General features: G+C 44.1%; 1 protein-coding gene across 4 annotated transcripts; it reads left to right on the top strand.

Annotated features, from left to right (window-relative positions):
* The first annotated feature begins 79,243 nt into the window (after positions 1-79,243).
* Positions 79,244-142,747, top strand: FAM107B (family with sequence similarity 107 member B). Of its 4 annotated transcripts, none has more exons than XM_076356661.1 (5): positions 79,244-79,371; positions 83,068-83,183; positions 132,830-133,013; positions 137,163-137,316; positions 139,540-142,747. In XM_076356661.1, exons 3-5 carry the CDS (start codon positions 132,886-132,888, stop codon positions 139,654-139,656), a joined length of 399 nt encoding a protein of 132 aa, XP_076212776.1. In that variant the 5' UTR covers positions 79,244-79,371; positions 83,068-83,183; positions 132,830-132,885; the 3' UTR covers positions 139,657-142,747. The 4 variants fall into 4 exon arrangements, with proteins under 4 accessions (XP_076212776.1, XP_076212850.1, XP_076212626.1 ...); XM_076356511.1 differs by lacking the exon at positions 83,068-83,183 and adding an exon at positions 81,354-81,473 and having other exon boundaries at positions 79,306-79,371; XM_076356735.1 differs by lacking the exon at positions 83,068-83,183.
* The last annotated feature ends 1,432 nt before the right edge of the window (positions 142,748-144,179 follow it).

Genomic DNA, 144,179 nt, shown 5'->3' with positions numbered 1-144,179 from the left:
AGAGCCCAAAACTTTCAGACAGGCACCCACAGTGCTTTGCAGAAGAGCAGGGCATCCAGGTGGGTGCAAAATGGATCCATCTGCAATGGATCCACTTCCAGAGGGATCCATGTCCACCCTGATTGATGCAAAGCAAGAGGGAAGTTGCTGCATATCAGCACAGCCAGTCTTTTGTCTCCTGGCACTTGCTGAAGGGGAATACTGAGATCGGTGCTGATGCTTTCACCTCACAAATGGAGCGAGATGGACCCCGAACCAAAATCATCCTCTTCCATGACTATAATACAGATAATACACTTCACTTAAAGAATTTCCATTTTTTTAGCACATTTCCCCCCTCTGAGTTTCCCCACTATCAGATCCTCTCCTAACATTTTTCAAGCTTTTTTTGGTCACCAGGTACACCTTTCTCACTCCATGAGCTGTATGGTCTTCAGCCCACCCTGGTAGTATTTACAAACCAGGGAGTGATACAGGACAGCAAGAGCCCCTGCAGCTCAAAACGCATTGCCACTCAAGCTGGAGGCCACTTTGGACCTTTCTAAAACCCAACACCAGCCATTGAGACAAGCTGATGTACAAGAGGTTGGTTAGAAAGGGGTACAAAGAGAACTGCAAGGTTAATGGGGGATGAGGGACCTGAGATTGTTTTGCTTCGGGCACTGACAATTGACACAATGGGAATTTAACCCTCAACATTCTGCACTTTGGTTCCTGGTGAGCTACTGGAAACATGAGTTTCTCAATGTATCACATTTTTGCTCATTGTCAAGCCTTACAGTAAGATAAAAGGCACAGTTACAGGGAGGGTATGGCAAGCATCTAGCAACAAACCAGGCTAGAAAAGTAAATGGAAGAGTATGGGTTTGTTGGGAAAGATTGAAACCCAAAATTTCTCTTTAGATGCTATTAGCAGGTAGATGCCACGTTTGTATTTGGAGATCCTTTGTACCAGTGGCTTAAAAGCAAATAAGAGCAAGCCCCGGCCCTCAAGATTTTATAACCTTTTATAAAGAGACAGGATATGTATAGTGGGTGGAAAAAAAGAAGTGATTACTCTCCTCCTGTTTACAGATGGAGACAGAGATCAAATAACACCTCCACTATCGCACGGAAAGCCTGTGGCAGCACAAAAAAGAAGGAACTGGGATTTTCTGGAGGCAGATGCTCTAACCACAAACTCTCCCTCTTTCCCTCACTTCCCACATATTTTTGTTTTAACAGCCAGCGTCGAGGCACTGCACACTGAAAAAGAAGATATCTCCCCTTATGCCTGCCTGATGGCAGATGAGTTTTAGTAGGATGCTTCCCTGGTTTTCCCCAGGGAGTGGAGGGTGCCAGGAGGAGTAGCGGGTGCCTTTGAGAGGAGCTGGGAGAGGCGATGTTGTGTGGTGGGGAGTGAGCTGCGCGGCTGGAGGAGGGGCTGCAGGGACGGATCCTGCCCATGCCGTAGGAGTGTGCGCTGGACGGGACATGGGGTGCCCACACAGCACCCCATCTTCTCCTCCTTGACCAAAGCAGGCACTCATTTTCCCTTCTTAATGATGAACAGCCCAGCCAGAGCTTGCAAGTACATTTTTGATCTTAAGTCAGTGATAGATGAACAGTTTGGGGTTTTACTGCTAATAAATATCTAAGCGGCATAACTGGAACCAGTTATACTATTGTTATGATGACACCAACGCACATGTTGATGCTGTAACGGCTGGAGAGCTCAGGCTACATTATCTTTTTGCCTCTTTCGCCAGGTAACTTGAGGCCGTGGCACTATTGATTGAGGACCGCCTGGTGCTGTAGCATCAGCTCCTGTAACCATAGCCCGCCGGGGTTATGGGGCTATTGTGAGGGCTTTGTTTAGCTGCTGACAGCTCCGAGGAAGAGCATGCAAGGGTTGCAAACGTTTTCATAGTGTTTGCACTTCTTTGGCTTGCAGACAATAGGAGTGGGCTGCCGCAAGGAAGTAATGGGCTGACTTTGGCAGAGGGAGGTGTAGTACCCCACTCCTGAATGCTCCTGACAGCAGAAAAGGGGGTGCTCTCTCTTGGGAAGGCTGGAATGACATTATGCCCAGGCTTTCATTTTGGGTGCTCTTCTGGATGTGAATGCAGCCGGTTGATTATGCAGATGTGGAAAGAGGCTAAGCGGATCCGATAACCTGTCATCCAAGATGCATCCTTTCCCTTGCTCAGCCCTGCTCGCCTGCTTTGGAAACGCACACGAAAACACTCCATTCGACCAGCCCAACACAAGCCCTCTAGCCATGGAGGAGGAGAAGACGGAGGGAACCTCAGCAGTGTGCCTGCAGCCATCTGCAACAGCAGCCAGCAGCATCAAGCACGGGGGAGAGAAGGACGGCAAGGAGATGTTCAAAGTCAGCAGATGCTCTGAAAGACACAGCCACGCAAGCAGCAATTCTAGCAATCATATTGCTGCTCAGTCAGTGTCTGCTACCACAGAGTCATCAGTGTTTGCTGCTAACGAGCTAAGCCATGATGTTATTGCACTCTGTACTCACATCCCCAGACCATCCATCATCCATGTGCCAAAGGTGAGTGCTCTAGAAGTCGCTACGCAACAAGGTAAGAGAATTGGCTCACTTAACAAAGTGCAAAAAGGGAGGAAAAAAATCCATAGGAGCATTTATCTTGTATTGATTGGCATGCAGTCAAGAAAGGACTAATGGCTATTCTTATGAAAATAATACAATATGACAGCTATTGCTTTCCTGCACTATTATCAGAAGCCTTAGGGGATGTTTGTAATAATACTGGGCACTTTTACAGTACATTTCATTCAGTCGTCTTCCTATCTTTTGGTGATCCTCACTTATTTTGGACCTGATCCAAAATCCCTTGAAATGAACAGGCATTTTTTTTTCCACTGACTTGAGTGAACACTGCTTTTTTGCCACCTCAGCCAGGTGCCTCGAGGCTGCGGCACCAGTGACTGCAGAATCCTTTTTCCATCTTATTTTTAGCTTGTGTGTGCTTGGAGGCAACAGTAAGGTTTTGAGTACAGTTTTGGCGAATTCAATTTGTTCTTGCCTGAATAAGAAGATCACAAAGTTGGGTATTTTGCCATTGGTACTACTAAAATAACGAATAGTAATGGGCAAATAGTGCTGTTGTAATTTTCTCTTGGTTAGGTAACTGGAGATCGCATGCTTTTTTTTTCCCCCGATAAACACAGGAATAGAAGCCACATGTGTGACTCAACTTTTTTATACCACAGCTTTTATCGTAATAGTTCATTCCTCTACCAATTTCCCTGCCAAATCACATATATTCAGAGTGCCTCTCCTTGCTTCCTGTCCTGGTTTGAGCCGGGATGGAGTTAATTTTCTTCCTAGTAGCTGGTATAGTGCTGTGTTTTGGATTACCTTCACAGTCAGGTGATATTGTGTTTGGCAAAGATTTCTGTCCTTGTAAAAGTGTTAGAAAAAGGTTTAATATGAGATATAGCTGCTGGAATTAAGAAAATTATCAGAATCAAGGTTTCCAGGTGGGCTATGCTGCTATTACCAGACCTGGGGACGCTGTAGACCACTGTTTCGGTCTTGTTGCCGTCAACCGCAGCCCCTGTGTAGAATATAAGGAACAACTGGAGCTGCCTGAGAGCAATAATTTGCTTTGGTGTAAAACGGAGGGGTGGCTATGGAGGTGCTGGGATCTCTCTTTCACGGAAGATTTTGAAGATGAGCTAGCTGACCATTATCTGGGGATGGAGTAAGTATATTTAGTCCAGCTGTCATTCAAGGAGCCAAACCAGATGCTATCAAGGTCTCCCTCACCAACACATTTCTGCCATTTCACTTGCGGGTTTTTTTTTTTTTGCTTGGGAGGTTCGTGTTGGATGTTAGGAAAGGCTTTCTCACCTGGAGGTTAGTGCAGCATGGGAAGAGGTCGCCCAGAAGTGACTGGGGTGCTGTGCTCGAAGGATTTCAAGACTCGGCTGGACAAAGCCATGGCTGACCTGATGTAGTGTTGGCAGCAGTCCTGCTTTGAGCAGAAGGTTGGACAGGAGACCTCAAGAGGCTCCTTCCAGTCAATGTTTCTGTGGTTGCATGACATATGGATTTTGATGCATGTATGCTGCTTATAAGCACGAGGAAATGGGATCAGACTGAGGCATCTCTTTGCTGTCACCGAGACAGCAATGCAGATGGTGGTAATTTTGGCTTTACAACACTTCTGTGACAATTTCTCCCCTCCTTCTGCTCCTACCTGCTCCCTTCCAACCACTTCACTCTGCCTTTGCTCAGATGCTGCTCTTCTCTCTGCTACCAAAGCCACTGCCAATACCTACCTCATCCCGCAAGTGTCCACTGTAGCGGAACAAGTTCCTTACGTTGGGCACAAACATCTCTAACCTCCACGGGTCAGTGGTGTTGGAGCAGGCAATGCTGAAGGGCTGACACCGTACTGATCCAAAGATGCGCCCATGCCTTTGCAGTGGTGGAGCAGGGATTCTGCTGACTGACCTGCGCCAGGGGTTTCTCTAGGAGTACACGTGGACAAATTTAGGAGTACAGATTTATAGCAATCTCTAATCAGAGGAGTAGTCAGGAATGGGCCCCACTCTGGACAATCTGGGTGATTCAAATTATTCAATCATCCAAGTCACCACATCAAATTGTCCATCACTGTTGTTTGGGTTTTTTTAAGAACAAGCTACAAAAACATCCATCAGGATGATGCATAGTCCCGCCCTGAAGTCCCTGCTGAACACCTTCTTCTATGTGCCCTGATGTTTTCCTGTCACTGGGGAGACCTGCATGGAAACTCCTTGTCACAGCTAGCAATCAGGCTTTCTGCTGCCCCTCAGCATTTGAGACCTTCCTGCCAAGGTCTATGAGGTCTTGTTGGTGATACTTGTGATGTCCCGCACAGATGAGGATCACTTCTCTCTCCATGACACACACAAGCCCAGATGTGGCATCTGATTAGTCCCAGGCTGTCAGGGCACTCTGCTACCAATGGGCTGAGCTGAGCCGATTTTGGTGGCATGTCGGAGAGAAACAAGAGACCCACAGAGGTCTCAGTGTCTGGGTATCCACATCCAGCTTTTCTATGAGGGTCTGCACATCGGGGACTCGCTTAGCGGCAGCTCTCAGTGTGTTACTGCGTAACAGTGTCCTCCCTCTCAGCTCTGCCCATCAGCACAACTGGTTAAAACCCTCAATGATTGCCTTCCCAGGCAAAAAGAAAATAAATAAGTGAAGCAAAATAAGAAGATGGGGGTATTCAGAAAAGCTCTGTGATGCACTGGTTGGAAGTAGAAGTGCAGTGGGTGGAAGAAGGCATGCAGAGTGTGTACCGACTCTGACGGGATGAGAATGAAAGCATGGCACATGGAGATACTGGGGGATTTGGGCTCTCTGCCACAGCAGGGGAAGAAACATGATAAATATGGAGAGGAAGAAGAGGGTCCCAGCAACGGGACTGCAGCAGAGAGTGGGGAAGAGCCCTGTAATGACGAGAGAGGGAGGTTATGGTCATGGCGTGTGATGGGCTGGGGACCACACACACAGCTCCTGGCGTGAGAGGGAGGAAGAAGATGGAGACAAAAGGTGGTAGGAGGCACACAGGACATCTGGTATACATAGAATCATAGAATCATGGAATCATTAAGGTTGGAAAAGACCTCTAAGATCATCGAGTCCAACCATCAACCCAACTCCACCATGCCCACTAAACCATGTCCCTAAGCGCCGCATCTACACGTCTTTTAAATACTTCCAGGGATGGGGACTCCGCCACTTCCCTGGGCAGCCTGTTCCAATGTTTCACCACTCTTCCAGTAAAGAAATTTTTCCTCACGTCCAATCTAAACCTCCCCTGGCACAACTTGAGGCCATTTCCTCTCGTCCTATCGCTTGTTACTTGGGAGAAGAGACCGACACCCACCTCGCTACAACCTCCTTTCAGGGAGTTGTAGAGAGCGATGAGGTCTCCCCTCAGCCTCCTTTTCTCCAGGCTAAACAACCCCAGTTCCCTCAGCCGCCCCTCATAAGACTTGTTCTCCAGACCCCTCACCAGCCTCTAAAGGAAAGGACTGGAATGCAGGGCTGAAGGAAAATATGGGCCACAAGGAGACAAAGAGGAGCACAGGGTCTCCGTGAGCAGAGCATGGGTGGCCTTGGTGGGAGGCTGGAGAGGAAAGGAGAGGAGAAAGCACAAGGCTGCCTGAGAACAGGGGCTGGAGGCATTTCAGTCCCTGAAGCAGAACTCACGCCTGTCCTAAAATAATATCCAGACATCGCTAAAGGAGCCAGTGAGGTCCAATGGAGAAGACACAAATTTCCATCCTCCTTGGCATAGCTGAACTTCTCTTTGCATCCCAGTTTCTCCAGCTATAAAACAGATCAAATTTGTCCTCTTTCCTATGCAATCATGCTGAAATCTATAAATTAAAATAACATATACCTGCTAAGTGGCAAAAGGCAAACTTGCTATGTCAACACAGGAATCTCACAGTCCTGTTCAGGAGACTTTTAATTCATGTTCTTGCATCAAATTCTTTAACAAAAGCTGAAGTAATGTCAGGAAAAATGCTCATATTCTTTCGTCTCTTTCATTTTCAAAATGACATCAGCAAGGGGCTAACAACAAATATGCTGAGAACTTCCAGCACCCAGAGACCTGCTGTCTACCTGTCAGCGTAATCCTTTTCAAGCAGAGGATCAGTCCATTTTCAACTAATAGCAGCATAAAATTCTAGTTTGAGCACATAATATACTAATTAACGAGATCTTCCAGCTGACCCTCCCCACAGGGACATGTAGTCACGCATTTTGGATTACAATGGAATTGCATGTATGTAACCAAATCCAGAATTTGATCAATTATTCCTTTTATGAGAAGACTGCATCTGCTCCAGATGGAGCCAACCTTGAATCTGATATAAACATGATCCCAACAAAAATTAGATTTGAATATAATTACCAAAGAGATTGAGTTAGACTCACTTGGTCACAAATTACTGTGGCAGCAATGTGCTTGTAAATAACTGACCGTCATTTTAATATTTAGAGATTGCCTCAGTAAGAAAGCATGATTAAATGTCAATGAAGTTCTTCACGTCCTTCATCTTTGTCCTGATTCTGACATGTAAAGAATTCATTCTTTTGTGTTTTGTATGCTGCCTGGAGGGTCTTTTTCAGACTTTACAAGGCCATAAATCAAAGCTGCCAGAACTACACACTGAAACTTGCTTGCTTAGTCTTTCAACCTGAGCTACATCAAAAATTTTCCCATCTTTTATTTCCAAGTCTGGTTTTAGCCACTGATAAACTCTGGGGTGGAAACTGAGGAGAAAGCCTTATTGTTCTGAACCAACAACTGTGCTATGACTCCAATAAATGTTTCACGTTGACAAAAGCATATTAGTGACCCTTTCTAACTAGCAATATCATTCACCTGACTTGAACTCTGCTAACCTTCAAGTTCAGCTTGGTTTTTTTTCCAAAACAAAAGAAACCCAGGCATCATCCAATGCATCATGGAATCATTTCTTCCCTTTCAAGCTGTTTGGGACACCAGAAACTCAGGAGCTGAGACCTTAAATGAGATCCTGGGAATGATATGTCTGATGAAGTAAGCTGTGCTTCCCATTGCACCTGGGGAGCCCCACTGAAATCCTATGATTTCCTATATAAAGCGCCAGTCATACCTTTAGGGTACGTAGACCTTTTTAGAGGACCTCATAGCTACTTTCAAACCTTGAATGCATAACTATGTCTCTTTCACCTGCACCTTTTTGATACCTAGGTTAGTTGTTTGGCTAGAGAAGCTAGAGAGTGGATTTGACCGAATTAAGCTCATTTTCAAGTCTCTGGATGTCAACAGACATTGGTTGGTACATACTGACTTGCAATGACTTTACCAGGCTTTGGACCAGCACTGATCTGAGTGGCAAGATAATGATGACAGACTCCCAAATTCAGTCCTCGGGAGGATTCCTGGCACTGCTCATGCTCTCCTGGGAAAACGGCCAAGAGTGGTTGTGTTCAACTCTCCCCGGGTGCTGGATGACCCCATGGGCCTGAGTGTCTGACTGCTGAAGGAAGCATTTGAAGTACACTTTGGGAGTTGCAAAGTATTTTGATGACTAGTTAGCAGCTAAAAATTAGCAGGAAATGAACAGCATTACTTGGTGAATGGCAGCTAGCTGATACTAAACTGTTTCCTTTGCTTACCTTTGCAAAGGTTTCCCTCCACCCCTCAGCAGAAGAGGATTGTGGTCATTTTACCAATTGCACAGGGATAGTCTTTCCTCCAGCACAACAAACAAAAGCTACCTTTATTTTCTCCAAATTTACTCTGCTGCAAATTTGCTTTAATTTAAGCAAATTAAATCCAGAGGGTAAACCCCATCTCTTCAAAGTACTCAAACTGGGCACTCAACTATGCACTGTTGTTGCCAGAGAAACATTAACACCCTTGTCTTCTCCAGCATTTACAGGAGCTTAGCACCTCAAAAAACCCCCGTTGTCATCTATTTAAATGACATTTACATTTTAACACTTTGTCAAATTCAACTGGGAGATTATGGCCTTGGTGACTTGGCCAGAGCCCTCCAAGAAGCTTGAGTCAGTCCTTGGACAGGATTCATATTTTTTAGACTCCACTTCCTTGTGCTTTACCACCAAAACCTCTGTTAGTAGCATACACTACTGTAATGTTTTCCCTTCATCTCTTCCTCTTAATCTTGACTCTCTAGCTGGCAGCTGTCTGGAGAGAGTGTGTGGGCCGGGAGTTCTTGACTCTCAATATAAACAGCACCTAAGTGAAACCAGACTTTCTCATTACATTTTTTCTTTGCTTTCCACTCCCACATAAACACAGAGGTAATGGCACTGCGCGGCATAGAGCCTTTCATCCTGGCCAACGCGCAACTAATTTCCTTCCGTGGCCTGCACATAGGCAAAATAAAATCCATCCTACTAGTAGAAGTAGCAAGCTCTGATCAAAGAGTTTGCCCCCTGTCCTGTCCTGGGCTGGTGCACAGCAGCGTTGCTAGCGCTAGGCTGGCACGTCTCTGCACAGACGGACGAGCACGACCACCCCTCTCCTGCCTGCGGGATTCCCCATCCAGCAACCTTCCCTTTCATCCTTCGATGGCATTGATTTACTTGATACATAACTACTCCAGATGTGACCCCAACCAAAATGGTGCAGTTTCCTCTATTTGACAAGAAGCTCTTCTTTTTTCTTTTTCTAAATCTAGCTCTTACCCCTTCACTTCTCAGCTTGCATCAGCTGGGATTTTTTTTTTTGCAGAGGGGTCATGCAGCTTTCCGCTGCTGTTCTGCAACAGCTCCTGCATAGCAGAGTGATGAGGGACAGCCTAAGAGCTTCCTTCATGCCCTCTCTCACCCCGAAACCTATTCCAGCAGCTCTTGGTAGTAATTAACCTCCTGTGTGCCAACAATAATAATAGAAACAGTAAGGCTTTCAGGGAGTTCTTGGAAGTCACGAGACGCTCATTTAAAGGGGATTAAGGAGGAGAATTTGTAAAGTTTCATGAAAGCTACTTCTGAAAACAAGATATTGTAACAAGAGCACTTTGAAACCTCCGCTAGGAAATTGGAGACCACATGAAACTTGACAGGTTTTGGGTTTCATTACCAACACAGAACAGCCCAGGGTCACTGAAGAGTTCATACCCCTTCTACTCTTAGGGTGAGCACAAGGGTCCTGAGATGTTGCTACGTAAGTAAACACTGGCATCCCATTAGCTTTCAGTTTTTTGCTTTTACTGAGTTTAGCACCTGCAGAATTGGTACTGTTCAGCCTTTGTAGGCTTTCATGCCCCATTTGCATGTTCTCCACAGCCTTACACTGACACACAGCGTGGATGTTATGTTAGCATTCTCCTTCCTTCTGCCTTTCAGTAAATTAAAGGGTGTTTGCGGCTCTTGGCGGGGAGATAAGATGCAGTTTGAATCAATGGAGTAATTACAGAAGAATATGATACTAATGGAGCTGATTTGAATGCGTATCTAAGGATGAATGCTATGGCTCCATGCCCAGGCGGTGCACACTTTCCGCATGATGAGTTATTTATGTCTTGACACATCGCGGCTCTGCTGTTTTGTGGCTCGGCAGCGTTCATGTCGTTGATAAAGCAAACTCTGTCAATATTGTGTGTTCTTACCAATCCAGGCGTGGCTGCCGAGCAGTCTTCCCATCTGATACAGCCATGGCCACCCCCTCCCCAGCAGCAAAAGCAGAAGAGAAAGGTTGATACGGCTTCACCAAGGGCAAATCGTGCCTGACTAAGTGGCCATAGAAGTGGCCTTCTATGATGGTGTGACTGCATCAGTGGACAAGGGAAGAACTACTGATGTCATCTACCTGGACTTCTGGAAGGCCTTTGATATGGTCCCCCACAATGTTCTTGCCTCTAAGTTGGAGAGATATGGATTTGATGGATGGACTATTAAATGGATAAGGAATTGCCTGCATGGCCACATCCAAAGAGTTACAGTCAATGGTTCAATGTCCAAGTGGAAACCAGTAATGAGTGGTGTCCCTCAAGGGTCTGTATTGGGACCAATACTATTTAATATCTTCAGTAATGACATAGACAGTGGGATCGAGTGCACCCTCAGCAAGTTTGCAGATGACACCAAGCTGAGTGGTGCAGCTGATTCGCTAGAGGGAAGGGATGCCATTCAGAGGGACCTTGACAGGCTTGAAGGGTAGGCCCACGTGAATCTCATGAGGTTCACAAGGCCAAGTGCAAGGTCCTTGCACCTGGGTCGGGGCAACCCCCAGTATCAATGCAGACTGGGGGATGAAGGGATTGAGAGCAGCCCTGCCGAGAAGGACTTGGGGGTACTGGGGGATGAAAAGCTGGACACGAGCCAGCAATGTGCGCTCGCAGCCCAGAAGGCCAATCGTATCCTGGGCTGCATCACAAGCAGCGTGGCCAGCAGGTCGAGGGAGGGGATTCTGCCCCTCTACTCTGCTCTGGTGAGACCCCACCTGGAGTACTGCGTCCAGCTCTGGAGCCCTCAGCATAAGAAAGACACGGACCTGTTGGTCCAGAGGAGGGCCACAAAAATGGTCAGGGGGATGGAACACGTCTCCTGTGAAGAAAGGCTGAGAGAGTTGGGGTTGTTCAGCCTGGAGAAGAGAAGGCTCTGGGGGAACCTTATTGCAGCCTATCAGTACTTAAAGGGAGCTTCTAAAAAAGATGGGGACAGACTTTTCTGTAGGCCTATAGTGACAGGACAAGGGGTAACGATTTTAAACTGAAAGAGGGTAGGTTTAGATTGGACATAGGGAAGAAATTCTTTATGGTGAGGGTGGTGAGACACTGGCATGGGTTGCCCAGAGAAGCTGTGGCTGCCCCATCCGTGGAAGTGTTCAAGGTCAGGCTGGACGGGGCTTTGAGCAACCTGATTTAGTTGAAGATGTCCCTGCCCATGGCAGGGGGGTTGGACTAGATGATCTTTAAAGGTCCCTTCCAACCCAAACCCGTCTGTGATTCTATGACACCTTTTCTTTTTGGTGCATCTCTCCTTAATAAAGAAGAAGGGCTGAGCTCAGGATACCTAAAAGGACACATGGCTTCCCAGGTACCATGCAAGAGCTTGGGACCATGCAAGTCTTGACTGCTGTCCCAACCAGAGAGCTCAGGTAGGATAAACCCAGCCAGAGAGACTAGTGACGTGCTCGGCTCGCACAGGAGCCTGGGGAATGTAGCTCCAACTACAAGGCTATTTTTCCCCTGTCAGCTGTGGCAGCCCCCTGCTCCAGGTTCTTACAGCAGCTGAGCATGAGAAGATTATCAAAATCCTGGCTCAGTTTTGGTTGCCTCTTGAGACCAATGTTTTCACTGAGGATCCTCTGCACTGTATTGCATTCGTTTTAGGAGCTGAAGAATAGTTCTGTACCCAAGGAGCTTGATCCAGCACTAAACTGCTCATCAGCCCCCCAGGAAGTCACTTTCCAGCCTGTAGGACCTTGGGGACTCTGCCTATGAATCAAGACCAAGCCTTACATGAACATGACTGCATATTGGCCCAGAGACATAGGGCTCCAGAAATCCAAAACTTTATAGATCATATATATATATACACACACACACAATGTATATCATTATATTCAGATAGAGTAGATTGTAATACAGCTATTTTGGGACCTTCAAAGTCCATTCCCTGTAGCATCACAGGCTTCTGGCATGACAGTGTTTATCTTTGCTTCTGCTTTTCTTATTTGTCCCATAGCCATAGGCTGAGGACTACTGTACCTAGAGATATTATAATACCTAATACACTGGGGCTAGGTGGTAGGACAAAATATATATCTGAAAGGCAATGGCTTGGCAGTAGTCCAGCTATACAATGATACGAGCATTCAGCCTCTCTCCAACTAACATGCCTAAATACTGACCTTTAGAAAAGTCACATCTAAACCATAAGAAGAAAGGTCTTATTTCTTGATTATTTTTAATGGAAGCATTTAGACCACAAATAACTGTGCCAACAGTGGCAAAAAACAAATCATCTGGGCCATTAGTTCCCCTAATGAAACAACTGGGCACAGCCAGACCCAAGTGTTTGATGTGGCAGGTCCGTCCCAAGAGAGATTGTCATTGATTTCAGTGCCTGAGCGTCAGATGCAAAATGCTGTTGTTTGAGCTTTGCAGGCTTCAGAACATGCACACGGGGCTTTATTTTGAGTAAGGACTCTACACAGAGACTAAAACCCCTGCAAGAATAATGACAAGTTCCTGTAATTTGGGGCCAGCTATACATTTTGAATGTAGCCCTATTCTGTCACCCTCTTTTCCATACACCAGTGGTCACGGCTCTCCAGCTGCTCTGTTTAAATTACTGCTTTTTTGTAACTCTTTAATTAAGCAAGAGAATGCCACAGCAGTAGCAGAAGGGACTCAGCTTTCCTGCCCTGACACAAAGCAGGCGTATGCCATGGCTAACAAGACGATGCCTTCTCTGGGGAGAGGATAGTCTTTTCACCTATACACATCCATAGCTGCCTCCAAGTCCTGCTGTTGTACTGGGTCCGAGAAGAGAAACTAAGCAAAGGTATATAACAGAGCCAACAAATAATTCAGTGGGTAAAAGTTGTTGAATAATATTTAGACCCACATGCCATAAAACGTGTTCCTTGCTCTGCAATTTCAGATTGTAATGGTGGGAATGGGCAAAAAGATCTAACTTATCTGTTTGGTAACAAATTGTGCATCTGTCTTTTGGCGTATTATGGAAAACAGTAGCTGGGTGCCAAAAGATTAAATTCATTTTTAGGTACCTAAAGTGAAACTTGGACAAATATTTCTTGCTGCCCAGGAACATGAGCCCTTCACTCAGCATCTGTAGGAACCAACCCCAGGTAGCCAAAATTTGGCATCAAAAGGTAGTAATAGTAGAGGACTTTGTTTCAGCTGTAGATCTAAATCTTGTTCCTGCACCACCTAATAAAAAATGAGAGTTTAGGTTTTATTTCTCCCTAAATCTTCCACAGCCCAGCTGCGTGATCTAGACCCTTCTGGGGAACAAAGAAAAAGTAATTAAATGCAGCATGACTCTGCTGCCCAGGTTTCAGCTCAATGAGCTTTCAAATGGCTGATACAATTTCTTGCTGTCTGATTGGTGTCTTCACTAGGAAGAGCGAGTGCTCGAGTGACCCAGATAAGCATCAATACCTGCACAGGATGAAGCCCATCTCCCACCAGAGTGGGGTATTTTTCAGGCTTAAATTTACTTGTGTGAGCAAAAATTTTCCCTCTTCCCCATGAGGACCACAGTAACGCGTGTTCAGCTTTTCTGGACGTCTCTGTGGGCAGGTCCTTTTCTAATATTAAGCCCAATTCTTCCTCTGCTTCCACAAACTTGTCCAAAAGCTCTTCTGTCTGCTGCCAGCTTCCTCTGCAGACCTGCCAGACCTCGACAGACCGCTCCTTTTATATGCCAAAACTTCTTGGTACTAGCTGTCTCCTTGCTGAGAAGATACGTGGCCTTATAGAGGTTAAAGGCAAATATAAGTCTTATACTGGAAAAAAGAGTTTCAGTTCTGGTTCTCTCTACTCAGCTTCAAAACCTGAGTGAACTTCGGTGCTTCATGTTGCATTTTTCTCCACTCTCTGGAGGACATACATAAGAACTTTTTTCCAATTTCTCTGCTATTATTCAACCAGAGATGATCCTTTGACAGAAGCATCTAATATTCATTATGCTGTTACTATACAATTCCCATTTTACACAACCTCCACCCTTTGCAGTTTTTCTTAATTGTGACATTTGCAAATGAGTAATTAAAAAAAACACAGAAGAGATTTTTCTTGTTTCAGCCAAATATAATCATGTAAATCATTTCAAATGTTGCAATCTCATAATTTCAAGACAAGTCTGTTTTCATTGCACAAGAATTCAGCAGTATATCATCTGGTGTAATAACTTTCTTTAACAGAAAAGTGTGTGAAATCAGGTCCCAGATCTTGAGATCCTCTGGTCTGAAATCATGCACAGCTTCTGAAAGGAAAAAGTGGCAGTCCCATCTCTCAGGAAGTTCAAACAATAAACTGAAGCAGTAAATGAAAATTATTTACACTGAGTCATCATCCATTGGCAGAAGAATCTCACTAGTAGGATGGGGTCTTTTCATGTGTAACTCAGAATAGTGAAAAAGTATTTAAGGTCCAAAAATGGCCATGATATGATACATAATGGTAGATGTATAGGCGAGGTAGAAGAGCAGGAGAAGAGAATTTCTGTGTCTACAAGATCCTCTCTGAAAGCCACAGTAACTGCCAGGATACCTCTTGACATGACTCCTGTTTGCTGGAGATGGGCATTTCCAGGCATCTTGCTCTAGCTTAGCAAAAGGGTACAAAACAAAGCAGTGTCACTTCGGAAGTCTTCTCCTTCCCTTGGTTCTCACCTTGACAAGGTTTAGCTGGCCCAAACTCAGCAGCTGAAGTCACCCACTGTCGTGACGTGTCGTGACATTTCTCAGACTCTTTTCATATGTAGAAGTCTCTCTCTATATTTCTAGTCTCCCCAGTCAAATGAAACACTTCCTGCTCAGAAGCCTATGGAGGCTCAAGCAATCACCTCGTGGATGCCACAGCCTTTCAGGTTCATCTTTCGTATCCTTTGGGTCTGTGCTCCTCCCGGCCCCGGACAGAGGCTGAGGTGGGCTGGGTCCCTCTTGCTGGTGGCTTCTTGGAGACCAACTGAGAGCAACTAGTTGCTCCCATAACCTCTTCTGCTCCTCATCTTTATGTTGGGATTGATTATTTCCTTATATGATTTTAGCATTTCTTGGCCCAGAGGGAATAATCATAGATGGAAATTACCAGGTTTCAGGGGTCCCTCTTCGGTTCCTGGCCATGACTTGCTCGTGCTTTTCTCCCGCCTGTCCTCAGCAGGCTGAAACCAGAGCTGCAACTGTGATGGGTAGGCACAGGAGAGGGCTTGTGCACCTCAGAGCTCGTCTGCTCTCCCCTCATGCACCGCAGCTCATTCAATAAAAGCTGTTACCTCTCAGTGCAAGACATGTCAGGCCCGCTCTGCCTTCCTTCACCCCCCATCTCTGCAGGGTTTTTTCTGGGCACATGCCCTGCCTTTTCCCTCCCCACCTCATCTGAGATGGTTTGCAGCTGGCGGTCATGCCTGACGTTCGCCCAATGTTATAGTGATGATACTCCCTGCTGTCTCTTAAAAACCAGACCCTGTTCCAAGTACTCATGGATGCTGAGAAAAGCAAGAACATCCCAGAGGTGCAGAAAGCAAATAAAATTAACAGTGCTTTAGTATCAAAGCAAATATCTTTATTCTGAGCATGCCTGGCTTTCGAGTTGAGCATCCCTGGAGTCACGCACACATGCACACACGCACGCACACAGAGCGGTGTTTAAAGGCTTCACAGGAAGGGAAGGAGGTTGTATTTTGCTATCCTGACCCCCCCAAGAGGGGGAGAGGGGAGCCCCCAAAGAGGGCTGTGAAAGCGCCTGCTGCTCCTGCCCCAGCACAGCTCCAGGGACAGCAGGGTCTGGACCCAGTTATCGGGGCTCTGGCTGAAGCTGGTGGCCTTGAGCAACTACCCACCCAGAGCTTGCTCTTACGGCTTTAATTTTAGTGAGGCTCTCCAGTTTTCGGAGGGATTTGTCTTTTCTGTAGAAGGATTTTCCCAGCAGGCTTTGCTTGTACATGAAGGGAAGAAGGCTGACACAAGCAGATTTTAATTAAGCCATTCTTTTAGCTCCCCAGGCTAGTGTAATTTAACTTCTTCTCAGAGATAATATTAACACTTACGTCATTTTTCATCATCATTAGTTTTGCTTGTAGAATTACATGGAAGAGAACCCCCCCTGGATGCAAATGCTCATTGACTCCTATTGTTTCAATTCCCTTCAGCCATCATTTCTCAGCCTAAGAACAAATGTTGCCAGCAACAGGAAGGAGCTTGATTTTTCAACAAAATCAGCAGAATTGCACATGCAGAGAACAGGCATAATATCTCACTAAGATCTGCCTGGTTAGAGGCATTATTTGTCAATAAGATTTAAAAAATAACAAAAAACAGGTACTGTCTGTAGGGGATTGAGATGGGAGACTCGGAAATCGGTGGCATCGCAGTGGCACAGATCTGGAGGAGGGGAGAGCAGGGGTGCGGGGAGGTGGGGGAAGCCCTCCTCTGCCCCCCCGTCAGCAGCTCTCCCTCTCTTCTCACCCACATGTCAGTTCCTCAGCAGCCCTGATTGCCATCTGAAGTAATAATATAAACATCGCCCCAAGTGGCATATCCTAGGATTAGCTGGTCAGGCCTGGCAGGGCATGAGCTCACATTTTGCTCAGCTCTGAAGAACAGGCAGATAAATAAGAAAGTATGGATCGAGTGTGTTGGTTATTATATTGCCCTCCAATGTGCAAATGCTGTGCTATTTCATTTCAGAGGTTCATCATTTGTTGCAAGGACAGCGAGAAGGGGTAGCTCTCGTGAAGCTGATTGCAAACCTTAGTTAGGTCCTCAACCCCAAGAGGGAGGAATGCATATATTCAGATATAAAGAAGCATCTGGAGCCCAGCTTGCTTTAACGCTGTTCCTCGGAGACTTACTTTGGGTGCTAGACAAAGCTATTTTAGTAGTTTACGCTGACATGCCGAGGTGGTGTCTCGCTCAGCCCATATGGACATGTAACCAGAGAAGATGTGCTGCCACTCCTCCGTTTTACAGGGGGAAATGCTGGGGGGCTCCTGCTGGGCTCCCCCATTGTGTCCCTGGCCTGGAGGTGGGCGCAGCAAGAGCGATCACCGGTTGTACCTGCCCTTGGTGCGGGCACAGCCACGCTCCAGCACAGGAGGGGGAATATTTGAACCCAGGCTGAGTTTTTGCATATCCTGGACACTCTCCCTAACCTGCAGGACCATGTAAATCATGTAAGATATTTAAAGACACCATGCTGCTCTCTGGGATGCGCCAAGGTGTTAGAGGAAAGAAGTCTATATAATCTAATACAATGGGTTTTTCACGATGGGTTTCTTTTCTAAAACAGTGTCACTGTGATTTTAACCTCTGCTCTGATAGCTGTCACAGTATGTGGGTCTGGCCCCTCGGTCCTTTCCCACAAGCCTTGCCTTCCTCTCCTCTGAGCCTGCCTTTCATCTTTTGTTTCTTAATGTTTCTCCCTTAAGTGCATTTGCTTCACAATAGTTGTAAATCCTAACCCGGCCTTCGAAATGCCGTAGCAAACCTGTGTAATATATAACAAGAAATGCTAGACATGGGATCTGGAGGGTGCTGCTCCCCCCCTTCCTGCTCCCTCCAAAACAAACCAAAAAATGTAGGCTTTTGGGCTGGTGAGCTCCATGAGCTGTTTTTGCTCACAGCTTTAGACCCAGTGTGGTTGGCTCAAGCTCAAGCGCAGGAGTGGTGGACTCTTGTAGGAGAGGAAGGGCTGAGAAGTAAATGCAGAGGGATGAGAGTCCCTAACCCAGCCTGTCACCCGAGAAATTGCAGCTGGAGAGCACGGCCAGCGGGAAGGCAGAGGTGGGAGGGAAACAGAAATGCCCTTAATGCTGAAAAACTGGAAGTGAGGCAAATTTTGGGAGATTACCGAAACCCATCCCGATCCTGCTTCCTCTCCTGTTGCTCCCAAAGGCAGTGTGGTTTGAACAGGAGCAGCATGGAGACCTGAATATGTATTTTGTAATTTCAGGTTTTATTCATTCCGCCAAAGCACAAGCATACATCATGCCTGAAATTATTTCTGTTTCTGCTAAAGAAATTGTTGTTGTTGTTGTTTGGCAAACAAAACAAAGCAAAAAGCCAAGATGGAAAACTTGGATCAGCTCTAATAAGTTTATTAATATTCATCACAGCTGTACGTCAGAAAACTCTATTTTCATAATACAGCTTCTTAAAGTATTGATGTTTGATACCGGTGTGGATATTTCAGCTCTGCTCTTACGTCTTTCCTGGTTGTATCATAAAATGCATCACAGCAGCGTGACGCCTGCTGTCCTTTAGAAATACCCAAATACAACAATGCTGTGATTTTCCGTAAATGATCGGTTCAAAGGCTTTTTGATGTATTTTGGACCTCAGTCATTATAGATTTGTGGTGATGGCAAAGGGTAATAAGTTAATTCATACATATTTTCCAACGCTGTGTTTCACTCATCCTGCCAGGCTGCTCTGTGCAGGTGGAGCTGAAGGGCAAGTACCCAAAACAGTTACATTGCACATCAGGTCTGTAAGTGGAATAATAAGGAGCAGCTTAGCAGAGTTACTGAACTGATACTGGAATTTGGCATCGCATTGGCTTTCTTCTTACCTAAGGGGAGTGTGGTGAACATGTGTGATTAATGTTCTGGGTCTTTCAGGGGACACGGGTAATCTAATATGGCAAGATACACTTTTTTTCAGGAATAAATTAGAGGTGAGCTACTCCACTTTAGTTTTTAACCTCTTTTTTATCCTTGTCCTTCAGCTGGCTTGAAAACAAGGGTGGGGATGTTTGAGAAGAAATCCCCTAGGTAACTGGAATGGAGGGATCTGATGCAGATCTTTCTTTACTGTGAATCATATCATATCATATCATATCAATTATTATCCAGAGACTTGTGCAGCTCTACAACCTGATACACTGCCAGGGTCGGATTAGGAGCTCTGGAAGTTTAGCTTTGATTTCAAAGGGAGATATTTAGCTAATAATCCTTGGCAGGTTTGCACAGGAATGTGGAGGGGAGGTGTCTCTGCGCTGAGGGACTGACAGATTTATTACCTTGCTATCTGCCATGCGCGTGGGCTGGGAAGGGGCAATGGTGGAAGGCTGTTTCCTTGCCTGCAGAAGGCATTAAGCCCTGCCTTGCTGAGGGAAGCAAATTGTGGCGGCTTCCCCCTCCCAGCAGCTCATTTCCCTTTCCCCTTCCCCTGGTTTGTCCCCCCTCCCACTATATCAAGGTGCTTTATATAGTGGCTCTGCTAGCTGCACCCCCAAATTGCTACAGCTCTGCTAGTGGTTTCTCTTTGGTTTCTTCTGCTCTCTAAGCAAAAAAAATGTAGTACAGAGCACTCTGGTATGTTTTCAACTTATTGACTACCTCCTAAGCAGACTCTCCTTCTTACTTCAGGGAGATTCTTGCAAACAAAATCTCCTGCCTGTATTTGCAAAAAAGTCTTCTACAGAGAAGACTCTGCAACTTCAGTACCCCAAGTTTGCCAGGTGCTGCCTAAGATGAGGGGGACTGTTCCTTCTGGGATATTTGATCTGGATTACATGTTTATTACAAGGAGATACTTTCTCCCAGTTTTGGACAGGCTCCTTTTTTAACCCAGATTTCGCAGAACAGCATATCACATCACTGTCAGCATATCAACATCACTAACAGCATATCGACATCACTAGGAAACTTCCTAGCCTGGTACGGCCCTCAGACTATCACCCATTACTGCTCTTCCATGTGGGTGGTGATGAAGCCGCAACGCATAGTCCAAGGGTGATCAAAAGAGACTTCAGGGTCTTGGGATGGTTGGTAAGGGAATCTGGAGCACAGGTTATTTTTTCCTCTCTCCTTCCAGTTGCTGGCAGTGACATTGGAAGAAACAGACGCACCCCGTCTGTCAATACATGGCTCCGTGGCTGGTGTCACTGCCACAGTTTTGGGTTTTTTGATAATAGGATGGCCTACATGGAACCAGGCTTGCTGGCGTCAGATGGGATTCACCTTTCTCAAAGGGGGAAGAGAGTCTTTGCTCACGAGCTAGTGGGGCTCATTGACAGAGCTTTAAACTAGACTTGAAGGGAGAGGGGGATAACATCAGGCTCGCCTGTGACAAGCCATGGGACAACACGCCAAGGCTAGAGGGACAGGGTGCTAGTGAGGGCCCTCAGCCTTTTGCTCTGAGATGTGCTGGCTACACTGGAGCACACCTGAAGTCTCACAGAGATGTGCCAGGGGCTCCTGAGGTAACAGGAGCCAACAGGGAAACACCAGTGAAATACATCAAAGGAATTAAGGGGTGATTCTCTAAGAAGGTGACATGGCTCTACACCAATGCATGCAGCATGGGCAACAAACAGGAGGAGTTGGAAGCCACCGTGCTGCTAGAAAGCTACAACCTAGTTACCGTTACTGAAACTTGGTGGAACAAATCCCATGACTGGAGTGCAGCTATCAGTGGCTACAAGCTGTTCAGAAGGGACAGGCAAGGAAGGAGGGGCGGAGGGGTTGCCCTCTACATCAAGAAATGGATAGAGTGTGAAGAGCTGTCTCTGAAGAATAGCCATGAGCTGGTTGAAAGCTTATGGGTAAGAATTAGAGACTGAGGCAACAAAGGGAACCTTGTGGTTGGTGTCTACTACAGGCTGCTCAATCAAGGGGATCCTATTGACGAAGCCTTCTTACTCCAGCTACAGTAAACATTGCACGTGCAGGCTCTCGTCCTGCTGGGGGACTTCAACCACCCTGACATCTGCTGGAAAAGTAGCATGGCGAGCTGTAGGCAATCCAGGAGACTCCTGGAATACATTGAGGATAACTTCTTAAGCCAAGTAATAGACAGCCCTACCGGAGGGGATGCGATACTGGACCTGATGGTCATCAATGCAAGTGAGCTTAATCAGTCATGTCAAGATTGGAGGCAGCCTGGGCTGCAGCAGTCACGCACTGGTGGAGTTCACAGTCCTGAGGGATATGGGTCAGGCAAAGAGTAAAGTCAGGACCCTGAATTTTAGGAAAGCAAACTTCCAGCTGTTGAAGGAGTTAGTCAATAGGAACCACTGGAAAACTGCCCTCAGGGACGAGGGAGCAGAACAGAGCTGGCAGATCTTTCAGGACACTTTCCATAGAGCACAAGAGCTCTCGATCCCCAGGTGTAAGAAATCAGGCAAGGAAGGCAAAAGACCAGCATGGCTTGAGTCGAGACCTGCTGGTCAAACTAAAGGACAAGAAGGAAATGCACAGGCAGTGGAAGCAGGGACAGGTATCCTGGGAAGAGTATAGGGACGCTGACCGGTTGTGTAGGTATGGGGTCAGGAAGGCCAAGGTGCGAATTGAGCTGAACTTGGCAAGGGATGCAAAGAATAATAATAAGGGCTTCTACAGGTATGTCAGCCAGAAAAGGAAGGCCAAAGAAACTGTACCCCCCTTGATGAGCAAGACTGGCAAACTGGTAACAACGGATGAGGAGAAAGCTGAGGTACTCAACAACTTTTTTGCCTCAGTCTTCACTGCAACCTCTCTTCCCACACCTCTTGAGTGGGATGGACTGCAAGGCAGGGACTGGGGGAGCAAAGTCCCTCCCACTGTAAGAGAAGATCAGGTTCATGACCACCTGAGGAACCTGAACATACATAAGTCTATGGGACCTGACGTGATACATCCCAGAGTCCTGAGGGAATTGGCTGATGTAGTTGCCAAGCCACTCTCCATATTTGAAAGGTCATGGCAGTTGGGTGAAGTCCCTGGTGACTGGAAAAGGGAAACATTGCACCCATTTTTTAAAAGGGTAGAAAGGAGGACCCTGGGAACTACTGACCTGTCAGCCTCACCCCTGTGTCTGGGAAGATCATGGAACAGATCCTCCTAGAAGCTATGCTAAGGCACATGAAGGACAGGGAGATAATTCGAGACAACCAGCATGGCTTCACCAAGGTCAAGTCCTGCCTGACCAACCTAATGGCCTTATGTGATGAAGTGACTACATCAGTGGACAAGGGAGGATGCCATCCAGAGGGACCTGGACAAGCTGGAGAAGTGGGCTCGTGTCAACCTCATGAGCATCAACAAGGCCAAGTGCAAGGTCCTGCACCTGGGTTGGGGCAATCCCCGGTATCATAGTATCATAGAATCACAGAATCATTGAGGTTGGAAAAGACCTCTAAGATCATCGAGTCCAACCGTCAACCCAACACCACCATGCCCACTAAACCATGTCCCTAAGTGCCTCATCTACTCGTCTTTTAAATACCTCCAGGGATGGGGACTCCACCACTTCCCTGGGCAGCCTGTTCCAATGTTTCACCACTCTTTCAGTAAAGAAATTTTTCCTCACATCCAATCTAAACCTCCCCTGGCGCAACTTGAGGCCATTTCCTCTTGTCTTATCGCTTGTTACTTGGGAGAAGAGACCAACACCCACCTCGCTACAACCTCCTTTCAGGTGGTTGTAGAGAGCGATGAGGTCTCCCCTCAGTCTCCTTTTCTGCAGGCTAAACAACCCCAGTTCCCTCAGCCGCTCCTCATAAGACTTGTTCTCCAGACCCTTCACCAGCCTCGTTGCCCTTCTCTGGACACACTCCAGCACCTCGATGTCCTTCTTGTAGTGAGGGGCCCAAAACTGAACACAGTATCGATACAGGCTGGGGGATGAAGGGATTGAGAGCAGCCCTGCCAAGAAGGACTTGGGGGTACTGGTGGATGAAAAGCTGGACATGAGCCAGCAATGTGCGCTCGCAGCCCAGAAGGCCAATCGTATCCTGGGCTGCATCACAAGCAGCGTGGCCAGCAGGTCGAGGGAGGGGATTCTGCCCCTCTACTCTGCTCTGCTGAGACCCCACCTGGAGCACTGCGTCCAGCTCTGGAGCCCTCAGCATAAGAAAGACACGGACCTGTTGGAGTGGGTCCAGAGGAGGGTCACGAAAATGGTCAGGGGGATGGAACACGTCTCCTGTGAAGAAAGGCTGAGAGAGTTGGGGTTGTTCAGCCTGGAGAAGAGAAGGCTCTGGGGGAACCTTATTGCAGCCTATCAGTACTTAAAGGGGGCTTATAAAAAAGATGGCGGCAAACTTTTTAGCAGGGCCTGTTGCGACAGGACAAGGGGGAATGGTTCTAAACTAAAAGAGGGTAGATTTAGACTAAGATATAAGGAAGACATTTTTTACACTGAGGGTGGTGAAACACTGGAAGAGGTTGCCCAGAGAGGTGGTGGCTGCCCCATCCCTGGAAACGTTCCAGGTCAGGTTGGACGGGGCTCTGAGCAACCTGATTGAGTTGAAGATGTCCCTGCCCACGGCAGGGGGGTTGGACTAGATGACCTTTAGAGGTCCCTTCCAACCCAAACTATTCTATGATTCTATGATATGCAACCAGCACATGCTTCAGATTTGTGTAGTGGCTCCTCACCTCCCCATCTGCCCAGCAGAGCCTTCCTCCCCTTCAGAGCCTTCTGCTGCTTTGGCCTGTAGGTTGACACATGGCTCAACTTTGCCCCTATCTGAACTTCTGCCCTCTCCATTTGTCCACTCTGCTCCCCATATCCCAGAATTCCTGGCACAGCATGGGACCAAGGAGGTTTGGAGCAGGTTTGGGTCAGGCAGGGAGCAATCTCACTGCAATAACCCCAACAGCCAGCGCTGGCATTGCAACAGGGCTCTGCTCCACCCTGTGCAAACACCGAGGTTCACCGTGGGCAGCAGTAGGTGACGAGATACAGGCTCCGTGCCCCACTCAGTCCCCTGCTGTCTAACCTTGTGTCTCCTAAGGGTATCCCCAGCATATCCTAAGGATAAGAAGGTGTCATAAAAGAGTCAGGGCAAATGACTTCCCTCCAGAGCGACATTGCATCTCTGGTGAGATACGGATGAATCCTACCCACGTGGGAGAACCGCTCCATCCTTTTATTTCCACTTTCCTGCCTTAATCCAGGATATGCCCCGGCAGGCGGTCTGCAGGCTTAGATGATCTGTTGGCCTCAATCCACTTCTCGCATAAATTCTGCAAGGAAGTCTGTCAATATTAAAGCACCCAGGAAATGAATTTGCAGCAAATCCCTTTGATCTCTCATGAGATATTTGAAATCAGATCGTAGCTGACTGTTAAACGTTTGCCCACTTCACGTTCCTGGGAAGGGAACTGCCTTCCTTTACATCTTGCACATTGGGAGCCTCTCATTTATGGCACTGCCGCATCCCTGCAGGATAAAGCTGCTCATTTCTGCTGGTATGGCTATGTAAAGAGAATTAGAAATCACTGCCTCTCTTCAGAATTTTGGTGTAATAAAAAGAAGGCACTCTGAAAGAAATCCATATGACAAAATGAATAGCCTGAAAGGACAGAAGGAATCTTTACGCACATCTAATCTAACCTCCCAAAGAGCATAGCCATTGACTATTATATAGTAATATCCCTACAAAGATCAACAAGAAAATTCAGCAGCATTTCAGCTTGTCTTTGAAAAAGATGTCCGTTTTACTCCATTGGTTTTGAAAGGGGCATTGCTTAGAGCTAAGAAGTGTGGGGTTTGATTCAGCTACTGCAAAAAAAGAAAAGGAGAGGCAGGCAGCCTTCTTCTCACTGCTGATGGCTGAATTTACTTTTCGCCATTCTCCAAATTCTGCTGGGTTTAGCCTCCTGTAGGAATTTTTGCTTGGTTAACTACTAGGAATTGTTCCTTGGTAACGAAGGATGCTTTGTTAGCAGCATCCTAACCACCACATTCCTGATGGGCCTTTGAACTCACGGGAAGGCAACACCTTCCTTTTCTGGAAAGCAATTCTCTTGAACAGCAAGGAGTTGAAGGCTATTTGTGCTTGGAAAGCAGAATACATTTGATTGATAGGAATGCAACTGCTTCTTCCCAGCCAAAAATCACACCTGTGAGCCTTTGATTCAGGGAATCTTATTGTGATGAAAAAGGCTTTCTAAAATAACAGTGTGGTCTCCCCCTGTGAAATAGAAGATTAAATCGTGATCACCCTGCTGTTGAATCAACTGTTAGCAGCTGAAATATTATTTGCTCAACACACTTAACTCGGTTATGATTTGCAAGAAAGATGCTGTGGTTAGAGTGCCTCCGAAACACAATGGAGCCTCACAACTTCCCCATTAAAAGAGAATTATTCATATTTACCAAAGGGAAAATTAAAAGCGGGTTCACACAAGAGTTCAAGCCAATCCAGCTCTGCCTGGCTGCCAAAAGGAGTAGTCCTGCTTCCCCATCCCCTCCCTCCCCACCCCACCCCATCCCCGGCCGTGCATTCCTGCCACCACCACTGTGCCAGGCTAGCAGTTGTGAAACCACATGGTGAGGCAGGTCAGCCTGTTAATATGGCTGAAAAATGTCCCATCAAACTGATCCAACTTGCTGGTAGCTGCACGACGAGTTGTGCTGACACAAGAGAGCAAGCAGGAACATGTGGCCAGGGCAGGGAGTAGGCAGGACCACACCTTTGGGTGACAACGTGGTCTTAGGTTGGCTTAAACTGATTGTGAACCATGGGTGTAGCTGAAGGGACATACCAGTGTTGGTCCTGGTCCAGGACAGTGAGGTCCCACTTCCCTCAGAGGGTTTTATAAGCAGAGACCAGAAAATCTCTTGACCTTGGTCAACAGAAAGGCTGGTGTTGACTGCAACCAGTGCATGGATGTGCTGATTTTGGCTGGGGTAGAGTTAGTAGCTAGTACGGGGCTATGTTTTGGATCTGTGCTGGAAACAGTGTTGATAACACAGGGATGTTTTCGTTATTGCTGAGCAGTGCTTACACACAGTCAAGGCCTCATCTGCTTCTCACCCCACCCCACCAGGAGCGGGCTGGGGGTGCACAAGGAGTTGGGAGGGGACACAGCCGGGACAGCTGACCCCAACTGACCAAAGGGATATCCCACACCATATGGCGTCATGCTCAGCATATAAAGCTGGGGGAAGAAGGAGGAAGGGGGGGGACATTTGGAGTGATGGCATTTGTCTTCCCAAGTCACCGTTACGCGTGATGGAGCCCTGCTTTCCTGGAGATGGCTGAACACCTGCCTGCCGATGGGAAGGAATGAATGAATTCCTTGTTTTGCTTTCCTTGTGTGTGCGGCTTTTGCTTTACCTATTAAACTGTCTTTATCTCAACCCATGAGTTTTCTCCCTTTTACCCTTCCGATTCTCTCCTCCATCCTGCTGCAGGGGGAGTGAGCGAGCGGCTCTGTGGTGCTTAGTTGCCGGCTGGGGTTAAACCAGGACAGTGGAGAACATGGGTTGAGTATGATGGGACCCAAACCCAGCAGCCCATCCAGCACCCAAGTGTGGGAGTGCATCACCTGCTCTACACTGCAAGGCTTGTCATGGTCAGGAGCTGGTTTATGAAATCCTAACCCTTTGCACTCGTGCTGCTATAAAGCTGTAAATGCACATGATAGCCCATGCGAGAGGTGGTGGTGGTGTCTCTCTCCCATGGACAGGTAGTGATATATTTGCAGGAAGGGACTCACGGAGTCCTCAAACCTTTTCTTCTCATGAACTCCCTGTATTCCTGCACATGGGTAGGAAAGATGGATTTCCTCGGGCAATAAAAGAGCGGGTAACCCTCTCCCCATTGCTACTACCCAGTCTAACGTGCATTTAATGAGTCATGCAATGTTACCAATTCTGTTCCCACTGCAGCTGTGTCCTCCCCCAACATGCACATTATATGGGCTGTTCCTGGCTCACAGGCTTTAATATAACCTTTAACAATGGGGATGTCTTTCTCCAGATATTGTTTCTGTGGTCTGCATTTTCGCATGCTTCATACTGTGATGCATGCTGTACTCAGCCTCCAGCTCTGCGGCTGACGTATAGCTCAGCCCTGCCACGTGCCACCTGCACAGAAGGGGGTTGAAGCAAAGTTGGGAATAAATTGCTGAGAAGGAACGTGCCCATAAAGGGGGGACGTGACAAACTCCTGCACTGAGACATCATAGGGCTGTGCATGTTGTTTGCATCTTGTGAAAGCAGAACATTTTTAGATCATATTCCTCCCAGCACCGCTGATGATTAAAGATGAAAGAGTTTTTCAAGGCTCTCTGCCTCATTTTCCTGTCTAATGCCAGCAGAGAAATGATCTGTGTGCTGCGTGTCCAGGGAGCCTAAGCCACCACTGCTGCAGTTGCCCATCCTCCTTGCACTGTACATGTGCCATCAAGTGGTTCCCAAACCATCACGGGGAGTGTTCCACTTGGCAAATCCCAGCTAGAAATATGAGAGCCCTAATCCTGGGCTGGCCAGAGCTCTAGGGACAGGGCTACAACAAGGCAAGGGAACAGGCAGAGTGGTTGAGGCCGAGAAACCATCCCTCAAGGCTCCCACAGCATGAATTCAAGATCAAATTTATTGTTACGGACCACCAAAAAGGGCAGTCCGTCCTCTCACCCTTCCTGCCCCCACATTGCCATGCTTGTGCCAGCATGAAGACTGGTGCATGTACCAGGGATGGGGAACCGTTAGAGGGTTGCAGTGCTGACACTCTGACCTCAGCAGAGAAAAGCTTCGCCCCAGCCTGGTTTGCTCCTCTTAAGTTCACCTTGTGGTTTTCAGTGCTGGTGCTGTTGTAGGGGGAAGGAACGCATCCATCCTGTGTTTAAGCCGTCCCTCTCTGGAGTTCTCCCTCCTCCCCAGATTGTGAGGATCGCTGTTTTGTGGATCACGAGACCACGCACGACCCAGATGTTGTCCTTGCCTCGTGCTGTGCCGCGTCACAGGCACTGGCATTGCCCTTGGCTGTCCGCAGGTCTCCTGCTGAGTGGCCTGACCACATTTACTATGCAGCTCTGGTTGCTCGTGGGGAGAGGATGAGCGATAGTCTAAACAGTAGGACACACCACAGCAGACGATTTCAATGCTTTTATGTTGAACACTGCTTAGAAGACTCCACTTTTTTGCAGTAAAATTATGGCAGTTCAAGTTCCTAGCGAGCGGGTTCAGGCCCCTTCCACACACTTTTTATAATTCTTCTGAATTATAAATCTCGTTCAGACTGGACTCCCCATTGTCTTTCCCCTACCCTGTTCAAAAGGCTCCACTGCACGCTTCCCATAGGATTTTTCTGCTAGACAACACATTTATTGTTAGAATTGTTAAAGCTACTTTGCTGACAAAGATCTCATCCCTCCTCCCCCCGACAGCGCTACCAAGCTCCAGCAGAAATAAAAGCGTAGAGACTGCTGCCGTTTGGCTGCTGGCTGGCCCATCCCTTCGTGTAGGGTTGCGGGGAGGGGGTTTGGGGGTGATGATGACTCAGGAGGGTCCTTCCAGCCTGACGTACCCACGTGCCACTGCCATGTGCAGGGACTTGGTCTGGCAGGTCTCTCTCCAGCCCACCTCTGACTATACAAGATCACCAGCCTGTTCCTTCCAACTTGTGGGAAATAATTGGGTTTTCTGCAGGGCTGACACCTCATTGCACTTTCCATGACCAAGGCTGAGCTGGGCTTTGTCAGGCTCTGCAGGCTTGGGTACTCATGGACCTCAGTGTATATCTTCTGCGCTTGGTCAGCAGCCAGAGCTCGCAGTGGGGAGTGCGCTCTGTAGGGAACGGGGGCACTTGCTAAAGTGGTTTCAGTTTGGTCAAACTTTCGCAACAAGAACAGAGCAGACTGGAGAAGTCTTTATCCATAAGATTATAACAGATTTAAAGCAAGTTGCTTTTGGGACAGGAGTACAATGACCCCTATCTGAGTGACTAATTAATAGCCAACAACCGCAGTTATTACACTAATTAATTTATTAATAACCAAGTACCAGTCATGAAAGATATTTGCCTTTCTGAGACTTTTATCTGAATGTTTTAACGTTGCATGACTAATGTGCACTTTTGAACAGACCAAGTTGTACATTAATCTGAGTCTAGTTTATAGCATGCCGCACTTTTTCCAAAGTGCAGTTCAGTTCCAGTTTTTCAGCACTAATAGACATTTATGCTTGCAGAAGTGAAGTTGAAAAATAAACCAGAGACTGCAGAACGCTCTTTATCCTGAAAGTTTGGTGACTCGTGGAGGCCAGACAGATTTATGTATTTCACCTTGTAGAGGTCACATATTTTTAACTCACAGATAGTTCTGTGAGATGCAGAAGAATCTGAATCACTGGACTCCGAGACAAAAGTAACTGGAGACTTTTTAAGGTTGATTCTGGTGGCTATGTCTCTTGCTCTGTTTTTTAAAAATTATTCTAAGAATAGAACATCACTGGATGCACAGGGCTGGGACAGATGGATGGCAGAGGCTCTCCGGGAGTCTGCCGTGGTGAAGGGGTACACTTGAAACTAGGGTATGGGGGTCGAGAAACCCATTGAGGAACATGTAAAAGAGACCCAGCATGTCCCCAGGGCCAAAGAGGAGGTGTCTGCTAGGGGACCCCAAGGGGAGAGGTTTGCGTTGGAGAGGAGGGAGATGGGGTGCTGTAAAGGTGTGAGGAGCAGGAGGCAAAGATGTTTTTGCTTTGAGTTTTACAGCCAAGACCCCAGATGCTAACACAGGAGGGGTGTTGTGTGACTGCCTGAGCGAAGCCGTTAGGAAACCTGGAAAAAGGGAATGGAGGCAACAGCCATGCGGGAGGCCAGTGGGCTTGTACACGTGGTACATTTGAATATCACATGGGAAATGCAAAGCAGGACCAGGAATTGTAACCCACGTGGCAGGGCTGGGCAGGGATGTCCACTCCCCACCTTCTGCTCCATCTGAGTTTACTTGGGGAAGCCCAGAAGTCACTGAAGGTGCTGGAGAAAGCATTTCTAAACAGGAAGATCTGCCTGGTGAACGCTAATGGTATCTACACACATGTAGTGCAAAGCAAGGAATCCCAAGAAGTTCACGTCCTGTGGCGCACTGTCCATAGAGGCCATTCTGCTGATATCGCTGCAATGCCGGTTGACCAGAGTGATGTCTGGATTGCTGTGTCACTTGAGGCCTCTAGGGTGCCACGTGTCTTGGTGAAAAGTCCAGAAAATAATGAAGATTCAGGCTGGAAGCATTCTCCAATGAAGGTGGCTGTGGCATCTACTTTTGCCCCTATGTTGCTCTGTAGTGCTCACATACTCACAGGACGGGCTTCTCCCTCTCTTCATAGCCTGCCAAGCAATGTGTACCCACACTCACATCCAAGTGTGTGGTTACGGTTGATTTGGACGAGCCTTTGGGCTGCTCTGATTTCCCCTGGGAGCTGCAGTGATACTTTGCAAGTCCCAGGCGATGCTGTCAGCATCCTTCCCACCCCACGGGACAGAGGGTAACAGGGCACGAGGGGACAGTGCACTCAGTGGGACGCTCATCCCACATCCCGGCTGGCCCATCCTGGCACGGAGGCTTCCCAGGCAAAGGGACATGCGAGGCTGGATGACGGCATGCGGGGATGCCGTCCCCAAAGGCACCGAGCCTCCTTGCCCCTTCGCGGCTCCGCTCACAGGACATGTGCACGTAGCATCCTCTGCCATCCCGGAGCGGCATTATTTCCTTCCACTGCTGTAGCCCGAGGGAGACCAGCTGAGAGTTACAAAGGGAAAAATGAGAAGAAAAAAATCTCTCAGCTGTTCCCCTGCTGCGCAGGAGCATGGGAACAGCTGTGAGTGGGTTTAGCTCCTACCTTCTGGAAGAGGACTTACTGGGAAATGATAAACATTCCCCAGCACTTTAAAAGCCATCATGAGGCAGTTAGGGGGAAGGACAGTGCTGCAGACTTCAAGCTTTGCTTTTAAAATCTGATTATCTGCAGGATTTCTCTAGCAAAGGCAAGACAAGCACGGTACTTGCCTGCCCTTGGCTGTGTCAGCCACCCCCACACACCCGGCCTTGGGATGGACACTTGTCTGTGGATGACCTGCAGGTCAGGAGGTCCTCTAAGATCTTAATTCCTGGCAGTGAGAAAACAACTGGTTTGACTTTTCTAACAAAAACCCACATTTTTTGAAACTGTTTCCCCCACACTCACCTGTAATTCTCTGAAGCCTCCGAGTTCTCCATCAAACTGAGAAGTGAAACATTGCCCTCCCCCTCCCCCCCCCTATTTTCTCCCTTTTAATAGCAGCATGAAGGCCTGGAATGAGAAAGGAAAATGTATGAGCAAATATTTGTTTGTTTTTAAAATAAACTCCAATTAAGAAACAAGAGAGAACTGCAGCATTGCCACCCCCCTTTCCCCTGTCCTTAGCAGCTCTGCTGGAAGGGATGCCTCTTACCCAAATACCCAAGCTCTGCTAATCCAGTAAATCTGCTTGCGCAACCGGGGTGAAGGCAGTTTGCTGTCCATTGCCGGTCAGTTAGTGGATCGTGGTGTTGTCCCTGCCTGGCAGCTGTGCTGCACATCCCCAGTGCTTCCCACATCAAGCACAGGAGCATCGTGGTGTTGACACAGCCTGTATCCCTCCGTTTCCGCATCTTTTTTGTTCCTTCATTTCTCCAGTGCGGTTAACGTGGTGGGATCTCTAGTTTGCAGCTGATACAGGGACTCTGACCCCTGCAAAAGCCCAGGGGCAGCAGCGTGGGCAAAGGGGGCTTTTAGAGAAGGGAGAGGAACCAGAGGCCTGGGTGGGTCTGGGGCTGTCCATGGGGGCACGGGGTAGCCCCAGAACCCAACCCGCTCCCAGAGAAGAGGGAGGCTCCCCAAAGGCTCCTTGCTGTAGGTCTCTCCTGCGAGTTTGGAGAATCACCTGCAATCTGTGCCGGGATGTCAGAGGCCTGAGATTAGGCAGGTACTGCCCTGATGTGGGACCTTTTCCAGTCCTGGGTGTTTGGCCGCTGGCTTTAACCACAGAAACTAGCAGCTTCTGCTTTCTCAATTTTTATTGCAAAGCCCTTTGCAGGATTGCACAACTTGGCCTCATGTCTCAGTCATCTGGCAGTATTGCTGCATGAAGTGCAATATATAAAAAGGGATTTGATGAGGGTTTCCTTTCCTTCCCTCTTCCTCTTCCCCCTTTGCTTTCAACTCTGTTGCTTGCTTTAGGTAAAATTGCTTGCCTGTCTTTGCTAGCTGTGGGACATAGTGGTGTCCTTTAACTGGACAGGAGGGAAGCCTGCATGACAGGTACGACAAACACCTGTCCTCCTTAGGCTAGCATGATCGTTTGCTGTGAGTAAGGCTGAATTTCATTTTATGTTCGTGCCCAGTTAAAGACTTTTTGTAAGCTGCTTCACCCCTGAAGTCTGTGAGCTCTCCCGACACGGTCAGCGTCCAAGTACATCCAGCAAATCCAGTTCCACAGGTGATATAAATCTTGGCACATGTGGGGTGCCAGCATGGGAGCAATTTCTTGTGCCTTGGCCCATCCAGTTGAGATTACCTCAGATGCAAATATATGAAGGATATAAATGTGGGGAGGCAGCGAAGGGTGGTCTCAGCTGGTGGGACAGCTGTGCTGAGCAGGGCTGGGTAGCAGCTTCCAGCAGCATCTTTCTTGAGCACCAAAGCTGAGGCCACTAACACGCAGCAAGGGTGAGGAGATGGGGGAATATATTTATTCAAGGAAATGATGTTCTAGGCTGTGCTCATTAAATATCCAGTCTCTCAAATATAGCCACGCACTGGTGGGATCACCAGAAGTGGTGTGGAATGCAATCAAGTTGAAGGAAACTGTTCCCAGAATCCAAACATCCCAAGGAGAAGACTTTGAGCAAATGTCAGTGAAAGTAAAGAAAAATGCAATGCAAATATTGCGTAAAAGAGACAGATATACTTAAATAATAAAAAAAAATAATATTTTAATTTTGCATTCTGAGAGTCAAAGAAGTGCTAGCAGGTAGCCAGCCCGTTAGTGATCAACCTTATCATTCTTCAGAGTCTAAAGATCTTCACACAGCTGTAGGTGGGAAGCTCAGCTTACGCAGTAGTTCAGCTTTAGAGAAACAGAGAGCACAACCTTCTCTAGTGGTCTCCTTCCTGGGGCAGAGCTCCACGAATACACACGTGGCAAGCAGCTGCGCCAGCTTTGCTACCTCATGGTCAAGCCGTGGTTAAACCAGATCAGGCTGTTATTGCTGAAAAGTTTATTGCTTCTAAAACGTCTTGATGAGGATCACTTCCCTTGGTCTGTGACACCTTTTCTACCCTAATTTGGGTGAGTGGCTGACATAGGCTGTGGAGCCTCACCAAGCCCAATAAAGGTCTATTCAGCAGAAGGACAAGAGTCGATCAACCCTGGGGTGCTCCTTTAGCACGGATGGGAAAAGATAAAGTGTTTGAATTGGCAATTTATGTTCAAACACTTCCCAATAACCCCCAGCGTGTTTCCTAAAAAGTTTAATTTATCTTCTCCCCAAGCTGAGAAGTGTAACCATTTGGGGATAGAAAACAAGTTTCTAAGAAGAAAAATCAACTTATAATGGCTATCACTAGGCTTATTTAATGTGAAGTGGGAATAAGTGCCTGGGGATGTGGAGGGAAGCCTGCATGACTTGTTCTTTGTGCAAATACTGTTATCGTGATAAACGCGATCTATTTTTGTGTCCTCTAGAAAAGTATACGCGTGTCTGCTATGCGCAGGTGGGGAGACCTAGCTCATGCCCCTGCCTGTGTCCAGCTCCCATCTTAAATTTCCCTTTCCCTCTGCCCAGAAACTCCAGTGTAACTGCTGCATTGACATTTTGCTGCCAGTTTTTGGATGGATCTCCTCTGCTCTGCCTCTGCCCCACTCCATTATGCAGAGATAGCTTTTACAAGGCTCCTCAGTGACAAATATCTGGCCCTATCGCACGGCCTCGTTTTGCTCGTGCTGTTTGCCACGTGTAGCACAGTGGGTTACAGTCTCCTCTTTGGCACTGGACTGACTCACTATTGATTTTTGTGAGCTTTATCCTCCCTTTCTGATTTGGGGAAAATTCATTACAGTGCTGTAAATGTCTGTCTTAGAAAAGGGATATAAAGAGATTTCTCTTTTGCACAAATATTAAGCAATACTTTCCATTGTAGCCTCCTGTCTCCTTCACTTCCCAATGTAATGACACATAGCTTTAATGTCTTCAACTCCTTCTACTCTCTTCATGGCTTTGCCCCACACCATCATTATTAAAAATGTGGCTATTCCAGGTGACTGTCAGTAAATTGGGTCTTTGGGGAGCGGGATCAGCCCGTGGCCAGGAGTTTGTGTGTACCTTTTTGCAGGCACAGAAGCAAATATTGCAGGAAAGGCAGAAACCAGGAGGGTAAAAAACATAGAAATCAACAAGTGGAGCCAGGGAATGCGCTGTGTTGTAGCAGTGAGCTGGTTGTAGATGAGCTGTCTGAAAATCACAGTCTTTCTGGCGGATATTTTTTCCTGGGAAATAAAAAGAAGCAAAATTTGATTTTGCCCCAAACTGGTCCAAAAGCAAGAGCTCTGAAAATTTTCCGTGAACATCCTGCATCCTGCAAGAAACCTATAAAATGCCAAGTCCCCAGAAGGTTTTGCGCTTTTTTTCTGTATTTATTATAAGACCAGACATCTTCCCTCCTCCCCTTTATTCAGTTTGTATCTGCAAACTCTTTCTCGGTTTAGAAACACACAAAAATTGCAGACCCAGCCAACTCTCAGGGCCACCTTTGAGACCTAGAGGGTGGAAGACCAGGAATGACTTTCTATTTTTGACAAAAAAGATGGAGACTGGAATATGATCCCAAGCTCAGACATTAGAGTTAAGCGTTTGAGAGGCCTCTTTTATCTTGAGGTGGAATTGAATTAAAATTTGTTGATGCATCCAGTGCATTTTAATACAATCAAGAGGCTTAGAGGCAGCCAAAGTGAGGCTTTTATTTCAACTGGAAAGTGGTTTCTGCCCAAAGAAATTGTGAGAAAATGTTTCTGTAAGGAGACAAAGAGGTTTTCTAGGCAGAAAGTACAAAAGCTGTTTATATGGGCTTCAGCATTTGATCACAAGGCCCAGGGCAAGGCTGGAGAGAGCTTGTGACAAAGCATTCTTGCCTGAGGAAAACCAGCAAGAGGGAGCGAACTACAGGAAGAGATCAGATGAGACCAGTTTGACCAGCTTTAAAGCCCCCTAAAATGCCTTCCCTCTTTGTAAAAAGCCTTTCTACTATAAAGATGACACTTTGCAATGCTGGCGTTGCTGCTAACCTCGTAACTCTACCAGCCAAAAAATAATGAGGTGAGGAGTGAATCCTCTCAAAAATCAAAAACCTTCTCCAAATTATATTTATTTATTTCTATACACATATTCGTATATTAAAAAAGGAGAGAGAAGCAAACAAGAGTCCAGGAAATTTCCCAGTGACTTGCTATTGATTTTATGCAGAAAGAGCTCAGGTCCCATAGCAATGGGCAACGTACATAGAACCCGTAACACATCTGGAAGCTTCTTCTAGAGCTGAAAACCCCAAGCCAAGAACAGCCTCTGGCTTCCACATGCTTTTGGGCTGTGTGACTTGCATTGTTTAAAGAAAAATGTGCCTGCCTTAGACCAGCACCCTAAATTAAAGACGAGGGAATCTCTGCTTCTCAAGGCCCTCGGACCTGGGTGAGGGATGGGTGGCTGTGTGGTCCAGTAGCTGTTTTCTGACCTTAAGGTGAGGTTGGAGCCTTTAGAGGGGACAACACATGGGAGTCAGCGCTGGTGGCAGACCACATACGTAGTGCCTTCAGAGCAATTTGTCCCACAGCAAGACTGCATGGTCGGCAGCGTACAAAGGCTGAATGTAAGGATCAAGATGGCCACACGGGTCCCAGATGATGGGACAAAGTGTCCCTTAAAAACAGAGGTGTAAGGAGGTGTTGCTGCTGGCACCAACTGCTTCTGCAGAAAAGGCAAGGTCAAGTGATACCGCAGGACTTCTGCTACTCCAAAACGGACTGGAGACCTCCGAGAGGAGGAGGTGGGTGAGTAGGTAGACCAGTGCTCATTCTTGCTTGAGGCAGCTGGAGGTATTGGTGGTCTCTGGTGGGTATCATGACAAGTCTGTGTGTAGTCCTTAAGCGTCTTGCAAAAGAAGGTAAGGAGCCAGCTGACATGCCTGGGAGACAAAGTCAATGGCTCAGCACTGCTAAAGCCAGGTTCATTTAGGAGCCTGCCTCTGCATTGTGAAGACCATCATTTTTTATTAGTCTTCAGCCTAGTTCTCAGTTACTATGAAGGGGCGCAAAATGTTGCAATGGTGGCTAATGTGTAAGTGTCCTGATGCTGTTAACTTCTTATAAGCTAATGAGCAAAGCAACAGTCATGGTGTCTCTTCTCTTCTTAACATATTCCCTCCCCCCCATTTCTGCATGTTTTAGGGTTTCATCAAACTCACTCGTCAAGGCTCATTAGTTTTCCTGATATGAGGTCAAAGTGGACAGTATTTCCTAAAAATTTTCAAGGCTTTTTTTGTTGAGGGAAAGAGATGAAAATTTTTTTAGTTTATATCAAGTTTTATATGCATAGAAATAAACTCAGTAAATCCAGCTGTATCGTTCACCATGTTGAAAACCGTGTGTTTGTTGTTCATTGATACCCATAACTTACAGCCAAAAAAGCTCTGCTATGAACTGGGCAGGAGGGGAGGTCATGTAGGTATGATGATGTGCAGAGTGCATGTGTTAATAACCCATCCGCAGCATGAAGTGAATGCCTGATCTAGGCATCCTCAAGCCTACAAAGGCCAATCTCTGGATAGCCAAATGCATACTTCTGATGGGCACAGCCTGGCCCTCCTGTGAGCTACAACACCAGCTCCGCTGTTCTCCATGTTCTGACACCTCTCACCTCTTCATCAGGCTGAAGGAAAGTTGTCTATGATGGATCAGGGAACTGACTGACAAACTATTATTAGGCCCTGACAGCAATTGCCTGGGGTCTTTTTCAGGGATCCCAATAAAGCCAGTTGTAATCCTGATCAAAAAAAGTTCTTACATATGAGTTTATCAAGGTAAGCCATACAAACAGTGCCAGTCTGGATGGATTAGAGATACTCAACTCTCCACCATTTTGAAGGTAGGAGATTACATCTGACACCCAGAATGAGACTGTTCCTACGACTTTTGTTAGTCTGTGGCACCCTGAGCAGCACATTCCCACAGGGCCTGAAGCTCAGCTACAGTGACACCAACTAGCACTGAACTCCAATGGGGCATCTGCATTTTGGTGATCCAGAGTTCCAGCAGTTCAGTTGGCTGTCATGAAACCCAGCTCCAGAGACACTACTGAGCACTTCGCTATAGATGTCCAGACTTTATCTGAGTGATGCAGAAAATCCAGAAAACAGACAGATATGGTTAGGTAGGTTTCCTACCCATCTCTTCATCCTTTCTCCCTTTCTTTGTGGAGAATTATTCAGATGGTGGGGAGCCAATGTAAATGGTTGGTGCTGTGCCTCACCTACTGGGTCCTGGATTAGAGAGACTGGTTTGGCTTTTGTCACCTGTCGTGTGGTCCTTGTGGGCAAATTCAAGTTTGCATGGACCATCACCACACTGAGCTCCAAATAATTTAGAATAGTCGTGATGGTCTGTGCTGTAAACATGGGATCCAACGGCACCTTCACAGTTGCACCTTCCTGCCACTCCAAGGAGAGTGTCTATGAAAGGGACACTCGGAGCTTGTGTCGGTGTCAGGCTTCAGGGTTTTGGCCAGGATGAGCCAGAAAGTCCCGTCACCTCAGGAGGAGTAATTCTGGCAGTTCTCAGAGGAGGATGTGGACATTTTGAGGGCAGCTGTTAATCTCCAGGCGTTTGTGTGAAAGGGCAGTGGGGTTCCTTGCTGGGATTTAGGAGAGCCTGGGAGCGGAAGCTGGGAAGTGTGGGTGGGTGTGATGTCCCACTGAAGAAAACCATCTGCCAGATCAAGTGCTCACTGCTGGCCTGGTGGGCAGTTAAAAGATACAGCAGACAGCACGTATGTAAACACCCATCCTCCAGCCTTCCTGTGCGTCCCATTATCAATGGCTTTTTCAGGATCCCACAGCTTTCTCCAAGCTTTACTTTTATCCCTGGGGATAAAACCCACCCAGGGTTTTGCTCTGTGTCAGGCACCAAAGAGACAGAGTCTGAGTTGGAGACACACGAAGGCAGATTTTCTGCCAAGGGTAAACTGCTGTGGCCTGTCTGCGCAGCGGTAGCACCTCAGAAAGAGGTGGTGATCAAAGCTGGAAGTCCAGCCAGAGCCATAGTCCCCATATCATGTCTGCTTCCCCTTGACCGGGTCTTGGAGAGGTGAATTAGGAAGGTTTAGCGATCCTTTGTTCAAGCTTAGGGGATGGTGACTCATCTACCACTTACCATATCCTTGGACTCCCTTTTCAACATGTGTGACCTAGGTGAGGTGTCCCTTCCAGAGTTGGACCACATCTCAGGAACCCACTGGACATGCATGTCCTGGCATACAAAATGTAGTCCTGTATCACAGGGAGATGTCCAGGGGCCACCAGGTTGGGATCATCTGCTTTGACCTCTAGGATAAGCCTAGGGCTTTTAAAAAAATACGTCTTATTGGGTCTGACAGGGACGGGTGAGTCCAGCACCTCTCCAATGAGCACTGCCAGGGCATGAGGTGTGACTGCAAGACTGAATTTATCCAGCCCCAGCTTCCAGCCTCTGAATCTTATCAGGTCTTTGTCCATGAGCCTGAAACACCCCCAAATCTGATCTGGGGAGAGGGACACAGTCTTCATCCCATGGGGGGAAGAGTTGATGCTGCTACCAGATACCACAGGGCCAAGGAGCAACCCCAATGGAGCAAGGGAATGACTCTGGGAAGAGAAATAAACCTCTCTAATGCTCCCCACACAGTAAACCGTGTGCAGGCCATATTTTTCACAGGCATTTGTCTCTCTGACCAGTCTCCTCTCCATCTTTTAATTGGGCTGAACTGAACAGTCTAAGTTTTATACCCCAAGTCTTGTTTCCAGAACACTTTTTTAACCCTCTTTTTCACATCTTTCTTGATGGGTAGGCACAGAAGGACCTATGACAGGACGACCCTAGGGGTCATCTTAGAAATATGGTGCACAGGGGCAGCATCACTTTCCTTTCTCTATTGCCCGGTCCTGTAAATCTACAGACCGCTGCACAGGGCATGCAGCTCTGACTGAGATGCCCTCAGAATTGCTTGGCTGAAGTCTTCATGGTGGGTTTTGCCTGTGCTGCTGAGCTGACCCCCAGCTGCTGTTTCAAAGGCTCCAGTCTTGCTAGGCAAGACTTTTTTTGCCAGGCTGCTTTTCCCAGAGATGCTAAGCCAAGATTTTGTTTTGCTTCTGAAAAAACAGGGCATGTTCATCTAAGTGTTTCACTGCATAGCCTTGCAGCTGTCCTGCTGTGTGCACAGGTACCATCGCATGGGCTCCAGAAGGTCTGAAGCAGGAAAGCTCAGGGAAGGATTGTTTACCCTATAGCCTCTTATAGCTCCGTGCTGCATACCAGTACAATACACTCATGCTAATGCACAGGGAAGGGATCATCTAGCTCATATCTCAGGCTGAAATAAACTGTCGATAGCCAAAGTGAAGGAAGCCCTCTGTCCAGGCGTTATCCTGGGTCTGTCACTAGAAGGTCCACCTTGACTGCAGGTTTGGATTTAACCCATGGTTATAAGAGGCAGCTGAAGATACTTCTTCCCCAAGCAGAGCACTTCTGTCTCCCTGTGGGGCCAGCTCCTGGAGGGCAGAGGGCTCTGCTCCCTGGGGCTCTCCCCTTGCGTCAAACCTCTGCCCAAATTCGCAATGAGTTGCAGCTGTGCTGCAGGAGAGGGATGGAGATGATGAGTGCCTGTTGGATAGATTCCCAAATAACTCTCATATGAGAAGGGTGCCACTGAATTTAGACCAGTCGTGGCAGTGGGAAACCAGAGGTGGCTTACTAGAGGAGGTGGGTCAGGAGAGGAGAGGGGAGAGCTAAACGGCCAAGTCCTGAGATGGGAGATGTGCACCTCACTGCCAGAACTGCGGTCCGCTCTCAACCATATGATGACTTCTCCGCAGGGTGGTACAGCTGCACGCTCTGCTGGGCTGAGGAGAAACACAGAAAGATCAGCTGTAATTATTACAGCCCAAATTACACAATGGAATAAGCTGATCACGTAGCTTGTCTCTATGTCATAGTTGGCATGTAAAGCAAATACACGCATTTCTAAAGATTATGGACCAGAAATGTAGCTATTATAAATCCTCTTATCTATCCCAGAAGGCCCGTAAGAAAACCTTTTCTTTTTATCTTGGAAGTGCTGAAATATGTATGAAATGTTACTTGCCCTGTACACCCATAAATATGGCTCTTGCCTATCACTGTGCTTTCATTCAAGACATTATTTCATCCCCTTGGCATGTCATTAACCACGCCGTCCCTTCCTTATCAGCCCACTTCTAACAGGGAGGAGCGCTCGTGTACTGCTTGTCCCCCTTTGTTTTCCAATCCATTTGGGTTGGGCGCGTGACCCCGGTTTTGGGTTGGACGCATGACCCTCTCTGGGAGGCGAGACACAGGGCTTAGTGCTTGCAGCCTCCCAAGTCTTTGCTCTACTGGAAAAGTTTATCTGGGACCCAAGCCAGGCTAAACTTTTACTCGGCATAAGCACCAGGGTCATGAGCATCGTCCTCTCTTTCCAAAGGGTCCTTGGACCAGACCCGTAGCTGGCATTGAGAAGATATTCACAGCACTTACTGGACAGGGAGTGTGTTACTCCATGTAGCTTCTCTCCTAGCTTCCCTTTGCTGCCTGAGGTGGCTGCTTTTCTGATAGATATAAAAATGCTTTTATGCTGCAAAAATCAGAAAAGTGACAGTCTCCCCTCACATCCACCCAGCAGCTCCTGACTAATAAGTCCTACATTGCTCTTAACTCCCACCAGCACCATGATCCCACTGACGGTGGAGGACAAATGACATGTGAAGCAGCCATACAAAATAAGGAGGGGAAAAGGTTTTCCCAGCTGAGCAGCACAGTGCATTGGGACTGGGTCACTCTGCCCTGTGATCCCAGGAGGTGCATGGAGAAAGTCATGCAAGACCGGGCTGCTGAGTCCTAAAAAGATTTCACAATAGCTTTTTGGTTTCAAATGCATAGATGCGCACTTGCACGTAAGCAGCTTTACCAGGAATGACTAATTCTTTTAGATGTTGTTAAAGCTGCACCTCCAACTGTCTTTTTATATATATAAATATATATATATGCACATATTTCTTGCAATTAGCTTCTTGCTGTGAGCTACCGTGATGGCAGGCTCTTAATGATCCTAGACACAACCTAGAGAGAGGATTTTCTTTCCCCGGGATGTCCTGGTGCAACCAGCTAGTGTATTTGCAGAGGCTTGTGTCTGGTGCAGCGTCAGTGTTAGTGCACAGCAGGTACAAAGTGCTAATTTTAAGGGATAAATAACAGGAATGGTAAATACTACTGGTTACTGCTCTGTTTTAAACACTTTGTTGCTGGACACTGCATATGGCTCTAAGGAGATATTATTTCTTTGGTGCAGTATAAGTTGAAATTTTTACTTACTCACAGTGAGAACAGGCAGGTGCAGATGATGCATCCCCACATGCTGCGGTCGGCTTGGGGACGGTCTGAGCTGGAGGCGGTTTCTGTATAGTCAGGAACCTCTGACTGGCTTCTCTCCTGTGTAGTTGTGTAGCTGTCCCGCATGAAGCCACCCACCCTTTGTATCCACCCTATTGCCCTTCTCTGAACCTTTTCTAATCCTGTTATAAGTATATAAAATGGAAATGTTCTTCAGTTCCTTCATAAAAAAGAAACACTCCATCAGTCTGAGATACTTAAGCCTGATTAAACTTTGCCGGGAGAAGGTGGTGGCCCTATTTAGTGGTAAGCGACATTTGTTTGGATGTCTTGATGTTACATCTACTTGCAACTTTGATGTTACATCTTGCAACTACAATAAATGCCTCCCTTACCAAAAATTTTGGTAAGCTGCAGTGAAGACCCATGGAATATGATTCCCTTATCTCAGATCCTCACTGCATCCTGATCTGTATCTTCCAGGATATCTGGCCTCTATCTCCCCGGGTGCTTCACTGCCTGAAATTTCCACTTCCTGAAAAAGGGAGATGGTTTTAGAGACAGAGCGTCACTTATGAGAACAGAGCACTTACAGCATAACCCCCTCATCTATTAGCTCAAACCCAAACTAAACACCCATGAGGCATCTTGGCAACATTTCCAGAGCCTCTGTCACCGCCTTCAATGTCTGATGAATACTGTTGTTTTTTTCATTTTCACCAAACACGAAGAATTTTCCATTGGGGATCTTTCTATGGGGAAGGATCAAATTGCAGCAAGTTAATGGTGTTGTCAACAAGGAGGCGAGGCAGCTATCAGGCAGCGGCTCAGGGGATGAAAGATGAGGGGGACTAAAACAGTGGGTGGCACACAAGACCTTCACCAGCAGATAGTGTGGCTCCCTGCCCGTCATTTGCCCTTGCGCTGGACACCATCAGCTTTTGCCTATTAAAGTCACTGTGGCCAAGAAATGGTAGAGCAGGTGAAATCCAGTGTGCTCCAGAGCAGATACCACAGTGGAAAGCCAGGGAGACAGCAGAAGCTGGTGGAGCCTTCACCCAGCGTCTCCCAGCAGCATCACCTGCTCTTCCTCCACATCGCTGCCGTTGCCATCTCCTCCCCTCCACCCCCATGACTCCCCACCTCAATTCTCTCCCCTCCCCGTTCTGCCTCACTAAACTGGTTTTCCTAAGCAAATGCAGGGCTTAATTCTCATTCATAGTCATATTTCCCCACTGCAAGATTATAAACAAACCTCCAAGCAGACGTGAATATTTGCTCCTTGCCCCCCCCACAGTTGCTTTGTGTAGTTTCTGTCAAAACAATGCTGAATAGTAGCAAACTATTCACCGACCTGTCACTTGAGAGGCTGTTGTTGTCAGCAGATTCTCCATAACCGCCTCATCCATCCTCCTGCTCCACATGGTGGCTTGGGTGTGTGACAGATTTGCAATCCACACTGCATTTTTAATAAGCCTGTCCTCCCTCTTTGGACGTCAAAGGCATCATTCTGAAAGTCAATCTCAGCCTATGACCTCTCTGAGCTTCCCTCTTATATTTAATCTGGAAATACTACTCTGAAAGACGAATATGATCTCCTGCCTGCTTTATGCACCGGCAGCTCCTCCCTCGCTTGCCAGCAGCTGGGTGGCATCTCGTCATCGCCAGCGCCGAGTCCTCTGGGCTGCATTGCTCACACTCCTGTCCATGGCCAGCTAACTGCTGAATATCCCGAATATGCACGGTGTAGAGCCTGCAGGAAGGCTGTTGGTTTTTTTGCTTGTGGGTGGAAAACTGAGGCATGGAGAGATGGAAGTGTGTGAGCAGGAGGAGGTGAAACCTGGTCTGCAGGCTGACCGCCGTGCCGTGCCGTGGTGAGCAAAACACGTTGACGTGACGTGTGATCCACACTGTATTCTTTTGCCGTTGCTGCTGAGAAAGCTCTGCTGACGGTTTTTTTGTCCATCTTGATAGGAAGGATGAAATCACACCTTTTTGTGTTTCTTGCTGAATATCTGCTTGGCTGTACTTGCTGCACGAGGTCAAGCTGTCTCTGCCATTGGCTGTAATGAGGCAAAATAAAGCAAAAAAGGCACTTGGTATTTTAAATACAAGAAAGTGATTTACACCAAGGAAGGGTTACGGTCTGTGTTGCCAAAGCTGCTCTGAGTTCCCCAGAACAATGTTCATCTTCCAGCCTGGCACCGTGAAACATGCTTCCATCACGCACTCAAACTTCTGCCCAGATCTCTCAAACTTGTCCCCTCTTTTCCCCTTTTAAACCACATGGACGCTTCTGACAGGGCATTACCCCAAGAGACTTGAAAGTGCTGAGAGAAAAATGTTGATTTCTGCTCATCTTCAATTACACTTCACTACGGTAATTGCAGACTAGTTTCCACTGTATCTGGCTGCAGTCTTGAAAAGTTGCAAAGCTCCATCCATGTAGCATCTGTACAGTGCTCAGCACTGATTTGTGTCACCATAGATGGCAGGGCCCATCTGATCTTGCTCAAGACATCTGAGAGCTGTGTGTCTGTCCCAGGATAGTCTCTGGTGTTCATCCTAAACTGTCTCCAGACTCACCTCGCCTACCTTAGGTGACTCTCTCAGATGGGACAGGTCACCAGCTGGAGGTGCCTGTCTCTAGAACCTACAGGGCAAACCTAGGGTAGAGTTGAGGCAGATAAAACTGAGGAGAAAGGAATCCCTCTTGGGCCAACTTGCCCAAAAATTGTAAGAAGGCTGATGTGAAGCCAGGGACTTGCATTGTCACCTCCACAGTCCTATGGTGATCCTCCATTCCCAGTCCCACCTTCCCCTCATTCTGTAAAATGCGATAACAAAGCTATTTCCACCCCGTCAAATGCAGCCGTATGTGTACTGCACAGACAGCATCAGAGGCCATCAGGTTACACCATTTCTTATATAAACCCACTTATGGAAAATACAGGACTGTTTCTTTTAAATAAACTTTGGGAGATGATGCATCAGAAGTTTAGCTGGGACCAGATTTTTCCTCTGAATGCTGAAGGCATTCACTTCCCAAGAGGCAAAGTCTCAGAAGAAAAAACAATTGTGCCTTTTGCTTTGTTCTGCATTTGGCATCAATGGGATTTTCAAATGAATGGAGTCAGTATTTTAATAAGGAAAAGTTGAATAAATCCAGTAAAATTTTATTTCACTTCTGAAATGGACAGAGAAGCTTAATGTCTCCAGCTGGAACATGAGACAAGCAACACTGGGTTTTAATGTCAAGATTAAATCTTGGATTTTCATATCCAGCCAGTTCTACCATTCAAATGCTGGGTGTGTTTTGTGAGGTTTCACACGATTTCTGAGCTTCACATTCTCCATCTGTATTAGTGGCATTATGGGGAAGTGATGTCCGACACAAGGCTGCCAAGAGGCTTGCTTCAATGCTAGGCATGAATTACAAGACTGTTTGATGAAAGATGTTTTTTGATGTAATTCATGTTTCTATTTGATATTAGTACCATTCAAAATTTTCTGCCTCTTTTTGGCAAACAGTTTAATGATTTGCATTTTCTTTGTTTTTTTTCTGCTTTCTCTTGGGAAATGCAATATAAAAGGAAGAAGATGAAGAAGAAGAGGAGGAGTCACAGAAGGAGCTGGATGTGCCAGTCTTGGAGAATGAGCCCTTACCAGGTATAAGTGACATGCGGAGCTTGCATCGTCTCTGTGGTGCAAATTAAAACCTGTCTTTTCTAAATTGGCCTGAGCTGGGATGATAATGTGATGATATTCAGATCATAGCAAATGAAAAAGAGAGGTATCTGTGATAACAGACCTGGGACGACTTGTATGTCTATTATATGTTGCCAAAGCTGCTCTGAGTTCCCCAGAACAATGTTCATCTTCCAGCCTGGCACCGTGAAACATGCTTCCATCACGCACTCAAACTTCTGTCCAGATCTCTCAAACTTGTCCCCTCTTTTCCCCTTTTAAATCACATGGACGCTTCTGACAGGGCATTACCCCAAGAGACTTGAAAGTCTATTGTCTTGGGATTTTATTTATCATAGAATCATAGAATCATAGAATCATTAAGGTTGGAAGAGACTTCTAAGATCATCGAGTCCAACTGTCAACCCAACACCACCATGTCCACTAAACCATGTCCCTAAGTGCCTCATCTACACGTCTTTTAAATACCTCCAGGGATGGGGACTCCACCACTTCCCTGGGCAGCCTGTTCCAATGTTTAACCATTTTTCCTCCTTTCCAATCTAAACCTCCCGTGGTGCAACTTGAGGCCATTTCCTCTCATCCTATCGCTTGTTACTTGGGAGAAGAGACCGACACCCACCTCGCTACAACCTCCTTTCAGGGAGTTGTAGAGAGCGATGAGGTCTCCCCTCAGCCTCCTTTTCTCCAGGCTAAACAGTCCCAGTTCCCTCAGCCGCCCCTCATAAGACTTGTTCTCCAGACCCCTCACCAGCCTCGTTGCCCTTCTCTGGACACGCTCCAGCACCTCAATGTCCTTCTTGTAGTGAAGGGCCCAAAACTGAACACAGTATTCGAGGTGTGGCCTCACCAGTGCCGAGTACAGGGGCACGATCACTTCCCTGCTCCTGCTGGCCACACTGTTTCTGATTTTTCAGTTTGTTAACACCGTGGTTCTGTGCCTGTATAACAACAGGACAGGCACTTGCAGCTAATGCAATTAAAAACATCTTTGACTTCATCCCTTGCAAAAGACAGTGACTAAGGGTACATGCAGTATTTGTTCTCTCCTGCAACCCATACACCGCAGAGACATGTCCTTGCAGTGGGAATGAAGAGGAATTTAGAAACAGAATCACAAAATGGTTTGTGTTGGAAGGGACTTTAAAGGTCATCTAGTTCCAACCCCCCTGCCATGGGCAGGGACATCTTGCACTAGATCAGGTTGCTCAGAGCCCCGTCCAGCCTGGCCTTGAACACTCCCACAGAGGGGGCATCCGCAACTTCTCTGTACAACCTGTTCCAGTGTCTCACCACCCTCACAGTAAAGAATTTCCTAATATCTAATCTAAATCTATCCTCTTTCAGTTTAAATCCATTAACCCTTGTCCTACCACTACATGCCCTGATAAAGGGTCTGTCCCCATCTTTCCTGTAGGCCCCCTTTAAGTACTGGAAGGCTGCTATAAGGTTTCCCCGGAGCTTTCTCTTCTCTAGGCTAAACAACCCCAACTCTCTCAGCCTGTTCTCAAAGGGGAGGTACTCCAGCTCCTGATCATCTTCATGGCCCTCCTCTGGACCCACTCCAACAGGTCCGTGTCTTTCTTTCTTGTGCTGAGGACCCCAGAGCTGGACGCAGTACTCCAGGTGGGGTCTCACCAGAGCAGAGTAGAGGGGCAGAATCCCCTCCCTCGACCTGCTGGCCACGCTGCTTGTGATGCAGCCCAGGATACGATTGGCCTTCTGGGCTGCAAGCGCACATTGCTGGATTATGTCCAATTATTCATCCATCAGTACCCCCAAGTCCTTCTCCGCAGGGCTGCTTGCAATCCACTCATTGCCCAGCCTGCATGTGTGTTTGGGATTGCCCCGACCCTGGTGCAGGACCTTGCACTTAGCCTTGTTGAACTTCATGAGTTCATGAATTTGTCTATCTCCTCCTTTAAAGAACTCCATTCTCTTTTGCTAACAAGAAATGATGGGCCATGAAATGTCTCTATAAAGGTTTGGATATGAATCACAGCCAGGCTGAAGGTTGTTCACTCTGGTTTGGTAGAGCTGGCTGTTAAAATCATTGGCAGTTCCCAAAATGTCTGTTAAAAAGGTATCCAGCAGTGTCTGTTCCCTGCCACTCCGAGCCTGTTTTGGTGGGAATCTCCTCCTTCTCCTACCCTTGCCTGCCCAGACTTGTTTTTGGGAGTCTCATGCACCTCCTGCTCCCAGACACGCATTGGGGGGAGTGGACAACAAGTATTCCCTAAAAAGAGAAGACTTCAGGCCTGCTAAGAGAGCATCCATCATCAATATTACTGTCATTAGTAAGGTCTGGCTGCTGCATCTGCTTTGTAGACTAAAAACGCAGAGGGATGGTTAATCTGGTCCTGTGACCAGACTGTGTTTAATTTTGGGGTGATTTTGTAAAACTGTATGAATTCTGTTAGTCACACTTGATGTAGCAGCTGGCTGGGTGGAATGAGGTCTCAATGAAACGCCCTCATCCTCTGAGATATGGACTCCACCTGCCAGCAGCGAGAGGGATAAGATCCTAGATAAGTGTGATCCCAGATGGGTACAGCTCTGAACATCCATATTTCTTGTACGGACACTTATTATCACGGACTCCCTTAATCTTTACAAGTGCTGAGCACACATCAATGCCACGGGAGCTCTGTGTGTAAGGTTGGACCTGGAGGTATTATATCTTACCCTTGTGGCTTTCTAGATAAGGGAAAGCAAACAAGAGGTCAGCACACATTTCAGCTGTGCAGGGTCTCCTCCTCCTTTCCTTCCCTGTCTGGTTTGCTATGAGCAGAGCAATAAAATAAAACGTTCTCAGCAAATCTGTGGTTACAGATTGAAGTGGGGCTGGCATTTACCATGGGCCCACCCAGACGGCAAGTGAGAGATCAGAGCTGGAAAAGGACCCTGGAAAAAGCTGCCTGGGCATCTATTTAGAGTGTTTAAAATTTTCTGGGCGAGTGAATTAATTGCTCGGTAATATCCAGTGCTGGAACATATGTAAGCTCTAACCTGAAGCCCAGTTTATGATAACAGAAGACCTTGCATAAATGGTTGTTACCAGCCGCAGATGTTGAGATTTAGGATGCTGGGACTAGAGAGGGGAAAACATCGCAGCATCAACGGAGCTGCTGCTGCAGCGGGGCTGCCCGTGCTGATTGGGGGAATGCAGCAGGGCAAAGCTGCTGAGGGATGGCATTTGAACTGATGAGGCTGTGGAAAAAGTGTAGGGGAAAAAAAAAACATAAGAAAAAGCTCTCCCGTCTTCCCTACTCATGTCAGCGCTGAATCTGCCTGGCCTCGACACCTGTGTAAAGTCTGTGCCATGTCCCAGAGGCAGTGTTGTAAGGAAGCAGCAATGAAATGAAACATTTTTACCGATGCAGCTTTTACCCTTCATCAGTTAGAATCAATCACAAGGTTGCTTTTATTTTTTGTGGCAGAGAAATGAAAGCGAACCTCCCAACTCTTGCATTTGCGATCCAATAGACAAATTAGTGAGCAGAGATGCTCTGAGCAGCACACAGCTCTGGGACTGGTGTATGAAGAGTCAACTGGAGACCAATACTGAGCTGAAGAGTTGCCCTCTGAATTTGATTTATCTAAATTGCACTAAAGAAAGAACCTGAGAAAGACTTATTTAATTTTCTGAGCAGAAGAATAGCAAATACTTTCCATGTAAAGTCTGAAAAGTTCAGACATCATTTTGTTATTGTTTTTTAGCATTGCTCACAGGAATGTGTCATTTTTAAAAATGAAAACCCGCATATTTTCCTGGCTTAAAAACAGGAGGGCGCCAAAAGAAATGCAAGTTTGTGAAGAAAATACTCTTTAAAAAAAACAACAAAAGAGTTGTTTTTCATAAATATCTGAACAAAACCCAGTTCAGGACCAGCAAGATGCCAAGAGGAACTGGGAGGAGAGACCAAAGCTCGGGGAACCACTTCGATGTCCAGCTGCCATCCGCATCTGTCTGCAGATGACTCTGCAGCACAGAACAGCCTTTCCCCACCCAGACCCCTGCGAGATGGGACGTGATGCTGGTGTGAAGCTGGTAGGAGATGTGCTGGGTGGCTGTGAAGCTGCTTTCTGGGCCCTCCATGCCAAGGCAGAGGGAGTTTTTCCCCTTTGCACTTCCTTAAACTTACTTCTAGGTAAGGACTAGATTAAAATCTTCCACCGCTGTGATTGCCCATGACCTGTTACTGGCAAAAAGGGGTTAACTCTGCCTCCAGGCAGTACCGTATATTGCTGTGGACCCTCCTGGTGGAAGTGCAGGTCACAGCAAGCTGCAAAGAAGGGAAAGAGGAGTGGAGGAAGGAAGAGTTGGGGTCCATTGCACCCCCAGGCAGAGCCAGGAGGCGGGGAGTGGGTGTTTTGCTGCCTGGGGCAGCACAGGGAGGGGAAACTCTGCCACAAATTCCTCATCTTAGTGTCTTCTAGCCTTGCTGCAGGAGACCTGCTCCATCTTCACTTGCTGGGTTCAAGCAGGCTGTCACACTGTTCCTTCTCTTGCTCTCCAGTGACAGGTCCCCCCTTAGCTCAGGGCCATAGCTTAAACATCTGTGGCATAGGGATCCGTGCTAACGGCTTTGGCGTAAGCCCCATGCAATGCAAAGAGCAAGTTTCAGCAGCCTTCTCACCACCACTTTGCAACTCCATCTTCACAAGCTCCATCGTTCGGCACTTCTCCTGGCACAGATAGCAGGAGCAATGCTGGCACCAGCTGTCAATACCACAGGGACACAGTGTCCAGGGAAAGGTAAACTCCACAGACCAGCCGAAAACCACCCATCCCTCCTCCACAAACCTTGAAAGCAAAGCCAAAGTAGGAAATCAAGGGAAACGAAGAAAAAACAATGTTCTGGCTTCTTGCTAAAGAAAATCCACAGGGTGGTTCCTCTCTTCTTGCTGCCATGGTGTGGTTACACGCTGCACCACAAGTGAACTGGCTGCGATCCAAGCAAAGCAGAAAGCACATTTCTGAGCAGAAATCAGAGAGTTTGCAGGTAACCAGCAAGTGGATGAAGTTGCAGTAATTTAAGATATTAAGGAGTCCAACTGGATGTGCTGCTCATCTGCTTCTGCACCAGGGTTGGAGAACGAAGATGCTTAAATCAACTTATAATGATAAAGAAGACGGAAATGCCAACGCCGGACGGTGAGCTGCCCAGGGGTGTGTGTTCATTTCTGCTCCCTTTCAGGCCAGCCTATCCTCCCGGTGACACTAAAGCAAACATCTGCACCGTTGCAAAATGATTTTTTTTTAAATGCCTTCCTTAACCCAGGCCAGACTTCCTTCGATTGCAGCAGGATCAGGCCACAGGTATTTTTAACCAGGGCTGAAGCAACTGCATTGTTGCCTAGCTGCAAAACTGACACGGTTTTCCTGCTTCAGCAGGTCTGTTCTCCACTCATGGCTTTTGGCTGCTCGCAGGACTTCTCCATTAAGCCACAACTTCCTTCTTCAGCTACTGGAGGATGAAATATTTTGTCATCTGGAACTTGTTCCTTTTCTGAGATAGCAGCTTACACGAGAAAAGCCTAAACTGGCCAAGATGTTTATATCTTTGGCAAAAAAGCTGCTTGAGCAGAAGTGGAACAGCAGGTTAAAAAATGACAAATGGAGCAGGGTCTAAAAATATTTTGCTGAAGTAACCCACTGGTGCCAAGCGGAGTTCAACCAGAGATGGATTTGGGTCCTGCAAACCAGAAAATACCCCACATATCAGATTTACCTCCCTTCCACTTCCCCCCAGCACGTGTGCAGTTTTCTTTGTGCGTGCAAGGGGACAGGGCGACTGATGGTAGAGCCAGTCGTGACCTTGAAACAAAAGCGTGAGGCTGCGGGCAGGACGATCTGGATTCTGTTTCCATCCCTGTTACACAGCACCCACGCCTTAGGGTCCGTGTGTGTTTCTCTCTGCAATGCCACGTACAAATGGAAAGCTGAAAATCACGGGCAGTGCTGGAAATAAAGGGGGAGAAAGGGCGCAGGGTGTGGGGGTGTTTTATTACAAGGAACTCCCTCAACGTGGCTTACCCTCCAGGAACAAAAATTGAGTATTTTTTTTGCTCAAAGCATCAGCAGCATCACAGATACCCTTCCAAATTATGGCCCATTTGTTTACGTTGAGATAAAAATAAGAACTTAAAAAAAATCCCTTCCTGCAGTGCAGGATGCAAATATACATCACACACCTTGAATGTAATTTAAAATAACAACCCATGGCACACGTGACTTGATCCAAAATACAAATGCCACGTCAGGGCTCAGAAAGCAGATCCCGTCATGTTGTTTGCAGGCCAGCTATCCCCTGACCTGGCCATCCTGAGAGCAGGAGTCTTTATCATAGCTCATCTGAAGGTGAACAGACAGATGCAGGGGTTTCCTTGGCAGCTCCACCAGATGCAAGCACTGCTGAGGAGCTGCGGATGTCCCTTTGCAGGGTCCCTTCCCCTGCCCTCGGCAGCTGGCATGGGGAAGGTGCAGGGCACGAAGGACCAGCCAATGCAGGAGCAAACTGCATTGGGTATCGCTTTTCAAAAAGCAGATTGTTTGCAGTTTCCGTTTGGTGTGGCTGATAAACAAGCAGATGTTGGGGAATTTATCTGTGTTTCTTGAAATGGCCAAGCGGTGCTGGGAATCTGGAGGGATTTGTGGTATTTCCTACTTCCAGACAGGCTAAATATACTCAAGGATGACCTTTATCTCGATACCTTAACCCTACCTCTTCTAATCCTGATGTGAAAAATGAACCAAAGAGATTCCTGGAAATGTGAGGTTAAAAAAAAAGGTGCTGGTCCCTCTTTTTTCCATCTCTGGAAAGGGAATGTGGTCATTAAGGGGTTTGGCAGTTCAGCCTGGTTATTATTTTATTCCATATAAATCCAGAGCTCTTTCATTGTGCTCAGTGAAGCTTTCCTCACCTCCTGCTTTTTTTATAGAAAATGTAAATAAATAACTTCTTTTTAAATTCCTTTTGGACCACCACAGATCCCTAGCCATCAAAAAGGTCTTACTGGAGAATCCAATGCTCTCAGTTAAAATACGAGTATCAATAAAACAGAGTCAGCAAAACTTCTGACCATTTAAAGCTTTTGCTTTTAATCATAAAAGTTCTTTCCCAAGGCAAATTCCAGGGGAGCAATCTGTTGTCAGCATGGCCTTTAGGTAGCATTGAACCTTTGGCAGACCTGCTAGATAGAAATCCTCTTCTGGAAGCTCCTCCAAGGAGTTTTCCTCCAGCTTTTTGTATCCCACAGATTCTTCCTCTCCGAAACTAGGTCTTCCCCTGTGCTCAGTGGGGAGATCAGCCACTTCGCCACTACAGACTTGGTCCAGGTACCTATCTCTCACTTCAGATTCTCCAGCAGCTCCAAGCTAACAGAGTTCTTAGAAAGAGACTTTAAAAAAGAAAAAAATTGAGTTTTTATATTAAAATATTGCATGCCACGACATACTTCAGAAAAGTCTGCGTGCAAGGATCCAGATGAACTTTTCTTCTCTGAGTCTGCTTGTGTAAGGAGGGACGTTCCCACTCCTGTCCTCCTGGAGAATGGGACTTTGGACATATTCCTCATGTGTGTCTGTCTGCTAGAGGCTGCACCCAGCGATGGCCACGCCCCAGCTTGTTTCTTACAGCCTGTTATCAGTCTTTTATTTCTTCCTCTTACAGTCTCCTTTCTTTTAACTCAAGATGATGAAGTACTATATATTGAGGAGGTAAATGGACGTTCATACAATGTTCAAATTTCTCAAATTCTTCAGTCTTGAGTCCCTTTTTTTTACTGGGAGATACAGGGCTTGTATGGGGCCAGTTAGGGCAGGAAAGATCTAAAAAGACCAAATTTAAGGATTTTTAAGTTATCAGCACTTCTAGAAGAGAAATATAATCCTCATGGCTGAAGGGATATGCTTATCTGCTCCTGAAGCCACTGGTTTCAGCCTTATTCGGAGATTGGATACTGAGCTAACTGGGCTTCAGATCAGATCAAGTGTAGTGATCCTCACATTCCTTCTTTCCGTTCGCATGCCACACTCTCTGCAGCTAAACTCTTCCTGATGAGTCAGGTTTGTACCTCCGTTGGATCTGGCCCTGCTTCTCTAGTCTTACACCACCGGCCTCTAAACCGAGTGCATAAGAAGCAGAGCATGTGTATGGTCTGCAGAGCGGGTACGGAGCATGACCCCAGTCCCAGCTGGGGCTTTAGGGTGCTGCTGGAAAGCAAATTACAGTAACAAGGAGCTATTTGCATGCAGTTCAAGGATTTGGCAGCCGCTTTTACCCAAGTCAGTAGGAAAGAATATTGTCTTCCAAGCTCTGACTATTGCTTTTCACGTTTGGTGGCACTGTGTTTACTAGTCAGCACTGGTTTTATTTGTGAAAGGGGAGCTGCAAACAAAGTTCCAGCTATCGTCTCCGGGAGCGGGGGAGGTTGGATTTCCTGCAGGGAGGAAGCTGGACAGGTGGTGAAATCTTTGTGGAAAGATTTGTTTTGCCAGCTGCGGTGCGGTGGGATACATCCCAAACACCCCGCACCTATGGCGCCTGCTGCTTGTCATGCAGAGAGAATAAAACCCAAAGTGTCTCTGGGTTTGTTCGGACTGGAAAGTGCCTCCTCAGTGCCAAAAAGATTAGCACAACATTTCCTGCATCCATCCTGCAGAAAGCGGGATGTCGGAGAGCAGCAGCACAGCTTCTCTTAGGGCCAAGAGGAGACAGGGAAAACCAGAGATGTTACGCAGAGCCCAGGAAAACTGCTGGAAACTACGAAGAGCCAGAGACTGTGTAGTATCTGTGATATAACACTGAGGAGAGCAGAGAGAGATGAGTTTCTATATTTTCTGCTCTATACTGTATAAAAGCACCCACACTTGCTGGAACCAAGGCATGCCCTGAGCATAGGACCAGTTAGTTAGCCCAGGTAGGGATGAAGGCTCCTGGTGCTCTGGGGTCAGAACAGGCAGGACCTCCACGTGCAGGGCTGCTGCCCACAGGGATTAACATGGACAGGTTAAACAGGTCTGCAAAAAATTTTCATTTTTTCCCCCAACCTTCTGTCCTGTTTCAGTGAGGAGAGTGGGAGAGGACAAGAGTGATGCCAAGAGGTATCTGCAGGTCATCCAACAGCACCAATGGAGGAATAAATGAAGAAGCAGTGAGCTTAGGTGTTTGGTTTTCCAGGTCATGCAGTGAAAAATGTGTTTTTCCTCAACTGCCTGCTGGAGAAAGGGCTCTCCTTGCTAATGGCTGGAACTGCATGAAGCCTCCTGACCCCAAGCCCTGCCTGGAGTGGGGTAGATGATATGCTCTATAAAATATGATCAGGTTTCAGGATCAGATTGGCTAAATATGCTTCTGAGGCAGCAGGGTCTTCTCCACGCTAGACTTTGCTGATGTGTTTAAAATAGCTCCTACGCTTCAGCAAAAACGGTTTCCTGCTCTTGCCAAGGCCCCTCCAATCCGTCTGCTCAGGCTGGCAGAGCCCAACTGCAAGAAGCAACAAGTTGCAGGACCATCTGGCTCCGAAACACCAGTGCCAGGCAAAGCACGGTCCAAAGCATAGGAGCAAGAACAGGAGCGATCCACCAAGGGTGGTCTGTGGCCACCATGTGCCAGCAGAGCCCATGCAAAGTGGCCATGAAGCACACCTACACCTACTTCTCTGGAGAATACCTCAGGGAGGCAGAAGAGAAGGAGAGGTCATGTCATCCTGGGTAACTTTAGGATATTAAAGCTCAGGATACAAGTAAGAATAACACCCAGTGCTGTTGTGATTTGCCCCAGGAAAACCAATCTCTATGCCATGAGCCCCAGGCCAAGGAGGGACAAGTCATCTCCCCTGTGCAGCACTGGTGCTGATACTCAGCACTGGTGCAGGGATAGATTTGGGCTCAGTTGCCTGTAGGGAACATCAAGAGGCACAAAATAGGATGTTTTTCTGTTTTCAATGTAAGAAGTACTCTGGCATGTCAAATAGACCGTGGCTCTGTACTGATTTCTATAGGAATACTCCTACACCTGGCAATAAGGTGAACATCCCAGGCCATTGGAAGGGCAGGGCCATGGGTGGGAGCACGGTCCAAGGATTAGAAGAACAGCCTGGGGACCTGGGTTCAGGTTTTGGTCTGCCACAGACCCTCTGTATGAACCAAGAGGACACAATAGGCACACGTAGAGAACCACATGCTTTTTTGTCCAAGAGATGTCTAAGCTTGGTGTCTCTGAAGCACCAGGACACATACAGAAGGCAGATGGGAGGTGAAGCTCAGCATACCTGAACATCACCACCCAATTCGTGTCTTACTGGCCCAGTGTTAATGGAAGGTAATGCCACTTTCCTTGCTAACAGGGATGTGGAGGAAGAAAAACATGCAAGACTGCAAAGGGCTCAGATGTTGCAGTAGGAGCACAGGACATAGCTAATGCAAGGCAGCTGAGGGCATACAATAAATCTGGCCCAGTGGCAATTTATCTGGTGCTTTCTTACATTTCCACTTGGCTTCTTCTCCCGCCCCAACCCAGCTCCCCACCCTCTCACTGAATATCTGATTTCCCAGCTGGTAATCCTCACCCCATCCACATCCCCTCTGAATGTGGTCTAGACAGTCTAATTGTATATAATCCTAGAGCTATAGTGAACACCCCACACTAAGCCCTGCAGTTCTGTGCACGCCGGGGATTCATTTGCACTCGTCTTTGCTGAGCAGTCAGAGCACATCTCGTTAAGGAGAACGTCGGGGATTAAAAGGTCGGGGTGAGGTGAAGATGAAAGCACATCCTTCGCAGTGTGTGATAAACAACACTGCCTTGTACTGATTTTTGTTCGTGAAGTGACAAACTTTGAAGGGAGTCACAATGTTATCTCAGAGCACCTTGTTGTGTCCTTGCTCTGCTACGACTCTTTGCATCTCTTGCTCTCCTGCTTACCTTGCACACTCTCCTCTGCTACCCAGAAGTGGGCTTCTGTGCACACTCCGCCGCCTGCAGAAGGGCACAACACTGCCAGAAAGACCTCAATTGTCTCTCTGCATGCTCAGCCTGCCTTGCAGAGGAAGCCACTGGGTTCTTCATGGATGCAATGCAGTGTTGCCTTCTTATTTTCTTCTGTAGGAGCTAGAAATCTCTTAAAATTACAACCTCTTTCCCCTTTTGTCTCCTACTCCTTGCTGATGAGGTGAGTCAGCCTTCAGTAGGGCCCTCTGTAAGTTGCACTGGGAGACCCAGGCTGAAGAGCTGACCTCTGAAGTGACACCCCAGCCTCCACTGAATTAGTGTTAGACAAGGTGCTGCGTGAGATTCTGGGACAGGCTGTTGCACAGTGAAGACCTCACTGGTGTTTTTGCTAAACACAGGCTACTTTTAATCAGTCTCAAGGGCTCGGCAGCATGCGCATTTCAAGTTTTGGAAAGTGTGAAAATGAGCTGGATGAAATCAGGAAGGGAACTTACCTGGCTTTGCAGTAAGAGACAGGGGCCAGATGCCTAGAGGTTACTGGGAAAAGAGGTTTTGAATGACAAGTGTTTCTTTCATCGCTCATAAGCATTCTTTGTCAGGAAGGGATGGGTGGGGAAGAACAACATGTTTTTCTATGCTTTAAAGCCTTAGAAAAAGAGAAGACATCCTTGCTATGGCAAACACACTTGCAAGATATGACAGCCACATGCAGCAAGGAAGCACTGGCAAAGAGGATGGATCAAGTGGGAGTTTCTTGGCAGATCATGTCAGGGGGGTAACTCTGGCTGGTGGCACCGGAGGAGGTGGCACCCCAAAGCATGTAAAGGTTGAAGGGGAACATGAGGGGGAGAGGGTGGAGAGGGGTCGACCTTGCCTCAGGGCTGGGCTTTTTGGAGTTGTCATGGTTTAACTCCAGCTGGCAACCAAGCCCCACACAGCCGCTCACTCACTCCCCCCACAGCGGGATGGGGGAGAGAATCAGAATGGTAAAAGAGAGAAAACTCGTGGGTTGAGATAAAGACAGTTTAATAGGTAAAGCAAAAGCCACACACACAAGCAAAGCAAAACAAGGAATTCATTCACTCCTTCCCATTGGCAGGCAGGTGTTCAGCCATCTCCAGGAAAGCAGGGCTCCATCATGCGTAACGGTGACTTGGGAAGACAAATGCCATCACTCCGAACGTCCCCCCCTTCCTTCTTCTTCCCCCAGCTTTATATGCTGAGCATGACGCCATATGGTGTGGAATATCCCTTTGGTCAGTTGGGGTCAGCTGTCCCGGCTGTGTCCCCTCCCAACTTCTTGTGCACCCCCAGCCTGCTCGCTGGTGGGGTGGGGTGAGAAGCAGACAAGGCCTTGACTGTGTGTAAGCACTGCTCAGCAATAACGAAAACATCCCTGTGTTATCAACACTGTTTCCAGCACAAATCCAAAGCAGTCCCATACTAGCTACTATGAAGAAAATTAACTCTATCCCAGCCAAAACCAGCACTGGGGTGCAACAGGGAAGGTGTTGGAAGTCATTCCATCCAGGTGACGGACCTTTAGGGACCCGTCCATAGCAGGAATGACTCAAACACGGCTCCTCCTGCAGAGAGGACATCCTGGAGGAGATTTATGAAGCAGACAGAGGCAAGCAATAAGGGAACTCTTGGTAGCACTGATCTGTAACAGAGTGTGAAAGGACAGCCAGGGCATACCCACGAAAGAGCCGATTCCTCATGCTGACATGCACAGCTATTGAAATATTCCCAGTAAGGCCAGGTTTCTTGTTTTTTTCCTTCCCTTCACTAACTTTTTTTTTTCCTTTTCCTTTTTTCTTTATTATACCCAAAGTAAACATACTCTCTGTTCAGTCTCCTGCCCTGACACAGCGAGTTGGGCTGGGTTTAATAGCAATCCATGTTTTCAAAGCTCCACCAGATGAAGTGTGAAGGACTTCCAGCCCTGCTTGCAGGCTGACTCCCAGAGGGGTCAGTGGCTGGTGCACGGAGCAATGCATTTCCTGCCCCGCGGCAGCGAACGAGAGGCGAATGGAGGAAACAGATGTGGAAAATCCCCCCCCAGCCTATCGCTCAAAAGCAGCAAAAAGCAGATTCGGGTTCTTTTTTGGTGTGGTGGTAATGACTGCTTAGTTTTGCTAACGGAAAAGGGCTGCTGATCCTGATAGTGGGGTTATCATGTTGCCACACAAACAAGCAAGAGAGGAGGAAAACAGATTTTGTTTTGTTCTCTTGCTATTTTTCTGGGTTACCATCAGTCAGGTGAAAACTTCACAGGGTGCCTCGGTGGGTTTCTCAGATGCAGTCAATGGAAATACTATTCTCTTGTACCATTGACTGCAGTGGCTGGATGTGATGACTGTTACCTGCCTCCTGGCTCCTTGCAATGACAGCTAGAAGGCTACGAGCCAGGTTCAACCATCTGAAGTGAGCAGAAGCAGGTTTTATCTCCAACAGAGGTGAGCGTTCATTACAGTCAGTTTGCATTGTCAACAGCTCAGCACACTACAAAGGAATAAATACACCACTTACAGATGCAGCGATTACCTAAAGCCTGGGGGCATAAACCCTGAAACACTGATTGAGGTTTCCTCTGAAAATTAAGTTTGGCAGGGCTAAGCTTTTTTGCATACAAAATTCCTTAAAGACAGGGACTGCATTCTGCACAGCTCTGAGCAGAGGTTTGCTGACACTCAATAAATAGTATCTTACATGTTATGACTGATGCACATGCTGTTCCTGTCATCCTAATGTGTAATATCTAGTTGGGAAAAGCCATGCTGGAAATTCCTGCAATTATTAGCTATGCGCTTATGTTTAGTCTTGCTTTGTATTGGATCAGGAAGAGAAGTCTGATAAGGGTTTGGGAGAGGGTTTACATTCATCAAGATATTTTATAGAGAGTAAAAACATGAGGGAATATATACTGATTTTCTGTGTTTGTCATGTTAGAAGGATGGTGGTGAAGATTACAGCTGCTCCTAAGGGGCTAGCCAGGATCCAAGCTCTGCTGTACAGATACAAACTGGGAGACGATCCTAAAGATCACACTGTCTAGCAAAAGAGAAGAGTAATCACCCCATTTTCCCGATGGCAAATTCAGTCAAAGATATCCACAAAATGTAACATTCCTTCATGCAATGCCTATGAGATACACGAGTATCTTGTATCTAAGGGAGCAGGACCCAAAACCTGGGCCAGCTGTTTTGCACAGCTGGAGGAGTCACTTTTACATAGTCAAGATCCATTTGGCCAGATCTTTGATTTCAGGAAAGCCTCTTGTTTAAATATATACGCGTGATCCCAAAATACCTGTGTAGCTCTTACTTTTGGTGAATTTCCCAAAGAAAACCCCGTTAGTTGCTGTAATCTCCCCCAAACACCTGGAAACCCAGAAGGCTCCCAGCGCATCACTGGTGCAGCCACCTTCCTCTTCTCCTTGCATTCACCGTGGACAGAAGTTTTATAAGCCAAAATGCAAGCACCAGAGCCAACGGAGCTGGGACTGCTGCCTGGCTCAGCCTATCAATCCAATAAATAATTACAAAATGAAGAAAGCTCTGCTGTAGCTATCAAAACCAGCGGAAATTTTATCTTCGATTTCGCAGGAAGCTGGATGGGCCCCTTAATCTTCCTTACTTAGGGTGGGGTAGGGGTGGGAAAATACAGCTTTTGTTAAGGAAGAAAAAAATGATGCAGATAATGTGTAGTGTTTTTGTCAGGCCCTTAATTGTTGTTGCCAAGGAAATGTATCCTCTTGGGTCAGGGATAGTGTAATGACAAAATGCAAACAGCTTGATTCATGTTTATAGAGACACAGAGCCAAATTCATCCCTGGTGCAACTCGGCCGAACTGCAGAGATGGATTTGGCTCGTTACCTAGCTAACAGTTCTGTATTAACATGTTCTCCCAAGCTATTTTACAAACAACACCTAATTTATTAAAAGGGAAAGTTTAGGAAATGTTTTTTTCATGATTTATTGCTACTTGCCTGCCAGTTGTTTGAACAAGGACTCCACCAGTCTGTTCTTCTTTGCATTTGTATGTGCTAAACAAATGCTCTAGCTTTGGGATTTCGAATCTGCCTCAGCAAGCTTTTAAATCAACAGCACTAATCCCTTCACCCTTGATTATCACTTATTTCTATGTCTTTTTTACAAGACCACATTTCTAAAGTAATCAGCAATTATTAAACTCCCATTTGCAATATCGCACTGACTGTGCAATACTTTTACTACAAATTTGCAGTATAAATTACTGCTGTAGAACATGGTTACATTTTTAAAGCAAGGGGTTGTAATTAAAACACTTATAAAGCTCTCTTGTGCGTTAAGTGTTTTCTCAGTCCCAGCTCATTCATGCCCTCATCCTACATAACGAAGATGAATGGGAGCTTTGCCATACGTGTAGGATCACGTACACTGATCCGGGCCGTGATCATGAAATAAGCTCCAGGTCTCTGGGTCTGCACAGGATCCTCTTTGACTTCAGCACAGCCCTAAACATGATTCAGTCCTTGCTTTGTAATTTCTGTGCCTCAATGCTGCACCTGTGCTGGGTGTCCGCACCCGATGCCTCTTCCTTTGCTACACAAAGTGGGAAAACAGGAGAACTCGGCTTGCAAAGACAAGGAGTTTGGGAATGCTCAGCCGCTTGGCTTTCAGACCAGGGCAAGTTCATGTCCAGTCAAGTTAAAGAAGAGCTCAGATCTCTATGTACCTCTCCTTGTGCTTTGGGGATACACACAGCCCTTTGTCCCTTAGCAGAGTTTGCAATAGCTTTTTCCAGCAAAGCAAAGCTGACATCGGTTCCTCCTGCTTTTCCAGCAGAACTGGAGAGAAAAGCTGGGCTTCTCTAAAACCAAAATGTATTTTCGGGGGAAATATATTTTCCAAGAAACTTCTGATGTAAATCTCATTGAAAAAATGAAAATGTTTCAAGGTTTGCCATACAAAACTGAAAATTATCTGATTCTAACCCAACATTTTTTGATTCTTTGGGTTTACAAAAAGCTCCAAAGATGCCTGTAGAGGAAACATCCAGTTAACAGTTACCAGACTAGATTCTTGCAACTCATGTTGAGTATTGATATGGAAACTGTCAGGATGGCTAAATCTTTCTCTAACATGCCAAAGAGGAAGCAAGGGAGGGGTATGAACAGATCATGCTTAACAGAGAGCTTTTAGCTGTAAAATGAACTTGCAGTGCAGTAAGGGGAGAGCCTGGGTGCTATCTTTAGGAGCCAGGAAGCAGGGAAGATTAATCTTAATCTTCCAAAAGGCCTCGCTATCCCAGCAGAAAATGATAGATGCTGTTGGAAACTTGACATTCTTCGCTCTAATCGCCACCAAAAATGTCCACAATGTTCTTGTGAAAGTTACAACTGGAAGCAAAACTAAAAAGATCCATAAAATTAATCAATATATAAAAAAATAAGCTGAAGACTCTGAGAAGTTCAGTGAGGCCTTTGACATCTGCTTCATATTTCATGTGGAAGATGCCCAAGTAGTACAGAACCTGATGGCAAGTGAAAATCCTGAAAGATGGGTACGATTTCCCACCAACTCACTGCAGGGCATCTTGGATTGCAGCATAGTTGATGTTTTATGTAGTTTAAGGAACTGGAATGTCACTGCAATCTTTCTTACAGATGAAAGGCATTTATAACCAAAGCAGGGATTTGTTGGTAACCTGTCCTTCAGAGATGTCTGCTGTTATTTTTTGCCTGTATAACCCTAATGTTGTATATTTTTAACCTGCTGTTTACTGTTTTCTGTTGCACAGGAACCCTGGAAAAGCAGAATTCAAATGAATTCAATTTTAAATATTTTGGGATGCCCTGGAGAGATCTTATATTAGTGGTTTTGTTTTCGGTTTCAAGAAGCTGTTACATTTTGTAGACGTGTAATACCACATTTAAAAAAATAAAAATCCAAGATGAAATTAGGCTGGTCATGGGCAAATTTAACAAAGTTTTTCTATTTCCTGTCAGACACACAGACTATTCTGCTCAGGAATTTGTGCCTTTCAGTCCACACTTAATTTCATTTGCTGCCCGATTTCTGTTTATAATGCACAAAGCAATATTATTTGCCAGTAATACTTTAAACAATGCCAGCAATATACCGCAATGTGAGCAGTACAAGAAAGAGGAGCAGGCCTTCCTAAACAAGTTAACTGACTAAATTTCTGTCTCGTTTGGATGCTCAGGAACCACAGGAATGAATTAGATGTATTCAAGGTTCGCAGTGGAGCCTGACAGTTCTGGGTTAATAAGGGGCTGAGAAATAAAGGTTCTGTTAACAATGTGGTGGTGAGGGGGGATCCCTTCAAAAGGGACCTTGTTTCCCTCAGTTTTCTGCACTCTTATGATCTGTGATTTTTCTTAATTCTGTGTACACATTCGAATCAAACTATTGCAAACTGGGCGCAGACCAACCTAAATCATTGAACGTTATGTTTCTTTTTTCTCCCTCCGTCCCTTTGGCATCTCCATCTATTACTGCACCTCTGTGCATGTGCCTTCTCCAGATCTTTTCAGAACCACTCATTTTCCCTCTCGCAGAGCTGTTTTCCTCTCTTTTTGCAGTATGTCCCTCTACCTGATTTCATGTTTCCTCTCACTGTTTGAGCATCCAAACCTTTGTTGAGTGCCTCAATGGGTCACACAGGTAAAAGCAAAGTTCTTGGACCATTGAGCTTATGACTGAATGTGCGTGTCTTCAGGTGATCTCATCTCAAGGAGATCCTTCAAACGCATTGATTCTTTCCCCATGGGGAACTCAATTTCAGGTTTGATGGTCAGCAGTCAGAGATGAACAAAAAATGGGACAGTTGGATCTCTGAGTCTGTTCTCAAGTATATCGGTCTATCAATTAAACTATGCTACAACCCGCACCTAAAAGAAGAGAATCACCTAAATACCATGTAGGAAGTGTAGTGATTGGCAAACAGCAGGTACAAGACAAATGAAAGGAGACGGTTCTTCATGCAACGTTCAGTTGAGCTGTGGGATGTTTGGGCTGCCAGCAGTTTACATGAGTTCATTAATGGACAAATTCATAAAAATAACAGAAATTACTGAAGGTTACTAAAATACAAAGCCACCATCTGTGGCTCAACACATGCCATAGCTTGTTGAGGACTGGGAAAGCACTACAGCTTTGCTCTGCTCCTGCATTCTTCCACATACCTTCATTGTTGGCCCTTGTCAGAGACATAAACCATAAAACAACCATAATGAGACCAGTTTCATCTTTTTATGACACTAAATACGAACTTCATTAAACTAAAGTACTGCATGCTTCACATCCTCAGAAATGGGAGGTTAAACCAGTGGCATCTTACACAGGACAACCCTCCATCTTTGGCTTTGCTGCTCCCTTAGGTTTATTGTTCAATAAAGTTACAGTAATTCGGAGCAGAGACACTCACAGTCCAAAGCAATTAGCTCTTAGTCAGGAAGTCCCCCAATGTCAAGAGCATAAATCTCCCGGCCCACGCAGAGCTTTGCATTCCTGTAGCACATGGGGCCCATTAACGGCCCTTGCAGCCCTTAGGAATGGCGATGCCGGAGCAGCTCCACTCCAGTGTCTTTCAGCTGCTACATCTGCCCTGTTTACCCCCAGTCTCTTTGGGGCTATTTCTCATTTTGTTAGTATGCCAGACGCCATCATGATGGCAGACCCCTTAGAAAAGCCTTAGTGGATCTTCTGCATGGACCCCGAGCGAGTGCCAGGTGCTGCAGGAGGGGCTGGTAGCTCTTTTACTTTGCTGGCTTTGAGGACAATCACAGTGTTGAATTGCTGAGTGGTGCCAGCAAACCCTGTAATTTTGCCTCATTATGTTCTAATGAAGCAGGATGAGACAGAGCTTCAATTTAGTGCTGTTCTTTTTTGACAAGGCTGGAGGAGAAATGTCATCTATCACTGAGCAATGAAGCTCAGAGAACTCAGCAGTGGCTGCGTTAAGATTCATCCTGTTCAGATTAGTTCTTTAGAAGCAAGAGGCTCTTACCACAAAAAAAGTCCTTCCAAACCCCTCATTCTTTTCACCAAAGTTTTTCACCACCATATTTACAAATAGGTCAGGACTAGTTTGCAGCTTCAGTGGGGGAAAGTGCTCTGGTACCTTCTCCTGGCTGTGGAGTAGTACTCTTGAATCTGAGAGAGGACATCCGTGATGAAGGACCTGCATCAGCAAAACTTTGTGAGAGACATGTCTCACTCCCTGCCTTGGCCTCATCTCCAACACCTAAGCTGTGCTGCAGCATGGAACGGGAAGCAGGAGCCCAGAGTAGAGGTGCAGACACCTCTTCATACAGCTTCGCTACCAGGTTTCCTTCAACTACATCTGGCCAGGGTTATTTGTTGGAGGCTAGACCAGCTGGTTTCTTCTCCTGTGATTGCAGTCTTCTAGGTAGAAGGAAATGGGTTGTAAAAGATGTGCACTGTTTTCTCACATGGAGAAAAATGCATGCATGTGTCCTCCTACTGGAAAAAAGGAGGCAGATATGGCCCACAGCATATGCATGGAGTACCTAGACCCATCTGGACTAAGCATGCCTGAATTTCAAGGTTATTTATAGTTATTAACAGGCATTTTAAGAAACCAACACTAGCAAAGCTTTGTTTTGCTCCTCGCCAAGGAGGTGGGATGCATGGGGCGATGCATAATGTGTTTAGGGTTTGAAAAGTTTTATACCACTTCCAGTCTGAAGGGTTTCTTCTGAAGTCAGGTCTCTGGGCTTTGCCTGAAGGTAATATGTTTTTAGGTAACTGCACAAGGTGTGCAGTTGTGGGAACTTCTTTGCTCAGCGTGAACACCTCCAAAGCCCTAAGCCAACACTTGGAGGGAGACAATCACCTGGAACCTCAACTCAATCATTTATGGCTTGTCAGAAAGGTTTGGGTGTTCACCATCTGGGACTTTGCCCTGTCTAAATGAAGACCCAGCTGTGACCCTCAGTCTTAACTTAGTACGTCTTGTGAGTACTAAGGCGGAGTCAGCCAAACTTCCTAGAGTTGACTCAATATTTTAGATGAGACAACTTCAATCAAAGACATCGGGAAGGAATCATTGGTAGCCTTGCAGGCAGGGTATGCACTGGAGATATGAGACCTCAGAACCAATTACTTGTTCTGAATTAAGCAAAGTGAGATTTGACATTGGCACCCACATCTTATGTAAATGCTCTAAATTCTGAGTTCTTGCTATTATGAGGTGGGAAAAGCTGACCAACATTTTGTGTGGTTGTTCCCAGAAATGCCATCGTTGTTGAAACTGGTGTGAACATTCCCACAAAAACCCCTCAGCTCAGGTGGATCAGTTTTGTTTTCTTTGTTTTCCAGCAAAAAGCCACCTCACTGGAAAATTCCCAATCTTGTCTAAGCATTATCCTTTTAATTTGCACCCATGGATACATAATTGCAGCTGCGTTTTGTTTTCCAGAACTGGGCACAAATGCAGCAGTGCCTGCAGTTTTGCTAAGCCCTCCGAGAGGCACAAATTATACTCCTGTATAGCTGATGACAGAAAATCATGCCCACAGTCATCTGCAGGTGCAAAAGAAGAAAAAATAAAAAGGGAAGGAAAAAAGTCAAGGCCCTGTCGCAGAGCAGGAACCCGTGTCTGCCAGGTTCAAATGCATATTCAGAGTGTGAAAGAGCACAGGGAGCGAAAGGAGAACGCGTGGGTGAGAAAGAGAAGTAGCTTCATCAGTACCATGAGTAATTTAAAGCCACGTCAGGAAAGCAGGAAAGCAGGAAAGCAGGAAAGCAAACTGAGAAGATAAAACACAGCGTGGAGGGCTGCATGCTGATTAATGAACTCCTTGCCCTTGATGTCTGCTGGTGACCAAAGAGATAGGCACAAGAATGTCCTATAGCTGAGCCTTTGTCCATACAGCAATTCAATCAGATTTACTATCTTTTTGAGTTTCTTTCATTCTACTAATGAAAGCAGTAGAACTCTACTCATTCTACCACTTCTAATTCATAGCATTCCTGACATTGGGAAGCCCAGCTCCTGCATGACTAGCAAGGAATCCATGTACTAGTCCAAGCACATGAGCAGGGATGTGGGATCTGACCTGAACTGTTCAAACCAAAATCAAGGTGGGCAAATCTATGATGGTGTCATTCACACATTCTTCCACACCTGTGCAAGTTTATACAACTTGGACTCATTTTGTTTACTGATTAGTTATCCTGTGTGAAGGGCGCCCCACGCCAAACGGATTAAGGACATAAGAAATGCCTGAATGCTCAGGTCAATGGTCCAGTTGCAAGTCTTTCTCCACCACCTTCTGGCCACGACCATTGTTTTATCTGGGAGGCCTACTTGCCTTCCCTGGTGCTGTTGTGTCCCCAGGCAGAGCACCCTTGGCAGCAGTGCATCAGCTCAGTGGATCCCCCCAAGAAGCAGCTGGTGATCTTGGGGTGCTGTACTAGTTATAGTATTGAGGGATGGGTGGATAACTTTGTTCTTTGACCTTACCCACCACCTTTGTGAGCTGGTAGACCTCAGTCATATCCCTTCTCGGCTGCCTTTTCTTCAAACTGAAGATTCCCAGCCTTTCCCATCTCTCCTTGTAAGGCAGCTGCTCCATCCCCTTGACTTCAGCTGCCTTTCTCTGCACCTTCTCCAGCTCCACTAGGTCCTCCTCTGTCTTTGATACATCAAAGCTTTCAGTTCACCGCTGAGATGAATTGTGCTGGTTTTAAGTCCTGCAGGGCCATCTGACTCATGTGACAAGGTTACACTGTGCAAATTATGATAGTCACACAATCCTGATTGATACAATTTGGAGACCAAGAATTATGTCTAACTCATAACATATTGTATATCAATTATTCCAATAATGAATAAATGTTTTCTCGTTTGTTTGCTTGTTTTAATTTTGCAATCTGTTCATGAAGTTTGTGAACTTAAATGGTACAAAATCCATGGAAGAAATTATACGCTTGGAGTTATTTGCTGAGCTCTGTTTGCCATGAGTTTTCTGCCCTTGTTTTAGTTAAGTTCTCACTTTAATTTCTTCAGCATTCCTTGGTTTTAATCACAACCTTGTGAGAATCCCCTGGAAAGACCTTGCTTGCCGGTTCCTAGCAAACATCAGCTTGCAGCTGGGTTTAAGTACAGTTGATGAGAAAAGCATTTCATTGTTTCAGTCTAACTACCCCCTTCACCTTGTTTCCTTCCACCGTGAACTCTCTAGTTAGCAGATTATTTCGTACAGCAAGAGAGCCATCAGGCCTTTGGTAAGGCTCCAGCTCTGCTAGGAAAGCCGTTGTGCTGATGGATCGAATACTTCCAGTTCAACCCTTTTCCTCTGTCCTTTCTTGCCATCACTTCAGCACATTCCCATGATCCCAGGGACCCAAGTGGATTTGCAGACCTAAGTCCTGTATCCTGTAGTGGGACATAGAGCCGTACCAGGGGATTTCAATATCCAGTAATTTCTTTAGGTGCTGGTTTATTAAGGAAATTGACTGGAACTATTGCATCATATATGAAATATGACACCCTCCTAACCCATATGTGCAATTTATTAATGATGGTTGAGATGAAAGAAGATAAAGTGACAATATAGATATTCATGCTCTGGAGGTCTGAACGATCTAAGATGTCAGAAGCACTGAAATTTAGTCTGCTTCTGTAGATCTAAATAGCTCAGGATTGTTTTAATTGGGTTATGTATTTAGTTTAAATGAGCATGGGATGACTCTAAGCAGTCATAGAATAATTAGATTAACAAAGGAGATGGATTGAAACCAGAACCATTTATCTAACGCTTCCCAGGGACTTTTGATTACATCCCAGTCATTCCCCCTTTGGATTTTGCAAAACAAAACTCATCTGGCATACGCTGTCATGTGCAAACAGGGCTTCAGATTCGGTGCTCGGACTGGTAAAATCATGTCTGTATGCACAACATGGCAGGTTCTAGGAGAGCTGGTGACACATGGTAAGCTTCAGCTTGTTCTCTCTTATCCCCTGATCTCAACGGTCTGTGAAATGAAATGTGCCATGGGCCAAATTTTTGTCAGCCTTTTTCTATTCACTTAATTACTAACAAAATATGTGTCTCGACTCTGGATGCTGTGAGACCAGGACAATTAAATCAGTGGACAAAACCAAAGGGACATGACTAAACACTACTGAGCTTCCCTCTCCAAACCTCATCCTGTAACACATACACAAACAAAAAAAAAACACATTGATTTTTCCATTCTGTCTCTTTCTGGGAAGGGACATAAGGAAAAACACCGCTCTTCATAGGAGATGAATGAAATATCCCTCCACTGCCATTAAATCCAGGGAATGCAGACAATGAGATACACACAGGGGAGGACTTGGTGTTAAAGGCAATGGATATGCCACTTGTCCAGGGCTTAATGCATAGGAGGGCCCCATAAGATGCCCACGAGGAAGAACAAACTGAGAATCACCCACATTACAGGGTCTTCCCAGGATAACCAGAAGTCTAACATCAGTTTTTCTGGAAGAGTTGGTATCTCCAAAACAAGTTTTTTCCAGAAACGGGTTTTTAGACTAAATGGAAATATTTGTCCAAAGTTTTAGGAAGGCATGTGGTTTTCGGTTAATACATGAACAAACCCTGAAAAAATGTTTGATTTTAAACTGAAACAAAATTGTTGTCAAGTTTTAATTTAAATATTTTGCAAGAAAACCAGAAATTATGCCTAAGTAGCTCCTTTTATCAGATCAGAGTCAGCTTGAGTATTGTATGTGCATCAATAAAGGCATAAATTTGCAACTCAGTAAAACAAGGCAGAGGAGTTTATATAAACTACTGCCAAAAACCCACCCTGTAACTATGTCCATCCAAGTGGTGCACTTTCCCCTTGTGATTTCCACGTTACAAGGCCATTTAGTCTGAGTAAAGATTATGTGCTTTCTGCAGGGCCTTGATGGTGAGTGAATGCACTGGGAAAACTCCATTCTTCTCTACAGGCAAGAGGTTTACGATTTCACTTCTAGGACTGTATTTTTGTAAAGGTTTATTTCTGAGGTTTTCTAACTACCCTTTATTTCCACAAGACACTAAAGCAAATTATTTCACTTCTATGCTTCCAGGAAAAGCTATCAGGAAGCTTTTTGTTTCCTTTTCTTCCTCTTTTGTGCTTATGGGGATTTATTTAATACAGCTGGGAGGCCATGGCCCCCTGAGATCTATTTGTACGTAACGCTACAACTGACTTGCATTATAAAAGAATGCAAATGCAACACATATTGACTATATGGGTCGTGGTGGCACGTCTAGTTCAGGGAAATACTGCAAGTTATCTATAAGTACCTAACTAAGGGAGTCCTCTTCATTGAAGTATACTGTATTTACAGGGTACCTCTGCCTTAGTTAATAGCACAGTAGAAAATAGCTGATCAAAACCAGAATACAAATTGTATAAATTTGAGGGAATTACAAGGAGATCATCTGGATTTAAATCCTTTGACAAAAGGGACCACAATTTAGCTAGATGCGTGCTGTAGGCATGTAAATGAGAACAGAGCTTTTTATTGGACCTATTTGTTTCCGTAATTGTTTGTAGTGGGGCAGCCCCACTCACCATTCATTAGCATTCATCCTTTCATCTTTCTATAAGAAACACTCTGTAGCTTTTTTTGAAGTGAAATCAATGTTTTGATGAATCCTGCTAGAAATCAAAGCAGTATTACAAAGCTAGAACTGCATTAAAGGATGCTGGCTACTTAGGAGAGGTTAAACCTCACTTTGACTAAGTCGTAATTTGGAATATTTTTTTTCTGGCAGCCAGGAATTGTGGACCTAACTAAAACTAAGAATCTCTTGCTGATTTTGAGGGGCCTTGGGTTCGACCATATTGCTGAGATCCAACACCAGAGAAGCCTGTAGAAGTTTGCCTCCATTGATTGTAGGATCATGTTTCCTGTAAGAAAAATTGTACTGAGTGATAGTGATTAGCATTTACAACACATATTCTAACCAGTGGTAGCACAGTATCCTCTCCCATGAGAAGACTATTGAGCTTTGCAATTTCTTGCCAAAAGATACTGCCAAAATCTTACTTAAATTTAAGGGGAGGCTGGACAGGTTCAAAGGGAAAAGATCTATTGAGAGTTATTTGTAGAAATCTACATCCAGCTCAGGCAGCTGCGGGTGGCTGGAGGCTGTGATTGGGGCATCATGTACGTTCGCCCTTTTCTTGTAGTATTCCCTGGGCATCTACTTTTCTTCACTGCCAGTGATGGGTCTAGACAGATTTGTATTCTGAACACTGCAGCCACTCTTACAGTCTTTTTATGTCTTTATACTATGACTGATCAGGAGGAAGTGTAAGAAAAGAGGTTTCCAAGAGGATCCTATGAGGCCTGTCCACAGGACAGACAGGGCTTCCTTGGGCTGGCAGCGTAGGTTGAGGTTGAGGAAGGATGATCTGCATGTAGTCCCACCATGTCCTCAGATGAGTGCTCCTCCTTCTATCATCTGACATCCCAACCTAGCTTGTCCTTCTCGGCACAAATTAATGATCTAACAAACAGCATACATAGATGATAGCAGCAATGAGACAGTGTGTTCATTTCCCACCAGAGATGGCAAAATTCCCTCTGTATTTGGAGCCGGGTGAGTAATAAACTTCCCTTAGACAGAAATGCTGTGGAATAAACATAATCTGGGGTTTTAATGCACAATTAGAATAAGTCATTAACATTACATTGAGTCAAACTGCCATATAACCTTGGCTTGGGTTCACAGATTCCATTAATTTAGTTGCTAGGTGCACATTTGCCCCTGAATGAAATAAATCCTTCTGTTTCTTCCTATTTATCCAGATGAAAATACAAAGCTGTAAATAAAAGTCATCTACTAGTGCTCAAACATACTTTTTAGATTTGTATAAAGACAACGTGCAACTTAACGCTTTCTCCAGTGAAAGGGTGCTCACAAAAGGCGAGGTTCAAGAAAGGCCAGAGCTCAGGCAAAGCTGGACATTGGTGCTACGATGTGTGTGGAAGGCCACAGAAAGTGATGGCAGTTGTCTCAGTTACTGGACCTTGAAGCAGGTGCTGACACAACAGGAGCACTAACAGGCTCCTTTATTCACCTTTTATTCAGTACGGTAGAATGCTTCCACAACGTGAGATATTTTCGTTCACAGAGCTATAAACTGGACTAACTCATCTCCATCAGCACTGATGTGTTGAACTCATGCTGCAATCCAGGACATAATTTATTTCCCTAACACACAAAAATGTTAAGATAAGTTTGTTCCTTTTCCATTTGCTCTCTGACATTCATTGATCTCATAAATGAAGTGTCTTTCCTGTATCTTGGCATGGAGATGAAGCATCTCCCAAGGCTTTCTGTGGCAGACTGGGGAGTCTAAAGCAAGTGACTTATCCAGTACATTTCCTAGGGTTGTCACCTCAATTATCACACACGTGGTTCTTGCAGACAGAAATACTTACAAGTAGTTTCACTGACAGGTGTATGGACATCCAATTTTTAACTCAGTTTTGTGGTGAAATAACAGTCAACATTAACAGGAGTGGTGATACGTTATTCTGTTGGAAACCACATGGAAATCAGAAGGAGACTGGCCTGGAAATGCTTAGCTTCACTCTTGAGTATTTATGTTTACCCTACTTAGGAATAGTTTATCTCATTTCACGTTCACGGGGGAAGTCACTTCTTGAATTGTACTCTCCAATAATTGAAGAGTCATGCAGGATTAGATCAGGTTTTATAATGAGGGGAGAGCAGCTCTGAGGCAGATGCTCTTAAGCAGAGCTATAATTTACTGGCAACCTTATCTAAGATATGGTCAGTCAATAAGAAAGCCTCAGAGGATTTCAGGGTAGCCACAGCCTCAATCAACCTGCTGATTTCTTTATAAGGAATGCCAGCTGGTTACTAAAGCACAGGGGGTAGGCAATAAAAACGAAGAGTTAGGGACAGAATAATGATTTATTTCAAGTGGGAAAACAGGAAAAAATTTGAAAATCTATTTCTGTTAATTGCTCGTGTTGCTGTCATTACTCTTTGTTATTATTTGTATTAGAAATGGTGACTAGAGACTCAGCTGAGATCATAAACTAATTAGGCTGAAATGGATCTATTGTGCTCATATTGTGCCTTCACTACCCACTGTTGAAAGCTCTGATACAGAGTTCCCCATATTTTCTTTCTTGATCATACACAATACACTGTCACCCGGCTTTGAAGCCATGGTTGGAAGTGCAGGCTATGGCTCTGCTTTCCCCTGGGATGCTAACTCATTTACTTTGTCTCTTCAGTTTCTTCCCACAGTTTTCCCCATGTGTCTAGAAGACCAAGACAAGCACTCCCATGATGAATGACTCACTGAGAAAGAATCAGAGAGACTTTGAACTTATTTTAGCACAGCTTCCCCAGGAAGAATGACCCCAGAAGTCCTAGTAGCATGCAGGGCCAGAGATAATGCAGGCAGAATTTCACGGTGCGACTGCCTAAGAAGTGCCTGAGCCAGCCAGAGATGTCACATACAGATCACAGACCTGAACCAGTTCTGGGGTGGAGACGCACTCCAGTGTGCAACCTACCTGTTACTGGGACAGTGAGAACCAGGAGCTCTGACTCCTGTTCCCAGAATTGCTACTAGCCCAGTGTGTTGCCTTGGGTGTCTCTGTCAACTCTACCACTTCCCTAAGTCATCTGCCATCCTATGGCTTTTTCTGTTTTTCTAGGAATTTATGGAAAACCAGAGCAGCTTGGCTAATATTAAGGATTTCTAGGTGCTCAGCAGTTGTTGTAGTATGATAAGCAGGGCTAATCTGCCCATGCAAGGGGACTTGGACACACTCAAAACTGTTTGGGCATGCTGTGCATGAACCCACTGATTTTGCAGAGCTTACACAGAAGGTCTGAGATTTTGAGCTTGCACAAGACTCGCTGCTCTGCACAGCATGACCCATGTTCATGGATTTCTGCATAGGAAATCCCACAAAGAAATAAAGGGAACTCAACACCTAGAGGTTAAACTTTCTGCTTTTAGATGTCAAATGTCAGCAGGTATGATGTGGGTTTTTTTTCTTTTTCCACTTTATTTTCTGTTGTGCACTCTAAGAATTAACTTCAACTAGGGTTGGCAGTTCTTGGAAAATGAAAATCTGTAGTTTTTCATCTCTAAATTAGACATGCTTATATATTCTGGTGATAGACATGCTGGAAATGGCATGGTTATTGATTTCTTACAGTTAGGTTTACCAGCACTTTGAGATCCTGTGATGGAGGATGCTGTAGAGTCTTGATCCATGTGCATGTTCCTCTGCAAGCATGTATGTGGCCCATGGAAAGTCTTTGGAGTGCAATCATTACTACACGAAAGACAGAAAAAAAGCTACTTACCACTTGCAATTTGCATGTACTTTATCGTTCAGAGAACAGGGAATATGTCTGTCTTTCCTTTCATGGGGGAAAGAGCATTTGATTATTTGCTTTAGTGGGAAACGATATGAGATTGTCTGTTCCAATTGCTGTAAGGCCACCCCGAGTAGAGTCTGCTAACAGCCTGTCATCTTTGGTAAATAAAATGGCTAGGAAATGGAAAAATTTGCCCAGCTTGCACAGCAGTCCAGATGTGTCCTGGCTGGAGGTAGGGACAGACCTCCTCAGAGGCTTTGTCTCACGTTTTTCTGTGTCTCCAGCTATTACAGCTGTATTTTTATGGACTTTTCTGTGTCATCCCTGGGAAGACAGCTGGGCATGTCTTTATAGGCCCAGTCCAAGCAAAATTCCTTGTGATCTCCACAGGAGCAGGAGCAGTTTCCAAGCCTTCATTGGGCTTTGCTGCTTCGTCTCATCTAGGAGGAAGGCAGAAATGAGGGCTCAGTCTAAACTCACTTGAGGGCTGTGGCAATTTTACCAATGGCTTTAATTAGCTACGGATGAGGCTTTCTGTGTCAGACCTGACTCCAGAGAAGTCAAATGGAGAGTAATTCTGGTATTATTAATCGCAGCACCTCAAGGCTTTAACCCTATAGCAGATGCCGGTGACATGTTTGTGTCTGTTAAAATGTTCTGCATTACAACTCTGAGCCCACCTGTTACCATATGTTTGAGGGTTTGATTTCCCCCGAAAAGTGCCATGGAGTGCTATGCACTGTGTATTTGTAATATATGGGATGTGTACTGTGTCCACAGGTCCTGTGTCCTTCAGGATCAAACTGACACATAGGCTCAGAAATCTTGATGCCTGCTTATCTATGCCAGGGCCAGTGGTGCAGCTTACGTTACTGGAATGATGTAAGATTACTACAATGACATGAGAAGGCAAACACAATCTATGGCACATAAGAACTGCAAGATTAGGGGAGAAGGTGGCCAGAAAACCATGATCCAAGCGCAGCTATGATTTTCTGACCTAATTTTGTGAGACCTCTAGATTCTAGAGGTCGATATCTAATTTTGGCTGAAGATGAACCCTGTTTAGTGTCTTCTATCTGCAAATTTCAAACTGTGTCAGCAAGGAAGTCACAGTTATTTTCGCTGTTCTACTAGACCAGAAACTGAGGCAAAATGACTTATTTCAGGTTGTCCAGCGTGCCAGTAGTGGAGGCAGTGGGGTCTTAAGAGTCCTAGCTGAGGAAGCACAGAACAGCTCTTCAGAGGCCAACCTACAGGCAGGGATAAAATCAGTCTCCAAAAGAGTGATCAAATGAAATTCTGCTGTTGGAAGGTAAATTAAATCCCCTTTTTTTCTGCAGCCTGGGGAATGAGCATGTTTTGGATCAAACTGTGCAACATTAATCACAATATGGAATATTTGAGCCAAAGGTCAGTCGCAGGGGGGCAACTATTAACATATGGGATTTATCTGTCTCCTTCTTCCATAAAGATGCAGCATGCTGGATAATTAAACTTCTGAGTGCCAGCGTGGAGTGTAGTCTGTTTTTTTCCACTGCTCTTTGTGATTCGATCCAGAACCATTTCCTTTCACTGTATGCTCAGAAGGGGAGGAAACAAAGGTGGCATCCTGATCTTTATTATTAATACACAGGAAAACTTGGAGGAAATCCCTTTTATGCCCCTGGCTTTGTGTAAAGAAACCCTGCAAACTCAAAAGTCATATTGTTCAGCTCCTATATATATTTATACATCTATGTGCATAGCAGATGTTTCTTCAGATACTTAACTGATGTTTCTGCAGAAATACGGTATGGAAAAACCTTCATAGCAACCTGCATTCCAGTTGATTTACTTTGATTAAATTAAATATCTAGAAAAAAACATTTAAAGTGGCTACACTGGAATAAAGAAAACCACATTCTCCTATGATGTAAATCCATGTTATGTGAGTAAAAATACTGGTATACAGGCAGCTCTCATCTCTTGTTTACAAATGGGAGCAGGTAATGGGGAGGCATTTTGCCACTTTGGGTAAGGGAATTACACACAGCTAAAGAATTTCTGAGGAAGGCATCTAGCTGAAGCTTGTCAGGTCGCTGCCTTGTATCACCAGCAGAAGCACTTCCAGAAGCAATTAATCCAATTCTAATACAGACACGTAAGATAGGAGGCATGAATCTCCTTCTGGAGGTACCTACCTCTCCCCCAGTCTACATGACCTGCTTAGACGAGACATCTGCTTTCAGACAGCTAAAATTAAGCAAGGGGAATCCCACAGCAGCTGACTCTCTACTCCACTTTGTTTCTGTCACAGTAAAATTGTTATTATTATTATTTAAGGTTATATTATGGTAACACTCAAAGGCCAGGTATGGTGCAGGCATGAAGTAAAACGTAATTCCCTATCCCACAAAGAGGACAACTCAAGTAATTAAAGGATGATTTTGCCTTTAATTCTGCAGTTTGACTGAAAAGAAATACAAACACCAACAGGCAATTAAAATACATAATACTTGATTCATAAGATACCAAAATGCCAAACTACATACTACATACATCCCATGACACTTACACAATAGAATGACTATATACTTTTGGCTATAATGTTAATAAAAAAGGGATTTATCTTGTTAAGTATTTCCAGTGCATCATTCTTTCTGAGAGTTGTTCTAAAGGGCAGCCAGTTTATTCATTTTTTGGATACCAATACACTGCTTTTCATTTAAAATAAAATGGTAATGTCTTACATTTATATAGTGCTTTTCATCTAGAAAGATCCCTGAGGCCTTCTTGAGCGCTTTCTGGAGTTTCAGTACCCACAGTGCTGGAGGAAGAAGGCTTGTCATGAGTAAAATGCAGTTGTGGCCAAATTTTGTTATCGCATGAACCACGCACTGTAATTTTCATGTGGTCAAGAGGCACGAGGCACATACGATGTGCCTTAAAGAAGGAAGGGGAACACCAGGAACCTGAGTGGCTCACAGATGGGAGACAATACTGACTCCTCATGTGTCCCTGTTCCTCACTTACAAGCTGGAGCTGGGCTGGACTGACTCACTCTCTCCCCAACCAGGGGTTTGGGGTACCTAGCAGCTCTTGCACAAAAACCAGGCAACCTGATGACACAGGCTATCCCTTAAATTACTTGTGAGATGTTTGACTTGGAGCTATCATTTGACCACTGTCTTGTATGAAGCACTGAGTAAGGAAGTAAGACTCTAGGATAACACGTTGATCTCGGCCATCACTGGTCCTCAGATATGTTCTTGGTGAGTCCTTTCAACTTTCTGCCTCTCCCCCAAATCTTCCTCTTTCTTGCTTATGTCCAGCAATAGTTTTCAAGTCTGGATACAACCATGGTAGCGTAGGGGTTGCACGGCATTACAGTAATTTCATGGAGCACAAGCTGATAGTATGTGTGGGGAGGGACTTTGCTAAATGTGCACCTGATATAGCCAATGATACCACATAACCACACACTTAAACTGAATGTAACACTGGAACAAGTAGCAATCGCCATAAAGAAATGCCTGTGCTCCTTTGACAAGCCGTGGCAAGATACCCAGAGATTTTTGGTAGCTTCAGTAAAGTGTTACATTCCATTTAAAGGTGTGGATGTGCAGGATCTGCTGGGGAGATGGTACATATCGCAGCAAAATAGCTGTCTGAGCTGAGAAAGGGTTGGGAAACACTGCTGTAAAGTGTCAGATTTCAGAGCAGGGACAACTGCCTGTGCAGTGTCTAAGGCAACAGAGATAAAAACTTGATCAGGACTGCAAAGTGTCTTGAGAATACAAATGGTTAATGCTTACATACAGAAATGATATGGAGAGGTCCGTAAGGTCCAGAATGCAAAAGACAGGGACATCCAGCATTCCAGCTGGCCTTGCAGTTCATGTCATTTCTTTGCTGTTTGCAATTCCCTGGTCATACACCATTTCCCCCTCCCATGCTTCAGATGGAGGGCTGCTCACAGAACAGGGAACTATTCAATATTTATACTCCCTCATTCATCTAGGCACATCATTGTACTGCATTTAATAAAAAAAAGAAATCAATTTTTATGAGGTTTTTCTCCGTACAGTATCCATGGGCTCCACATACAGAACAACTATATCTCACAACACTCCCGTGAAGGCACCTGGGGAATGAGGCTGCCCATAACCTGGGCTGACACTGAACATGGACAACACAAATGGGTCTCCACCTTGTCACGCCACAAGTGACTTTTTGAGGAGCATATAGTATTTTATAACATTTCATTTGTTCACAGCATAGCTCTGATTGCATATGTTGGTGCTCGGCAACAGACTCAAATTGAACCAGAACTGACAGTGGCCACCCATGCTCTGGATTTCATCGATTTGTTAGGTTTCACCCAGGCTGCTTTTTTTTCCTAGTGAAAGAACAGCCGCACACAAAGACCTGCAGAGTCTTTTAGTACATACCAGCACTCCGGATTTCAGCCCTGCCCCACAGAAAACATCTCTCCCTACCCACTCGGTCCCCTTGCCATGCTGGGGCAGTGGGTTATGTAGGACAGATTCGGTGGAAATAGCACCATCTACTGAACACCCAATATCCTTCCTGCAGGGACTTCTTGGGGTTGGGGATTTTTGGAGGGGAAGGGTCTGTCTCCGCAGCCCAAGCGGCATTGAATGCTCAGCTCCTCAAGTTACTGAGCTCCTCAAATCAGTCTGAAGCTTTCCATCCCTGGGATGACTCAAGTTGCTTCTGTCACTTTGCTGTGATTCAAGTCATCTTCTCTGAAGAAACGCAAAATAATCCTAGTGATATATATACAAATGTATAAATACACATTTAATCCCCAAAGGTCTTTCTTTTTTGGGTTCATTCCCAAAGTCTGTGCACGCAATGTTGTGTCCCAGGCTGCCTGTCATGTCTCCATCATGCAGTACTCACTACGAAACAGATTTTGGGGCACGCTGAGGCACCTTTTGGCTGGCTGGCCATGATTTCTTGGCCTCTTACTTGGATGGGTCTGCTTGCAGAGTGGGAACCTTAATTCCTACAGACTGACTGGTGGAAATATCCACAGGGGACAGGGCTCCGGGCCACGGAAAGGGAGAAGAAACCACTCGGGGAAAGTTAAATGAAGGCACAGCTGGGAGATTCCTCTTCCATGAAAAGAGGGGTGGCTCTTGCAGGTGCATGGTGCCACTCAAAAGGACCAGCGGGCTCGGCAGGCGTTTGAAAACCGCCCGTGGGCACCCCACACGTGTTGTCCTTCCCGGGGGGTGGGGGCGGCGGCCTGGGCCCGGCTGCAGACCCCGCCGCCCTCCCCGCGCCCCGAGGAGGCAGGGCTCCGCGGAGCTCACCTCCGCCTCCACGCACCCGCTTTTTTTCCCCGTTTCTCTCGGGATTTCTACCCAGCCAGGCCCCCCCACCCCGGATTTTTCCACGCCTGACAACAAAGGAGGCGGCCGGGCGGCCTCGGCGCTGACTCAACGGCGGGCCCGCCCCCGGCCCGCCCCGCCGCTCCCCTCAGGCGAGGCCGGGCCGGCTCCGCGCGTGTGGCGGGGCTGCGCCGGCGGGCAGTCAGTCAGTCAGTCAGTCAGTGAGCGGGCGGCTGCCGGCCTCCCTCCTTCCCTCCTCCCGCCGGGCTCTTCGGGGTCTCCCTGCCCTCGTCCCCCGCGCTGCCGGGCGGGGAGAGCCGCCCCGGCGAGGTAGGTTTTGTGTCTCCTCACACAAAGGCGCGGCGCTGGCGGGGTGGGACGGGACAGCCGGGGGGTGGCTGACAGAAGGCGGCTCCCTGTGAGGGTCCGCGGCGTGTGTGTGGGGGGGTGTCCCATCACCGCACCCCCTCCCCGTGCTGTCGGGATGCCGCTAGCGGGAGGGCTTTGCGGGGCGGGAGGCGGCGGCACCACCCCCGGGCCGTGGGGCTCCCGCGGGAGAGCCCCGTCTCTGCTCTTTCATTCGTGAAGGGAAACCCGGGGAGTTAATCGTGGCTCTGCAAAAAAAAAAAAAAGGGTGAGGGGGCGAATTAGAAGGGTGCCCGGGGAGGGGCTGTGCGGAGCAGTGGGGAAGCTGCCGGTCCCGCCGGCCGGGTGCCCGCCGACCCCCGCGGCCGAGCCGTTAGCTGTTTCGTGGGTTTCCCCCCGGCTCGCCGGGGCTGTGGAGCCGGCGGGGAGTTCCAGCTTGTCGGCGGGGCAACTTTTATTCTCTGGTGACTCTTTTGCTGCGGTCGGGGCACCCCCACGGCCCGGTGGGGTCCGTAGTCTGCAGCTTGGTGGGGCCAGGGGCGTCTGGTGTTGGGTAGGAAGAAGAGGTGGAAAAGGAAAAGCAATTAAAAAATATACATATTTTATTTCCTATATGTCCTGCCCTGTAAAATGAGAGTTCAGAGCAGCTGAATTTCTGATGTGAATGGTGGATGTTTCCTTACAAATCTTTAAAAAAAGTAAAAGCTGGGAGTGCGGCAAGCCCCGGGGGCATGCGCTGTCTCCCTGCGCTTCCATCCCTCCCAGTACAGTTCTGTCAAAGTTTCCTTTGAGGGCCCCGAGAGTCCAAATGTCCAGATTGTCCTCCACATTGGGTTGAAAGGCAACGCAGCTGGCCGGTGTAACTGCGTGGATAAATGTCTTTTGGGGGTTCACAAGGGGAAGGGGTGCAACGCAGGAGCTCTGTGTAGCTTAACTACTTGTTTGCTTCTTCCGTTGGATTTTTTTCATAGCTTAATGAGTTCTGGCATATATCGATACTGTGCGAATGCGGTGTACGGCTGTGGTTGGCGTTGGAGCAAAGTCTGGTCCTGTAAGTTCAGGGCATGCTTGTAGCAAGCTCGAGAGAGAGGCAGGAACATGTGAACTTTTTGGGTTTTGCTGAGAATTCGCATAGTCAAACAAAAATGCAACAAAATTAGGAAAAGATGCTTCTGTGTGAGCATAATGTGGTGGTTGTGTATAGTTTGTGGTCGGAGTATTGTTGAATAACTCTCTGGCAGCAGTGCTGTTCTGCGTTGTGGTATGTATGTGTGCGCTAAATCCTGTAGCACCAATGAGGGTATTTAACTTTCATTGACTTGGCAGAGAAGTAGGAGCGTGGAAGAACCATTGTTAAAAATGGGAATAATTGCTTGTGGATCTTGTAGGCAATTTGAGAGGCATTTAAACTGTCTTTAATCTCCCTGTGGTATGAACAGGACACTGAGAATCTCTTGCTTTATTGATGTTTGTTTTCCTAGCAATATATGGACAGACAGTGTATACTATGAATGTGATAGCTGCTTGCTTATTGTAAGTGATATTTGCTCAGGGACAATAAACAATTGTTTGCTGGGCTTTATTAAAAAGAACCACAAACGCTCCATACCTCCTAAAACAAAGCCTTTATTGTCTTAAAGCAACTGTGGGCCAATTTCATGCTTGGTGTAGTTCCACTGATGTCAGTGGAGTTTTGCCAGGGATGATTTTGGCAAGTGAAGTGTCACTTCTGTTTTTCAGAGTCCAAAATGCTCAAGAGTAATGTTGCTATTTTGTCTCCAGCACTTAAGTATTGTTAATTAAAATGGTATGCTGGTGCTTCCCAAAAGTAAGGGGTAGAGGTGGGAGAGTCATCTCATCGGGTCCTCTAAATACTTTCCTGCTTGCTTTCTTCTTTCTGCTTCAGATCTGATATCCCTTAATTTACTCTCTTCCTTCTTTTTCAGTCGTGGCATCTTTTTTCTGTCTTCAAAATTATGCAGTTTCTCTGAACTCCAGCTCAACCTTGAGCATTTAAAAGTTTTGAGACTGTGTTGAACTGCCCTACAACACCACTGCACGACTAGGTAAGTGAGGAGCTGTGTGGCAGCTGCAGTTTGGAGATCTTTCTCGCACATGCACACGCCTCTTCTTTACAAGCTGGTTTGTGTGGTGACGATGGTCAGTGCATTTGCTGAAGTGGCAGATTGTTTGAGAGAGTCATGCAGTGGAACAGCCAGGCTTGAGAGAGACCGAGTGAGTAGACCGGGGTGGGGGTGGGGGAGTCACTGAGTTTTTACACAGTGCCATACTTGTGACATTGAGAAACAACTGGTTTTGAGTGCACCCCTTCATAACATCAGTAAGAACAGGAAAATCATCTAAAAATTGGAGCAGAAGAAAAATTGGGAAAGATAGAAGCAAATACTCTTGTTTACTAGCTGTGGAAAGAAGAGTGGAACTGTTTAACCACTAATTGGCTTTAACAGAACTTTGGCTCCATCAAAGTTTCAAAAAAAAGATTTTATTATGTTATCTTGTATGCAATTAACAGCATTAAATACACGTGGCCAACTCTAAGGCTGTTCTGGCACTGTGGTAGTTTTAAACAGAGTGAATTTCAATGCTCAGCTTTGCAGAGTCTCTGCTGAGCCATTCTTCTATCTGACATCTTTGCACTGTACAACTTTGGATCTATTTGCATCTCGTAAGTACACAGAAAGAGCATGTCAGACAACTCACAGCTGATATAATTCTGACGCTTTTGGAAAAAGCAAGCGTCAAAGAGCAAGATCCATGCACTGTCTAACTTTGGACGGGAAAAAAATGTGCTTAATGCTTCTTCAATTCAGTGACCAGTTTAAAGTTTATTCTGGTTTGGCCAAACCTAGCGTGTTCTTGAGTATCAGTGGAAGTATGGTTTGCAGCTTAACATAGGTGTTGCAAAGAGCCTGCAACTCTTCTGTATTTACTTAAAAGAGCATGTAAGTTGGGGTTTTGATGTTTAATATAAGCCAATGGAAGGATTCAGCTCTGAAAAGGGAATTGGTCACATGCTAACCTAAACACAAAGGTGCAAATTTGATAGGAAAAATGTTTTTGAGGAGAAGGAAAGATTATTTGGCTAGAACGACATTTCTCAGTGATACTTCCTCTTTCCACGTCTTGCATGTTCTTGTCAGGCTTATCTCTGTGTGCGCTTCATTTATATTAATCCTCTCAAAACCGTGCTGAAGTGGAAAGGTGCTGCGTCTTCCCACTGTGGGGAAGACACCTTCCCTTTACAGATGGGGAATAAAAGTACAAGAAGGTAAATGGGTCGTCCGTGACTACATGGGAACTGTGTGCAAGAACTTGAACTTTTGTCTCCTGAACTATTGGCTAGTGTTGAAAGAACTTCCCCCTGCACAAAGGAGCAGGAGAAGGGAAGAGTGAAGAGAAGAGGCATGGTATGAAAATCCTGAAGTTTGGTTACCTGGCTGTGATGCAATTAGTGGTGTGGTCAACTGCTCTTCCAAAACATGCATGTTGGTCTTTGTTAGACTATGAAAAAAAGGAGGGCTTTGTAATAAGTGCTTAAACAAAGACGTTCAGCATACATTGGAGACAGAAAAAACAGTAAGGGACATTTTTGTTCTCCTTTCTACACCTGCCTTTAAATAGTGGGTGCTGTTTTTACAGGTGGGTCTCTGGATCGATCATTGGGGAGTTCCTTCATCTGGCCCGTTGTACAGTTGCATGTGAGCAGGTGCCAGCAGAAGGGAAGAGGAAGGCTTTGCAGAGCCAGGAGGGTTGCGGTAAGACCAGGACTGCCTTTCTGTGACCCCAGCAGCTGGGTGAGGTGATGTGAGTGCAGATCCCCACCCTGAGAGACCAGGCTTGTGCTTCTTTTTACAGGTGGTTTCTACAGGGGTGGCTGCTCTTCTGCTATGCACAGACACTCACGTAGCTGCTGTTCTTGCCTGGGTGCTTTTTCGCTTTAGGGTGTCGGTGCGAAGGGCTCTGTGCGTTGCACAACAGCGGGGAGCTGCATGTGGCAATTCTCTTGTGGCAGAAATCTTACAGGGATTATATGAGCAGGGAACACTGGCATCTGCAAGAAAATGAAGGATGTGGTCAAACAGAACCTTTTCTTCCCCTTTCTATGTAACTCAAAAACACTGGAGGGTACCTGCTACCTCTGTGTTTCGTCACACAGGGAAAACTGAAGTTTGAAGTAACGCTTTTCCTTACAGCACTGTGTTTGGTGGTTGACTGTTACAATTGCAAAGTCCATCATAGTTTTAACTTTAGTTTCAAAACATGTTTCAGCTGGCAGCCTACTTCTCGTGTTTAGGCCAACGCTGTAAGTTTTGTGCAATGAAGGGTAGGAAACTTACAGGTAGGAGAGCAGCGTTTCCAAGTTGTGTCTATAAAAGAATAAGCCACAAAGATTTTGAAGCGGTTGTGTGCAGTGCTCTGTCCACTGGTCTGTATCACATTTTAAAATAACATTTGAAATCAGTAGTTACTCTAATTTTTTAGCCTGGGTCTACAGCTGAAAGGGCAGGGTTTGTGGTGGCTTGGTGCATTTTGCTTTTTAGTATAGATCTAGTCTGGCTTGGAGTTAACTGAGTCTTCAGCAGGTCATCAGCTTGCTTAGATGGGACAAGTATCCTAGTTTCATGATGAGAGCAGGGAGCACAAATGCAATAACCTTTGCCTTATTTAGCTTTATTTATCCTAGAAGCAAAGCTCCTGGATTTGCTTACATTTTTAAAATTTCTCTGGCAACATGAAGCCAGAAGGTTGCCTTTTGTGCAAATACATGCTCTTCTTCAAAGAGAGGAATAGCGCAGTCATTTAGGAACAGTGGGACAAATTCCTTTCTTTTAGATGAAATCAATTTCTTTATTTTTACATTGATACTGCAATTTCAGGCAGTGTATGTGCCTGCAGGATGAACTGTAAAACCTCTGTTCTGTCCTTTAGCAAATCTCAGCCTCTTACATTTGCTGCCATTCTGTATGAGCTGCATTAGAGTCCTGTAGAGAACTATCTTTATGATGATGAAGCATGAAATGTGCTCTTGCGATAAGGAGTGCTTTAATGTCCTGGACAGCAACCTTGCTGCTTGTGGTGGTGGGATAGGTCTTATTTTTTACCTTGTACCCAGGAATTACTCACCTTTCCTGTAAGCTGGAGAGCTAAAACCCACAAATGCTTCTGGAGGAGAAACTGCCTTCATGTTTGACTTTGATTGAAGCAGTTCCTCCGCTTTGCAGTATAGTATATTTTAGGGAGGGGAAACTGAGTCTTGAAACTGTTTGTTATTGTGTAGAGGGAAACCCACATTAAGCTGCTTTTGCTTACTCGAATATTAAGAGTTCTCCTGTCCGTCTTGGATGGATGTTCAGTTCACCATGCTTGTGCCCGCTGGTGCTAGCTAACTCGCCAGGTCCAGTGGCATCTGCTTTGAGTGGGAGCCAAACGCTGCCAGTATTTCAATAGCAATGGCATTCAGTGGGTCTTTCGGTGGGTTGGTGAGAGGAGGATGATGATGGGAAATAATAGAATGATTCTTTTCATTCCTTGCCTGTACAGTGAATGGGCATTCATAAGACCTCATGTATATACACAGGCTTTTGTTCTGGTGCTAATACTAAAACAGAGTTCACAGCTCTGAGTAGTCAAGACGATGTGATGAGAAGTGGGTCAAGACCATTCGTGTGTGCATAACTGCACTCCTGATCTAGGCCAGTGCCTGTGCTGGATGCTTCTAAACAAGCTGAAAAGATTTCAGGGGAGTTGGAGTTTATGCTGTCAGATAGGTGAAGTGCACCGCTAGCTGAGCAGAGCACTTAAGGATGGGGATCAGAATGGATGGTCTTGAGTCACTTTGCACGTTAATATGACCATAGAGGAAAAGTTTTATTGTTTAGTACCTCTGAAGAGCAAGGAGTTTAGTCTGAGCCAAAGGAAATTTTCTTCTTCCTGGCAGGATGAGTTGCTGAGCAGCCCTTCAAATATGTGCACCGCTCTGCCGTTTCAACTGAAATACATCTCTCCTACCTCAGTTTCCTCTTAAGTGTCATTGGGGAAAATGATGACTTGCTGAGTATCCCACTGTGTTGCTGCTGTGTCCTTCAGACTTGCTGCGGTAGTTGAGCTCCTCGGTGCCCTTCAAGGAAGAATGGATGCCTGGGCTCACCCTGAGATGCAGTTTGGGACTTGGCTGTTGGTAGAGGAAGAAAGCCAATTTTTATCTGAAGCCACTGGGGTTTGTGGGGTTTAGTTTTGGAGAGAATAGGGAGGAGTTTGATTGGGTTATGATAGTCTTTGCATTATATTATGATCTTTTTTTTCATCCTAGAGCTTTTCGAGGTAACTTGTCCTTGAAGATGAGCTATGTCATATAACGCAAGCTGTAATACACGTGTTTAACACTCATAATACCTGGCATATCACCGCTGCCCCCTGAAAACAGTATGACAGAAATTTATAGCCAGGTTTGGGTGTCTTAAGAGAATGGAGGAAGGGATGGGGAAGGAGTCGTGGTGGTTTTGGGATTTTCTTTGGGTGGGAGGTAGTTTTTTGGTATTTCTAAGAGTAAACCAACATTTTCTTCCAACCTTTGAGGCTCTCCTTCTATGTAACGTGTAGAAGCAAACTGGAGCACTGTGGATTGTAACCAACTGCCCAGTTGTGCTGGCAGTAGGTTTTGCGAGGTGAAGAGATGACCTTTTGTAGGTGGCTGCTAGGGTAAGGGCGAGCAGTAAGCACGGCTTGCCTTGCCGCTCTCCCACCTTTCTCCTGTGTCCTTTGTCACAGTGAGCTGCGCAGTGACACACCAGCTGATCAGAAATGCTCAGGTGCAGGGAGTCTTGTGTAATCTGGAAGGAAGCCCTGGCTGTGCATGGGGTTGTCCTGTGCGTGCTATTTGTTACCACAGATAGCAAGTGTGGGGAGCAGGGTGACTCTCAAAAGACAGTCTAAGCATGCCCATTACTCTTCATTTACCTGTTTCTTCTTTCAAGTACAAGAAGGCTGAGCAAGGCATAAACTTTTTATGCAAAACATGAGCGAAGATATTCTTTCTTTTTCAGAAAACACCTTAAAAGCTAGCTTTAGAATTCAAGAAATTCAATGTATCTGAAAAGCAGAAAGCATGTATCTCTTGGGGTGAAGCCGTATCCCATTGAAAAGATTTACAAAAATATTTTTCTGAAGTTGCAGCAACTAGAAAGCCAGTCTTGAAGCTTGTTATGAAGACTGTAGTTTGTGAATGTCCATGCCAGTCAGTCTCAGGTGGAGTATTTAGTTTAAAAGGCTAAAGCACGTGTTATGGATGCCATTGTATCAAAACACTCGCTCTTTTGGGGAAGCTCAAATCTGAGTTCTTGGGCCTGTCTTGCTTTCTCTTTAGTTAATGACTGATGAAACTGAGTGAAAAGAGGGGGAGGTTGGAGGCATCAGCTGGCCGTGTTATATGCTACATCCTTTTCCTAATTGTGCAAAAGAGCCATACCTTCAAAGTTTCGTTTATAAACCCGAGAATTTACTGAATGTGCAACGACTTGGAATTTTTTTGCACTATAGTATGTAAGCAGAATAAAAAATTTCCTTGCTTGAGGATGTGAGGGCAAGTTAGCACATCAAGTTAGAAAATGTGTGCCAACTATTGTTTTGTTTTCCAGTGGCCTGAGGGCCCTTCCTACGTAGCACTGTCCCAAAGAGACAGTCTCAGCCCTGAGGAACTTACAATTTAAGTAGGGAAGAGAGAGTGAGTGAATGGACATTAGAGAGACAAAAAGGTGAAGCATGTTGTGTGGTTTTTTTTTTTTTTTGTGACACCAGCTCAGTGTTTTTGCAAATCTGGAGTAAAAAAAATTCTTGCATCAGAGATCAGTTTTGCACTGAATGCAGCTCCTTTGCTGGAGAGCCAGATTTATACTGAAACTTCCAGTGTAGATGTAGCTTTATGTATCTATATAAAGGTGCTTCGTCAGTCATGTTTATTGCATTACAGGAACAAATTTTAACACTGTAAGCTGCCCTATAGGGATCTATATACTTTCCAGCTGGTTAAGGTCTACTTTTTCTCTGTAGAAGCACTAAAAAGGCATCTACTCAACCTTGTTAGCTGTTTCCAGGTAACTAATAGAATTAACAGATCCAAGACAACATGTTCCTTTAGCTAATGTAATCCATTTGTCAGCTTCAGCCAAAAATTACTGCAGGGAGGAGAAGCACAGGTCTATGTAGTAAATCTCATTTTCAAAGAAAACAAAAAAAAGTTAGACCGGTACTTTTCACTAGAAAATTTCCACAACGGATGTCACTTTTAACGTGAAATTTTATAGCAGACAACTCTAAAAATGGGGGCGAGTTTGAGATGCAGTCAGAGATCGGTCTGGTCAGTGATGCTGGTAACGGAACTGGGTGAAGAGTTTCAAAAGAGGGGAAAGTATTTAAATCTTGAGAGACTTCTTAGATGCTGTAGCAGTGGGCCATATGGGTACCTAAGTAGCTAAATTTTCTGCTCAATTTGTAATTCAAATATCTGTTTGGTCTCTTGCTAATCTACTGCCATGATTTCCTATGGCTAAGTAGTTCTTCCTTTCCTCAAAACTGTCACAGTGTTGCTGGTGCAGCATGACTACAGACAGCATCTGCCAGGGAAAGGAGCTCATTTCTGTGGTGCTGAGGTTGTGGTCGGCTCAATCTGTGATGTACTTAGCTTTGCACCCAGAAGGATGCGGTTTTATAATGGTATGCTAATTAAGGTCTTGGTGTCTGCCGTACAAAATTCTTAATTGCTAAAGTATCCTCATATCAGTTTTCAGTAAAACTGTTTTTCGGAGCTTTTTTTTTTCCCTTCCTCAGAATTATGCAAGAAGAAAGACTGTCTACCTACTGAAGCACAGTGCTGTCACCTGTTTTACTTTGCTGTGTTTTTTCTGTATTGATGGAAGGCTTTTTTTTTTAATGCTTAATTCTTTTGACTGCCATCATCTGGTAGCATACCGGGGGAGGGCTGCATTTGTAATGCCTGTTCTGTGCACTGAAAGGCAAGAGTTTAGTAATGAACTTTAAGGTAGAGGAGTGTGTGCTTTCAAAGAGCTTATTCCTTCCAACATTGACTGAAATTGAATTATTGAAGAGTCCCATCAAATTGGGCATAGCATGCATTGATAAAATGGTGCTTCATTAAGTGGCTGCTCGAAGGAATCATTTTGACCCCTTCCTCCGATTTTAGCATTGGATCTTATTCTCTTTATTACAAGTAACATCAGGACTAGTAGAATTAAGTATTAAAGTTTGAGCCAGTGGTGAGTTCATTTATTCCTTTTTTTATCTTTAATGATGAAGAAGCCTCAGCTGATTTTCTGTTCAGGATTGATGCTTCACAAGCCTTGAGATTCATCTGTATTTTATCTCCAGAATCACACTTTGTTTTAGGGTATTTTTTCTTTCTAATAGGAAGCTGATTAATTGACTGCTAAAACAGCCACAGATGTAGTTAATTTACTTTCTAAGTGCAGATGTTTAGAGTGCTATGAAGCCAGGCAAAGATTGGATTTAGAAAGCACCAGATTATACATACTAGTCAACAAAACATTGAATATCAGAGATAACTCATTACTGTAAAAGCAATGAAATAAGGAGCTCCCATTCCTACTGGGCATTTTCCCCCAGGAAGGGGACTGAAAAAAAATTCTGTACTCTAAGATACAACCATTCAGATTCTTAAGAGTAGATATCTTGGTAATCAATGTACTGTTTTTTTTTTTTTTTTTTTAAACTGCCATAGTTAAGATGCCATGAACTCAGCTTAGGGTATTCATGGTTTGCTAAATGGCAGGCTTAGAAGCGTGCTGTAGGTAACAGTATCCCTCAGGAAGGAAGGGATATGAAAGCTCAACAAACGATTTCCAAAAATTACAATCATTCCAGTTAATGTGGTTAAACTAGGTAATTTCTGCTTAGAATTTTATAGTGTCATTGTGTATTTGAAAAACAAACTGTGTCAGGGTAAACAATTCCTTCCAATATCTATTTAAAGTAGATAAATATTTATTATTGTGCTTTTTTTACAGATTGAGAAACAAAAGCTGAATTGACTTGCCTACAGCTATAACTAATTAGTGCAAGGATAGAATTTGAACTTGGAACTTTGAACCAAGAAAAAAACAAACAAGATGAAACATTGCAAATGGAAACATAATGAAAAGATAATATAAACTTTATATTTCAAGCATAAACTCCCTACCCCAATATAGAAATCATCTTCCCTTAAAGGCCTTTAGGCAAGTAGGCAGCCTAAAAAGCTGCTTCTTACTGAAAACAGGATCTGGTTAGACCATGATCATTACTTTACTTGCCAGTTTTGTGCATCTTACATTACCCACATTAAGCTTGTTGCTTCTGAGAAAATTCCTAAAGACAAATTGGAATTCAAATTGAATTTTCAAATCATTGAAGTTCAAATGAGGAGCACCAGGCAAATTACATTTCATCTTGAAAAGCTGCAACAAAATCATGCTAGAGATTTCCTTTACTTATCTCCCAGATAGGTTATTGCTGTGAGTCATCCGAAGCAGTTGGACTAGATGTGGAAATGTAGCTGACTCAAAGACAAGTGATTGGCATCATTTTATGGGATGTCACTAACTGCAGTTTCATTAAATTGCAGTTTTCCCTCTGTCCTGGTCAAATGTTAATTTTCATTACAATCTGGGCTGAGCATAGAATAAACATTTCTTTTTTTTGCTTTTGGTAAGTCCACTGGATCACAAAGGTCATGACCTTAATTTTTTTAATGTAAAGGACGATGCATCTTAAAGCACAGTGCTCGCTTGCTTGCTTCTCTAACTTGCATGCTGGAGAGGTGGTAGCACTCACACAGTCACTGCACCACTTCAGTATTTGTGCATTTTGGGAGAACAGTGTTTTCCTGTAATAGGGTTTGGGATTTCCACCCTCCCCCCACCCCTTTTCTGCAGGTGGAAAGCATTTAATTCATTGCAGTACCTAGTCATTTCAGTCAATGCCTTTGCTTCGCTGATGAAAATGAAGAGATAGGGAGTTTTTAGTGGCATTTCTGTATAAACTTGAGGAATTTCAGACCTTCTTAATGATCATTTCTTGTTTCTAAACATGCTCGGTTAAAAGGCAAAGCAAACTTACTTTTCTGGACTGTTAAATGTCTTCTGTAATGGATGCTGTTTGAATCGGATTCCTTTGCTTTAACTGTCTTGTGTTTGCTCTGGGACTTGTGATTCATTTGAATGTGAAGTAGCCAGCACTTGACTAATGGAAAACCTAAAGTAAATAAGTGATAGTGCGTGCTAGAGAATCAAAAGGTCCTACAGTGAGTCGTGGTGCTCTTTAAAACAATTTAAATATCATTCTGTAAACCAACTGTTGAATGAAGAGTGGATGAATGGAAGTTTAAAAACTTGAATCATTAAAATTTGGGACATTTAAAGCCTAGGCTAGATTTAAGTGTTACTACTTTGAAGTTCTTAATGGAAAGGGAGTAGAGGGTCATTTTTAAAAGGGCTTTCTTTATCTTTGCCTAGGGTTTATAATTGAATCTAGGGCTTGAAGTTTACAGGGTTGGTTTGACACTGGAGCGGGAGTATCGACATACTATGGAAATGTAGGGTGGTCAGCTTAAATGATCAGATTTTTCTGTTGTCTTCCTCTCAACTCAAAGAATTTAGTCTCTACTGTGAATTGTTTTTTTTTTCTGATGTGCATATCTTCTGCATCTCTTTTATGGGAGGCTTGAATTTACAGTGCAGTTCCTCTCCCCTTCGCCTGAGTAGTGTTTGTTAAGAATATAAAACTTTTTATCCATAGCCAGCTGTTTTGAAACTGAAAACCTAACTTCAGAAGTTAAAGGCCCTTGGCTGAAATCTGGCTAAGGTGTACACATATGTGTGCACTAAACAAAAGCAAGCTGCCTTGCAGCTGTTACTCGTGGTGGCACCAGGCCTTCTCTCCTCCCAGCTCTGTTCTGGACTCCAGGTGTTGCTTTTCATAGGCAGGGCGTAAACCACAGAGCAAAGCTGTGAGGCTTCGTACAAGCATGTATGTATCTTCCAGAGCCAAATGATGATACTGGACTGCAGCTGGGTCTGTGCCTGATTCTTCTCTAGGCATGGACAAAATAAGCAAGAGGAGTAAAGGCAAAGTAGACAGTAAGTGGAAAGACTTTTAGTGATATGACTTGTCCTCAACTGAACAACTCGCCTGGGATTAAACTGGGTTTATTCTCATTGCAGCAGGGTTAGACCTTGTTGCATTACCCCATATAAGACAATGTTAAAGGTTAATAGTTTCTTTTTTTTACTCCCCTAAAATGAAAGATGCTTTAGATTATAGGTGTCAGTTATGTAATTGGCAAACGACAGGAAGCTTGTAAAATGACTGAAAGTAGTTCTTGCAAGAATCTGAAATTTTAATCATATTCATCACAATGATGGTGTGCTCTTCCTAATAGAAGAGGTCTTTGTACTTAAAGCTGGAATAGTTTGGGCTTTTGGGCCTTTGTTTGTTTGTTTTGGGTTTTTTACTTTTTCTTAAATGCGCCATAGAAGCCAGAGGTATCCTACAAGACACCTACTTTCAGAAGGAATGCAGGCAGGTAGGTACGTTAGAGTGGATCTTTTCATCACCACCATGTTTGATAAATTTTGACCTGATCTCTGGATTAGGAAGAAAAAGGATCAGATTGCGGTATTAGACTGGAAAGAAAATGAAATGTGAGATAATTTAAAAAAAAAAAAAACCAACCGAAAATTTGTGGTATATCTGTTTGTACCAATATGTATTTCTGCTACAAACCAAAGCTGTAAAATTTCTAGCTGATCTGCATGAGATAAGCTTGCATGAATCTTTCACACCAGCATCACAAGCTTGAGCTCCTCTGTGCTGCATAACTAAATCCCCGTTGTCATCCAGTTCGCATGTAGTCAATGTGGGGATCCTCCAGTTTTGCCTTCCATAAACCTTGGTTTTGTTTTTCTGACACTTCATTTCCTGTTGATCCAAATTCTTCGAGTTGTTTTTTTTTTAATGTGCTTCCAAGGGCTGTTGCTTGCAACTGTTGTCTAGCAGCGCTGGAATGAGCCCTGTCAGAGCCTGGACTCCTGGCTGCGTCTTTCATTACTCAGCCACCAGTTCACATGGAATTTGGAGCTTCGTATCTTGGAGGCTTCAAACCCTTTAAAAATTTGGCTGAAATCAGCCAAAACTTATGAGGAGGGGTGTGCGTGCACACTTAAATTGTCATATAAGAAATCTAAGAAGGTCATGTAACTTAAATACCTGACCTGGTCCTATATTTGCTTCTTGTTGTGAAACAGTCTCTCTGGATATGTTTTTGCAGCTTAGCTTTGCACCAAGGGAGCTCCCTGTGGTGGCTCTTGTAGCGCAGCTCTTGCAGTCTGGTTTTGCTAGAGCCATGCTGATTTAACTAAGATGCGGGCATCAGAATAGCATCCTAGATTCTTCCTACTTCATGTCTAAATGCTTTACAACATGGTTGCTACCTTTTCAGAAAGCCTGTTGTGCAAGCAAACCACACCGATTTCCTTCAGCTCTATTTAACTGTCATTTGGTGGGTAGCCGAGATGGGGAATAGTAGATATGCTTTCATTCTTGCTAACTTTCTGACCAATGAACCACACGAAAATTTTGTAAAGCTGAAGGCAGGGGAAAAAACCATATGTATTTCAGTCCCCTCATTTGGTTACAACTATAAAGGCGTAATGTTCATTTATCACTTCCTTCTAGAAGCTTTTTGTAACTGAATGAGCTATTCCTGTAATTCAATGACATGTGCATTGCAAAGTCTTGAACATTAGAATGGGTAGGAAACTCTTGTTATTTCAAATTGTTATGTATTTGTAAACTGGCTTCAGGCCTTTGAGTTGAAAGACTAACCGTTGAATTCAACATACTGCTGGGTTGTATCACAGAAAGATAAAAGTTGGTTTTATACGAAGTGGAAACTTAGACACAGTAGTATGAAACTCAGTAAGCCCACAGTGAATATATGTTGGCTGGGGTTTTTTTTTGTTTGTTTTGTTTTACAGTCAAGGATCATATCGTAAAGCAATTTTTGTATCAGTGGCCTGTCATATCACGTAGGATCAATCTTTGCTTAAATAGGAAATACTTATTAAGGAAAGCTGCTGCAGACCTGAGCTTGCGTTCTAGCTGTATTATCTTGCTGGCCAATAACCACATGTTTTAACTGGTATTCTTCCCAGTGCACAAACATGCCTAGTGAGTAACACATGACAAACAAATATAACAAGGCTTGATACATTTGGCCAACTTGCAGAGTATAAGGATCTCATTATTTTTTCCTACTTCCTGCCTTTGTTTTTTTATTCGAAACTTACCTTTTTAATACAGCATTTCCCCTTAACAGCCTAGGCAAGGTTCTTTCCCATGTCATCTGCATGTTAGTCTTTCTATGGGGATGGCTATGTTGAATGATGAATTTGAGCTTTATTTTATTTATTTTAGCAGTAGCTTTTTTATTTGGATCTTGCAGGAAGTTACGTAGTTATTTTTTCTTAATTTTTTTTTTTGTTGTACATAAAAGGAAGGCTAAGGGCCACATTCTACTGGGGAAAAAAATGAAGGATGTCAGAAGTGCACCACTTACTACTATCAATAAAACTTTAATTAACTAAATGCTCTGTCTGGCGTCTTGCCCATGTAATAAATAAAAATCAGAGAGCCTCTCCTAAGTCATTATTACCTGTTATCAAAAATACTTATGTTTCTACTTACACTTCCATCCCACAGTGAAGCTGAAGAAAAATTGGCTAGCAAGACTCTATATGCAAAGAAATCTTGGTTATTCAGGTTACACGGTTCCCTACCTTTGCGTGTTTGCACTGGTGTCCTAAAGAGTCACCTTTATCAAGCCAATCTGTATTTAAAATCACCTTTGTATATACAAAAAGTATGGATCCCGCAGCAGGACTCCTGTTGACTTTGCTTGTAAGGTCTGCCCAGGGTTGACTCAATTTACCACAGTATGTGGGATGCCACCTGCAGAAGTCCTTGGAGAAGAAAATTCCTGTTCAGCAGAGCCTGTGCCTTGCCTCCTCCGGTACCATTAACCTGGTTCCTGTCGGTGCGAGGTCTTTCTGCAAGTACTGCTCAACCCAGTAAGTCAGGATTTAAACCGTCTGAGCAGGTATTGGGCAGCTGGTGGCTCAGCTCGCCTCCCCCAGGAGGAATGAACCTCCCCGCTCCAAACCTGTGCGGGGTTTTTGGTAGTTCTCAACTTTTTTTGGTGGAGACCAGTAACGGCCTGCCCAGCTCTCCAGAAGGGAATGATCTGGTATGAGTCCTGCCTGCAAGTGGTTGTCCTTTAGGTGCAGTTACAGTGATGAATAATGAGGAGGGAAACAACAAATTGGACTGCCTTGCTTACTTTTTGTTCCTGAATCTCCCGTTTTTTATCTCTAATCTTCAGGCTCAGCCAGTGAGGTTTAACTGCAGATCCTAACGGTGAGCTGGTTACGCACAGATCTGCGGGTGAAAAGTTAAGCTGTTAGAAGGGAGACTTGCCGTGCTGCCTGAGATGAAACAGTGTCTTCTTAGATCCCTATAGGGCAGAACGCATGTTACTGTGTCCTTCCAGAGCCCAGCTGTCAGAGCCGAAGTCGCAGGGGGTCTACAGGCACCATCCTGTACCGCATGAGAGGAGAGCGCAGGGGCAGCATCCGCACCGTGCTTGAAGTGCGGCCCTGACACCGCACTGCCGTTGGCTGCAGGTTTGGCGTGACTCTCCCCAGGTCATCCTCCTGTGGGCCAGCGCTGGGGGATTGTGGGGCCCTCTCTCCAAAGGGTCACCCCCATCACCTGCTGCAGGAACCGGTGGGACTGTGCTCAGGTTGCTCTTGCACAACAATGTGGGTGCTGGCAGCCAGGGATGAACTCCAGGCAGCATTACCCACCGCTGAGCCTGGCCTGAGCTTGACCCTTGGTTGGCCATTTCCCATAAATTGCAGACACTGTCAGAGTCTCCTGGCTCGGCTTTTCGTTGGCGCCGTTGTTGCAAGATTGCATTTTTAGTAGCTGCTTTTCACTAGCAGAAAAATGATTTTGCTGTGAATCAGAACTGACTTATAAGAAGTGCGTGTGGAAGATGACTCCCTAAGCCAGGGTGTCTCTCCCAGACCCCTAAAGCAGTTGAGGCTTACTGCACGTTAGCTGTCTTGCAGCTTCTCCATGACCCAGAGGGGGGTTTGCCACAGCTGATAGTAGCCTCTCATGACAGCCAGCAAAGGGTGGGGGAAAGGAAACATCATCCTGAAATCCCACTCCCGACAGATGAGAACCCTGGTGACCATGAAGTGGGATTCTCTGTTGAGAGCCGGGATTTCCCAGGGCTGCTCCTTGGGGCACAGAAAAATCCATCATTTTCTTCCAGCCCATTTTTTTCATTTCCTGGTTCACCACTCAAGTTAAATTTCCTTTTAAGTGCTGTTTATGTTTGCAGCTTTAAAAATGTGGGAAAGGCGCTCTCATGGCAGGCTGTAATATAGTGCTAGTAATTATTTTGGAGATGGCCCCTGCATTGCCTCTTGCCCTCTCCTCTGTCATCAGCTCCCTCCTGTGTTTTGTGAAGTTTTTGCTTTGCTGCTGACTGTGGCACGGCAAAAAGTGAGCTCATACGGAGCTCAAATTACTGTTGAACCAGTTTGGATCTGTTTAATGGAAACCTTCCTTCTCCAAACCCTTTTGCACTCATTTTACTTGTCATAAAACTTCTTCTGTTTGAACTTTATGAAAACAAACCAAAACTTTTTTCTGTGTTAGTTACAAAACAGTTTGGTTCCTTTCCCTGTTTTTGTTTCGTATTATTTACTTAACTGCTGCTAGAGTAGTGTCTTGGGGTAAAAAGACACTGCTTCTTAGCCAAACAATTTACATTTTTCATAAAGGGAGATGTATAACCAAACTCTTCATGAAATGAGTTAAACATCCATTCCAGCTCAAGCTTTAAATAGGAAGCGTGGATCATTTAAAAAGCCAGGAAAATTTGGACATGATAGAGTATGGATGCGATAATACTTTTCAGCAGCTGTGGAAATAAAGGAAAACGTCTGACTGGTTCTGGCAAAAGCTTGTATAAATTTGTAACTTGGGGTGTATGCATATGATCTCATGAAGCAGAGTGAATTTTTGCAACTGCATGTAACGCTGAGCGGTGTGTGAGCATCAACCCATATTTACAAAATCCTGTGGTAAGTGTCTCTTCAATTTTTTAATTTTTTTTTTTAATTTTCTCCTGAGGCAGGGATGTGCCAGGATCTGTTGTAGCCCTTGTTAAGTAAATTCTGTGTCATCTTTTGTATTCTTGTTTTGCTTTTTGGCTTTCTGTGCTACTGGCTAATCTGTTAGTGATACTTAAGTTTAAAGGGACCTCAGTTGCACAGTCATTCATGTGGAGGAAAAAAAAAATAAAATGTATATACATCTGAGTTTTTCTCTGAACTCCTTATGTTTCCTCTGGTTTTTGAGATGGTGTGATACCATCTAAGTTATTTTGGCAGGTTGTGAAAAGCTTTTTAAAATGGTCAGCCTTGCATTTATGCAGGAAAAGCTTTGGTATCTTCTGCTTTCAGAATTTCAGCGAAGCCACGATCACTGCAGAATCATTTGGGTATGGGTTCTCTCCAGTTGCTGTGTTTGACTTGTACAAGGAACTGTACACGTTTAAAAAAATTTAATAAGAAATAATAAGATATTTTAGCCCTACACACCCACTTCTCTGTACACATTCAGTAAATGAGTCTTATTGAGATCAATGGTTTCCTGTGTTTTATTAGCCCACCAGTTTCAGCTGATCCTCTAATCTCACATTTCTTTTTATAACTATTTTATAAGGAGAAGGACCCAATTAAACCAGTTCAGGTTTCTCTGTTACAGTGCTGTTATCCTTGCTCTCATCGTAACATGCCTGTCTTGGTTGTCCCTCTGCCATGCTTTGGAAGCCTCTGGCATGTCCCCCTGGCACTTCTGCATTTGTGCCGAAAGCTCCTACAGTCACTTATGCAGCCGTATCTTTTTGACCATCTCTGCCTCCTTTTATTCTGATGTGTACATGAAAGCACACAATCCCACATTTGCTTTGTATTTTTTAGCCAACAGAGGCCGAGATTACAAAGTAGTTCCACCTCTCTGTGTGGGACTGCTCTAGACACTGAAACCTCCCAAGGTGGAGCTGCGTGCCCCTCGCGTCCCCATGGCAATTACTGACTCCTGTGCCAGCCCCCCAAAGCAGGGATGATGTAGGGAGGTGGGATAAGAGAGGGGAGGGGGAAGGCGGGTGGCAGCTGCTGCAGGGTGATTAGGACAGCTTTTGCTATCTGATCTAGCAGCCAGGTGGTTTCTGTTGTCAGCAGTAAAGGTGAGGATACAAGGTAGGCAGGAAAGAGGGGCCATCCTCTATCTGCAGCAGCTATCGCCCAAATGCAGGTAGCTGGGCTGTAGCAGGAAGAAACGGAAGACTAGCTCTTGGGGCAGTGTGCCTCTTGAAGAATTGTTTTCCACTTCTCCAGGGAAGAATAATGCAGGTGAGCAGAGCCTGAAGACTCTCTGCTGGACATAAGTTTGACATGAATCTGATCCTGCTCTGGGTGCCTGGTGTGTGGTAAAGCAGCACTGCTGCGATCTGCGCTGCTCTGCTATTTAACTGGGAACTCAATGAGGTATGGAAGCATCCACTATGTTTGTGCCTTTGTGTTATTGTGCAAGCATCCTACCAGTGTTGTGATACAGGAGTGAGTCTTGTCCAAGATGAGGTCAGAGGAGGGAGTGTACTTTAGATTCTCTGTTGGGGATATAAGACTTAAACACTAACTGTAAATTCAAGATTGGCAAAGACCTGTTTCAGGATGGAATGTCCTATGATTTCAGTTTGTCCCCTTTGAGATCTTCTTTGAGTATTTTGTTGAATGTATATATGGGGGTAGGTCTTTAGGATTGTGTAGATCGAAACATTAATTTAAACTGGATTAGAAATGCATAAAAGTAATGGGGGAAAAATCTTATTTACAAGTAAGTTTAAAATAAATGTGTAGTTTAGCCATAATGAAATAGTCTAATTTAACCTCCCGTACCTCCCTAATCTAAGCACCTTAAGGCTTCCCCCCTGGCCCGAACATTTGTGACCTGTTGAAGTTTACTGGTTTAAGAGGTTGGAACCGTTTTTTGAGAAACAAGCAAAATTTGACGGTAGTTTTTCTGTAAAATTCAGAGATATTCTTGAATTTTTTTTTATTTCATTCAGTGAATTCAGTAACTAGTTATTTCAATTCAATAAGTAGTTATTCCAAAGCTGAGAAAGTGATGAAGAGTCAGGAATATGATTGAGATAGAAAAGGATAACTCTACTAGTTCTAAAATCTGGACTCAAGACCAAAAATAATCAAATTTATAACTTTAGTTTTATAAATTTGATCTATAAACAAAATGTCTGTTCCACTTTCTGCCCAGCCTGCTTCAGGTGATTTTTTTCTAAGTAAATAAAATCGGTTTCACTCTGATAGTTTTGTGAACTTACTCTGCCTTCGCTTATGTCTTTTAATGCAACCTTTGATAGGAATAACAGCTGAAAACGTGTTCACTTAGAACATTAGAACTGAGTCACTTTCCATGTGTAATAAAGAATTTGAATAAGAGTATGTTATATGTGATCAATTAGTGGTATAATTTACCTGCCTCTTCAGCAAACAAAAGGCTCATGTTACAGCAACCCTTCTGCAGAGAATAACTGAAATGTAGAAAATGCTACAAATATTTAACAATCAAGATTTCTGCTTAAATAATTTTCATTTTTAGCATCTGGTCATTTCTAGAATACAAATCAACACCAGTGTGTTTTCCTCTGATGTGTCTTGTTGAGTCCTTCTTAGCAGAAGTGAAAAATGGAGGCAAGGGGTTATTCTGAGCTTGCGTGTACTTTGCTCTTTATGTAAAACACTGAAACCCACAGACTGCAAGCTTTGGATATGCAGAAGTTGCCCCTGGCTGTGCAAGAAGATATTTAGATGTGCAGATCATGAAGAACCTTTGTGGCCTTTCAAGAAGGGACTACCTTGGTTAAAAACAAGTTTAAAAATTGAAGCTTGCTATGATTTCTTTCTTAAATCTAATAGATGCCTGGATAAAGGGAATTAGTCATAAGAAGAAAGTCTTAAAACTGTTTTGAATTAGATTTCAGAGGCGAGGGTTATGTTGGTCATCTAAAACTTTGGATTTCTCACCACCACCACAGTCAATAAATGGCAATCTAACATGACGTTCTGGGAAGATACAGTCTGGTCTGTAAAGGGCCGTATGCAACTTAGAACAGATGTGGTTTGGGATCATATTTAGCATCTGTGGCTGGTGACGAAGTAGTACATGAGAGGAGATGACTTGTTCTCACCAGCACAGGATGGTTGTAGATTCAGCTGATATGGACCCCATTATTTATGCGTGTTTTGGCTAGTCCTTCAGGGCTGAGTTAGAGAACGTAGGTCAGCTGCACCAGTGAGGCTCTGGTTTCCGAAAGAAGATTGCTGATCCTATCCCAGTGCTTCTTTCCAGTACCCTTTGGGCTTTCGGAGTGCCATTTGGAAGGCTTCATTAACAATCTGCTTCCTGGCTCCCTTCTGCCCAGAAGACTATTAGTCATCTGATATTCATTTGCACAAGGGCAGCCATGCAAAAGTTAGCATAAAGGATGGCACCTCTAAGGGAAGCAGAAGGGACGTTTCTGCTTCCCCGCGTCATCTCCAGCCAGCATCCTGCAGTGCATGCAAGGATGCACACAAGATGCATGGGCAGGAAAGGGACCTACTTCTGCACAGTCTCCTGTTCCAGTCACTGTGACCCTCTCACATGCCTTTTTGGCTCACTGGAGGAAAACACATGCTGCTTCGCATGTTTGCTCAGTAAATAAAGGCAATAGGTATCAACTATGTTACATCCTTCCAAAGCTGTAACAATTTCCCCCCCACCACCATCTTTACTATTAATCTGAATATTTGATATCAACAAAATCACAGTAGATTAAATAGCATTTTCAATTCCAACTGGATGTGGTTGCTGTAATTGTTGCCAGGCAGTATCTGAAGACATTTCTATCTAAATACAAAACCTAACCGATGGGAGAGGGAAGAGACTGCTAATGAGATTATGAAGTAAAATATCGACAAACGACATTCTCGTATCGTGGAGACTGGGGAAGGAGGAGAGCAATTTATGCAGAAGGAATAAAGAGACCTTGGTTTACATATTAATTATGGATTAAAATTTGTAGTTTAAACAATGGGATTTAATCTGTTAGCTGAATTAGGGTTTTATAGTTAAAGTATGTGGAATAAACTGAATTGGGGATAAATATTCAAAACATAAGTATGGCAAGTATTTAAACCAGAAGCAGAAAGAGGAAGGGAGAGAAGTAGGAGGCAATTGGGCTCTCTCTCTATAAGGCTCTGAGATTAGGTCTTGTGTATCCAGCTGAGTGTTTTGTTTGAGTTTTTTTTTCAGTCATGTTGATTATTGAATATTAATTTTTTTCTTAAGGAAGAAAAAACCTATGCAAGGTATGCATGTTTTTCTGGGAATAACAGAAAACAGCAATATATTTTTTTCTGTAGTTTAGGTTATCATCTTGCTTCCCATGTCTCACATGTATGGAAAAGTGCCATTGTAAATGCAAACAGAAATTTAATTAAGAAGCAGAACATTCTGATCAAAATTTGATGTATATTTAATACAGCTGATCACAGGGGTCAAGCTGAAAATTAAATATAACAGTATAAAGTGTTTCAAAGCCATGTGTCTTATTCTAAGTGCAGTGAATCACTGTGGTTTGTCTGGCATTTTAGGTGATTAAACAAACAACAGAGATGTGTTTACTACATTGGAGCTATACCCAAAACTGAAAACTGTATTAGAAAACTTGTACTGAAAATAAATAAATAAATAAAATACTACTTCAGGGCATGGGAGGAGAGGCCTTATTGTGTACTAGAGCTTCAAGGACACAGAGGGCTGCCGTCAGGATACCAGCACAGGTCAGTTGGCCATCCTGCTGTTGAATGTTCTAGTCTGTGTATAAACTTCATAGTGACTGAATAAAAGAGCGAGGGGAGAGGGAGAATCACACATTTATGCAAAAAGCATCATCTTTTAACTCTCAGAGTTTTAATGTGTTATTTTCAGTGTTGTGTCAGGTCTGTGCCATAACCACCTGATGGTTTCTTTAAGAGTTTATACAGACCTATGTTCATCCCATCTAGCACTACCCATCCAACTGAAGTGTCTCTATCTTCCTTTATAGTCGGCAAGAAAAATGCTTTTAGAGGGTGATTCAGACTGAAGCTGAGCCAGAGCTGAACCTCCAGAGGGTGGTAGCTCTTCAGCAAACTGCAGTGAACTGGGGTGACGGGTCTAGACCAGGTGGGAAGAATTCATGCGTATTCCATCTGCTGTTCAGTGAAGTTCCCAGAATGGCTTTGGATAGAGCTCTCGAATGCCCTTTGAGGACGTAGAATGCATCCTTTTTTCTCCTTTGAAGCCCTTTGAAAGGTAATTAATAATACACAGGCCTTTTCCTCTGAGAAGTCAAGGGTCACTGACAGACAAATTACCAGGGTTATCAAACGAAAACATATTTTAATTTGCTTTGCAATTTAAAACAACAGAATACTTCAGCATCTGGAGCACCCACCTTCTGTTAAATTGTTTCAACATCAAAGGGCTTTCACTGAGGATAAGTTTTCTTTTGTTTTACACGGTCCACGCTTCATTTTGGTTCTTGAATTCTGCATATGGCTGTTTCCTATGATGACACTTTTGTAAAGGACTTGTGCGTATTCCTGTTGTTTCTCACATGCATCCTTCTGTGCAGGCTTTGGATGGGGGAATGAAGCCATTTAATGCCTTAGTAAAGGGATTTTTGTGTACTGAAGAATAAATAGTCTTTATTTTAGAAAACATTTGCACAGTGATGGCATCTATTAAGCATAAAATGCTTCTATGGTATCCATTGGAAAGAATATCCATGAATAAAAAATGAACTACTGAATCGATACTATTACTTTTCATTCTCTGTATTCTTAGACTTGCCTGTTGCTTTTATTCTCTTTATTACCATGATGGCGGAGTTTTCCTTTCAAGAGAGGCAAGGTGGCCCTGTTATTCCCCATTGCTTTGTTTCATCTGCAGTGCACCCAGTAATGTGATAGGGAAGTTGGGAGTTACAGTTTCAGAACTGCACATGCAGATAGTTTGTCTTTAAAACAACCTTCTTCTCCCCTCCTTCCCGCCCCCCGCTTTTGCTTGGGTCTTTTGCCATATCGGCTCTTCCCTATTACCTCTTTTTATTATTTTGTTTTATGGTATCTTGTACATACTCTGTGAACACAAAGTAAATTGACGGCCTCTGAATCAGAGGCTATTACAGCATATTCTTGATTAGATGAGGTCTCCTGGCTCTCGCTTATATAAATCTTAAATAATCCAGAGCACTTTAGGTGTAAGTATAGTTTTAATAATAAAACTTACCCTGTGTTAAATTCCTGGAGATCTTTGTCTTTGTAACAGCAGTCCTCATCAGGGTTATTAACCTAGGGTTATTAACTTTCAGATGTTCAGTAAGGCCAAGTCTTGTTCACTTCTCTTCAGTATTCTTTCACTGATTTAATAAAATAGCATCATTATATCTTTGTTACACCTGGCCTGGACTTGTCTCTTGTGTGCAGAAGGTAGTGGTGATCTACTGTCTTAATTTCAAAATTTCCAAATTTTATGTGAAGTACAGTGGCCAGTGTTCATTGAAGCTGATAAACCTTCCTCAGAGGAAGGCTAGTTTGATAACAACAAAGGAACGAGGGTGATAGCGAGAGTCACTGGTTTGGAGAAATGAGTAGGTGTTAATGTTAAGTAGGCAAAGAATAACTGAGCGTATAATGGACAGGTAGCGAGAGTAACCCTCCAGCACTGACTTCTGTTCACATCGATTTTGTTCCCTTACTCATTTCGTGATCACAAAACTAGATTCTAATTTAGTGCAGATTTTTATCTTCCCCTTCCTTGTTAGCGTGGAGATGGTCACAGCTGGTGGTAGTAATGAGCCCACGTACTGTACAAAGTCAGGGGAGACTGCAGTTCATTGCCGCTGTGCCCAGCCCCATTTAATGAAGCTTTTTGAGAGCATGCAGCAGTAGTGTGTGCGTTTTATGATGATGACAGAGACTGTTAGGTTTTAAATGCATTTTCTTTCCAGAAGCACGACAGGGTTTTCATGCAGCTAGGTGCTGCGTTTAAGTTCACATCACAATTTCTATTATAAAACCCTTGTTTCCAGTAATGGTGCTGTGCAGCAGCCCTGTTACAAATTACGTAGTGGAAAACGGTTTTGTCGAGATTAAGAAAGGAAAAAATTTCAGCGTCTTCTAATATTATGTTCATTAAAAATATTGGAAGGGAAGAAAACCTCTGTGTGCGTGATTAAAATGGGTTTAAATGGAGTTTAAGGTGCTTGGAATAAGAGGCATGTCCTTCTCACTGTGGGAACGTGGGGAAGGTTAAAGGTAGAACAGGGTAGCGCTTTCCAGTATGTAAGGACTGTGAAGTTATTGGCATTGACCTAGAGTAGTAAACACGAATATTAGCAAGGCTTCTGTAGTGAGCAGGGCATATGCGTGACTGCAATGCCATTCTGCTAGAGTTAATTGCCCCAGTGCACCGGTAGCTGTGCCAACTGCAGGTTCTCTATATTGCCATTTCTATTAAATGTGATTGCTGATGATGAGCTCTGGCTCAATTTATTTGGCTTGGTGCTGGCGTGGTGTCTTCTGTTTTGTTGGTAATTGTCTCTAGCTTGGAAGGGAAACTCTTGGATCTCTACTGGTGGCATATTTGTGACTTGTAATAGACTTTTCTGTGACCTGGGACCACATGCTTCACAAAAATGGAAGAGGAAATTAATGGAACATCTGACCTTACTTTTTAAGGGTCAGACTTTCATTTTTACTTTCTTGACTAAAGTTAATCTGAGTTGCAGTGACTTTTTGACTAGGGTGAAGCACTATCTTGCCTTTATTTTTCTTTTCCCAATTTAAAAAAGTTTCATTTCCTTCATCTGTGAAACTAATTCTGGATGGTGCATAAGATAGTCATTCCTTGCTCGTACACTCAGATCTAAACTCATAATAGTTGGAGGCACTTTGTGGTATTCAGTTAGTGGAAAAGGAAGCCTTGAGTTAATCAACTCTTAGTAAATGAAATCTTAACGGTTGTATCGACAGACTTCTAGTGCTGGCCCTGTGGACTGTCATAGCAATTCAGCAGCATGCAGTAATACTCACTTCCAAACTGAAAGTCTATTAAAAAAGAAGTGCTGTCTTTGCATGACTTCAGTTCTAAATCATCTGTATTAATTTCTAATTTCCTATTTTTAATGTAAATTAAATGAATAGTTGGTTTAGAGCTAATAAAGCAAACGGTATGTCAGATTTTTAGAGTGAGGGGGGATCTTCTGGCATTAATGCTAAACAGGCTTATGTCTTATTCAGCCTACAACTTTAGTCTGCCAATCAGACTTTGTTTTTTCACATATTTTCTTAATAGCTTGCACATTTGGGGATTGCTTTTTACAAGAATCAATGTAAAAAATCAAATAGAGGTGATTCATCAAGATCTGTTCTGATTATTAACAAAGGCTATATGTATGTGTGAATATAAATGTATGTACATGTGTATCTGTACGTTTATGTGTATGTTTTAAAACAGCAGGCTTCAGGCTTTAACCACATGCAGAACGTAATCACATTGTTTTTTCTTGGCCACGTTTGTGGCCAAGAAAGGGACTTGGGCAAGAAATGGACTGTTTATTCTCCTTTTAAGTCCACAAATAGACTTGAAAGGAAAATAAATAGATGCAAGCAAGAGAGACACTTGGGATTATAAGAACGTCTAATATTCTCCACTGGAGTTAGGGTCGTCTTTTTCCAATGATGGAAAATTCAAGAGTCTTCTGTTACAGTTTAAGTAGGCAGGATTTGAAATTATGGCACATCTAGAAGTGTAATAGATGGTCAAATGCAGAAGGGCTAATCTTACAAGGCTCAACTGGGACTTGCATGATCTGCCTTCAGTTTCCAGTTCTACCTAATTTCTCATACAGCTTTGGGCAAGTGGCTTGATTTCTGTTTGTTTGTTTTTGTTTTGTGGGTTGTTTTTTTTAATGTTCCCCATCTTACGAAATAAGGAAGTTTGATCTCAGCTCTCCAGAGTGCCATCAAGTTAAATTGGGAAGTGTTCAGTGGATGAACACAGGCTTCTGCTCCGAACTTTAGCCCTGGGCTACCGTGATAACCAGTTAGGTGGGGAGAAACATCTCCAGAAAGTGACTCCAGATTTATGCCCTTCAGAGCATGAATGAGCAAGTGAATATGAGTTGCTCAGGAGCTGTGACGTATTCTCTCTTTCTTTTCTACTGTTACAGCCTTTTTCTATTCTGTGTGCTTCTTCCAAGCAGTCAGGGAGTCGCTGACCTAGGTTTCCTCCAGCACTTGATCCGGGTGGGTGCGCTGCTCTGCTTTTCAGTTGTTGGCTCTATTTCTGCTGTTTGTTCCTGCAAGTCACTTGAAAGACTGATGTTTTGATACAAAGCGCATCTTTTTTATATATATTCCCATAGTGCTACCAGCTATAATGACAATGTATTATAAATTCCATTTTTGAACCTGGGGGGGGGTGTGTGTGTAGGTGTGTCAAGGGGCACTGCCTTGCAAGCTGACTGCCTGCAGAAGTGCATGCTTCTAAGTACGCAGTGCAAAGCGATTCCAGAAAGCTCTTAAGACTGGAAAAATAGCTGATGTCAATGTCTAATGAGAAGTCTTGTGCTGATTTAAGCATATATTGAATTAATTTAAATAACTGTGAGAACGTGTACTACCAAAGCCACTTTTCTCAAGGCCTAATTACTTTTTTAAGTCTTGAAAAACTCATCTTGTGCATGCACGTCTACAATTCTAAACATCTTTAAGATACATGTAGATTAATGAAGTGTCTTGAGAGTGCTTGCCTATACATGCACTTAACCTAGATGGATGATGAACTGAATATATGAATGCTTCATTACAGAGCGACAGAGGCAAGTCTGAAGTTTATAATTTGAACGAAGAAAGCTGGTACTGACTTTCATATGTGTCCAAACTGTGCTCGCATGTCTCCTTGCTAGGAGTCTGCCATGCATTTGCAGTCTGATCTCATTCCTCTCCAGCGGGAGCAGATGGTGATTCTTGAACTTGGCCCAAATTCCTAGAAAGTCACTGCACTGACATTTTGTAAAGGTGTGAGAGGGAGTGGGAATTTGGATGGCAGAGGGTGCCATAGCAGAGAATGATACAAGGAAGAAGCAGCAACACTTTCCTTCACTTTATTCAACACTGCGACGATGACTCTGAATAGAAAATTTTTTAGTGTGGTGGAATTCATGCTTCTCTCCCTTGCCATCTAGGTGCCATATCAAACAGATCCTCTTTGCTTGATTTTTTTTTTTTATCCCTCCCCAATGTAATTAGCTCATAATTGTAATTCTTAATGACACTTTCAAATTGGAATATCCCAATACTTGAGTCTTTCCCTCCTCCCTCCCCAATTCGGATTTGTGTGGGCATTTTGGCTACCTTGCAGATATTTTGACAAGGCCTATGAAGAAGATGGGTCTGACAGCCACATGCAGGTATTTCTTATTCCTCTCCCCCCCTCCACATGTCTGCCTGTTTCCTTGTGGTCTCAGCATTGCTGCTCCCCTCCGGGGGAATCTGGGAGGGAGTGCTCAAGTCCCAAGCGATTCTGAACAAGAACGTGACTTTGGCTCTGCTGCCTGTTATCTAATGGAATAAGCAGAGATGAGTTTATGTGTATTATTGTAAATGCAATAGGGGGGAAAAAATCTGAGATGTTATATTTAGTAATAATTATTTTAAAATTTTCCACATGGAAATGTGATTCTGCCTTTTTTAACAGGCTATTCTCACTTGCAAGCCAGACTGGTAATCCCATTTGTCCACAGCTTTACTGATTGAGTTCTTGCTTTGCTTGAGGGGTTGGAGATTTTGTGAGCAATCTTACAAGTTGGTCAACCCTAATTTAAAACAAAGTGTTTAAGAGAACAGTGTGTGCTTCTGATGGAGTAACTTCTAAACACAAAATTCTCTCGCTTCTCTCAAAACATTAAGTATTCACACCAGGAAAGGTCTGGTAGCTTTCCTTTAAAATGTGTGGCTTCAGCCTCAGCACCGGCAACATTTTGTGTTAGATTGAAATTGCCATATTGTATCAGACTACAGTTGGTTATTTATTTATTAGATACCTACTTGTGTGATGGGCTTTTCAAAGAAAAGCTGAGCACATCTTTTGTTCTAGGTAGCATTAGTTTAATATGTGAAAACCTGTGCCTCTGTGTGTGTGTAAAATCACATACTAAGCTGAATCACTGCTTTGGAAAATATTTTCAGTTGGTGAACTCAATTTTTTGCATTCTCTTTTTTTTTTAAGTTTCAGTTTATCAGTTATTTTGTTCACTGTTCCAGCAAAAAATCAGATATTGTAAATGTATATGTTTTAAGTCTCTTGGATCAGATGAAACTGTGTAACAGAAGATTGAAGCAGGAAAGGGAATTGCTGGTGAGTGATTAGATGTATGCTGTTTTTCAGTATCTAGAAAGAAAACTGGCAGATGTGTAGGCTGCAAACCTGCTATCTATATAATGCAGGCTGTTGGAGTTATTATCCATAATACCCAGCTCTGACTAGCATGGACTAGTCTTGCGTGCATCTCTATAGTATATGAGTCATTTGCTGCTCTCCTGAATGCACAGGTTTCTGTCTCTTACTAACTGCTTCCTTCTTTGGCTTTCTTTACGACAAAATAGCCAGCACTGAAAATGGCTCATGTACAACCACCTTGTGGATGCGAATGTACTGAGCTGCGTCCTCAAAAATTACGCGACAGCTTCCAGGCGCCTCTGGCATCGGTACAGTGCTGTGGTCTCCGCTTCAGTGTGCCATGTAAACCACGTAGAGTTTTTACCAGGCAGTCATTCAGCCTAAAGGCACTCCAGTCCTGTATGAAACATGTTGCTGTTTGGCTCTGCTGTGTCAGCAGAGCAGTTTAGCAGTACAGCTAGAAGACACACCAAAGAAAATGCAAAGAATAGTCTGTCTTCCAAGTTAAATGTTCAAGCAGCTGCTTTGGAGCAGCAAGCCGGCTGGTTCCTATAAAACCAGTTATCTGCATGCAATGGATAATAGTATCTTGCTGTTGAATCTCCTTCCTCGTAAGGAGCAGACCTCAGCTGACATTTCTCATGCTTTTTACCCGTTTTCAGGCCTGCACATGTGTTTGTGGTGTGGTTTTCTTTTAAACTGTATGATACAGTTCCTATAGTGAGTCTTAATTTAATTCTTGTCTGACAAAGGTCCTCTTGTCTGTTTTACACTAAGCATATGCTGACATCCACTCAGGTCTTTTCATCAAGTATTTGGCAGTGTGATTTTGTATGAAGAGTTGTTCAGACCATGCTGACTTATACTTGCTGAAAGATCCGGCCCACAGTGTATATTTCTCTCTGGGTTTTGATTTACTCAGCATTTGGAAGATACATACAAATATTGGGGGGGAATAACCTTCAGTATTCAAAATCTGTAATTGTTTCTTTATTTCACTCTTAACTATCAGGGTTATATTTAGTTTGCTATATAAAAATAAAAACGGTAATCTGCACTTGCTGATACGCAGATTGTATAAAGGATTTAGAAAGCTATGAAAAAATTTCATGTGCTAAATGAACTTTAGGCTTTTGGCAACTGTGAGGTTAATGGTTCACTACTGAAAGCTTTATAATTGCTGTCCCTCTTGGAGGGACTGTGCCTCAAGGGATCGCTGGAATAAAGGAGACTGCTTGGATCCTGCCTATCTTGTTACTTGTTCAATGGCAAGTTGGGACCTAATAAGAGATCACCTGGTATTTTTTTTAGCCTCCTGTGGAACGTAGGTTTCAGTAGCAGCTGGTGAGCTGTTAGACTTTCCTAAGTCTGCCCTAGAAATCCCCGGGACTGCTGGCCACGGGTGTTTTGTCCAAGATTCAGGTAATGTGCAAGCAAACAGTTGTGCAATTCTTGCACTCCTACTCCTGCATACGCTATATGGGATTCAGCTTAAACAGGTTTGCATACAAATGTCCTGGATCCCTCATTGTGTCACTTGCTTTTCGTGACACAATTTTGCAATAGGCATTACTGTCTGTCTGTCTTGTTACCTTGCGAGGAAACTAAATTCATGCCGTCTTTCACAGTGAATAAGCCCCGAGAGTTTATCTGCAGTGACCTGTTTTATTGTTGTCTGAGCTTTGCACATCTGCAAGACTCGGCTTTTTTTCTTCCCATTAACACAGATGCAGAACAGGTGGATGTTTTTATGAAACGGATGTGACATCAGAGTAGATGTTTGAGAGCTGAGACTGAATCACTGAATTTTTGGTACTCGGTGTCCATCTTTGCTGTAGTCGCAGTGTGTATTTCACAGTTAGCACACAACTGAGTTATGGGCAGAACTGGGAATTGAAACTGGGGTGGCCCTCTGACTTCCAAGGTGGTAAGCCAACACATTCTGGATGTGATACAGCCACTTCTAGAGATACAGATACAGAAGCTGTAGTTACAGAAGAGCTCAGCATTACTCCAGCTTCTGCATCCTTTTTTTCCCCGTCTGAACTTTTTAAGGAACAAGTGGCTGACACACCAAGTGAGCAAACCTGATAGGCAGGGATGAGCTTCCAAGTGAAATTAAAGGCAAGGCTTCTGTAACCAATATGAAGAAATGTCGCCATTTCCCACTTCCATCAGCTGGGGCAGAGCTGGCTGTTGCAGCAACTGGCTGCTTCTTGCTGAAGCGGAGCAGTTGTTTTTATTGCAGCTGCCGATGTGAGACTGGTTGGGTCTTCGGGAGAGCATGAACTGGTGCAGGACACCTCCTGCTTAACTGGGACAACTGTGCTTGTTGCCTCTCAGAAAATAAGGGCAAGTGTGTTGGAGGAGAGCAGGAAAGTCCCGTGCGCGGGCAGCTGTGAGAATTCAAGCCCCGGGATGGAAAGCTGCCAGCGTAACCACGACGGTTACAACAGCTCTAATATGGGTCACGGGGAGACTCGTGCATTTGTCACTCGAGAGATACCCTGCCTGTCACTTGTACAGAAAGGAACAGAGCTGCTACAGACACTGCTTGTTCAGTACTTTAGCCTTTTCTTGGTGCTTATGTGATTTAATGAGGATTTTTAATCCCAAGGACCAAATTGTTCAATTTTAGTTTTATGTTTTATGGCTTCTAAGACAATGCTTTGCAGGTCTCTCATTAATGCCTTAATTCAGAGTGATGATCCAAGGAGGAGGATTAATAATAGAATTTAACATTGTTGCTTTTGATTTGAGAACTACATGAAGAACGGTGTCAAATTAAAATACTTAGCATTTTGTGTGTTGCTCTTTGTAGTGTGAACTCTTTTTGTGACAAGTGACATTAATTTTCATACAATTCTGGAAGAAAGAAATCGGGTATCTATTTCTAATTGCTACTGGTTAGGAATGTGATATGTGTGTAATGCAGGATAGATTGATTAGACTCATTATGACATGAAATGAAAATGTCAGACCACAAAACTAAGCAATAGAGTTGTTGCATTTTTTATTACACTTTTGCCTTGGGTTTTGCATAATTCAAAAGGGATCATACACACAAAAAATAACCTTGCCCTGAAAAACAGAACATCAGAGAAGAAGAAAGCCCTCTCAATTATTGGAATAAACTGAGTCCCAGGAGATTGAGGAGTATGATTTGTCTGAATAATTGCATGCAAAGAAAAACATGGGGAAAGAAATAGAAGAAATATGTATTCTGGTTTAGAATCACAATGAGGAGACTGGGCTGCATCTCTTTACAAGCACAAGATTGTTTTCAGGACTGCGGCAGAAGCAATGGAAGCATTTTCAAACAGATCCTACTGATGCCATGCCTGGAAGATGTGGAAGGAAAAAATTGTTCTTATTAGTGTGTTATTTTCTTTAAATAAGCTGCAGCACCTTGTTACAAGAATTGACGCCTTGCTTTAATAATTTAAAGCTTTTCTAGGGCTAGGATCTGATGTTCAGACCCTTCTCCCTTTACATTACTGCAGAAACACCATCAGTAGCACTGTTAGTCCTGAATCCTTCTGTGCTGGTGAGAACCATCCAAGTACTATTTTTGCAAAATGGCACGTTTAATGGCTTTCCCTGCCAGCTTCCCCTTTCCTCCCTCCACAGGCTCCATTTCTGGATTTGTGCCCTGGGAGGTTTTGGAGGCAGGGGAGCTGGGAGCTGTCTGCTCCGTGGGAGACTCTTCTGAGCCTGTGACTTTGTGGTGGGAAAACAGAGGGGAGGAGAAGTACGTGCTCCTGTGCCATTGCAAGGGGACTTTGTCACAAGCTTGTAAAAGCTGGGGGATGGAAAACAGGCTTGATCAGAGCAACACTGGAGAGAATAGCGCTCTCTGGGAACAGAGTGGCCTCTTCTGTATGGCAGCGGGAGGGTAGACCCGCTGCCTCTCAGTGCCTGTCATGGAGAGGAAGGCCTCGATGAGAGCATTGCAGATTTTCTCATGACCTTTGTGGTCTCCTCCAGATGTGCTAAAAATATCTCCTGCAATGGAGATCTGTTGAACAGATTTTTTATTTCTGCTATGTTTGACTCTTGCTCTAAAAAAATCATCAGTCCTACCTGTTTATATCTTCTGCTGTCCCCACATTAGCAAAGGCTCAGCTCTGTGTTCACATAGGAACTAGCCAGCTAGTTTGATGTTCTGTATATTTATTAGCATTAAAGGCTGACACCTGGAGCTTAAAACGAGATGAACAATGGGGTTTAAATCATGTCTTGTTTTGTACTGAGATCAAGAGTGAAACATTTTGGCTCAAAAACCTCCAAGGAAGGAGGAGGTGTCGGGAGTGTGTAGATGTGCTACAGCTCGCCTTGGGGCAGGGAAGGGGTGAATGGCCTCTTCAAGTTCCTTCCAGCCCAGTTTTCTATGATTCTGCAAAAATGTGATTACAATGGCTGTTAGCTGTCCAAATTGCTGGAGATAAATTGCTTTCAGCAACTTGTGTGTGTTTATGGCTGTTTTCATCATTTTAGTTGATGCAGTCTTGCAGGAGAAGTGTTACGGGTGCATTTGTGCAGGTCTCCAGCATCATGCTACTGCGTAGGAAGGTTAACCGAGGCCATTGCCCTTGCCAGTGCTTCTGCATATGCGACTCCATGGAGAACTGTAATATTAAGAATTGTACGCATTCCCTGAGTGAGTCAGATAAGCTGAGGAGGATTAATTGATTTTAGTAGACTGGCTCCAGCTCATGCCAGCTGAGGGTCTAACCTGATGCTATTTACAGTAGTATTTCATCTGATTGTGTAATCTCGATGTAAAAATTTGTAATCTCTTGAATGCATGGGTCTGATTTTCCAAGTACACCTGCAATTTCTGAGCTCCTCAATTCCTGGTGCCCAAGTTGAGCTGCATATAAAGTGGCCTTTATTTAAGACTGCAGATACTTAGGTATTTAAAAAAACCCCAAACTAACCCCCCCCCCCCCCCAATCCCTCCCCACCCCTAAAAAACCCCTGAAAACAAAAAAATGAAACAACAACCCCCCCCACCCCCCAAATCCAGACTGTAAGAATATCAGGTTGATCACCTGGAAACAAAGTGTTCTAAAACACTGTCTTCAAATTTTCCACCTATTTAATACTGGGAACTATCTGTTCCAATATGTTTTTAAACAAGTGCTCTGGAAACACCAGTGAAAATGTTTCAAGTGTTTCCTCACAGACCTATTTTCGTAGAATTTATTCTGAAACTCATCTTTGTTGAAAAACATCTCTGGGCCAGATTTATCCCTGGAGTAATTTTCCTTGATTTTTAATAGCATCGCAGGAAGGGTGAATTTGGCTTGTGTTTTAATTTAAAACACAGGAAATATGTACAGCTACAGCACATCTTTGCACAGGGTATGGTACACAAGGGGAAAACATGCATGATTCTATCAGTACTTTGTTAATTTAATTATAACAACAGATGCAGCATTTAATCTATTTGACTTTTGTTATTGAGTTACTAAATCGTACTCAAAGAATATTTTTATTTTCTCCAGCTACAGCACCGAGTGAAAAGCCTCACAGCTTCTTGAAATGCTAAGCAGCTTTGCAACTTTCTCTCTCTCTGCATCAATAATCTAATATTTTTGCTGATAGCACTTTGTTTTGAAACTGGGAGATGTAAATCTGTCTTCCGTTCTGCTTGTACCAACACCTATTTCCTCCTGTGTTCGCAGAAAGAAAAATGCCACAAAAGAGACCTTCTTCCTCTTTTCCTCTTTTTTTTTTTCATTCCCTCCCCTCCTCCCTTTTTAGGTTAGAACATGCTCAAAGTTAATTTAAAAACAGAGCTCTCTTGGAGATGCAGTTTAGGCACATTTATGTTCAGTGGCATTTGGTGTGTGTTCAAGAAAGCGCTTCCATTAAAGGCATTTCTCAAATTGGAAACCAGAGTAGTAAACTAATAAGTGCTATTTGTGTTTGGTGGCCTGGAAATGACAGAAATATTTCCATTGGTATGTCAAGTGGTGCAATTTATATTGCCTTCAAACAGAAATCCGTGCTTCTTGCTTAACCAGGACGCACAGAAATGAGATGTTTCCAGCTGTGCAAGCTGAGCCTGGTGGTGGTATGTGGCCACATCTGTGGTTAAGGACAGCAGTAATTCTGCTTGAGGGCTTCCTTCACTCGTGTGGGCGTCCTGGGTCCAGGAGGGCTCTGTCACCTTGGGTGCGGTATCTTTCTCAACGGTGGACTGCTTTTGTTCATCAGTACAAGCACCCTCAAAAACATGTTTATCCCATCCTAAAATAAATGTGATCAGTCATAGAATCACAGAATGGTTTGGGTTAGAAGGGACCTTTGAAGTTCATCTAGTCCAACCCCCCTCCCATGGGCAGGGACATCTTGCACTAGATCAGGTTGCTCAAAGCCCTGTTCAGTCTGACCTTGAACATTTCCAATGATGGGGCATCCACAGCTTCTCTGGGCAACCTGTGCCAGCGTCTCACCACCTTCATAGTTAAAAATTTCTTTCCTATGTCCAGTCTAAACCTACCCTCTTTCAGTTTAAAACCATTGCCCTAGTCCTGTCATTACAGGCCCTGATAAAAAGTCTTTCTCCATCTTTCTTATAAGCCCCCTTTTTATATATTGAAAGGCTTCAATAAGGTCTGCTCAGAGCCTTCTCTTCTCCAGGCTGAACAAGCCCATCTCTCTCAGCCTTTCTTCATAGGAGAGGTGTTCCAGCCTCTGACCATTTTCATGGTCCTCCTCTGGACCTGCTCTAACAGGTCATTTCCCGGAGGTGCTGTTTGCTTTTCTTCTCTACGCAAAAAGTCTAGATTGGCTTAGACCAGCCCAAAGGACCAGCTTCGTCTGGGTACATGTCTTTTAGATGTCACTGTTAGATGAAGTGGATCGTCCCACTTACTGACTGTGTTTTTGTTCCACCCATGCCCTGCTCCCGGTGTTAGCTAGCCACTTCCATGCCAGGAGCTGAGTGTTTCTGGCCAGGTTTGGATGCTTGAGAAGAAGGGGTGGGGTGTGCATCCGCTGAGCAGTCAGTATTGTGGATCCACTGGGCTCCACAGTGAGTTCAGCCATTGATGGTATTGCACTACTCTTTGGGATTCTACATACAGGACTAAAAAATAGTTTTCACCATATAGCATTTACTATATAGTAAGTTCATGTAGTGATTGATAAGAAGTTCTGGCTCCTCATTGGATTTCAGATGAAGAAGACTCAGATGTGTTAGACTTGGTGACCCTTCTCTCCATTCTTTTGAACGGTTTGGCTTCCAGGTATGAAAGTCCTTTCCTCTCTTCAATTTTCCCAATCATTGGGACTTTCTGCAGTTGCGTAATGGTTTAGTCACCTTCCTGCATGGGAGGGAAGGGGTTATTTTTAACCCGTATGGTGCAGGTAGCAGGGGTTCTTCTTCAGTTCAACTTCCCTCATGCCGTAGATCGCAGGAGCGCATTGCTCTGGTTCTTTAGATGACTACTTCAGACCGACGACATTAATGGCACTTGCAGTCATTTTGTTATCTAGATAATTAATCCACAAGGTATTGCACACAATGCGGTGAATAATACAGGAAATTATTAAACTGAGTATTTTCCATTGTTTTACATTATACAGTATGTGAAGCTGGAAGTAACTGGCATACTGGAGATATTGTAGAAAGCAGCGGCAGGTTTGATTTGTTCAGTATTACTGTAGTTTATGAAATTTGGGTTGGATTTTCTAACTGTTTTGATTTTTGAAGGGACCTTTCCTACTGCTATTAAAAAGCAGTTTAGGAGGTTAGGCTCCCTGGACTTCACATAACTCCAGTGGAGGAAGGCAAGTGTCTCTGGGAGCTGCTTGAGAGCGATGATATTTGACGTTAGGTGTTCAGCATAGCTGCTTTGATTTGCCCTCTGGATAACCATGCTAATGCTATAAGGAGCTTGCTTTCCTATTTTAGCTACAGCAATTAAAGGCCTAAAGGTAGGTGACATGAATGCTTCTATAAATATGTATGTTTTAATCAAGCCATTGTTTATAATTAGATAATAATCATAATGGTATAAACAAGGGTTAGAGTGGGATTAATAAAAGGTCTTAAGCGAGACAGAGACAAGTGGTTGATGTCTTAAGTTTTTAGCTGAGGTCTTGGGTGAGATTAACAGAAGGTGTCTATGGCTGAACTGCGTTGATTTATCTGATGTAAAGAAGGGGAGAATGACATATGAGAATGTGAGTGAAATTCTTGTTGCCTTGGCCTTCCGTGTGTCTGCCTTACTCATTTAACATACTGTCTCCTCCTGCCTCTCAAGTCACTTGTTGAAGTAATGCAGCTGTCCCATGGGAGTTTTTTGGGAAGGAATATTTAAAAGACACCTTCAGAGGTTTTCTCTAAAATGGATGTCAGCACGCTCTAGCAATGGAAATACCCCCTGGGGGAGATTAAAGAACTCTGAAATTATGCATAAAACTCTTTTTCTCGATAAGAGCCTGTGCTCTAGCCTCTACGAACTTTTCTGTTGTGACTCTACTGGAAACAACTAAAAAGTTTGTTAATCTCCCTACTAGTGAGGCTGGTACTTCTGATGGTGGACAGGCACGTTTGCTGGCATGCACTTTAATAAACCCACTACTGCCGTCTTGCAAAGTTCATCCATTGACTTCAAACTTTTAATGGTCTTATTGTTATTTTTTAATCACTGTGTGAATTTAACTAAACATTGTTTTCCTGGAAGTGCGGGTTTTCAATGGTAGTAAATGTTTATGTTGAATAGAGGCCATAGGAAAACATTGAGTACAGTAGGATGCGGATCAAAATTAATTTGCAGATATACACTTCCTGAATCAAAATCCACAATCCTGTACAACCACAAAGACTTATTGTTTGTTCCACCAGGCCTCGAGGTGTATGTTTAATTAGGTGTGTTTGTGAGAGGGAAGTGGCTCTTGAAAGAGGGTGTTTAACCTGAAACTGTGGAGTTAGCTTACGTACAAGATGATGCCGTTTGGTGGACTCTCATGGAGGTGACTTTCACCTTCTTCAAAGACACATAGTATTGCATCTCATGCAGCCCAACTTTGCAGCAAACAGGTTAGTAGTGCTGGCAAGGTGAGGTTTGGGGATGAAGGTGGCAACTGACATCTGTTTTTGCTGGAAAACCTAAACCAGAGAGTTAACTAAAACGTGAGCGGGATGTTACCTTTGTGTGAAGGACGACCTGAGGGTCATGTATCTCTGGAGGGATGCAACATTGACTGAGAGCAGTAAAAGATAAAATTTCCAAAAGTTCTCCTATTTTGTAAGCCCCGAAGCCCATTGGCTTCCAGGAAGATTTAGGATATAAAATGGGGATAATGATTCAGCCCTCTGTGTAGACTGTAAGCTTGTGGAGCATAATGAGTCTCTCAAGTGTGCGTGGACAGTGAAGTTGCTCTCCTTTTGGTTCTAATTGCTGTTTGTAAAATAAATGTATAATATAAGCTCTAATGAAACTTGAATAATAATGATTGAAATCTTGTCATTTCAGCCTTTTGTAACTCCTTCCTCATTGCCTGTGTATATCATGAAAGATGAAGGAGCTGGGATTTTTTCTCTGACAATGTTCTTAATAGAGATATTTCACTTCTTCACTTGCACTTTTTAGTCTGATCTGAATTGTTACTGGGATTCTAACCTTTTCCTGCAAATTGTACTGCTTTGTTTGTAGGGTTGAAGTGGTATGATTCTCCGCACTAGTTGTGTTTATGCTGGTACAGCTGTTCCCAGTCTGGAATAACTTTGCTTGATACTGATACAGATAGACCCGTGTGCTGATTTTCACTAGTACATTGCACTGGCAGAGGTTACACGATCCCAGCTGGCAGTGTCTGATTCTTCTGGGGCTTTTGCTTCCTTGCAGGGCCTGTTTGCTCACGCGAGTGCAGCACAAGCCGATCGCTGCTGTAGAGTTTCTCAAATACGGCTGATTTGGGACTGGCTGGAGCAAGCTATCATTGGCTGAAAAGATCCTTAAGATGCACATCTGGTTGAGCTAACGCCGTGTTCAAACCATGTTCGCCATGTTCAAACGTTTACCAGTTGTAGTTTGGTGCCATTGGTACCTGCGATGTTGCTGCTCTCAGCAGCGCTGGAAAGGTGTAGGTGAGAGAACAAGAAGTAATAATGACAAACCTGTGCAGGGGAAGGCTCCCGGATGACTTTTGAGAGCCCGATTGCTTTCATAACCAAATGCATTTCTAAACTGGAAATGGATCCTGTTGCTGTCTGGCAGTAAAAAATGCTGCCTTTGTTGTGTTACTGTGTAGCTTTTCTGATCATTTTGTTGGGATCAATATTAAAGCAGGTGGGACAACATCCTCTGTGCAGGCAGGCTGCTGGGTTCAGTGTAGTGGATAGGAATCCTGTGTTTATAACATCATATATCTCGATGATATGAAAAAAGCTAAGGCTGACTTGTTAACATTCACATTAAAGGATGACTGTTAACATTCTCTTGATGGAACGGGACTTAACTGTAGCAAACACTTGCTGTAATCTTAAACACTGTGGTAAACTCACATTGATGTAGTGGCTGAAGATGCAGTATTTACACCCTGCTGAGCACTGAGACTGTTGAGGAGTACATGCTGTTTTGAAAAGGACAGATTTTGATAAATGGGTCTCTGTCTTATTACTAAAATGCTCGAGAAGAACTTGCTGTATTCACCAGTGGGATAGGAAAGCCCTCAGGCTCCCAGCTCTCATTCTGGCTTTTCAGTGTGGATCTTCGTCTTGGAGTTGTTTCTGAGAATGTATTTACTAGTGCAGCTTACAAAAGCATGTGTTTAATGTGTCTTTTTTTGGTTTAGAGATGATAAATCCATAGACAAATAACAAAAAAGAAAATACTAGGGACTTTGCTAATAACTTGGGAAGGAAGAAACTCATAAAAATAGGCTTGGGGTGAAAATGGCGTCAGTCTTTCAGGCATAAGAATCGTAAATCCCTGGCATTTCTTTTGCAGCACCAAGAAGTTCACAGCCTGTGTGTTACTAACTCTAACATCTTTTCTAAATTTTCATCTCCGTATCTGTTAATCCATAACTTTTTAGCTTATTTTAAACATCATCAATTTCATTTTCTAAACTTCAGCAAATTACCTATTTGGATTTTGCCACTTGATTCTAAAACAAGCATTTGTTCCATCATAAAAAAGAGTGCTTAACGTGAAATGGCTCCAAAACTTTCGACAAAATGCTGCCTATAATAGAACAAAGCATAGCGTTGTCGTAATTTATGATGTTTCTTACTGAGCCGCTCATCCAAAAAAGCGTGTTTTGGTCTCTCAGCATTTGGTATCCGACATGTTGTCTTGTGCTGACAACCACAGCCTGTTCCAGATTAATTTAGGCCTCAGCGACTTGCTCAGCATCACAAATCCAATTGTTGGTAGAGCTGAGAATAGAGCCTCTCTTCTGTCGTGACTCGGTTCCTCACTGTAATTATGGGGCAGCTTTCCTGCTGAGTGAACGAGCCTCTGTTGTGACCAAGCCCGTTATAATGAACAGGTCCCACTTTATATTTTGATGAATTCCCCTTGCTCAGTAATTTCTTTGCAGTTTTAAAACACAATTCCTCAGTGAGTTGTGGCAAAACATGATTGTCTAATTAAAAAAAAGCAGCAGATGTTAATTTTCTGCTTTGGCAATCCGGAGTTCTCCACTACTGGTTAAGCAAGCAGGTTGAGAAAGTGATTGTGTTGTAAGATGATGGACAAGCTGCAATGGATGTAGGAACTTGAGCAACTTGGGTTAAAATGTTTGAAAGTGTTGTGGAAGGTTGGTTTGTTTTACTCAGATTTATAGGACTAGTAACAGGTCAAGCATTTACAGTAAAGGAAAGGGGCTTCAACCTCCTTTTGTTTTTTAGAAATGGTGCTCACATTTGCAGACCACCTTTCCTGTAGTGAGGTACAACTGAAGAATCAAGAATGCATGAGATGCCTACACAGACACCAATTCCCCTTTCGCCCTTGATCACAAAGACAGTTCCTCTCCTTCTAATGAAGTCCATTACGTCTTTGTAGGTTACGCAGTCATGGAGAAAACTAGTAATTAATTTAGCGATAGAAAACATGAAAGGCAGTGCTCGCTGGGATGTGACACGGCGAGATGTGTTCACTAGAGTGCCAAGTATTCACCTGTGACCATTTGTTGGAGTGTCTTCTGATTGTAAAACAGAGGTATGCTTTTTAAAAAACATGGGGGTCGTATAGGCTTGTTGGAATTTTAATTACAATTTTTCTGTATTTGTTTTTTTTAAAATAGCCCATTTAGCTATTGAGGGAGAGCAGGAAGAGGACTGCAGAAACACCACTTGCCATTTCTTCCTTCCTTCTGCAAACATCTGAGACAGTAAGATTATATGCTGCTGGGGACATAGCACGGTGACATTTTTAAGGAGTCCTTAACATGCAGTTTATTGCCAGCATATAAAGTTTGTTGGCCTGAAAGTTTCCCTCTTTGGTTGCAGGCCCAGCAGGTGCTAAGAGCCACCTGAGTTGTCTGTTTAGCAGAGGAACAAAGAACAGGGCTGGCTTCAGGCATGAAGAGGTGCAGCTGGCAATTGGCAGTTATGATTGCCTATCGATAAGTATTCATCGTATTAATTAAGCTGCTGTTGTTAAAACTGGAGGTAGGGGACAGCTTTTCAGCCTGCCTGTTGTAAAGTAAGCTGAGTCACCTGTGAAATGGTGTTAATAAGAGGGCTCCAAGGCTTGCGAGAAGGCTTTTTTCAAACCCTTTTCTTTTCAGGTTGACAGCACCGTCTTTCAGGGGCATGGCCGTCTGGTTGTCTATATGCGAATGACAAATGGCATTCTCTTCTCTGGAAGCTCTGTACGCTGCTTTATGAACATTTGACTAGCAAGAGCCAAGCTGTGACCTAATACTGCTTTTGTTCCTCAGCTGCAGGCATCTAACGACAAAGACTTTCAGCCTCTTTCTTGGCTCTACATGAGTCTTGTTTTGCAGCCCTTTGGTTTTTGGCTTCTTTAAGGTGTTTCTCTTTTTTGAGCATGAAGAGACAAGAATATGCACATTTTATTTTCCTTTATGAGATCATTGTGAAATAGTGTGTGACTTTTTGGGATGCAGGTGGTTTGTTTTAACAGTTTGATGGAGATCCCTGTAGTGCCTCTTAGGACCACTGAAGTTTTTTTTTGCTTGTTCAACTTACATACTTAAGAGTTCTTCCAGCTCAAGTTTAAGTCCAGCTCAATTCCACTTCTGTAGCACATCACAAGCAAGTGAGGTGTCCTCTCAAAAGCCCCGGAGAAGGATGCGAGGAGCAGAGCTGAGTGATCCTACTAACTCCGGTGGCACGGCTGGCCCCCTTCACGAGTGCTGCTGAGGAGGTTCAGTCTGAGACCTTCCTCCAGGTGGTCTGTCAAGCAGAAAGGTAACAATTGTAGGAAATTCCTTTCCTGCCACCAGCTCACAAGCTCAACAAACAATCCCTTTGTGGAGAGACTGGGGTCATCTCTCTAGTTTCTTATTTTTTTTCATTAACCACTTGGAATTTGTTGAGCAGTTCCGTTCTGGAGGGATTAGGGAGTGGTGGTCTGTTTCTCCCTTCCTGAACCTCTTCAAGGCTTTCTAAGAAAAGCAAAAAAGAAGATGACGTAGAAAACATCCTAGAAACAGCCCCTTGTTACCATACATGACTTAATTTGTTCTGCCAGAGCATAAGCTAAAATCTCCCCTGTGTACATGCTAAGCTTGTGTGACTGCTTTTGTTCTAGGTGTTGACATTCTGGTTTCTTCATTCCAGGGAGGCTAAAACGCCAAAGGCAACTCAGTTGTGTGAGCAACACATCAATATACTGTTCAGATGGAGGCATGTTTCTTTAGAAAACAACACCCTTCCGTCTGAGAAGCGAGGCAGGCTGTGTTACCCTTTAATGTGCAGCGTACTGACTGATACTCAGCCCTGCCCTGGTGTCAGAGCTTCCCGATTTATGAGGTTGCAGTAGAAGCTGCTGATTGTAACTGCTCATAAAAAGCATGTAGAAAGTCACCAGCTTTGACAGATGTGACCCAGTGTCAACATTTTTTCAGTTTTTGTTTTCGCATTTCTTCCATGGAACCATGTGAAGATGATGTTCCACTAAATGTCCTGTGGCATGTCGCGTTCTTTGCAGGGCTCCTGTTGATCACGGTTGCAGTTTAATAGCTTCATGTATATCAGGCTTGGCTGTCCTAAACCCATATGGTATATGCCCTGCCTCCTGTAGCATACATTTCTAGGAGGCTTGTTGTGGCTGACATACATTCATACACCCACTCATTCCTTTTAAACCAGTTAGGGCATCATGCCTTTGGTTAAGGTCATGAGTAGGGTGTGGAACAGCCTTCTCTTTAATTTCTTGCTCCACCTCACTTTTGGACAATCAGGTCATCAGTTTTACTGATCTCCTTATTTTTGCCTTTTCCTTCAGGTCTTTCTTCCCTGCCTTTTGTAGTGGTGTCATTTTTGACTGAGTTGCAGTGAGAAGCCACATACCTAAAATACATCTCTGCCAGCTGAGAGTGGATAAAACAGGTCTGGGCAAAGAAGGGTGTCTCTTTGTGGACACAGTGCAGGCTGGAATGTGGATGTAGTTGCCTGAGCCAAGACTAACTCCTTGAGGTGAAGGTTTTATTTCTTTCCTGTGAGTAAGCTGGGAGTGTGTTAGCTTGGAGTAGCAATAGGTTTAAGAAAATGATTTCTTTTTGTTTCCTTTTCTCTGTTTCTAAGAAAAGATACTCCTTGTGTTAAGAAATCAAAACAGAGGCTGGATGCTTGGTCTGAGTCCTTTGCCACCAAAGAGAGAAGGAAAAAGCAATCTTTACTAGTGCAGATCTTTTTGTCCTTTTTTTTTTTCTTCCTAGGAAAGGAGTTTCTTCCTAGAAAATGAAGGGAACTTCAGTTGTTGAGTTGGCAGGTAATTGATACATATCTGCCCAGTCTGAAGAAGTACTTAACTTTTACATAACTACCTATAAATGTATTTAGGAAGCTGGCAAGCTGCAGTGGACTGCGTGTTTTTCATTACGTCAGTGTTTTTAAATTTGTTGAAAATGGGCTTCTTTTATGGGTGGTAGAATTCCTTTTAAGTTGTCATTCAGAAACACACAGAGGGGAGGGGAGGCGTGACAGCGCAGCAGATCGTGCTGTGCTGTAACTCCAGGCAGGATGCTGGTGTGCCCTAAGGAACAGCACGTGGCACAAAGCAGAATCTGGAGGTTCACCAGCCCCGCTACGCTCCGATTGGCAAGACTCTGGGATTTACAGCACTGGTGTAACTTAGACAGCATGTGAAATACTTACCTTGCTTGTCTCATTTTTGCTGCTGTAGCTACTGAATGCATAATTACCTGATTAATGCAGAGATTTTCATCTTCAGACCCCCTTGCAAACACTTATTAATTGCATTTATAGACTTATAAATTTGTAAAATTAGAAGGGATAATTATAATCCTATAATTTGGTCTCTCCATGCAATTGAACCTTTCTGATTTCCTACCACAAATCTTTTAGTAAATCTAGCATTTTATTCCCCTCCCTTTAAAAGCGTGTGCCTTATTTTAGGAATTTGTTTTCTAGCCCCAATCTCCAGTCATTGAAATTTCTCAAACCATTGTCGGGCTTGTTGCTTATAGGACAATCAGGCTGGTCTTAATATTCACTTTTTAAAAATCAAATGAGCAGAGCTCTTAGAACTGCCTCAATATAGGGCATGTTCTCCAGTTCATAGATGTTGCTCTTCCATTTGCTTTTCAACATCCTATTTTCTTTATAAATAAGAAAAGTGTTTGCTGTGCCAATCATGTTTACATGGGTGCCAAGTAACCTGCCTCTTCTCCTGCTCCAAAATTTTGTCACATATATCAAAGCTCATTTTACCCTTTTTGGCTTATATCTGGCATAGACTTCTACCCAGTTAAATATTTACCAGGACCCTCCATCATCATCGTCAGCATCATAGCATCCAGAAGAGTATTTCTGTTCAGGGAGCATGACCTACACTCTTTTGTTCCTGGATCTTGCTTGGCCTCACTGGGACACACGTTACTCTCTCAGCGCGGTTGCCAAATCTTAGTGAACAAAATACAGAACGAGTGCAGAAACAACCACCATCGACATGTTTCTCTCTTCCCTGGAAGAATCTTGATGAAGTCTTCTGAACTAGAGTTTAAGAGCATTCAAGATTCACCTGTCTCCTTTTAAGCATCTCAAGTCAGATGCTTGAAATGTTTCCACTCTCCCAATTAATAAGAGGCTGCTGGCTGCTCTGGATTCCCCCCTCTCCCTCAGAAGTACACCTCTTTAGTGTTAAACCTTCTATATTTGAAGAATCACTGTCCTCTAAGGCTGATGTTTTCAGAAATAGAATGACTTAGAAGTAAGACTTTCTGCTAAAATGGCATGGGATTTAGTTTGTTTGCTCTTAAGTTCAGCGGTTTTGTAGATAAACATGGATTTGGGTCAGTCTTCCCCCTTCTCCCCCCCCCCACTTTTTCTACTCTGTTCCTGTCTGCAGGAAGTCGTTTACCACTGGGTGACACTGTTTGATAGCTCTTAACATTTGCAATGGTGAAGCCCTGAAGAAACTGTCCTCTGATTCTTTGGACTTCTGATTTTGAATCAAGACTTGGTTTCGTACAAAATCCTGTATTTTAATGTAGTTAAACTTGATTCAACCAAACCTGCCCTGATTTCTAATTTAGTGGTCCAAACTGGCTCGTCTATAACACTGATTGTGCATTGTAGCTGCAGGGAGTATAAACTGATCTTACTTGCTTTTTTAATCTTAAAATCTCTTTAAAAAAATGTGTCATTTCAGAATCGCATATGGATCACTGTTGACCCCTGTATAAATAAATTGCTAGTTACCTTTTGGGATTAATCTAGTTGCAAACTGTGCTGTGGAGTGCATTTCCTAGGAGGCATAATTTCAATGATCTTCTCCTGAAAGTCATGTTTACAGCGGTGTAATAATTACCTGTGTAGTGTATTGGTGAAAGCCGGATATATATTCAGTTGCATGCCTTTGCTAGTCATGATTTATTCCTTTCAAATGAATGACATTAGATGAGATGGAGGGGAGGGTGTGTGTGCACGACATGCTGTTGTTCTGCAGGAAGAAAGCGATATAATTACTAAGGGCCTTTTCGATGAGAGATGTCCAAAACACTGGGTCTTCTCCTTGCCATCAGAATGGCTTTCCGCATCCTCCACCCTGTCTAGGGATTTCAGTAATCACAAGGACCTGAGCAAAATGAGTATGGAGAATATAAAGTCCTTAATAAACATGCAGGACTTTTGGGGAAGAGAAATTATGTAAGATGCATAGTCGGCTTTATTTGCCGTTAGTCTTAGATTGGAACCATGGCGTTACAGTGGGTTGAGCGTAGACCAGGATTTAGAGAAGATGGGCGCCGTTCACAGTGTGCTAGTCTTCATCGTGTGTCTTTCTGTCTTTTCCACTGCCTGTACTAAAAATTAGATGCTAAATAGTTTGTTGCAGGGAAAGTCTATATCCAAGTTTTGCCTGTGTCTGCCAAAAAGGGGACCTAGTCTCTGTCTGCGGTGGTGAACAAAGGTCTCCATCTCCTTCTTCCCTCCCAATGCTCTTAACAGTCTCCCTTTTGTGGAGACCTCCTGTTGCAGTAGGAGGGGAGAGGCACTTTCTTTCTCTCTTCTTCCACCTCTTGATTACCCAGCTGCATTGATACCTCTTCAGCATTTCAACTGAGCAAGAGAAGAAATGCAACTATGTAGAGCTGGTACTTTCAGCTGGTTTCAAAGTCGGTGGCAGAGAGCTTCATCACAGATCTTGCAGCCCAAGGGAAAATTCTCTTGGATTAATACAATTCTGTTCATTGGTTCTGGTGATTTTAGTGGAAGGTGAGACTATTCTTAAAGCCATTTGTGTCTTTCTGCATCTCTTTTCCAAGTAGACTAGAGACCAAGAGGGACCAGCTCTTCTGTCGTCACCAGCATTGCTATTTAGCCCTCAGCCTCTGGGGGGATCTAGGCTCTTCCCTCAGCACCCGAGACTTGACTGAACTTCAAAGCACAGGAACAGAGACTGCCCAGTGGTGTTTAAATTGAATGAGAGCCATAAGGAGCTCTTTGCATTTGGGAGAATTGTAACAGTGTGGAGCACTGCCCCAAATGTTGCACTCTGCCTCCCCTTAGGTGTCAGTGCCAATGCAAACACCTTTAAAATGACCCTCTTTCTTCTGGTTTCTCATCTAGTGGATGTTTTATCCATGCTTTGTTGACATTACACTCTCAGCAGTACTTAAGGGAAGAAAATGAGCGTTAACTGGATTTCCTTGAGGTTTTGAGTGGTTTAGTTGATTTTAGTATTCTATAAAGTGACAACAGGAACAGCCTCAGTAGCCAGCGAGCCCTGCTTCTTTCCATATCCTTGACATCACTGAGATTGCTTTGGGCTGCCCTGGTCAAGTGAGCGCACCCTTGTTCCTGAGAGAAGTCTATGTGGTCTGTCAGTCTTTTGACAGGCATGCAACTAATGAAGCCGTTAACTGATGATACCTAGTGTAAGGAAGGTGAGTTAAGCTGTTCTGGCATAGTATGGACAGAAGTTTTTCAGTCTTGCTACTTCATTTTGTCTGCTGGGATCTAAAGATTTTAAAGTGCATGACAAGAAGCAGCGAGATTGTCCTTGCAGAAGCTCTTGGTGGTTTCTAAGATGCTCTTCTCTCATATGTGTGTGAGCTGGGGCACACAGGGATGAAATAACCTGCCTAAGATCAGTAATGGAAGGCTGAAGCCGTAAACAAAAGCCAGATGCCTGCCAAAGGGTTTAAAAGTCCGATGGTATTCATTTTGTTTGAAGAATAGTAATGTAGTAAGTAATCTGGTAACAGGATGATATTTGATGAGTGATCCCCATGGCACAGTAGGTACATGCTGCCCTGAATGTGTTTGATTTTGAGGCAGATGAAGACACTCTCATATTCTGATCTAGAAGCAAAACTCTGGTAGCTGGGAAGTGGCAGCCTTTTGCCTGAGGGGCTGGGAGGAATTGCAACCGCCAGGACCTCTCCAGTCCTTCCCTCTCCCTCTGCAGGTAGTCTGGCTGTGTTTTGCCATGATCCAAACTCCATCATCCCTTTCAGCCCTGAAAGACGGTGTGAATAAGAGCCAAACTCCTTGGATGGTGGCTGGCTTGAGCATCTTGGCTGGGAAGAGTATTTTGTGTTCTGTTTTCAGGAACTCTTACTTTGAATTAAAGGGTGAACTGTGGGAAGTTATTAATGATATCTATAATCAAGGATTAATCAAGTAAATCTCTTTAGTCAAGTGCCTCTTACTGCGCTGAGAGCATATAGATAGAAACGATAGCGGAGGTGAGCTTTCATGTGCAAACAGTGCTGAGATGGTGCCTGGAAAGCACACTCTGCATTTAAGTAGCTCTTTTGCTTTCTGCCTGAGCTGGCCGATGCAAGGCGGTGCTGGTCGTGTAACGTCTGAGCAGAGACACACTGAAGAATTTTTATTCCGATTCCTCTCGAAATCAGAAGGGGGAGAGTAAAACCATATTTCTTCTCAAAGAATGCCTTTGGGTTACTTGTAACAAACCGCAAGTCTACGCGGTAGTTTAAAGAGCTAAAAATGTAAGTCTTAAAAAATAGCGTTTGATCGTTTACAGTGCAGCTCAGAACAGATGTTGAAGCTTTTTTGAGAATAAAGTCTTACTTTGGGAGGTACTCAGTGTTTGAGCTAATGCTTCTGTGGAAGATATTAATTGAAGAATTTACTAAGGCAAAAAGGAAATCACATGCATTTAGCCTTAATGTAACTTTTGGATCCTGGAATAGTCTGTTATTTTGATGTTCATCAGTATTTCTAGGCATTTATTTATCTGCTTTTTAAGGGGCCTCAACTCTACCTCTGCTTTCACAGCTGGAAATAATTGTGGGAATCATTTGAAGGGTGAAAATGCCATATATACATATAATAATATAAATACATGGTGGCGCACAGGAATTTTTTGAATTCAGATTCCATATGTAGAGGGTGATTTCTGGTATGAGGAATACCAGATAGAAAATAAATGCAATTCCCTGAATGCCATATAAACACGAGGGTTTTTTTGGCATGAACTTCCCTCTCCTGCAGAAACCATGGGAGCCCTGTTGTAGCAAAAGCTCTGGCAGCTGCTGAATCCTTAAGCTAATGTTGTTAAGATCTACTTTGAATCTGTTAAAAACACTAGTGGCTGGCTGTTAGCTCTCTTTGCACGCGTGTTTCCTCTGTTACTACCATTAAGGGACTTTTGCTGCAAAAAAACCTCTATGGATAGAATAAAAAATAAATAACATTTGAAGCAAATGTGTCTGTTGGATGTGTTCCTCCAAATGTAACTTGCATGCTTCTGGTACACCCCAGTCAGTTGTATCTATTCAGTATCATCAACTCAAAGGGTCTCTTCTCTTCTCCCTGAATTTACTTGCGCTCCAAGGAAAATAAATGAGAGAATTGCAAGTATGTGACCACTTGGTCTTGGCTCTCCAAGACTGAGTTACCAGTATGGTACTTCTTGATTGCTCTAAGATCTTTGTATCTGAAAACATTAAACTTCTGTCTGGGAGGATTCTTGAAGTTATTTTTATACAGAGACATTTTCTTTGTCTAGTGGGATACTGAAATTGCTTTGCAGTTCTGTTTGAGGAGCTTAAATTCCTCTTCCATGCAGGATCCCAAATTTATTCTTTCTGGATGAAAATCCACGTGTACGTAAGAAGTCATAGACAAAATCTGTGAGAGTTACTCAGGCAGGACAAGATAGGGTAGATAAATGCTTTTGTGCTGCTTGTGCAGCAACAGCTAATTCAGCAAATGCACTGGGAAACACCTGCCAAATTAGTGGGCGTATTAAGCTTGAGCCAAGCTCAGCTAAAACATCCCCTGAATCCAAATCTCTTTCCTTTGTTTTGGAGCAAGGTAACAGGGAAACACAGAAATGGATTGTGCATTCTCAATTGATCGTGTAACAGTAGATGGCTAAAAGGAGCCTCTCAGATGCTCTTAAGGCAGCATATTCCTGCTAAGTGATTATTTGGATTATTCATGTCCCACTGTTGCACCTAGTGATGATCTGAAAGCAGCTTTATGGGTTGTGACTTTTGTGGTGATGAGTGCTAGAGACTCATGGAATTAATATTTTTTTATTTGTTATTGCTTGAACATTGACTAAACTTTGTTTAAGGACTTTCAAGGGATTCTGTCGTTGAGCTTGACTGGTTTACTGGCGTGAGCCTGAATCTCAGAATGAAACTCTGGGGCTACACTGCCAGCTCTGTTCCTGTCTGCCATTGCATGGTGAATCCTTTGTGCCTTAGTTTCCTTTTTATGTGAAACTTGCCTGTGCTTTTCTAAATGTTTGCTTTGAAAGGGTGTGGGTAGAAATCACACTATCTTAATTGTATTGTTTGTGTATAATATTACAGTGGCTCCGCAGGACTGGGTTGGTGGCCTCCAGCCAGACTGAGGTTTGCAAACGGTGTGAGAGGATTCATTGAGTGGGAACTGGGTGCCCTGTTTTGCTGGCTCCGTTTGGAAATCCTAGCTGAAATCATTTACAGCTTAATCACACACGGAAAGCGTCTTCAGTTCCCAAGGGAGTTTTATTCATTTAAGTTTGCTGCAAGTAGAGTTCGTGTTACATTAGGAAACCACAATTCCTGACCTCTGAGTTGAATACATGTTTTTAAAAATAGAGATGGGACAGAAGAAAGAAGCATAAATAGACTTCATTTTAAGGGCTTGCCAAATGCAAAACTACATACTGCAAAATATTACATCAAACTTTCTGAGAAATGATGAATCAAATTGTTTGATTTGTTAGATTTGTTGGCTCGTGTTAGAAAAGTAGTACATTGTTTATGACAGTTGTAGGATAATTCTGCATTTTTCATCTTCACCTAAGCAAACAGAAGACTTGTCTTAAAGAAGCAGCAGCTTATTTTCAGATTTACTTTAACGGAGACCTGTCGATGATAAATGCCTTCTAGAAGACTTGCAGCCCTATCAGTGCAACAGATAGAGGAGTACAGAAAAACAAATACTTACAGAGCAGGTTTATTTTGGGTGGAGGCTGGATATGTAACATTTGAGTTGTTTTAGTTGTGATAAGCCTGACGTGAACACTGAGAAAGTATAAATTGTGTCCTTATTTAAGAAAACAGAAAAAAACTGTAGCTAGTTTATTCAATGTCTATGGTAAAGTGAATAGACTTCCACGCACTTTTTATTCATGGCATGGTGCTACATGGTATACATTGAGAAGTATGCTGTGGTTTGGGTTTTTGGGGGGTTTGGGTTTTTTTTATATGGCATGCAATTAAATAGCAAGGGATTTGAGATATGAGTTCAGCGAAGGGCCACCGAGATGGGCTGGGGGCCAGGGCGCAGGTGCTGTGGCAGAGGCTGATGGACGTGGGCTGGCTCAGCCCAGAGCAGAGGCAAGGTTGGGGGTCCTAACAGCAGCCCCCCGTGCCTGGGAGGAACTTACCGAGAAGACGGAGCCAGGCTCTGCACCGTGGTGCACGGCCGGAGGGTGAGAGGCAACAGGCATGAATTGAAACAAGACGTTCATATGGGTGTAAGGAAACCCTTCACCACGAAGATAGGCGAGCAGAGTTGCCCACAGAGGCTGTGCAGCCTTGGAGGACTTCAGGACCTTACTGAGTAAAGTCCTGAGCAACATGGTCTGATCTCACAGCTGTTCCTGCTCTCAGCAGGAGGCTGGATTAGAAATCTTCCAAGTTTCTTCTGACCTCAATTTTCCAATGATCCTGTGTATTTGGCACATGTGGTGATAGCTGGTTGCTTGATTGAAGCAAGAAGGACTCTGAAGGGGTGATGGGAGAAGTATTTTTATTGCATGATCAATGTCAGTAAGAGGTTTATGTCATGTACAGCAATATACTTACATAGTTTTGAACTGTGGGCAATTTTTGTATTAGTTTCAGAGGTCCCTGTGAGAACTAGCATCCCCACAGAGTTCAAAAACACTACATATAAACTTGCCTTGAAAAACTAATGCAGGGGGCACCCTGAGAGCGGCTCACACTGGTAAGCTGGTTCTTGTTGGATTTGCTCCGTAGAAACTTGGTGTGTGAGACGTAGCACCAATAAAATGCAATTCACATCATCCATTCAAACAACGAAGCTGAAAGGGCTATGCGGGATCCGTTGGACACATTCAAATCCAGAGTGGCTTCCTTGCATCTGCTGAAAACTTAGTCCTGATGTTTTGCTTCTTCATCTGCAAGTGCACGTGCAGCCCAAGCAGAGTGATGGTGGTACTGTTCAGTGTTAATGTACTGAAGTATTAGTGGAAATCTTTCCACTATATCAAGTGGGTTTTGAATCAGACCCTCTGAGCAACAATATGAGATTCCTAACAAACAAAATAGTTTAGGGATTGAACTGAGATGGGTTTTACAGCCTGTGGAGTGAGAGAGGGAGGGAAGGGCTGGTAACAGTGTCATCTAAATTAAAGCGCATATTCAGCTTTTACTGGAAAATAGGCGGCAAATCCCAGTGATTCTCTGATTTGTCTCATAGCCCCGTACCGAACAGCGTGCAGCATTCAGCTGTTCTGCCAGTCAGGCTAATGGAGGTCTCTCGCCTTTTCTTTCATGTCCCATTGATTCATTTCTGTAAACCCACATGCTGTGAGATTATTTTTTGGGGGTCTGTTTGAGGGGCCAATGTTTCATCAAACTGGTAATTGCAGTGTGTCAGATTCTGCATGCAGGTTTCCACGACAGTGAACGGAGGCAGAATTGCTCTGAATGTGCTTTGTTTTGGATGCTGAACTTTTTGTGACTGAGGCTTTTTAATGGAAGGAGTATGAATGGTCACGTGTAAATTATTTGAAAACTATAGTTTACTTGTCAGCTGTTGATTAAAAGTGTTGTGATTTGGTGTATAGATACGTTTTCTATAGCAGGATAGGAAAATGCCACATTTCCAGATGATATAAATAATCAAGACTTCATTGCCTCCAGATCAGTGGATTTCTGTGGTTTTTCACTGGGTGAAATATGACCTTTAAGAAACAACCTCACCCAAACTTTTTCTCGTCTACCTTTCCACTCAAAATCTGTCCCCCATCCCAACAATTGCAGATCTGGCAATTTCCACATGGAAGCTTTTGCTCAGTACAGTACAGTTCAGGGCTTGTCCAGAGAAGGTGTTTTCCCCATAGCTGGCATGATACTGATGGCAGAAAATGAGACTTTGTATGGTTTTGGTACACATTTGTAGTATTTAATATAGTCAGTATTTAAAATGTCTTTAGGGTCTCAGTATTGCTGATCTAAAAATGCTTCATCTGAGTAGGCTTATTAAAATCAATAGGGCTCTTCACGCGCTTAACCTAAATTATTTGTCTAGTTCTTCTTAAAATGGGGGGAATCTGTGTCTCCAAGTCAATGGATGAAGGCTGTTGGAGATGACATTGTTGTAAAATTGCAGACTATTTAAAAAGATGCTACTGATGTTTGCTCTGAGAGCCTTTACTTACTACAGGCAAAATTAACCTAGGAAAAGCATAACTGTTACCAATGTAATATGCTGCATTTATGTTCTAATACATCTTTAAAAGGCCTTTCAATGTAGATTTACTGCAGTTTTTCCCCGGTTTTACAGATACTGTGAATAAGGACACTGAACCCAAAGATCCATATCCCATTCCAAGAAAGATTATGGCTGAACCAGACTACATAGACGATGACAATCCTGAATTAATTAGACCTCAGAAATTAATTAATCCTGTGAAGTCATCCCGGAATCATCAAGATCTCCATAGAGAGCTGCTTATGAATCAGAAAAGGTAAGAGTCTAAAAATCACTTGTGCCACCCTCCCACCCCAAACACACCACTTGAGTTTTAGTTTCATCAAAATGATGTTTTACCCAAAACCCAGCAGACACTTTTTGTTGATTCAGATCTTGTAGATGAAAAGTCTCTGATTCTTAACCGTGGCATTTATTTCTGTTTGAATTTCAGTTGCTCTGCAAAAGCTTGCTGTAAAAGACTTCTCACTTTGTTTTTGTGAATACTCATAAAGGGTCGGTTTCCGGAGGAAGCAGTTCAGTTCTCCCCTATCACATTTGATATTGGTTACCTGGGCACTGTAATTTGTCTCGAGCTCTTAACTTTATCAAGTATTTGACAAAATTTTACTGTTACCAGCAGGATGATAAAATCTTCGGGTTTTCACCATTCCCAGCACACTGAGTTTATGGGGCCACTTTTAAATCAAAGAAATCATATATTTTATTTCACATGAAACTGTTCTCTATTCACTTGCTCTTTCTTGCAATGCAGTGTGATAGTCTGGTGCCTGCTCCGCTGCTGCACAAGTGTTTCTTTGTATGTTATGCAAATGCTGCTTCCTTCATTCTGGGATGGGATGCACAGCTGTTGTTCTATATATTGCTTTTAAAGATGTAAATAACTGGAACTTGATTTTGTCAACTTTAGAGACACAGGCACTTGGCCCAGATATAGCTGAAGTTCTGTTAGGAAATCTCGTCAGCAACAGAGGACTCATTTAGAAAATGTATTAAGAAAATAGCTACCAGACCACATGGTGGAGGAAAAGCCACCAAGCCTGTTGAGGCTCCTCCATTTAAACAAACAGAAACTAACTATGATATAAATTAGTGATTTGGTGCATTGAAGCTACCCAAAATGGACTTTCCAAAGGCAAGGGTATAGGGATCCACAAAACAGAAGTGGAAGAACAGTATTTCAGAGAGCATTTGACAATAAAGTTGCTGGTAGCAGCCATTCAGGCTTTTTAAGACCCAGGACCTTGATAAAGGAGAGGAGGAAACTATTGCTTTGGTTACTCCAGCACAACTGGATTTGTCTATTTGGGAGGAAGAGTCACATTATGAAAGTTTATCATCTTCCCCCCCCCCCCCCCCCCCCCCCCCGGCAGGGTAGTATTTTGAGGGGAGAAGGGGTCTTTTCTATGCATAATAGCAAAATCCTCACAAATGCTAGGCTTAGATACTTAATTCTAAATGAACTGCATACACAATACATCATTTCTTTAGTGATGAAGAAGTAGAAATGTTTTACAGAATGCCAACTGAATTGGAAGAAACTGGCCTACATAGGTGTTTGTCCTATTTTTCGTTAATAGGATTAAACATCAAAGTCAGTTCCTAGCACCAAGAAGTTTATAGGCATTCAAAGAAAGATAGTTGAAGTTTCCCGACTTACCATCTTATACTAAAGGATGTGGAGGCTGCAATAAATTAAGGCTATTTTTTTTTCTTTTAAGTTTATGAAAGCATAAAGCACTTTTAAATGGTATGGAGTTCTTTTCTTCTAGGAGAAGAAAAGGACTTGTGCAGTCCTCAGTACCCACTCTTCTGTTATTGTGATTTTGATTAGCTGCAGCAGTTAATTTTAGATTCTTATTTATTGGTGCAGAAATGAAATACTTTGAGGGTTTTCACTAGCAGAAAAACTGGTATTTTTCAGAAGAGGGATAGTCTTCTGTGCTTCGTGCCACTGATACGAGGCTTTTCAGTAGTGTAGATACTACACTTGTGTTCTGCTTTGTTACTGCAAACTGCCATATGTATGGAGGACTTTTAGTGCTCTTACAGAAGTCTGCTTAACATGCACCTTATTTTATTGTGAAGACTCAGTGTCGGCACCAGCAGCTTCACTTTTTGACCAGTCAGCTCTGAACAGCCATTTCTGGATCTTAGAAGATATTAGCCAGTGCTGGTCTGATCATGGAAGCTTTCACAGTAAAGCTCTCAGTAAAAGGCACCAAGCCTGCTGAGGCTCCTCCATTTAAACAAAGGGAAACTAACTTCCATGCCTACTGTGAGCAGTGTCTGTTGGGTCTTGAACTGATGTAGTTATTTACTTGCAGAAATGGTAGTTGTTTTGGGCAAACAAAGATCCAGGTAGTGGTACCTCAAGGCACTGGTCACTTATCTTAAACTATTTTTACGTATTAGGACTCAGCCTCAGCTCTGCAGAGTACTGGTCCTGTCCCTTCCCAGAGGTTTTGATCCTATCAGCTCTAACTTGTGTTATAGCACACTTTACTTACTCTATATCAAAGCTTTAGGATTTTTTATTTAACCAGAACAATCACCAGGAGGTGATACAAGACTCTCAGTTAATCCAGTAGCCACCTGTTTGTTGCTTTTCCTTCTTACATTGGAGAATGAAAAGAGGATTGATGTTACAGTTGTTCTGTTACGGATCTGACTACCAACCCCATTTGATTAGACTGAGAGGTTGTATTTACTTGTATCTTCTGTGGATCCCCTTTATTATAGCTACAGCACGTCTAAATCAGTCTTGTGCCTCTGCTTTCTTACGGTGCAACCTTACTGAAAAAAAGCAGGAACGAGTAATGTTACTTAGCAGCTTGCCTCTGGTTCATGGCTGTCTTGATTGCTAATTGCCAACATGGAAGTTTCCATTGATTCAGCTCTCACTGACTCAGTAGTAGTAGTAATAAAAAAAATCACTCCAGCTTTTCTCTGCCTGACTTTACGTTTTGTGTGTTAAAATGTAATTAAAATAGCATGAAACATAAAATATTAACACAATCTTGTAGCTTCTGTTGCATTCAGGCCATGAGATCTGTTCTGAGAAATAGGGAACAGCATTTGGTGTTGCTAAATATTTGATTTTGCTGTCAGGGTATGTTCAGGGATAGAGTGTTGCATAATATATGGAGTCATTCATAGATGTCACCATAAAATGGCATTTTAATGTATTATTGGACATACTGTCAGATATGCATATTATGGAAGAATTAGGCAACCACAGATATATAGTAAGCAGGGAAGGGTAAAAATATGCTTTCTGAAAGGTTACTCAGATTACTGAATTTCTTAAAGTTGAAATAAAAAATGGTTGATATTAAACTTAATGCTGGATGTTTTCACATAATAGTCTTCATAGGGAAGACAACGATAACAAAGGCAAATTTCAGATCTTTCTGCTCTGACTTAAGTGACACTAATAGCTGAATAATGGGGATAGCTTTGAATCTTATAACAAATTTTGAAAACATCATAGCATATCATAGATAAAAGAAATAGCTGAAGTCACAAAAATAAGTAGGAGTGAGTGTGTATCTGTGTGTGTGCCTGTATAAATAAAGTCATGCATCTTCCCAAAGAGTAAGCTTTCTCATTTTAGAGTAGTTGGCTTGGAAAGCAATTTGTGCTGAACAGACCTGAAACATTCAGTTGATGTAGTAGCTAAAATCTTGTGAGAGGGAGAATCCTCCAGCCTTTGTCTGGTCTCCAAGGTGACTGCAACTTTTTTTATTCTGGATTTTTGTTGTCTTAGCCTCTTTGTGATTTTGAGTGTAGCCTGGGAGCTCTCGCTGGAAATAGCTTCGCAGCCAGGCATGGGTAAAGCTCTCACATTTTCAAGGAAGGACAGAATCCACTATTTCCAGGAGCAACGTGACAAAATCCAGAGGGAGACCACTTTTTAGTTCTGTCCATGCAAACTTCTACAGCCATAATACTCTGCATAGGATTGTCTGAACACAATCTCTCCGAGTTATCAGCCAGCAAGGGAAGTCTCTTTGTCCAAAATTTGTTTCTAGCTCTGCTAGAGTCTTGATTTGTGATCGGTTTTTTAATCCATTCTTCTGGAATTGAGCGACTAGAGGGAAGACTAAAGATGAAAGTAAAAATAGTGAATTATCCAGGAGAAATACTAGCATGCATGTTAATGAAAATATCCTCAGTAATAATATGGCTTAAATTCTAGTTTAGGGGTTTGATTAGAAACCAGGCAAATGTCTGCATGTTTTTTTCCTTTTAATTAATTCTTTATATTCCAATGTATCTAAACAGGCAACTTTAACTTGACTTTAGAAAACCTGCCTACAATTCTGTGTGAATTTCTGCTAGTTAAAACTGATCTCTTTCTTCCCTGTTCCCCCCCCCCCAACTCCTCCCATTTAATTTGAAGGGGTCTTGCACCTCAGAACAAACCAGAGCTACAGAAGGTGATGGAGAAAAGGAAACGAGATCAAGTTATTAAACAACAAAAAGAAGAGGAAGCACAAAAGAAGAAATCAGACCTGGAAATAGAGCTACTGAAACGGCAGCAGAAGCTGGAGCAGGTAAGATGGGGAATAACACTACCTTTACACATCTACCTCTGAGCTACTCACCCAAGGCTCCCTTTGTAGACAGGAAAGAAGCAGCAGCTGATTTTTGGTGTATTCCCTCTGATCAAATGCAGATATCTTTTTTAGGATGAGTCAAATCACACTCTACAGTTACCTATTTGTTGTCACTTACTATATAGGAACTGCATATGGTGTCTGCCTTTGGTCAAATGAATCCTGCACCAGACAACAAGAATGTGTGTGGAGCACTGACCTTATTTAACCATTGAAACTGTGGTGAATTAGTCAACTTCTGTAGTCTAACTATTAAGAGATGATCCACTAAGAATGGCTGTTAGGCTGTAGTGCATCAAAACTGGATGCTTAATGAATAAAAAAACAACTGATTCTTTCTCCTGGGTTACATGAGAAACTAGATGACTTTAGAAAGATCTTTTGTAGCCTTAAAATGTATGAGCCCATTGGCATTTTCAAATGAAGGAAAAGATCCTCAGACCCTGAGTATGGAGATGATGTGGAGTTGGAGTTCATCGTGGTGAAGCTTACTGCTAGGTACAGGGCCAGCCAAATGTCCCTGTGCCTCTTAAGGCACTTTGTGTACCTGTGAGGAAATATTTCTACAATGAAACACCTCATCAAAGAAGTCACTGTGCATCAAGCATTGCGTTTATTTTTAAATAAATCATAGAATCATAGAACAGTTTGGGTTGGAAGGGACCTCTAAAGGTCATCTAGTCCAACCCTCCTGCTGTGGGCAGGGACATCTTCAACTCGATCAGGTTGCTCAGAGCCCCGTGCCACCTGACTTTGAATGTTTCCAGGGATGGGGCATCCACCACCTCTCTGGGCAACCTGTGCCAGTGTTTCACCACCCTCAGCATAAAAAATGTCTTCCTTATATCTAGTCTAAATGAATGCTTTAAAACAGTATCTCATGTTTTTCTCAATGGAAATCAATTAAGCCAAATAATTATTGAAAATGAGGTGTAATCCAATCGTTATTTAGGTTTTGGGGGGTTTATTATCATTTTTTTAAATTAGGCTTAGAAATATTTTTGGAGGGAGAAAGCTATTGTATTTTTAAGCGTATCACGTCACGTTTCCTTTCTGCTCTTAAGGGCCCAGCTTCAAATGGTTCAGCTTGTGGGAAGATTTGATTTGAAACTGAGCCATCCAAGGACATATGTAGAATAGAAAATTCTGTTAGAAGAGGAAAAGTTTGCCCGTTGCAAACAATGTTGTGACTTTGTAAAAATCATGGGAATGGCATTAATTGACAACGTGACTCATGGAGGAACATTGTCATGATTTATTGTAACAAGGCATGTCCCTTGCCAGTGAACCAGAGACAAAGGAGAGATTATTTAGGTGAGCCGTACGTGGTCCCCATTAATCAGGGAGACCTTGGTCTGTTAAAAAAAAAAAAAGCTCCTTTCAGGAGCTTTTGTTAGTTTTCTGAAGGGTTGTTTCTTCCTTTCTGCCAACTTATCTGCCTTCACTGAGGATTGCTAAGCAATCCGTATTCTGTGCAATGTGTAAGCCGTGTTCTGTATGGGCACTGTATAGCCTTGTCCCGTAGAGCTGAGCGTCTAACCTCACATGGTAATTTCGAGTGTCTGCATGGGCAGGAGCTCCAGCTGGGTTAAAAATGTCAGTGAATGGGCTCTCAAAAACGAACCACTAAGGGCCAAGGAGGATTATTTTTTTATTGCTTTTGTGATAGACAAAACAGATACACCAACAAGGGTCAAGTTAGATACAGAAATCCATACCTGGACACTCAGAAATAAATTCTGCAAGTATGCTCAGTAGTAGCTGTTCGCGTGTGTTCTCCCACAAGGCACATTCGTCCTTGTCCTGTTGTAAAAGCCAGAGAAGGGAATTATTGTTGTTTCTTTAATGCAGATATCCAAGAATTTCTCCAAAAATGCTTCATCTTGTTCTTGTACTGGGCTTGCAGAGTTTTCGTCCATCTGGCAAAGGTGGACGTCTGGAACGAGCTAGAGCCAAGGATTTGAAAAGATTTATCGTTTATGAGAACAGATACTCCCAAAGAAATGCAACTTTATCTTTTCCATGAGAGAGGAAAGTAGTTTAGAAAGGAAGCAGTTTAAAGAGTTTTGCATGGCCAGTTATTGAAATCTTTAGTTTTTTGTCTTGTATTTCGATGATCTGTTTTATATACTTTTTTTTTACATGTGATTCCCTTTTAAGCTGGAACTGGAGCAACAGAAGATACAGGAAGAGCAGGAAAATGCGCCTGAATTTGTCAAAGTCAAGGGCAACCTGAGGAGGACGGTCCAGGAAGCAACAGAAGCACCAGACTCCTAGAGCCAGCGCCTGCTAAGACTTCCAGCTTTCCTGCAGAGAGAGGCTTTTGCAAGTTGTCTCAGATTTGCCCCTCAAGAGGGAAAATAACAGCATCCAGCTGACACTTACTGAAGATGAGATTTTTAATTCCTGGGACGTGTGGATTAAAAAGACAGTACCATAAACAGATCGACTTGCCAAATGCAGTCCTGAGATCAATGGATAAGGAGTCTGTTTGTCAGTTTGCTGTCATGGACCAGTCTGACATGCTTACTCAGAGATTTTATCCAGGGATACTAGAGAAACTCCTTCAGTGTTGCACTGCTTTATCTCTTGTGATCCTAATTTAGTGGAGATACACAGATTATATTTTGCTTTAAAACAGAACAAAAATCCTCCTGTGATCTCCTATGAAGCTTTGCTGTGCAGGTAGATTTCCTCCATCTAGACCTACAGCCTGTGTATGTCCCAGAATAATTTGTGTTTAGTTGGAATTTTTATCAAATCTGGGAGGATACGAGGTATGTTGATCACTGCTGTCCATCCCCACTAGGATAGGCAGGTGTGGGCAAGATGAGAATGCTTAAAATTCACCAGCAGTGAAAAGTTAAGCAGCCTTAAAGCCCATTTCTCCCTGTTTGGCATGTAGAATTTGGGCTATGAAAGAGCAGAAATTTGATGGTCCTCTCACCAGGGAGAATCCAGAAGCTGATTTATCTCTGTCTCTAAACTTACACCGTTGTGTACAGGCCTGTGCAGTGCTACCTGTGAATTTACCTCTCAATGCAAAATGACCTGTCTTTTACATTTTGTGTCTTGAAATCCTACTTACATTGCTGTTGTGGCCTTTATCCTCCAAGGACATGCTGATCTGAGTACAGTGTTAACACATTACTTGGTAGTGTTTAAACTCATTTGCTGAAACTGATATTGGGAATCTGATCTGCCATCAGTTCCTGCTTTTTGCTTGCAGGAACTTGTTGCAGGTCCTGCAACAGAGCAGTGTTTAAGCTAGACCAAACTGATCATTGGAATCTACTGAAATGGAAATTTTTTCCCTAAAGCGAGGCATAAAATGAAACTCATTTTATCCCATCCTTCCTTTAGCTTCAAGAAAGAAGGGAAGTGTGTTACCACTGAGTCTGAGGGTCCAATTCTGTCACCTTCTGCCTTTCCACAAGTTGCCCCTATGACTTGCCATTAAATAAAATATTGCTCAGCTTGCACAGATTTGGCAGAATCTGATCCTTCATGCTTATGACTACTAGTTATCCAGGAAAGCCTGGGATGAGGAGAGGGGAACAGATTACTCATGTAGGATTATAGAATTGGATTCTTACCTGGTGTGAATGGGTGCAGATATCTTATCTTCAGAATCTGGGGAGAAATCCTCATCTTCCTTGGTTGACACAGTCCTAGCTCTCACTGAAGCTGTGTTCATCCGTATCAGCTGAGGTTCTAATCCTAGTCTTTGCCTTAGGATGCTAAACAAAATAATTTCTGCTTTGTATTTACATTGGACATAACTGTTTGAGAACACTTTTTATTAATATCAACAGTGGCGTGTTTGTATTGTAAAGGTGGTGGGGGAGGGTTTGTTGGTTTGTTTTTTAGTTCCTTTTGCCTTTCCTGTAAGTATTGGATGTTTTAAATACAATTTCAGCATAGCACTTGGGACAAAATGCTCACAATTAGAAGTGTTTCCTAGATACAGACTTCAGTTTGTCAAGATCCAGGCATTTTTTATGAGGACGTAATCAGATTGAGAGTAAATTGAATTGTGATAAGTGTATTGCCATTGATTTAGACTTGCAGTGTGACTCACGTCTAGAAGATTAAATGTGAAGATGGTCTGCCAGACTGTTCAGATTACGGACGTACAAAAGACAAAGCCCAAACACTAGACTCTTCCATGTATTTTCTAAACAAAGGAACACCCTGAGTGCTGCACGTTCTTCCCTCTCTCCTTCCTTTCTTCTGGAAGGAGAGGATCTTCCTTCCAGAAGAGGCAGCACATTATTCAAACACTTGCACTGATTGAGTTTGTTTCATGTTGTTGAGACAGCACTATACACGAGCCTTCCACGCCACGCTCATGTTTTATCTTAGCCTCTCCCAGCCTAACAAACTTCATGCCTCTTGGTTTCCACTCCACAATTAACCTCCTGCTCAGTATGGAAATGTCTAGAAGTTGGTGAGGAAACCCTCCTCTGGCTTGAGCAGACCATTTCTTCTCAGCCATTTCCCCTCGGTGAGCATGGCAATCCTGCCATGCATGCCCAGTGAAATGAAGTTGGTGTAATCCAAATGGCACCGGAGTCGGTGGGGGACGAGGACCTCTCTTTGGCTTCAGTGAGTGTGTTGGATTGGGCCCTTCAAGGCTGAAGGCATTCTGCTTTCTCTCCATGTTAGCTTGTGATTCAGGGCAGAGTTTCTCTTTCTGAAACACAGGAGGCCAGAAAACTCCCTTGTACGGGAGTACAGTAGTGTGAAGTAGTTTCTTGTTTTCAGTTGGAATTAATTCTCTGTGTGAACAGAACATCAATGTGTGTGTGTTAGAACATCTTTGAATTCTGCTGATCCTTTAGTCTAGGAATCCCAGCCACCTTCATGTCGATTTCACAGGCAAAGCTTGTCTTTAAAGTCAGGATTCGGCTAGAATGGGCAACCCTTAAATGGGTGGTCAACTAGTCACACCACAAGTGTCCTGTGCGCCTACTCAAGTGAGAAACTGCTTGCCAGTGAGCGTAAGCACTTCCTGGTCTGCCCTTTAGCTATATGGGTTTTGAAGGAATCCGGCAAATACTTCAGTGATTTGAAAATGGCTCACTTACCACTTTGTACTTTTTTAAAACTCTTGCTTTTGATAGTATAGTAGTAAGTTTTTTAGCATTTTTGTGGCTTTAACCTTCTGTTAATATCTGCACTTGTTTGAGTGTACATATATAAATATATATAAATACAAAAAGGGAGCCTTAATGGATTTGTTTTCATAATTTAATATTTTTTGTATTTGCTCTTGTATAATTGTTTTTAACTAAAGGTATTACGAGAATGAGGGTGGAATACTTAGAACCAAAGTTATGCTTAATAAAATCTACTACATGCTTGGCATATGCGGCGGTGTCTGTCATGTCCTGCCGAAAGCAAAACCTCGGGCACTGCGCTGAGATATCCAGGTTATTTGAAATTCTGCAGTGCAGGGGGAGGTATCACGATCATCATGACTTTTGGTTCCTTAAAACTGCATCCATGTTTGTGTATGCAAAATTATTTGCGAATGAGCTGGCAGAAAAAGCTTGTTGTGTCTCTTAGTCTTATTATCTTTTGAATATTTTTGACGCAGAAAATTTTTTCAAAGGACTGTGTAGCTGTACAGCTAGTGCAAGGTGAGGCAGAGCGTGAGGGAAAACTTCTGATGGGAATCAAATAATTCCCTGTCCTGCTAACTTCATGGAAGTGCACCAGGCAAAATTCAACCTTGGAATCGTTAGCATTGCAACAGCTCCATCCTAAAAGGGAGTGAGGAAGGAGTAATGAGCCTGGTCCTGGGTTCAGTCCTGCAAAGGTCCTTTAAATTTAGCTAATGCTCATGCCTATGGTTCTAGTAGGAAAAACTAGTGAAAGAGCATGTGAAAGAAAGTCCATGCACAAATGATTTGCTGGGTTAGGGTCAGATTGCTCAGTGCCATTGCTAAAAGCAAAATCCTGTGTCAACAGCAGACAGAGAAAATTAGCAGGGGGAGGAGCAGGGCTGGAGCAGGTGTGGGTCATCAGTTCTCCAGGAAGAGAGAAGGTGAGCCCTGGTCAGCCGGGGACAGGTGGTGATGGAGGGGGAGCTGGAGAGGAGCGTGGGGTGAAATGAAGTGGGGAGGAGGGGAAGAGCAGTGAATTCAGAACAGATGTCAGGAAATGCTTTTTCTTTCAGAAACTGCTCAGCATGTGGAATGGGTCCTGGCAGTACTGCTGATGCAATGACGCTGGACCCACTCCAGGAGCTGTCAAATGTGGGGGAGGCAAGAAAGAACAGAGAGTTAATAAGGGGTGGGTTTCTATGCCCTGATGGAGATACTGCCCTGTGCTCTCCTACCTCAAGCATATCCAAATGTGTTTCGAGTTATCCTTTGATATTTCACTCCAGCTCCAGAAAGAAAACAGTGAGGGCATGTGATCTGCTTTTGTAGCATGTCCAGCGGAAAAGATGATCTTCCTTTTGTATGCTTTTTTGGGTTGCGTTGAGCTAATACATTTTGTCATGTGGCTTTTCAAGCACTGGTCTGCTGGGGCTTTTGTTTGTGCTCCTGTGGCCATATGCAGATGGGTTGTGTCATGCCATAGCTATGTGGAAAGAAGTACCCTGAGGTCCCTTAGCTGCTGTTACAGGGTCCATGGATGGCATCCATAACCTAAAATGGCTGATGGCACTTGTGGTGACCAGTTGCACTTAAGAAAATAACTGAGCGAGACGGCTGGAGACAGAACAGCTTCAGCGGTGCGGTTTCCATAGGATCGGAACTGATGTCTTTAGGGTGAAGAATGGGAGG

The sequence above is a fragment of the Aptenodytes patagonicus genome, chromosome 1, assembly GCF_965638725.1.
Source record: "Aptenodytes patagonicus chromosome 1, bAptPat1.pri.cur, whole genome shotgun sequence".
Lineage (NCBI taxonomy): Eukaryota > Metazoa > Chordata > Aves > Sphenisciformes > Spheniscidae > Aptenodytes > Aptenodytes patagonicus.
Note: the sequence above shows the minus strand (reverse complement) of the source record. Positions and strands in the feature narration are given on the sequence as shown.

Excerpts from the sequence above, each read along its gene's own strand:
- FAM107B (XM_076356735.1), top strand. The coding sequence starts at position 132,886 with ATGGCTGAACCAGACTACATAGACGATGACAATCCTGAATTAATTAGA. Across the intron at positions 133,014-137,162 it reads CTGCTTATGAATCAGAAAAG|GGGTCTTGCACCTCAGAACA; the intron begins GTAAGAGTCTAA and ends TTTAATTTGAAG. Across the intron at positions 137,317-139,539 it reads GGCAGCAGAAGCTGGAGCAG|CTGGAACTGGAGCAACAGAA; the intron begins GTAAGATGGGGA and ends TTCCCTTTTAAG.